General features: G+C 38.7%; 1 protein-coding gene across 2 annotated transcripts; it reads left to right on the top strand.

The window, feature by feature from the left end:
- The first annotated feature begins 65,277 nt into the window (after window positions 1-65,277).
- Window positions 65,278-131,841, top strand: ftz-f1 (ftz transcription factor 1). Of its 2 annotated transcripts, none has more exons than XM_083110100.1 (5): window positions 65,278-65,976; window positions 109,832-110,090; window positions 112,295-112,395; window positions 126,862-127,058; window positions 128,511-131,841. In XM_083110100.1, the coding sequence occupies exons 1-4, from the start codon at window positions 65,296-65,298 to the stop codon at window positions 127,006-127,008; spliced, it is 1,188 nt and encodes a 395-aa protein (XP_082966226.1). In that variant the 5' UTR covers window positions 65,278-65,295; the 3' UTR covers window positions 127,009-127,058; window positions 128,511-131,841. The 2 variants fall into 2 exon arrangements, with proteins under 2 accessions (XP_082966226.1, XP_082966225.1); XM_083110099.1 differs by having other exon boundaries at window positions 109,829-110,090.
- The last annotated feature ends 12,338 nt before the right edge of the window (window positions 131,842-144,179 follow it).

Raw genomic sequence — 144,179 nt, 5'->3', positions numbered from 1 at the left:
ATAGTAATAACGACAAAACCTTTGATAGGAATAAAGATATCTCATTATTACTATGATTGTAGTATCCTTTTCGGGAGGCACTCAAATGTCAACGTAATACACACTGGACTAACGAAGCTCTGGCGCCAGACCCACACCCAGTATTATCATCTGTGGGAGTTGTGTCCTCTTCATGTTTCTGATTGTCCTTTCACCAGTGTGAGTGTCATCTTATCACGATTCATTATAATCTTCGCAATTATGGGAAAGTGGCAGAAATGCGAAGTAAAATAAATCGAGGTTTCTAAAGTATTATGGGATAAATTGAAAAATAAGATTTCTGTGTGTTATTTTGTCAAGTTTATGAAGTAAATGAAACAGCAAGAATATTATTACTATCTTGGACAGTAAGTACACAATGTGAAATATGAAAAGCTAAAAGTTGTTGTTGTTGTTTTAAGTCCACTTTATGCACAGATAGGCTAATCGGGTCCTATAGTTTAAAGTGGGATCCGGACCTCTACGCCACCTGGGAGGCCAAAGTGAAGCTAAGAAAACTTCTGATGCTGGAACTAATAATACAGATGACTTGTTTAAATTTTATTACATCTTCTGCAGATTTTTTTTTTTTTAGTTGAGGTTATCTTACTTCTGTAAGGACGAAGTGAATATAAAGAAATGCACGTTCCCCCCCCTTTTTTTACATTAAGTGAATAATTAATTGCATTGCTTTACTATGTAGCCAAGTTTCTTACGTTTTCTTTTTATCTTTTTCAGGTAAGCGTGAATTGACATTACAGTGAACAAGAAGTATGTAAGTAACTTATTTGCATGTTATTTTCGCTTGTTGTGAGTAGATATTATGGTCGAATCGCGGTTGAGGGCTAGTAGAGATGATACTCCGTATCAGTTTTTTTATGTGCATGTGTGTGTGTTGGGGGGAGGGGGGGAGATTGAAACTAAGCAATGAGTTTTGAACTGTGAGCAAAATACAGCAAGACATGCTAAAGTCATTGGTACTCACCTTAATTACCGCACTAGAGATCTAAAAGTTGTTCCATTAAGTCATGAATCTTTTGATTGGTTTAGTGTGGCTGTCCACCTAGACTAGGACTTAGTTGCTAATTCAGTTTCCGTACAATTTTCAATTCCTACATTATACAGTCTCAATGAATGCTTATTTTTTATTTTATTTTAACAGTGTAGAGAACGTGAGTAGTTTCTCTGTATCTAAAACAGATAGACGTTTAGTCAGCGCTTTGATGAGGAAATTGTTATCTGGGGAATTTGTTCTAGCCTAGTGGTTAATTGCGGGAAGGTTACTTCTATGTTCAACACATGGGCGTCGGTTTTCAATTTATGGCAATTTATAAACGAAGCACTTTATTTCACCTCATTTTGCGTCATTGTTTAAAAATGGTCATGAGATATCGAATTTGGTACGAAACTTTCATAATTTGCAACACTGAAACTATGTTAATTTGTAACTTTCACACGTTCTTATACTACTGCGTTTGCTGCTGCTACTAATGTTCGAAGTAACTATTATGTAATCTTGGTTGTAACAAGTACTATATTATTCATACGAGTATAAGAACTTATTGGATGCTAAAATAAACAAAACTAAAATTGCTACTGCTACTACTGCTGCTACTACTAGTAATAATAATAATAATAACATAATTTAAAATACCGTAAATGCAATAATTTTAAAAATGAACCCCTCTTTGACAAACTTCTGCATATGCCACTGGTCTGTATCAGAATATTTTTGAAGGAAGGGGGTGTCCTCGACATCTTCGATTCGACCCCCCCCCCCCCCAGGAAAATTTCCGGCGACGCCCGTGCTTCAACACTGCGACAATAAGACAGCCTGGGGAAACTTCATCTAATTTTGCTAACAGGGCATCCCCCGCAGCCCCCTTCACTTGGAGCAATGCGTTTAGTAGATAATAAGGATATATTTGCCAAGAGATATGCCCATTAATGGCGGGACATTCAGTGGAAAGTCAGTAGGAGCTTAAGTGCATGCTCATTGGTGCCTCTGTGTTTGGCCATTCCATCCGCCAGATTTCAGCCAAGTTCCAGATCCCCCCTGCTGTTTATAAGTTACAAGGCGAGGGCGTTATCACTACACTACCGAAGAGACCCATGCACACGCAAACACACACATACATACATATGTCTGTTCCCGTTATTTTAGGTAGCTTTTCTGCCTCTTGGCTTAATTGCGACGATAAGAATGAGTGGTGGAACAGTTGAATTTGGTTCGAACTTCCGGTGGTGCGATCCAACTCAACGTCACTGCTTCGAAGCTCTTGATTCGATTTTCTGTCCTGGCCAGGGGCGTATATTCTAGACTAGCGAGACTATCTGCGAAGCCTGAAGCCTAGAGAGTATAAAACAGAAGAAAAATCGATTAGAAGTTGTGAATAAAATTGAATGAGTTGGCAACCTGATTGGCGTTGACATGAGAACGTTACTTCCTTGAAGACGCCGAGAACGAGCGAAATGGGAGTGTCGAATCACTTATACATGACCTAGTCTTCTCTCTTTCTACATAGTCTAAAACCAGGTGTCGTAATGAGATAGTTCAGATCTTGAGGTCACCATACGCCACTGGTCAGGGCGTCTAATCACCACCTATCCTCATCGTTGAAATCAACTTATAACGTCAGAAAAGCGACAGTAAACGTGTAAATGCAAACAAACATAGATTTGTGGAAATTGCAGTACGATCGGAGTTGTCTAAAAAAGTGTTCAGTCACTTGGCGGAAATGTTACCTCAAAACTGTAATGAGTACATAAGTAGTTGTCTGTGAATAATGGTGATCGAAGTTGCGACAAAATCTACTGTATAATCCACTGTATCTTGGTGCTGACTAATTTGTATACAAAGCAACGCATTGTCATATGATTTGCCAACACTGAACAGGAATTCCCTGTTAGTTTGTCCAAAGTAATGGCACTCATACTTGGATGCTACAGACTGTCGAGCAAGAAGATTTGCTTCGGTTGTTGAACGGATGCGAACAAGAATTAGAAAATAATACGAAACCTTATACTGAGCCAGTGGCGTGCCCAGGATTTTCAAAAGGGAGGGGGTTAGTTTCTGTTAGTAAGATGTCAAATGAATAACGAATTGAATATTTATTGAATATAAAAAATGGACGTTAGATCCAGTTGACGAAAAGTAAAGTTCCTGATAATATTTTATCATATTATTATAAATAGTAATAAATCTTGCATAAATCTTCTTTGGTACTGTCATTCAAAATTATATGACTCCAATATAATTATTGCCTTCCAATAAGTTCGGCGGAAACATAAATTAAACAACAAGTTTATTTTCATTATTTAATTTTAGTTATTTTATTACTTCACTATTTTCATTATGCAATTTTAGTACTTAGTAAGTCTTTCGGGGTCCCCCTAAATAAGTCCTTGGTTTGAAAGTAATACGTATGATGACCCTTATTAATTCAAAGGAGGTAAATATTACATTGAAGCAGCATTAATCATCGCCAACAAAGGAACTCGCCGCCAAAGGTTGGTGCACAGAGCGGGGAAGGCAGTGGTGCATATCGTCCGGGAAGCAAGGCGTAATTAACAGAAGCAATGTATTGGAAATCATTGGAGAAAAGCGAGTATTGTCGAAGAGAAAACGTATTTGGCCTTGAAACATTTTTCTATCAGAGTGTAAACTTGCGTCATTGCTAAATACCTTTTGTTTTTGGCCGTTGGACTTCTTAAGTGCTTTGGATGTATGTGACCGCTAGTGTGAAGACGGATAGGGTGATGCACCCAAGAGGTCACGGATGACATAAAGGCTTCCCGCGCTCATTTCGTTTCAATACGAGTGTCCTTTACCGTGGAATAGTAATAAATAATAATTGGGTTTAGCTTTCTAATTTGTCCCAATGTCTTATAGCAGTGGTTCTCAAACTGGGGTACGCGTAACCTCCGGGGGGTACAGAACGACTTGAAGGGGGTAGGAAGAGAAACGTCGAGAATACCTACACGAAAATATTTTTGCTGCAGATGTGTAGAGCAGACTTCATTGTTTCAGACTTCAGAGATATAACACTCAACAGAAAAATGAAGCTGATTTTGTCACTGACACTCCATTCGTTATATATAAAAAAAAAAAAAAAAAAAAAAACTTTCGGAATCTATAACAGACTAAATTTGAAGCCGAATCTCCGCTTAAAAGTTTCAAGTGCACAACCAGATATCAAGAAACTGTCAGGCTATGCAGGCACATCCTTCTCACTAGAAACTCTTGAGGAGTTACAATAAATACTACAAAATTGTGCTTGATAATTTGTTTACAAACTTATTTTACTTTACTTTTTTTTTCCAACAACTCTAGAAATTATATATAAAAATTGAAGTTTTTTATGTACTTAGCATGCATGTGTTTCATATTTTTATTCTTGTAACTAATCATAAAGATTGAAACGTAGGAACACCCAATAAAACAATAAAGGAAGGGATTCTAATGGTTATTTGTACGATCTTTCCACACAGCCCGAATGGCATTTGGTCTATTGCAGATATATAAAAAAAAAAAAAAAAAAACCGCCCACCAATCAGCCAGAAAAAAAACTATATGGAGAAAACCTATGATAGGGGTACATTAGATGTTTACTTATGGCTAAAGGGTACAATGAGAAAAAGTTTGAGAACCACTGTCTTGTAGGGTAAAATGCAAATTTTAAGACTAATTTATTTACTTTGAATTCTGGCAATATACTTATCATTGATTTTACTTTCCTCAAAGTTTTATCTTCCCTACAGTTGTAGGAGATGATGAGCGTTTTAAAAATGTTTTTTTGCTATTTGAGAAGAGCGATCCTCTTCCACGGTTTTGAGGATCCTTACCTTTTTAATGTGTTGTGTTTTGTCCTGTGTGGATCCCTTTACAGCCTTGCACTTTTAACCTTTCTGAAGGGGCTCCTTATGCTCCCTTTTAAATATTACGGTAATTGTTTTTTTTTTATATATGATATTTTCCTCTTATACATTGAAGGGTGCAAAATTTTTAACTCATTCATTAATTCATTCTAAAATACGTTATCGTGGTTTTAAAATGACGTACCATATTGCGCGGCTGGATCTTTGCCAACCGAATGGACGATTTTTTTCAAATTTTCCTATCCATTCCAAAAACCGCTGTGATATTCCCAAATATGAAAAATTACATGCGCTTAGAATTCTTTGTAAAGCATTGGCGTGAATTTTCGTGTAGTTTTCTTTCACTGTTATCTAGATATTATCAATACGTAATCGCGAGACTTTTGATAATATCTAGGCAACAGTGAAAGAAAACTATGAAAATTCACGCCAATGCTCTACAAGGAATTCTAAGCGTATGTAATTTTTCATATTTGGGAATATCACAGCAGTTTTTCGAATGGAGAGAAAAATTTGTAAAAATTCGCCCATTCGGCTGCCAAAGGTCCACTCGAGCCTTAAGCCCTATGAGTTTCGTTCCCTCAAACTTAGACTGTAGTGTACAGTCACTGCAATATAAATTGGACACCTTTATCCTGATACAATCTCTTCTCTGTATAGCGTTATGGTGGAGGTGGTGGTAGAACTTGCCATTGAAATTTTGTTAAAATTTATTTATCGCCTTAGTGTTAGACAACATGCATAACGCCATGCATGCAGGGAAGCGAATATTTCAGGATCTAGGTGTCTTTTTTATTGCCGGTGATTGTACACAGTGTTTTGAAAATTTCAAAAATGGCCTGGCTAATTGTGCAGTGTCGTTGCTGAGAACATGGAACGACAGCCATGTAATGCATTTAGATATTAACCCTAGCTTACCAGGGGGGGCTGTCAGGCCCAACACCTCTACTTTGCTCATTTTTCTACTGTGAAAGTTTGTATAAAAAATTGAAAATAAATTACATTGTTCCCTAGGGTGTTCTCAGTATTTATGTATTACTTTTGTTTGTATTATTTTTGTTCATAAAAATATAAATGTAATACAAAATGTACTAGGTGGGCCTATCAGGCGCCATATTTGAATGTCTGTCATTCGAGACACTCATGCCACTGACAGTGTACAATTGGTTGACAATGATGGTAATTTTTGTAATTATTACAATTAATAAAAAACTGTACATACATAATCAATAAAAGACCAGTGATTCAATAACAAAATTGTTTATTGAATTTTAGTGATAAAACAAAGTAAAACAAAGTGAGAGCCTGTGAGCTCCCTCCCCTCAGGTAAGTAAGTTTCTCTTGCGGTATGTGTAAGGTGTAAGGGCCCAGATTCCACCACGAGGTTATCCAAAGTGGACACAAAACTGCAAATACAATGCACAGTTTTCTTTGGTGTCAGATTTCCGGTAACGTGAAGATCCAGAAGCAGCCAGTTTAGTTCATTGGCCAGCCGGGTTTATTTCCATATGCACGACTCTCGGCCTGAAGTTGAAGCCGCAGCAGCGTGCTGGCCTACTTCTCTCCCGTCAGCGCCTCGTGCAAGAAACGAACGTCCTTGAAACAATTTCCGTTCCGTAACAGGCCGTTTCCCATCGGCAGATTCACTTTCTAAATCCTTTCCATAACAATGAAATCGAGTGCCGAAACAAAAACCCATCGCACAAAGGGACCGTGTGTGTGTGTGTGTGTGTGTGTGTGTGTGTGTGGAAAAATAAACAGGAGCGCTGCGGATGACCCAGGAGTCGGATGTCGTATCCTCCATGTAAGCTCGTGGCCATCCTGGGTGCATGTGGGTTCACCCAGGATTACACAGAAAATACGGATTTGTTTAACAAACAACGTTTCGTTAAACCTTTTATTAACCATAAACTAAAATTTTGGCAGTCTTTACTAAAGTTGGTAATTTTGACGATTTTTTTTGGTAACTAGACAAATGTACTCAATTATTAAAATAATTTCGTTCTGGTGTTCGATACCCAGTGGAGGCACATTGCACAGTGCTTCGGGATCCACTTCAAACTGTAGGTCCAGTCCCGATAGCCTTTGTCTATGAGCGGAAAGGACATTTGTTTTAGCCTAATGAAACAAATACATATTTGCTTACGAGAAACTTGGTTATTTCAGACAAACTTTTTTTCTCTCTGTGTATGGCACCTGTATTTCTTTCTTCCTTGCCAATACAGGACGCACAGCGAACCGAAATGTGAAAAACAGCTTATACAGGGTGTCCTTTTAATGGCGCCCACAGACCACGGAATCGTACAGAGGACATCAAAACAAACAACTTTTCTCGTTGGTGCTTCGTTTCGGCGCTACAGGCGCTCAAAAACGTCCGTTTTGCCGCCTGAATGCATGTATATGGTGACAGGGACGTTAAAGTGCTTACAGGGGAATGAGAGAGGGGGGGATTTAGATTTTTATACAGTTTCGTAAACCAGGCAAAGACATTTCTATTTCGTAACAAAAATTCCATAAATCATTAAATGGCATGAGTCTTCCAGTTGTTTTACTGTTGGGACAGAGTGGACAATGTTTTTTGTTAATGTAATGATGGCATGTATAGAGCTCGTAAGGTGATGGGAAAGGTGCCTTTTTCTTGGAGCCTCGAAGACTATGCTAAAGCATTCAACCAGAAAACATTTTCACTTATTTTACTATTTTTCTGCTGATACAATACTGGAATCCCTCAGTGGTTAAATTTTTACTCAAACGGCTTCGTGTTAGCGTGACTAACACCAAGAAAAATTGAGTTTCATTTAGACATTCTCGGCGCAGCAATTGGCGCACACGTTCAAGTTAATGAATTAAGCAAGAAACTTGTTATTTTGGGGGACATTTCGAGAAAACACGTTCGTTCCTAATGTAACAAAACTTTTTCAGCTTTGGTGGCATTTCAATAAATAAATGAAAAAAAATACCTATCGTACAAATGTTTGCAAACAGGAAAATACTTTATGCTTGCCCTGTACATCGATTGTATGTAAATAAATAAGGAAAATTGATGCAGGGGATAAAGTATGTTAAACCTGAAAGTACATCTGGTAATTTTATACTTATCTAAAAAATGTGCCAGCCTTCGATCTAGAACCTGCTCCGCAACTACTCCAGGCCAGGACCGGGCTCGGGATCAGTAAACAAACCAGCGAACGAGTTCCGTTCCTTAACCGTTCCTCTGAAGTTTGAGAGTCTATACCTTAATTTCAGGACACCGGAGTTCGATTCCCAGCAGAAGCCTCTTATTTTAAAATGTAGCCCATCTTTGCATTCGCTTATTGCTTTGTAGGAGCTCTGTGGGACTATTATCTATCGAACATAGGTCCAGGGGATAAAATGGAGCATCAAAAAATACTAGCCATGCAAGGGCGTATCCATGGAGTGGGTCCATGGTGTCCGGACCCCCCAAATTTATTATTATTATTTTTACTATGGTAAATTCAGCATACTACCCAATGAGACACTTACGTAACAGATATATAACAATTCTTCTGTGTGCACGGTTTGTGGATTCGTAGCGATATGTCAGTTGAAAATTTGACTTCAGTGAGAAACTGTTTTGGTACAGTGTGTTTCTTTTTTGTTTAGAAATGACACATGCGGAGGTGAAATACTAAAAACAAATACATCGCATCATGTACCAGAGAGTAAAGTCAATCTATTGTCACTTCATTTTCTTGTTAAATTTCTTCAACCTTGTCAGTTAAGTGGACATGTTCAAGTGAACCATCCCAAGGAAGTGATCTTCTAGCCGCAGTTGAAAAAAAAAGATTTTTTTTAATTGCACTATTTATCTGTGAAAAGGCTTTTTAAGTTTTGCTGTACAGTTGTCAAAGTATTTTGAGCCCTCGTCGAAATTTAGCATCTGCTTTTAGTTGTGCAAGATATTTCACAGAACAGCTTCAGAGACTTCGGAAAATTGGATGGCCTACCCACACCTTAACTCCTCTGTCTAGGCTCGGTGCACCCCGTACTGGGCTGTGATTTATCTAGGGGTATGTTTCTTTGTACAGCAATGCACTTGGGTTGCAACAAATCGATATAATTATATGTTGATCTACAAGATTACCAAGAGACAGCTGATAGCTTTTGCGAAGCCTTATTGATGATGGGGATATTTTACGGTAGCTTGTCCAAGAACTTTGAAATCAAAAACAGTAATTTTGGAAATTTTGTAGCTTTAATTAATATAAATTGTTTACATATACAAGCCATATCTGATATATCAAATTTTGTGATTTGTAATTTAAAAAATCTCTAATGTTTGTACCCGGATGTATCCCAAGAAACGTCTTGACAGGTGCGAGGTCGCCCGAAGTACATTTTACAACATTTCGGTGCACCGTAATCACAACCAGCAAGAACTACCTTTTATCTGTTAATAGGACACCTAGGCACTAGCTTGTCCGGCAATCCAATTTCTTTACAGCATCCCTTGCGGAAGATCTGTCCTCCGAACCCAGCTGACCAGAACGAAACAGCCTGTCACTTCCAAGTTACAGTTCCAACAGCCGAGCTCCCCCATCCTTATCTGGGAATTTATGTATGTTTGATTGGCGGCTTTTTCTTTCGAAAATTTTAATTTTCAACAGCCAAATGCGACCGCCTTTTTCTTCAAAGTTCAAGATACGAATAGAATAAAGCGTGCTGCATACGTAGTTCATATACAAAGAATATAAGAGCCTAAAATAAAAAAAAAGTAAAACGCGTTTACACTAATTAATGAAATTTTGTTCGATCGTGCTCGTACACATATTCACACGTACATACGTACATATTTGTATACATGTTATTAATTCATTAGCATATTAAAGATATTGTAATAATAAAAGCTGTTGCCCTGACATGAGTGCAGGATAACAAGTTCAGCCAAATATTTCTAACGGCTTCTGAATAGTGTAGACAGAAATTGATATTGAAATTGCGATTCAAAGAATCACAAAACACACACAGGAAAACGCAATAACCATCCTCGTACTATTATATAGGGGGAGGGAGGTGTGCAATTTGCCTTGGATGGGGGCGGGCACCCCTGGCTGGACCCCCTCCAAATTTTAGTTCTGGATACGCCCCTGTAGCCATGGTCCAATTTATCGATGGCAAAACCGAATGAACAAGTTTGACGACTCTTGCGACAATCGGTTGCCTTCGCAAGGTTTGTCGACATTACCAGTGCTACCTATAGCATGAGAGAAAACTGTGCATGTCGTGGAAATTGCTCTCATGCTCCTGAACTGCTTTGCTTCTGCTCACTTTTCTGTTATTTTCCAGGCCCAGTGGCGGCGATTAGGGGCGCGAGTGGTGCAGTTGCCCCCCTCCCCCCACCTTTTGCCACGTTTGCTCCCGCACTATGCTACACCTTATCTATCAAGGGAAAGGAAACTATCCTTGCCTTCCCTCCCAGTTTTGGAACCCAATCGCCGCCACTGTCCAGGCGCACGAGGTATCTGGTGGGCAGCATGTGAAGAATTTTCTGACTGGAAAGCATATTTGCATCTGCTAAAGTGCCAACCTTTTTCTTTGTTGTATTTTTCGCCGCCTTACATAGCTTTATAGCTGAAGAGGGCCTCACCACTAAACTATATAACAGATACATTAATATAGGAATGGAACTCAAATTACATACTATTACATGAACCCCCCCCCCACCCTTTTTCTCTCTCCGTGACCAGCGTTATCGCTCCGAAGACAGAGATCGTACCCTGGTCAAGCCATCATCCCTCCTCCATCATTCATCTCCATCATCATGATTAACCCAACATGTAGAAAACCGACGTCAAATAACAAATAGAAATGCACACCTCATGTTAATAACATGGCCAAAGAGAATACAATAATTGAAGTTTCACTTGGGCATCGATGCCCTTAAATCTGATTGCCAGTTATGCGCCTCCCCTACAGTGTAGTGGCTAACGTTGTCGCCTTGTAATCAAGATGTCCCGTGGCGGAGTGTTTAGCACAGCGCGCTATGACGCCATGCGTCCCATGTTCGAATCCCGGCATGGATGTTCTTTGTGAGTGTCCCTGCATCAGTCTCATCATATCTATCATTCATCCTAGTCTTCGCGATTAACCAGTGGCAGAAAAGCGAAGTAAAAATCAACCAAATGAATCGTTCCATCAATGAAAAAATTTCGGTTCATTCCTTTGTAGTTTTTACTTTATTACAACAGAAGAAACGCCATTTAATGATTGTCATTATTGGCAACGAATTGAGATTGCCATATTGGTATACACAGGAAGTAAGTGGCCCAATAACATCAGCGACCCTTGAGTTTTGGAGTCCCATACGAAGTTCGTGTGAAATCCTTGCTGCCTGTGGGCAACCTTGACCTGCAGTGTCACACTGTAAATGGACGGGAAATTTTTGCTTGTAGCACCATTGTGATAACACAATCGTACGGGACGTCATATTTTGCGTCATCTCGTTGTTTTGTGACGGTGGGCATCACGCGGAGCTTCGCACTTTGAATAACCATTGACGAGAGATCGGGAAGAACTTAGACTCGTATTCCGGAAGATGCTTCATTGAGGTCTGAGCCGATGCTACTTTGAACCGACAGCCATGCAATTTTCAGCTGCAACAATTAAAAGTTGCCAACCTCTGTGGCGGAGTGGCTCACTACAACGCCAATGGTCAGGGTTCGAATCCCGGCCTGGGCATTGGTGTTGTTTGCGAGTCTTTTCATCATATCATTCATCCTCATCGTCGCGATTCGTCAAAAGTGGAAGAAAAGCGATGCTAAATAGAAAATCAAATCAAACAATTAAAAGTTGTTCCAAATTATGATTTAACATTATTGTGCATGTATGCACTCCAGTTACATACATCAACTTGCTTTAAAATATTCGAGAAATACATCAAAATATTAAAGTAACCGTGGTATGGAAACACAAAATGTATTTCTTCCAACAATGCTGGTGCAAAGTAAACGAGAGCTCCAAATTTTGCATGGTTTACAGGCCTGCATTTTTTGTTGATCCTGCGAAAGACAGAAACCGCCGGAATAGTATCGGCAGGTACAGTCAACGGCAAAGATAATGGTAGGCAAATTGTCCATCACTATTTTCATTACATTTTATTCTACATCCCGTGTTGATTTAAGGAATGAAACTATGTTGGCTCGAAGCAGGCATTGTCCTATGCTTATTAACGTAATTGTTTCAATACATTGCCATCGCATTGTGTAATACAGGACCGAATGAAAATGGTGCTGGACAATTCGTCTACTGTTTCTTTCGCCGTTGGGTGTACAAGGACGCCTGAAGATTTTTTTCTCTGGTGGGGTCAGTCACAGAAACTTTTATTATTATTATTATTATTATTATTGCTATTATGATATTATTATTATTACTACTTGTTTTATTAAATTGCATACATTTGTAATTTCCATATTCTGTATATCCATACACAATTTCCATAACTGTGTATTGACAAGAAGATGTTTTTTTTATAGTTAGATAATCAGTAGGACTAGGATTTTTATGACTTAGCATATTTTTTTTTTGGTAAGGGTAATGTATTCCCTACATATATATAAATTCATATTGTGAAGAAACTAATTGAATTAAGGTGCTTTTTAAGGGCATATTTTGGCATATTTGGCCATTTCTACGTGATAAATCATATTTTGATGGATTTTCAGTCATATTCAGCACGAAATATGCAGTGATTTTCCAAGTGGATTCGTTCTTACTCCCATATTCACTCGAGAGTTTTTTGTTTGGACTGTAGCAAAATCTTTTTCATTTTTAATTGAAAATTTGCAGAAATTTTCATTGTGCATTTCAAATCATTAGGGCCCATAAATTGAACTAAAAATAGTATGTATATGAAAATATTTCAGCATAAGTTAGATATTGATGTTTGAAACAGTCTAGTTATAAGGGCATATTTTTCAAATTATAGTGCATATTTTGTAAAATTTTAGGTCATAAGAGCATATTTTATTTTGCATATTTTGGTGACTTTTAGGTCATAAAAATCGTTGCCCTAATAATCAGTGTAAAATAGGCTGAAAGCTTAAATGTAACCCTACTTCAAATCATAATAATAATAATAATTGTTGCTGTAACTTACGGCCTGAAAGTCACAGAACACAATACTTTTTTGTTGTAAAATATCGCTACACGCCGTTGGACAGATATCGTAAATATATTCCAACCGTTGTTTTCGATCCTGAGCTGTATCCGTCATTTTATTCATTCAGTTCATAAAGGACAATGAGACTTTTATGCTTGACACGTAATTGCTCTCCTCTGTTGTTGAGCCGACCTCCGTAGCAGACTGGTTATCACAGCGCGCTACGATGGCAGGGGTCCCGGGTTCGAATACCGGATCGAGCATGGATGTTCTTTGTGAGCGTCACTTCATCAATTTCATCATATCATCACTCAGCCTCATCGCCACGATTAGCCAAAAGTGGAAGAAAAGCGACGCTAAATAACAAAAGAAAGTCCCCTATTGAAGAAAACATCGCTCATAATTCTTTCTTTCTTTCCTACCTTAAAAAAAGAAAAAAATAAGTTTCAGATAAGAGATACTGTTGTAGATATGGTAACAAACCGTTACATACACATTTAACCGTTACATTTTTAGAGCCCTTTTCAGAGTTCATCGTGTTTTCATTGTCAAAAGTGTTTTTTTCACAAACATGTTTTTGTGTACTGAGGGTTTGTTGGTTCTACGGCAGTTTTGGAAAACTGGAAAAATATATTTACGGACTAAATAGTTTTGTTATTGTTTTTCTGTCGGAAGAGTTTTCACACGTCGAAAGTAGGAATTCAGGTTCAAAATTCAATATTTTTTTTCAAATTGTGTTCTTTTGAGAAGCTCTTGCATTTTTGTATATCTTACGCAGGGAGATAAAGCTTTTAATGCTGCATGCAGAAAATTTCGCCGAGAGTTAAGTAATTCGTTGTGAATTTCTGTTTCCCCCTGTAAAAATTACAATTCAAACGTCATACTTAACGCTATTTAGTTATATCTATATCGAATTCCGATATCGACATCTCGATATTGCACAGCCCTAACCACACGTCTCCCAATGAAAAGTCGCTTGGCATGTCTTGGCCCTCAATGGGCTGTTCGTCACGGAGTTTGTGTCAAAATCTCCTTTAATAATCACAGTGTTGCTATTTCAGTTATTCTCCCCAGTATCATGCTCGAATGTAGTAATAAATGTTTACAGTGTCTCATATTTTGCACGCAAGGGGCCACTTTCCTCACTTTTCAAATTTGACATGTTCTCTTGCCTTCTTCTGATGAACAAGTTCTCGAGATCAATTATCCGTGCATCGATAAAATCAGATTCCTTATCAATCACGTACGTTAATATGTTTCGTGGCGAGAGTATCCTAGATTCTCCCCACCTAATGCATCGACAGGCAACGTGTGGGAACATTGCCTGCAACCACACGCGCTTCGACCATCGTGCACAAGAATCACTATACGTTGTACTGATTTTCGTAATTAGACTTGGCTTCAGCTGCTACAACAGTTAACACACCAACTCTGATATGTAAATTCTTGCGCCTTCAGCACTCGTGGACTTTCGTTCCACACGCAATGCACGTATGAAGCAAAGTAAAAGAACATAATACATAGAAATAGGATTGAAAACATGTTATCACTTTTCAACGTAGTCTCGCACCAGGTTCAATGATGCCTGAATGTCCACGGGGACAGTTGTGGGTTGTAACGATCCTATTGAAAGTAAATTGAGTCATAACTAGACAGATTTTAGGTTTTTAACCTATTTCTTCCTTTACTGCTAAGTAAGAAATAATAAGTTATGTCAGCGTTTCGTTAAAAAACGCAACAACTGATAAAGTTTTATAGCGCCTAAAAGAAACCTATTTTGCTTGTTAGAACCTATTTTAGGTTTATGCGCCTAAATCAAGCCTTTTTTTTAGGTTTGTATATGTCTTTTTAAAGGTTTTACGGGATTTTTATATCGCACAGAGGCATTTGCTTTGTTTGATCACGAAAAATCAATGACGAACCTGTTTGAAACGTACTCTCTGTCGATTTCCCTTCCTCCAAGTCAAAGCTCTAAACAAAGCAAATTGGCTGGTGCCACTGTTACCTGTGCAATCCAAAGTGATCTGATCTGCGTGATCTTGCTCACTTTCGCGTCACTTGGGTGCTTTGTGGCATTCACGCCTTGCAAACTAACATTTCTGCATTGAAGTTTGCACCACTGACTATGTTTTTGTTGAAAACTTATTTTCAGCATATAATATGATCCTCACAGACAAAATTGCGGAATTTGACTGTGGATACATGAAAACAGATTGTTGCCTTATACGCCGAAGAGTAGATTTTAATAGCAAATTTCCAATGGTTAGTTCTGCCATCGCCGTAGGGTTAGGCAACACATACAACGTTATGCAAGATAGTGCGTCTTTCAGGATAGAGGTGTCCTATTTTCATTGCCGGTGACTATACCTAATCAGCATTTTTCAGTAATTTTGAACTATTTTTTTTTTTGAACCTACTTAAATATTTTTCGAGCCTAACTTAAGATTTTTAGGACCTATTTTAAGTTTTTCGAATCTTTTTTTGGATTTTTAGAGCCTATTTTAGGAACCTTTTAGAACACTTTTTAGAACCTAAAAATCCGAGATCTAGTCATAACATTCCAGAAGTGTCCGTGAGTGTACATGGAAAGCACCAATGCACCGTTTGTTTTGTCTTGTCGTCTGCACTGAACTTACCACGGAGTACTTCCTTGCCGCCTCTATTGCTAGAAGTGATGGAATCCGCATTCGTCACTAGTTTCTAACTAACTGTATTGTGTACATAGCCACCTCTTTAGCTTCATAGCTGTCAACATTGCCACACGGCGTTCTTTCGGTTCTAGAGAGTTGCTTTGGTAGCCGTGTAGCTTTGTGATACTACAATACAATATTCCATTTAAAAGATTTCCAGTGTGTGTGTGGGGGGGGGGGGGGATGCATGATTAGTTGGTTTTGGCTAATCGCGAATATTAAGATGAGTGATGGTATGATGAGATTGATGAATAGACACTCACAAAGAACACCAGTGCCAAGACCGGGATTTGAACCCAGTACCTCTGACGTCATAGCGCGGTGTGCTAACAACTCCGCCACGGAGAACCTCCCCCCAGACCCTGACAACTATCTCATTAACTTTGAGTGGAGTTGTTACAACCTAGAAGTGCCCGTGACTGTACAACAAACCATATCCCATTTTTTTTTGCGAATGTGAGGCATGGGAGTCACTACCGTTCCTCCTTTCTCCGTCGCCCTGCCTCAAATTACCCTAATGTATAATAGAATTCTTTGCAAAGAAGGAAGGCATGAAATTAGCCGGGACTATTCATTAGGAGGTGTCGTGCTGTATTTTAAGCAAGGTCTGGTATGAAATTCATCCGGTTTGCTCTATAGAAAGTTTTCTTTTATGATTCCTGTAATTAGTTTTGTATTTAATGTATTCAACTTCCCGTGAAACGAATTTCCTCCTGTTCCGTTTGTGTTTTTTGCATTAATTATTTTGCGTTTTGGAGTAATAATAAGGGAAGTTGAACGCAGTGGCTGATTGCGATTGACAGTAGCTGACAAGTCTTGTTTATTTTCAGTTTGGCAAATCAAAAGTTTGTGTTTTCTGCCCGTGTTTTGCCAAGAATGCGGTGAGTTTGTGTTTTCTGCACGTCTTGTGGCAAGAATGCGGTGAATGACTTTGCATTGTCTCTGGCGTCGAATTCCGAAATATATATATATATATATATATATATATATATATATGCAATTCTTGAACACTACCTTGAAATTACTTTGGTTTTCTTTTGACCACACAGGTTATCGTGTTTGTCTATATTACGTCGCTGTTCTGCCTACTTTGACTAATCTCAACGCTGAATGAAATTGCTGGACAGTCGAAAATGAACTCTTATGCCCGCTCCAGGACTCAAACCGGTGACCGTCTTTTAGGAATGTTTAGCGAGAGGGGGTTAGAATTCCGACCTGGGCATTCTTTGGAAGTATCCCTTCATCTATTTCATCAATCATCTTCATCATCGCGATTATCTAGATAAAAATAGACTGTAACCTTTTTATAATATAAAATAATTAAAATAATCATTACCATGTGGCAGAGAAGCGACGTTAAATAACAAAAATGAAATCAAAATCATTCAAATCTTCTTTCTTCTTGGAGGGAACTGCATCCCTTTTCCTGTGATGAAAAGATCCCTGCAAACTAAATTGCATACTTTCAAATGTGCAACACGCAAATAAGCCATATACAGTTAGACCTCAGCCAGAATGTTTTACCAAAAGGTTGAGTTTTGAAAGTTACTTCTCTCCAGTTCGTTTTGTAGTTTTGACCTCTTCCGAAATGTCACATTATAAATACCCAAGCCTCTTCCTGCAGAGTGCGTTAACCACAAGGTTGAAGGTTGTATCTCCCGATGAGTTATCCCAAGGACGTTCTCAGGTGGGAAAAGCCTCCGGAACAATGCAAGGAATCCTCAGGAACCTAGCATGCGTGATCTGTCAATGGGAGATTTTTTATCTTCAAATGAAAATCAGAGCTACATCACATAAGTTGCTGTGACTAGTTAGGAGCATATTAGACCACATTTGCTGATGCTGTGAGTAGTTAGGAGCATATTAGACAACATTTGCTGATGCTGTGAATAGTTAGGAGCATGTATCACCACATTTGCTGATGCTGTGAGTAGTTAGGAGCATATTAGACAACATTTGCTGATGCTGTGAGTAGTCAGGAACATATTAGACCACATTTGCTGATGCTGTGAGTAGTCAGGAACATATTAGACCACATTTGCTGATGCTGTGAGTAGTTACGAACATATTAGACCACATTTGCTGATGCTGTGAATAGCTAGGAGCATATGACCACATTTGCTGATGCTGTTAATAGTTAGGAGCATATACGACCACATTTGCTGATGATGTGAGTAGTTAGGAGCATATTAGACAACATTTGATGCTGAGCTTGAGGCTGATCTAAGTTTTTAATGCGTATATGTATATAAGAGATTAGGCAAATTTATCGAGTCCCGGGTTCGATACCCGGAAAAGGCACATATCACAGTGGTTCGGATCGCAACACTTTCGGTCCAATTCCAGTACCCCCTAATACCTCCCAAGTGTTTCCCAAATCCCCAATTTATGGCCATTTCGAGACTAACTTTAACTTTATACATCTCCCCCGTAAAAACGATATTGCTCTACACCAGATGGAAAATTAAGGAACATAAACTCGGCTAAGTACTATATCACTTGTAGTTTTTGTATAATGAATTAATAAAAGTGTTACCGGACTTTTGGGACATGGTGTATATGCATTGGCTGTCGGTGTCGGCAAATTTTCTATTTGCTGTTTTCCAGTTTTCTTTGGTTATTGTTATTTATTTTGTTAAAATAATAGTTAATAGTAGAATACTAGTGTTAATAAATTATTGGTTATAGTAGTGAAGGGAGACTGAGGCTTGTAATTATTAGTTTCGTACAAAAAAAAATTACTCTGGAATGAAATTAGATGTACGAAATATTTAAATTCCTCATGACATTCGCCTTTCGAGAGAAGCGTATACGTCCCTGTCCCCTTACTAAGTCATCTTAGAAACCGGATACCTTTGTTCGGGACTTATTGACAAACACGCTGAAATTCATACAACCTAACGCCTTATCCAGAAAAAAGAACCTCACATCGTCCATTGCCTTTTAGTTTCTATCATTATCTAGCTTGTCCGTCAAATAGTATTTTCAATTATAGGAATTCTAGGATGTTTTACTGACTACATAAAAGTAGCATTTTCCTGACTGCGCTATTGTTTATCAAATTACTATTTGAAATATTACATAACATTTATGTGCTCCACATTAGAATCGACGCTTTACCCTTACATGATGAATACTTGTACTCACTGTACAAAGCACACATACATCATTCATGCTGTTTTATGGGATCTTTGGATACATATTTACGCAGTAGATGCGATAAGAGAAAGATAAGCATTACTTAACAACACCAGCAAGCTAAGGCGAGCTCTTCCTGATTTCTGTGCGAAATTTTCATAGTGTTTTGTTGCCTGCTCTAGTTATCATACAATTGCTTGCATTTATATAGCATACAAACTAGGAATCCACGGGGTTAAATTGATGTGTGTGTATTATGAGTGTGAAGTCTTACTCTGAACATGTAAATTAAAATTGATTTAGGTCCAGTGGCGTACAGAGGGTTTTATTATTTTGTAGGGTAGGGCTAAAACTTTATATATCCTGTATCAGAGAGGCTGATAAGGTTTTCAAGTGAGCTTATATGAAAAAAATTTAGTAAAAATGGGTTTACAAGAACATGTTTGATTGACAATAAATTATTGATTTAAGATAATTTCATACTTTCTGGATGTGTATATATTCTCTGATGTATATATATAGTATTGGTATACATTAGAGATTGCCTAACTCGCCGAGCCATGGGGCTACTTCCCCCTTTTTAATATATGAGTTAAGAAGCTGGATTGAAATTTGTATAAGGTGTAATGAAATGATGATTTACAATAGGCAGACGGACCGGGCGAAAAAAAAATGTCTCGTTAAACTACCGTTTCCAGAGGGTATATTGTCCTGGAAAATGCATGTCACATAATTCATCGGTGTCTCTCCCATGGCGTAGTGGTAACGTCATAACTTATAATTACAAATACTGGTACAGGAGATAACTTGAAATTGAACCATTGATTTGTTTGAAAGGGCAACACTGCCAAACATGTCCTGCCCGATAAAAATGCCTTGTTCCCTCCCCCCGAAAAAATCCTACGACACCCATATCGAAAACCCTTGAGTTCGTTAATCGCCACACTATCGGCGAATCCTTTACAAAATGTGTTTAAAGGTCACAGACATGGCCGTATTTATAGGAAAATATTGGTAAGGGTTCGGTTTTCAGTAGTTCAAAGATAGTAAAATTAAAATACCTGTATTATAACTAATAACTATTGATCATGGATGTTATTCACTGATAGTAAACTTATTAATAATTACATTATTATTGAATTCAATGAATATTTCTAAACATCTCAATATAAATTCGGGCGTGCACTAATTATATTAACAATTACAATATTTTTCATTATGTACATTGAAATTTGTATTAGAAAAATTTTCAAATCATATAACACAATATCTATGTGCGTTTTCAATAGTCTGTCGAAAGTTTTGCTATTTTACAGTTTATTTTAACGTAATGAATACTGTTAAAGTTATTCTGAAGATATGAATAAAATAAAATTATTGTACACCATTCATTATTTATAAGTTATATTTTCAAAATGATTTCACATTGATTTGATCAACTGTTACTCGATTAATGCAAAATGTTTATTAAAACAATGGGAGGGGTTTGGACCCGTTAAACCCTCTCCTTACATACGGTCATGGACACAGATAATGCTTTCGATTGACAGTTCCGGGTTAAGTAGTAGATCAACCACTAATTGACCTTCGTTCATGAATAAAGAATTTCTAATTCTACTCTTGCTTTTGAAGAAAAGAAACTGGAAGAAAGGGGATAATGGGGAGAATCTTCATATCATGACTGATTGCACTTCAAAATATCTTGTGTACATTTAAGGTCACATGGTGGTTTCACGTGTCGCTTGAGGATTTCACCAATCGAACGCAAGCTTGTGCTGCCTGTCATGCCGCTACGGGGTGAAACGTTGCTGTTGGTTGACCCGTTTCTAAGCGCGTGCCGGACCCTGTGGCCGAGTGGTTAGCACATCGCGCTTCGACGCCAAGGGTCTCGGGTTCGAATCCCGCTCGGGCTTGGTTGTTTGTGAATGTCCATTCATCAATTTCATCCTTTCATCACTCGTCCCCATCTTCGTAAATTAGCCAAGAGGCACAAAACGCGAAGTAAAATAAACTTAATCAAATCTAAGCGCGTGTCTCTTGTCTCTTCGGTCTGAAAGCTGGCTCTGGCATCAATGATACCAGGCCACGAGAGGTTCCCCTGAAAAGGTTTTTCTCTAACGAGCAGCCCGAGTTTCCGAGATTTCTCAAGTAATCGCAATATTTAGGTGTTCGAAATGCAATGAGAATAAGCGCATGTCCCCGAGGAATCTACAGGGTGTCATTAGATTTAATGGTTCACAAGTAACTTAAACCTAATTTTATATTTTCATAATGGAACTATGTATTTCTCTTTACGATTGTCAAAATTTATTTAGTAATATTTAATTTCAGCGGTACATATTAATTAATATACAAGGTGGCGCAAAAGTCATCACCTGATTTTCTTAAGCCATAGCTTGGGTTTTAGATTATACAAAGTCGTTTTTTTTTTGTGTTAAACTTTTATTGATACTTGTAAGTTTTATGTCCTCAATTTTTAAAGATAACATCCAATAAATGACCACCATTCGAATTGATGCAAATTTGGGCGCTTTTTATTGCGTTGGTGGTGTTGGAAACAATCTGCGGAGAAATTTTTTCAATTTCATGCTGAATATTGTCCTTTTGTTGCTGTAACGTCTCTGGCTTATTCACATAAACCAATCACTACAAATATCCCCAAAGGAAAAAAAATCTGGAGCGGGCAAATCGGGGGACCTGGCCGGCCATGGCAAATCACCAAAACTGGAAATGTCACGCAAGAGAGCTAAGGTTTCGCGGGCTGTATGTGGGGTATACTTATTCACTTTCGCACACAATAAATTTCGTGAGTATCTTCTATTTAACTGACAAAACACTGCTGATATAAACAGCAAGATGTCAAAATAAAGATCAGTTCAAATAGGATGATGACTTTGGCAACGTTTAAAAATTAGAAAGTTTTTTACGAGTAAAATTGTAGGAATTGGGCCAGCGACTTAAGACCTGGATGAACCTTTGGCCGACGACGGGCATCTTTTTTCGATTTTTTTCCTCTCGTTTCGAAAAACCGCTATGTTATTCCAAAATCTGAAGGAAAAAAAATACATATACCTAGAATTCCGTCCTGTGTACTATGCTTTCGCTGTTGTCTAGACGTTCTTAATAGTTTCGTTGCTAAGTAATCTTACTAAAAGGAAGCATTTACCGAGCCGCGGTCTCGTAAAGGTTGAGAACCACTGCACTAGAGGCAGTGGTTCGGATGCAACTTTAATAAAGTATGTGCAGTCCCGATTAGCTCGTTTGAACACACAGAAAACGTAAGACAAACTTTTTGACTCTTGTTTCTTTCGATCCGGGAACGTGTTGAAGCAGTTTGCGATCGGAAATGCCAGAAGGCGCGGCAAGTCCTAATCCCCAGCATTTCGGCTGGAATAACAATTGCCGGTCGCCAGCGAGTACCGAGTTGCCTGAACGTACTTTTTTATGACTCGTTCGTGAGCCGCCACGTCCAGGAACGATGGGTAGGACTGTTATGGAACTACTTTTTTTTTCTCACTTTAACTGCCATTACCTATCGTATAAATGTGCAATTTTCCTGCAACGAGTAGACGTGTACGGTGGAAATTTTACGTACGTAATGAAGCGCGTTGCGTACTACAGATTTTGAATTGTCGCAAATTTCTGAGATATTCTACTTATCTCGTTAAGTTTGAAGGTACAAGTTTGTTAAATAGGTTTTTATTTTGCTTTGCTCTTCTGCCACTTTGGCTAATCGCAAAAATGAGTATTAGTGCTGATAAGATGAAATCGCACACATGGACAAAACAGCGTAGAACTGGCTGACTCCGTGTGCGTGCCAGAGCCTCTTTGGTCTGAAATGCAGGACTGCGTGTACTGCGTGGAATAGAGGACATTTGAGTGCCTTTGCAGGTCACCCCTTACCCCCCCCCCCCCCGGCCCTGTTAAAAATTTGTTGTATTTTTACGTCTTCCTTTCAAAGAAAAGATAGTCTCTTACTCCACTCTTTCTACTCTCTTTTTCTTAGCTTTCCACCTCTCTATCTCTCTCTTCTCTTCTATTAAATCTCACCTCTTTCCACTTCTCTTCCCTCTCTACTCCGCTGTTTTCTACTCTTCACACTCTCCTCTTCTTCTCTTCTCTCTCTACTCTTTTCCCCCTCTTATATCTTCCTCGTTTCTCTGCCCTCTACTCTTTTTCTCTTCCCTATCTTCTCTCTCCTCTTTTCCTATTCACTCTGCTCTCTTCGCTTTTCTCTTCTACTTTTCTTCAAACACACTCCCTCTGTTGCTCCATTCTTTTCCCTTCCTTGTCGACTCGACTCTGGTGCCTCCTATTCTACCCTCTCTGTGCTCCCCTTGAATCCAATCTCTCACCCTCTCATCTTCACATATTCGTCTATTTTACTATTTTAGGTCTTAGGAATTATTTTCCTATGTATTTGCATAAGAATGGATATGCTCAATTTGTACAGTTTATTACTTTTATTATATTATGTAGATATGTTTGTGTGTATGTGTGTGCATGACTACGTATGCATATTGTTATTTGTCCATTATTTCAAGACAAAAGTGCATACTGCTGTCTAAGCTTTCCTGTAAATGGAGATATTTTCTATGTTGGGGGGCAAATCAGTGAATCAATATTCAATATCATCAAGAACTCTAAGACATGTTCGTTGAATGGCTTTGACGGTGTCACCTCTACGTATTCAACCATCCAGTAAAGCACATAGTTTGATCATCCATGTGTTTCCCGTGGGTACGTTTACGTACTTTAAGATGGTGTATACCAGTCAAGAAAGTCATAAAAGTAAAGAAATCAACAACTAGGTCAAGAAGTCAATAGAATGTCATGAAATTATACTTGTAGTCAAGAATTTGTGCTATCGCAATGACTGATAGATTGATTTAGTTTATTTTACTTCACTTTTTCTTTGGCTATTCGCGAAGATGAGGATGAATGGTGGTGAGATAAGATGGATGAAGGGATAATCAAAAATATTTAGGGAGGACAACACGATATCCACATAAGATTATACTGGCCAGACGCCAGAGCCTCGCTAGTCTGCCAAATGCAGTTCTGGATGCACTAATAGACAAGTCTAATTGTCTTGTTAAATACAGCTTCAGTTTTAATCTTAACTGGCCTTTTGGTAGAGTTTTTCATTGATATGTATATTATTAATTGCTAATTTATTTATTTATTTTACGAAAGTTTCAGATACAGTACTGAATAGCCGTTTTATACTGAAACAGGAAGAGCAAGGAAACAACAACAACAATAGTGTTGTTGTTGTTGCAGAAAATTACGCATACATTGTTAACAATTTTCTGAAACTGTGCTCTAAGAATATGTCAACATTTGGAGGCATAATTTCCAAAAAAAGCAAAATACGGTCAAGAAAAACTCAATATTTTTTTATTTGTTGTCTTGGTAGACACCCTGTTTAACCCTGCCTCCCAATTTCCTTCGTCCTCTTATGCCATTTGGAGAAACGCCTTCTTGTTCGCCTGCTGCAACACTGGTGAGAGATGCCGTTGATGAAACGTGGGAGGCGTGGATGTTCTGGTAACCAGGTCACACGTGCCTCTCTCTGTTTCAGCCTGTACTCGACGAGTACCACGGATAAAGTGACATAACTGAAGCTCCAGTTGAGTACCCCCTCCCTCCCGGCACCTTCTCGTTGCCCTTTTTAACCAAGAAGGGTTTTTCGCACGGAAAGAAGCGAGAGTTATCTATCTCTCCTTGGTTATTCTGTGGTGCCTTTCGCACCTCTTTAACCAAGAGAATGAGCAACTCTCGTTAGGGTTTCGACATACTTGATTTTCTTTTTTTTTTTTTCTTCTGCTTTTCTTAGAGGATTGGGCAATCCTCGAGTTTACTTGCAGGAAGGAAACGCGCAGGTGGTTTTCCTTGGACGTGCAAGATCTGTTATTATTTTGTGTAATACCAGATCGTCCAGTTTACCGAGAATTCTAATGGATTAGCCTGAAATTGACTTTTGCTCACCATGGAAATATTTCGGCACACACCCATTCTCCGTCCATCGTAAGGACAAAAATACGTGCCTTGTGCTGCTTGTCTATTGGCCAATTCTTAATTCAGTTCTGACAGCTACACAGTTCACAAAATAAAATGCCATGTCGTGTCATATCCATGTGTGCTTTGTGATTGTCCTTTCATCAATTCCATGTTATCGCCATCTTATAGTCAAAAGTGGCAGAAATACGAAGTAAAATAAAGCAAATCAATCAATCTAACAAAGTCTGACAATTGCAGTATTGTATCCTAGGGGGAGTAGCTTTTATCCCACGCCAACACCGCTGCGCAACAGGTGGAATCTGATTTAGCCAAGAGAATTTCTCAAATGTCGTTTGCACTTCCCCACACAGACTAAGTTCTTGTAGTGTACAGAGAATAACTACCTAGCCTCTTGGTTTAATCGCAACGATGAGAATAGATGGTGAACTGTCGCCCTCCGTGGTGCAGTGGTTAGCACATCGTGCTACGACGCCAAGGCTCCCGGATTCGAATCGCAGCCTCGTCATGGTCATACTTTGTGAGTATACATTCATCATATCATTCATCCTTATCTTCGCGATTAGCCAGAAGTAGCAGAAAAGAGTAAAATTTTACAACTATTGTACCAAAGACTTGAACGATACCCAGAGGATCTCGTCTTGAGTTTTCAAGGGCCTCTCGGTGGCGCAGTAGTAGCGTCGTCACCTTGTAATTCAAGGGACCCTGTGGAGGCACATAGTGGTTCGGATCCAACTTCAAACTGTAGGTCCAGTCCCGTTTAGCCTTTATGTACATAAAGTGGGCTTAAACAACAGTTCAAGCAATAAATAGAAACTTATACATGTAATAGCCATTCCAACTCGTTTGTAATTTGACATTTTTAATCAGTTGATAAAGGAATTACTGTCTACTTTATATATACACCCCTGATGTATATAAAAGTAACAAATTGATTGTTGATTCCTTTATATATATATTTACAGGGTGGCGCTATTCACCGGGAATTCCTCAAATTCCGGGAATTATGCGTGAATTATTGGCTCCGGGAATTATGCGTACATTTTTCTTCGTAGACGTGAAAAATTGAAACTTTTATTAATTTGTAAATTCCCCGAGGCAAGTTTTTTTCACAGTTTAGTTTTTATTTTTATCGAGAAGGGAAAGAAAGCTGCTTGTAAAATAAAACACTTTGTTAGTGTCCTTTGCAGAACAATCTATCTGACATACGGAAGATTATTGCAAGATATGATATCTTGAAGTTGATTAGTTAATGAAATTGTGTGCAATTTACAATTTTTCGTAGATTAGTATATCCCCTAACATTTGTGAATCGTGTTTGTAAAGGGTTTTCCAATAAGGGCGGGTCGATGTTGAAATGGAATAAAACAAGCTGTGTGTGAGGTATGAACGAAATTCTTTTTTTATTTAAAAGGCCCATGTATGCCATTATGTATGGACTATAACATCGTTCAAATGTCCGCCGCGGCTTCTCACGGTGGCACTTATCCGAGTGGTCCAATTTTCAATGGCACTGCCGCATACATCCGGCTGAATTTGAGCGATGGCCTGGGTGATGTTGACTTTAAGGGCATCGGTCGATTGCGGCTTATTGGCATAGACCTGCGACTTCAGGAAACCCCACAAGAAAAAGTCTAGCGGGGTCAAATCGCACGATCTTGGTGGCCAATTCACGTCACCTCTGCGAGAGATAACCATACCTTCAAATCGTTCATGCAGAATGTCCATCGTGGCGTCCGCTGTGTGGCACGTAGCGCCGTCCTGCTGGAACCACATGTCGTCTACGTCCATATCGTTCAATTTGGGCCAAAAGAAATCGGTTATCATCGTTCTGTAGCGCTCGCCGTTGACGGTGATGGCCTCACCAACGTCGTTTTCAAAAAAGTACGGACCAATGATGCCGCCGTCCCAAAATCCGCACCAAACAGTAACTTTTTGTGGATGCAATGCCACCTGGTGAACCTCGTGTGGGTTGGCGTCGTCCCATATACGGCAATTTTGCTTATTAACATAGCCATTCATCCAAAAATGCGCCTCGTCGCTAAAGATGATTTCTCGGCCAAAATTGGGGTCCTCTTCCAAACGCTCCGAAGCCCAGTCAGCGAACAAACGGCGTTGTCTATGGTCATTAACTTTGAGCTCCTGGGTCAGTTGGATCTTGTACGGGTGTAGGCCCAAGTCCCGATGCAAAATTCGCCAAGTTGAAGTCTGCGAAAGGCCGAGTTCTTGTGCACGGCGAGGAATTGACTGCCTCGGGTTCTCCTGCACACTTGCACAGACCACGGCGATGTTCTCAGCCGATCTGGCGTTCCTTTGACGTACGGGTGTTGGCTGATTGGTTACCGAACCGGTCGTCTGGAATTTGGCCACCAAACGTTGGAGAGTCGACTTTGAAGGGCCACCGCGTCTTCCGTAAAATGGGCGCAACACGCGCAACGTTTGCACTAACGAACACTCATTTTGATAATAAAGTTTTATCATTTGGACGCGCTGCTCAATCGTGTAACTTACCATGGTGATTTGGCATCAGTGCCTGAAAAGGAAACAACAGATTAGACAGACGCCACCAAAACAACATGGCCGCCACAGGCTGCCAACATCGACCCGCCCTTATTGGAAAACCCTTTAGATGTATTTCGAGTCTGTGTATGTGAAATCGCAAATGTAAAATCCGCACCTTAAATTATATATTTTTAATCCTGTATGTACCGTTTAATTGAATAGGCTTAGAATTTTTAGATACATTGGAATCGCACAGACCCTTTGTATTGTTAATATATCTGTGTGTGTATATGTGGTGAGAGGAGTAATACGTAAGGTTGAAGCAGAGAAAACATCTGTTTGTGTGCTTAAATTTTTGGAAAGTTCGCCTTGAAAACCGGAAATTATACGTGAATTTTATCGTGGTCCTAGAGTGGCCACCCTGATTTAATAATATTTGAATAGTAACTTACTTTCATATTAAGGAGTTTGGCATTCCTAACAAATTAGTGAATTTGATTAAAATGACGTTAGACAATTCCACTAGCAAAGTAAAAATAGAACAAATGTCTGAAAAAGGTTTAAAGCAAGGGGATGCCTTATCAACTATTCTGTTTAATTTAGTTTTGGGAAAAGTAATAAGAAACATAGAAACAAATCTCAATGAAACTATATTAAATAGAACAAGAGAGAATCTAGCTTATTCTGACGACGTTGTGATACTCGGACGGTCAGTGAAAGCAATTGAAGAAGTAACCACACAAATACAAGAAGCAGCGCAAACAGCTGGACTACTGATAAATCAACAAAAGACTAAATATATGAGAGTCGCAAAAAGTATCCCCAGGAGACTGATATTAAACGTAAATAATATGCAGTTTGAAGAGGTAATAACTTCAAATGCCTGGGCTACTTGATAACAGCAAAAAATGAAATAAAAGAAGAAATCAAAAGAAGACTCGTGGCAGGTAATAGATGCTACTATAGTCTAAGATACCTTTTTATGTCTAGAGCAATCAGCAAAGAAAGTTAAAATACATAAGACTATGATAAAGCCAATGTATGGAAGTGAGACATGGTCCCTAACAGAAAGTGACATGATGATTTTAAATACGTGAGAAAGGAAGATATTACGACTAGTATATGGATCAGTGGTAGTGGATGGATACTGGATAATAAGAACGAACCGGGAACTGTATGATATATACAAAGACGTGGAGATAGTAGCAGATATTAGGCGACAATAGTTAGGGCATATTAGTATAAGGATGATGAAGACAGATTGTTAAAATGAATGTTGAATGGTAGACCTGGAGGAAGGAGAAAAGTAGGAAGACCTAGACTGAGATGGTTGGAGGACGTAGAGAGGGATTTGAAGGAGCTGGAAGTTAGAAACTGGAGGAGAAGAGCAGCAGATGGAGAAGAATTGGCGAAGATCCTGAAGGAGCCAAGGAGTAAGTAAGTAATATTTATATACGTATATATTTGTGTGTAACGTAACATCTCCCCCACTGTCATCGCCTTCAATGATTTCGCACCCTGCTCTACCATAGCAAACACAATGTCAGTGGCGTATACTGATCTGGGCTATCTCACTATGTCACGTGCTCCTAGGCTATGAATAGAAATAAGTTTACTAACTACTAAGAAATCAGGTTGCCAACTCATAAGAAATCAGGTTGCCAACTCATAAGAAATCAGGTTGCCAACTCATAGGAAGTCTGGTTTCCAACTCATAAGAAATCAGATTACCAACTCCAGAATCACCATCATCATCTCACTGATATGAATAATTGTAAATTTATAATTTCTGATCGATTTTTCTCCTGTATTTTATTCTCGACGCTTCAGGGTTCGCAGATAGCCTATAGCTCCTGAAACACATTGCGTTCTCCAAATTGCAAAATGTATTCCAGATTTGAGCATTGGAAGTAGGCTAGTTTACAACAGTTTTAAAAGGTACTGCGTAAAAATACCTTTCGTTTTATTTCCTGCTACCTTTCGTTCGTTCTTAATCTAATTCTTGACATTATTGAAGTCCTCTGAGTGGCTCCGTCTCCTATCTTCCTGGTTTCTTCGCCTCCTTATGATACAATATTTATTTTTGATTTTTATTAATTAAGTGTCCCTCCGTGAAAGCTCGTTGGGTTGTGTTAATTCTGCTTTCAGTCACACCTCGTGCACATGGAGTTTTTCGGCGTCACGGCCTGTGTCAATAACACTTGTTCTCGGCTGTATGCGTGTGCGAGTGAAATCTGTTGGGTGTCGTAATGCGAAGAGCAAATAGCACGTAAGTGGACAGAGCATGCGTTCATTTGCATTGCCTGGGACGCAGTTGTCTGTGCCCCTGTTACCGTCGTTTCGTGTCGGCCAGTGCAAATATAGGGCGTTTCAGAGTAGTTTGGCATAAATGTGTGGTGCCGAACCCAATTTCTATTCGCTCCCAGTATGCTTAGAGTGTGTCGTGTTGTCAGATAGTGCAGGGTGTTCGTTTTATTTCGTGGCACCTTTATTCCCACCGTCCGTGGCGGAGTGGTCAGCACAGTGCGCTACAACGCTAGGGATCCCGGTTCGAATCCCAACTCGGACATGGGTGTTCTTTGTTAGTGTCGCTTCATGAATTTCATCATATCATCGCTATCCTCATCGTTGCTGTTAGCCAAAAGTGACAGAAAAGCGACTGTAAATAAAGCAATGGCTTTATTTATTCCACAGGGAACCTGGCTCGTTGACTGATTGATTGAATTGTTGTTTTAAGTCCACTTTATACACAGAAAGGCTAATCGGGACTGGACCTACACTTTAATGTGGGATCCGAGCCACTATGTGCCTCCACCGGGTATCGAATCCAGGACCTCTTGATTACAAGGCGAGGACGCTACCACTGCGCCATCGGGGAGGCCCTAGAGATATTTCGCAACACGAGCCATTTGGTTCATAAATTAATGATTTCCAAATAGAAACTGGACAGAAGATCTTTATCGCGTTAAAAATAATGGAAAATCCATTTTAAATACCCAAAAGAAACTCCGCCATTATGTTATTCTATGTGATGAGCCCCTTGTTTTTGTGGTTGGATTCAAGAAACAGTGCACGCAACAAAAATCGTGAACTTCCAAAACTATAGGTTTGATGAAACTCGGGAAATATGCGAAACCCTCTCACCCCTTGTAAATGTATCAACCAATAAGAAAGCTGCGTTCTTATGGTGTTCATTCAAACCATGGCGATGCTTCTTTGGGTAGTGGAAATAAACTTGACGCTGTTGTAATACCCTTGTAATCAACTGCTGGAGACACGCATTTTCAAGCGGGGTTCCCAGTAGTGTTGCCCACGAGACGAGACTTTGGCCTGTCTCGTCTCGTGGAAATGCTGTCTCGTCTCGAATTTTTAAAAGCCTGTCCCGTCTCGTCCCGTGGGCAACACTAGTTCCCAGTTACTTGGAGAAGTATGTAAGAGCAATGGAAATCAGTTCAGTGGCGAAAAGGCAGGGGAAAGTTGGGAAATTTTGGAAAAAGAAGTGAGGAAAACTGGAGAAAGTAATTTCGTTTTGCAAAAAGGAGTGGAAACCCAATCAGGCTAATAGTTAATTCAATCTGCAAGACCTTTTTCTATCAAGTTTTCAAAGGTCCTGCCGATGGCGCAGTGGTAGCGTCGTCGTCTTGTGATCAAGGGGTTCCGGGTTCGATACCCGATGGAGGCACATAGTTGTTCGGATCCCACTTTAAACTGTACGTCCAGACGCATTTAGCCTTACTGTGCATAAAGTGGACTAAAAACACCAACTCAATCAATCAATGACAAGTTTCCAAGAAGCTATTTTTCTGTTGCTTTCTCAAAGAAAATAGATGGTCCAATGAGTAAGTCGAATCATAAATTTGCTTTACCTAGGGAGCAGCCTTTTTTCTTTCCCACACAATTCGTCATGCTGCTACTAGTCGGGACAGCTTCTCTTGGTAGAAGACCTTGCTTTTAATCGCGGGTTCGATTCCCCACCGAGACTACATTAAAAGTCTTTCGGAAACCCGTGTCTTCCAAAATTTTCCACTGAGGCACATGGCCCTTTCCAAATGTGGCCAGATACTAGGGAGCTACGGCCCGAGATCTAGTTAGCCTAATGTGTGAATAGAAAGTATCTGTTGATTGTAACTCTGGTGTTGTTCTAAGTGCAACTTCACTTGAAAAACTACTTTCATGAAAATTTTGGCCTTGCTTACCATGTTGGTATGCTTGCTTGAGATCACAAAGTGCTGTCGAAAGGTTTTGTTTCACATGGGAGTTACTGATATATGTATAAATTTGTTTGAATTAGCAAAACACTAGTTAAACTTCTTGGTTACCCCGAACAGAACATTTGGCAGCCTTTGCTAAATTAACCAATTTTTTGAAAACTAACAAAATGCGAACGATTTCTAAGAAGCGTTTGAGGCATTCCAGCGTTACGTGTGTGACATTTTACACACATAATTTAAGGTTCTACACATGAGATTGGATTAAAAGATTCATAATGAAGTGATTTTATAAAATTATGAAATACTGTGTGGTGTCTGCTAACAAATGGGGAAAAAAAAACTTGAGTAGGCTGAGTGCATGAAAAGCATTAACAAAAGTGTGTTTACGTGTCCTACGCTTTAACACGTACCAAATTTTGACTTGTCTGTGCAGCATTTAGACTGCAGATGCTAGGAACTGTTATTGGTGAAATGTGTAAATGATATTCATTCACAAACATCGAAACCCTAATGCAATTAGAAACAATAATAATTTCCATATTAATTCATTGTATTATTTACATGGAGTAGGATATAAACAAATATTTGGTTGTGAGAAGTTTTTTTTTTATATTACAAACAACTTTTTGTCTCTCTCTCTCTCTCTCTCTCTCTCTCTCTCTATCTGTGTGTGTGTAGCTCTTGCACACTAGTACTGAAGAATAAGACTACCTGGAAATATGATCCATACTGTCATGTATACAAGAATATCGAGCATCAGTTTGTCTTCCTTTTTGCACTATTTTCAATATTTTGTCATTGGTATTTTCTTTTGTTCAACCGTCACTCCTCATTTTTTTTCTCTCGTTGCAGGTATGTATTCGGGTTCTTCTTCGGTATTTCTTGTACCGGCGATTTGTAAGTACTTTTATTATTATTATCCAATTCTCCGTAAAGTATCGAAGAAACAGCTTCCCCGAAGAGGATAGTTTCAAGAAATGTGATTGGAAGGCTGCTTTATCTGTTCTAATTGGTTTTCTGTGAGGAAACCTGCTTACATTGCGAACTGGACGATTGTCTATTTGGGGCCAATGCTCCTTGCTAAGTAGTTCCCCCTATTTCCACACTAATCGGCGTTCTTTCAGAGCTTTGTCAAAGTGGAATCCCTGTGCCATGAAAGCACCCGCTGCCACAGTGGGCGTGATGATGAGTGCCATGCTCCGCCCTACTTTACCCTCTAATCCCCATTGTGAAATATTTTTTTGTTACAAGGAATGTGAAACATTATGTACAATAAATAGCCATGAGAAAACAGAAAATACCCAGTATAATTACGAAAGTAGACAAAAATATTTTGAATATTTGGATAATATTGGAGCACGTACACACATAACGTTGAAGGGGGTTGGGTGAACCCCAGAGCAGCTTATGCAGAGTAATTAATGCGTGGCTAAACCTTCGTCGTGCCTTTTTAAAAACTTTCTTAGGCCTCCAGGGTGGTTTAGTGGTATCGTCGTCACCTTGTAATCAAGGGGTCGCGGGTTCAGTACTCAATGGAGGCACATATTGGTTCGGATTTCACATTAAACTGTAGGTCCAGTCCCGATTAGCCTATGTCTGTATAAAGTGGACTTAAAGCAAAAGCTCAAGAACTTTCCGAAGTTTTCTCTTTTCGAAAAAGTCTATTATATTCCAAAATTCTGAAATGTTACATAATGTTCAGAATTACTTCGAGAGTAATTAAGTGAATCTTCGTGTGGTTTAACTTCTGTCCAAGTAACATAGAATTGAGAATGGATTTACGACGTCACAAAACTAATAACAATACTAGTTCTGAGTCTTCGTAAGACCACGGATCTGTAAATTACTTTTTTAAAAGTCGATGCCCCGATTCCAACAATTTTCATGGTAAATGTCTTTGTTTTTTAACAAAATTATACATTAGTTAATTTGCCCCTTAAAATCAAATGTTGATTATTAAATTACGGCATAGGCCTAATCATAAATAGTATTAGTTCTATTATGCCTAGGCTTGACAAATGAAATGAGGTTTAAATTAGTTATCTACCATTGGATGTTATGAAATCTTGTAGTTTCCTCAACCCAACGTTATTTGATTTGATATGGGCTGATTTTAATTGGCACGTATTTTGGACACCGAAAAATTACAATTATAATATTTCCACTACAAAATATTTACTAGCCAGATGTATATTTCTGCGTAAAATAAAAGGCAAATTACAGGAGTACTTGTCGCGGCCCGGTGGTTGAGAAACACTGATGCAGACAACAGCGTCAGCTACCCACACGAACATTCTTCAATGATCTGGAAGAAATTCTAGAAGGTGTAATTTTAACGAAGGTGGAAAATCGTAGTGAGGGCAACTTTCCAGAAAGTCTACTGAAACAGAAAGGTTCACTTGCACCTTCCCACCGGACATTGGCGTAGCTATTGCGAGGCCCTGGGCGAGATTACAATGCGAGGCCCCCATTAAATTTGAAGTCTCAATGTGAATCGATACAAAATCTTCAGACATGTCAGCAAAATATAATCAAATTTAAATAATAATAATAAAAATTACTTATTAATAATGTATATACAGTAGAGCGTCGATTATCCGAAGTAATTGGGGGACATGGGTGTTCGGAAAACTGGTTTGTTCGGATAATCGAACTGTACATGTTTATTTGCCAAAAAAGAAGTACTGTACAGTAAATTTATTCATAAAAACAGGCATCTCTTTAAGTATTACAAAGTAACGTACAAAGGCAACTTTAGTAGGAATATATAGTATGTGGTACAGTTTATTAAACAAAAATATGTACATATTACATACGCATGGATGATGGACGGTAGGGTGGGAGAGTAACAGGTGTGAGCGAGTACACAGTTCGGTTAAGCGGACGTTCGGATAATCGACGCTCTACTGTAATAATAATAACACGAACAATTACAGATTCGATACGAGACCTTATTTTATTCGTAGGTTTATTATAGCGGCGTGTCTTGTAAAAATCACACTGATACCCTCAGGTTTATTTAAAATATTAAATATTTGACGTATTCATGCAAATTGTAACATCTAACTACAATTTATAACCGGATAAAAACAGAATGTTGTTGTTTTATAGCCCACAAAAATTAGCCTTTTTCATCTATTTTCTCACTTTTACAATATTTTTTCTATGAGCCCCGTGGGACAGGTTCCTTCAGGTGTGAAGCCCCAGGCCGTCGCCCACCCGTTGGTACTCATATGCCACCGGATATCACAAACCAGGAATCGAACTGTTGTCTTCCACGCTGCAACCAAACACCCAACCGATTGGACCAGCTCCGGTCTCTATATTAGAATGAAGCCCCTTGACATCAAACAACTACTCCAGATTACCCTTTGGGGCTCAGATTAGTTTGAAATTTCATGTAGAGCCAATACTTGGGGTAGGAAGTTAATGAGGAATCTTCTTCTTTTCTGGGCCTTGAAGACGGTGCTAATCCGTTTCACTTCAGGTAGAACTAGAAAACATTGTTTTTATGTTATTTATTATTATTATTGCATTTTCCGACCTTTATTGGTTTCTAGGTCATTTTCAGTATTTTTTTGCCACTTTTATTTTTTTTATAATTTTTAAGTTTCTATTTTCTCCTTCCCAGTTGCTTCAAGAATTTTAAATGCATTTGCTAGCTTGACATGATGTCAAAGTATGAAAAAAAAACAAAAAAAAACATTTTTGACCTTTGCGTAAGCACCAACCAACAAATTTTATCAAATTATTGACTTAGTCTCTTGTAATTTATGAAAAATGAAGCTTTCGTTTTAAGAGCGGAAATTATTTTTGGGTTATTCTGTAGATAATTTTTTGAGATTTTTTAGGTCATCAACTTCCGAGCCCTAGCCATAACACCAAGCGTTAAGCTATATCCAAGAACCTCAAGATACAGCTTTTAGATATATATCTGGCCGAGAAGTCAGGTGACCTAAATGGCTTGTGTGTACATACATTTCAAGTAGCAATTAACTGTAAAAACATGTTCCATGATTGCACGTCCCCTTTTATCGAAACTTATCAACGGACTACATGCGGTGACACTGAATAAGTTCAATGAACACCTTAGCCTTGCTCCCACAGTCTCCAGTCGACCAGCACGACAATGCTGTTTTCGTAATGTTTCGTGGCTTTGGTACAAATTCCTTTTGCATAATCGAATAGCCGAGGCTAAGTCCCAAGCTACTCGGATGTGTAGGCACTAAAAATGCGGATAAAATGCACAGAACGGAAGAAAAATCTTATCTTAATAATCTCTCACCCAAAATTTGACTTCCATAGCAATAAGGGTGTGTAATTTTTGTAATGTAAGTTGTTACAATATAGCTATTCTCTACTAAGAGTCTACTATGTTCATTGACTGTGACTAAGAGTGTACAATGTTCGTTCACTTTGACTAAGAGTCTACCATGTTCATTGACCCTAAGAATCTACCATGTTCATTAACCCTAAGAATCTACCATGTTCAGTAACCCTAACAATCTACCATGTTCATTAACCCTAAGAATCTACCATGTTCATTGACCCTAAGAGTCTACCATGTTCATTGACTATGACTAGGGATCTACTATGTTCATAGACTATGACTAGGAGTCTACTATGTTCATAGACTATGACTAGGAGTCTACTATGTTCATAGACTATGACTAGGAGTCTACTATGTTCATTGACTATGACTAGGAGTCTACTATGTTCATTGACTATGACTAGGAGTCTACTATGTGCATTGACTATGACTAGGAGTCTACTATGTTCATTGACCATGACTAGGAGTCTACTATGTTCATAGACCATGACTAGGAGTCTACTATGTTCATAGACTATGACTAGGAGTCTACTATGTTCATTGACTATGATTAAGAGTCTACTATGTTCATTGACTATGATTAGGAGTCTACTATGTTCATAGACCATGACTAGGAGTCTACTATGTTCATTGACCATGACTAGGAGTCTACTATGTTCATAGAACATGACTAGGAGTATACTATGTTCATAGAACATGACTAGGAGTCTACTATGTTCATAGAACATGACTAGGAGTCTACTATGTTCATAGAACATGGCTAGGAGTCTACTATGTTCATAGAACATGACTAGGAGTCTACTATGTTCATTGACTATGATTAAGAGTCTACTATGTTCATTGACTATGATTGAGAGTCTAGTATGTTCATTGACTATGACAGTGGTTCCCAAACTGTGCGCGCCGTGGTCTGCTTACAGGGGCGCGCGAAATATTCCAATATTTTCACTGAAATGACACTTCCTGTTAGTCTACACATGGTTTTTGAATCGGGCCATCGCATCAATCCAAATGTGTAGTACTTTTTACACATATAATGTTTCTGAATTAGAAACATGTGTGTATTTTTTAACCTAAGGCAAGCATCCAAAACATACTAACTGAGCGTTGTAACTGTTAGATATGCCTACATTCTGACTTGAAACAATAAGGGCGCCTGGGAAACCCAGTACTATGACATGAAGGGGAAAGCTTTTGGTGTCAGTCCAGCCGGAATTGTGTCTGACTGCCACGCAGAAGACCGGGTTCGATTGTAGGTGTGGGTGATCTAAGGTCGGATTTTTCAGACTTTGTTCATGCATATGTCTGCTATACGGTTCACTCAGCTTATAATAAATGGGCACTTGGTGACTAAAGGAGGCCCGAGCGTGATGCTGATCACATCACCTGCAGAAATGGCAAACATCTTTGACGGGGGACTCGTCCAGATAGGTGTTTAGATCATCGACTGCTACCTTACCCTGATATGGGGGGGGGGGGTTTGACCACCTATAGTACCACCCCCAAGGACATTATACCCAATGTGTACAACGAGAAAAATTGCGTTTTTGTGAAAACATAACTCTCTTCTCCTGCAATCAGAGCAAAAAGTGCTACGGTAAAACTTTGACCCTTTTCTTGAGATGAAACCATTTATCTCCTGCATCGTTCCATTCTACCTACTTTTCTAAAATACACACTGTCCATAAAATATTCTATTCTTTACGAAACATATTCTCGGTCCCAATGATGTAGTACGAGAATTGTTGATGTCCCAAAACTAACATAATATTTCCAAGTTTTTTTAAGGCATACCATCCTGACTGTGTGTGCACACCCTTCGTGGTGCGACAGATATCTTGTCGATAATCCGTTTCGTTCCATACACGAATCAGCCTGTCTAGTGTGAAAGCGACCAATGCTTTCTGCCTTTGTATAGGCAACCTTTTTTCAGCAATTTCGTATACCAGCTCTTGTCAGATGAATTAACCCCCGCGTTGTTGCTTCGTTGAACAGTTTTCGCATATTCTACCACACCAAGTGATTTCTGTTAGAGCTATTTTTTTCATGCACACGGTGGGTGTTTCGAGTGGAACTTTCGGAATTGAGCTGCAACAGTTGCTTGTTACATGTCTTTCCAGACAGTTCTAACTTAGGAAATAAATAAAATCTTTCATGGACACCCTATATATATATTTATTCTATACCTTTAAAACAAAAGTATCGACTGAGATAGGACATTAATGGAGATACGCAATCTGCTCTTCTGCAAGGGCATTTGAGGGTGGGGTTGGGGGGAGAAAGTGCCTAAATCCCCCTAAAGCCGGTGTTTATGTTGATTGATTTGGTTTATTTTACTGCTCTTTTCTGCCACTGTGAAATGATGACATTGATGGAGGAACACTCTCAAAGAACACCCCATGCGCAGGCCGGGATTCTAGCCCGGGACCTTTGACGTCGTAGCGCGCTGTATTAACCACTCCTCCACCTAGGTTCAAATATTTGAGGACGCATTACTGGCGTACCCAATGAACTTATTAAGTTAGAAATTGACAACTTATTGCTGGATGGAGGTCATTTGCATTATTAATAACTGTTGAGTACTCATAAAACAGAATATGCTTTCAAGAGGGAAGCAGAGAAGGGGAAGAATATATTATAAGTCAGTTTTAAGATTCTTCTTGCGCTTGGCAACGCGTTCGAACCATTTCCCGGCCTATTTCCGCCCTACTGCGTGTAAATCGGACCTGGTCAAGCCGCTTGATATGTAGAACGCTCCCTCGTACACGTGTGGACTGCAGAGCGAACGGCAATACTGTAGCTTTGATTCATTTTACTTATCTTTTCTGCCACTTTGGCTAATCGCGAAGATGAGGATGAATGGTGATAGGATTAAATCGATTCACAAACATATGGACGACACGACAGGAGCCCCACAGAGGATTATGCTGGCCGAGATCCCCAGATGCCAGAGCCTCGATAGTCTGCAGTCCACAGATGGGCCACCCCTTACACCCCAATAGCACGGTATCGTTTTCATGTATTCCCTTTTTCCCAACTTTTCATGAGGTGGGCGTTTTTTTTAGGAGTATTGGTCCAAAGGAAGTGTTATTACCCCCACCATTGGTCACGTCACTGATTCTATCTCATATTAATGAATGTAATTGTGCTCATGCTGAAGTAAAGATGTTCTCTGCATATTGGCATTTTTATCTGAATTCATGACAAGGACTTTATCCAGACTGTTCTATCTGGGTGTGTGTGTGAGGTTAAATTTAGAGTCGAAATGACCGTAAGTTGGTTTTTTAGTGGAATTGTGAGGACATTTTTGAGGGGAGTATGAAGGTGGGTTATTGGGTATATAGGTATAAACCATCGTTCATTACCTTTACATTGCGGATAGCCGAGTGAATGAACATAGTGATGAATAATAGTTCACTCGCTTTTAACTTTTCCGTCAGTAGCACCTTTTTTGGTGGGGAATTATTTTTTTGTCCAGTAATGTATCTTTCGGAGGCTAGTGCTTGTTGAACTCTCACACTTTCAAGAACATATTGTTCAAATTCGAAAATATTCAACGTTGGGGAAGAAGGTGTGGGTTCAGGTTCATCATCAATGTTGTTACTTGCACACTTTCGTGAGAACACATTGAATCTGATGTAAGTTTTGTCTCTTGACATTTTGTGGTTTTGGGGGACGAGTGCCCCCCTCAAGTTACGCTTATATTTTGGATTATCGAGATTTCGTTTATCCGAAACGGACACTGTCGTGGCGCTCATGATCGTAGGCTAATAGTCATGAACTTCCGGAAAGTGGGGTCAAGGGATGACAACCCCACCCCCTCCCTGGAAGACGAATATCAACCTAAAATATATATATTTCACACATATAATTTCCTTTCGGTCACGGTAATTTGTGCCAGTTATTGCAAAAGAGTTGCAGGAACATAATAACTTCGCATTAAAGGAGTGGTGGCAACAGTGCTAGAAGTGAGGAGGTCCGGGGGCAGCTACCCCCCTTCAGCTATATAGCAAAATTTTCGTATAGCTAGCCCCAATGCTTGTCCAAACATCTCCCCAGCTAACATTTTCCACTTGAGGCGCTGGATGGTAATACTATGGGAAATATGCCTCATTGTCATTTGGGGAAAAATGAAAAAACCTTGCTTGCCCCTTTCTGGAAATAAATTGCGGACGTTCATGTTAATAGATAGCTAGAAAATGTTTACAATATCCTCGCGGGAAAATAACAAGATTCCGATGTCATCCCACAGCGCGCAGAACCATTTCCCGAGCCATTCATTCCACGCAGCACCTCCACGCCCACACAGCATCCGTCAGGTGGAAGATCTTTTGACTTGGCTAGGCACTGTACGGCGGCTTGGCAGTTGGCGATTCCGGTCGCGAAACTGCGCTGACGTGGCAACGCCGCAGTACGTAGTAAACATGGTGGCCGCTCTCGGTATTACGCAACGTTTTCAAGGACACGGGAAAGTCTCGGAGATTTTCGCAGACGGGAAGTAATCACGTGGGTGTTGGTATGCTCCCGCTCGCATAGGCGGCGCTAGTGTGGCGCGGTCCCATCGCACCGAGCCCCACTGCACATGCGCGCTCTTCAATGCGTAATAATAATAAAAAAAAACACTTCGCCTCACCGGATTCCGTTATTGTACTTTTTTACCAATAAATGATTTGTGTATTTTTCGCAACTTTTACCATCACTTTTTCCACCTTTTTGTCTTCTTTATTATTGATTTTCTGTAATTTGTGTAGAATTTTCGATCGTTGGAGATAAAGCAGTGCTCCAGGGGGAGATGTTCACAGAGCATGAGTCATGTACACTCCTGTTCACATAAAGTGGCATATTTCGTAAGGTTGGGCAGTTGAAGTATGTACTGTACAATTTTATCTTAACATGAGTGTGCATTTTTGATTAGTAGTGTTAATCCGGTGTTCAAAGCTCATGAAAATTGTTAGCCGGTGGGTGTCGTGTATCATGTTCAGTTGAGATTGGAGGGATCAAGCTATGTTCAAACTGAAAATTGTAACCTAGCGGCTGTTAGCGAGCATTGGAGGAACAAACTGTGTTCAAACTCTGAACATTGTTGTGTAGTGAGTGTTTAGAGAGCCTTGGAGGAATCAAACTGTGTTCAAACTCAGAACATTGTTGTGTAGTGGGTGTTCAGGGAGCTTTTGAGGGGTCAAACTGTATTCAAACTGAAATTTGCTAGACAGAGGTGTTCACGGAGTGTGCGACATGTTCAGTTTAGATTGGAGGGATCAAGCTGTGCTCAAACTGAAAATTGCAACGCTGGGGCTGTTCATGGAGCATTGGAGGGGTGAAACTGTGTTCAAACTCTAAAAATTGTTATGTATAGTGTGTTCAGGGAGCATTGGAGAGCAGCCAGACTGTGTTCGCAATGAAAATTGTTACCCATGGCATGTTTAGGAAACAGGAGTCGTTCGAATTTAATTTGAGTTCAATGGATTGGATTGATTTGGTGTTTTGGGTGGGGGGCTGAACCCCCCCCCCCCCGCGGGTTAAGCTGTGTGTTAAGGTTTGGTCAGGTTCCATCTCTGTCTGCGCGCGCACTCCTCCTTTTCCCCAAAAAGGCTAGAAATGAGAATCAGACAGCAATACAAAAGTACTTCACACTGCCCCTGTGCGTGTCCCACATTCGCATTTTTATACTTGTTTACTTTGCCTGTAATTATCGTCATCAATTCTTAATTTACACAGGACTGTATTGTATTGCGATGCCATACAGTATTCCGGGCCAAGCATGTAGAGCGCGCGTCAAATCACCTGCATATGGCGATAGCCAATAGCAGCGCACTGCAGCGGTGCCATGTCTCACACGGAAAAGAGACATCGGGTTTGACCGAAACGCCTTGTCACGGAGAGCACGGAACTAGGCAACGCCGCACGTCTGTGATTCGCTGGCGCTGTTCAGCCGTTCAAGGCCATATGCAGGAGATTTGACGCGCACTCTAGCATGTTCGCTTACGAATGAGGCTCGTGCCAGTGTACAGCCTGAACGATGCACGATACGTTGAAAATTCAAGCACTTTCGATTGAAACTCTCCTATTTCCAACAACTTTCCATTCGCTATGTGCACTAATAACAGAGTTGCCTATGGAACCGGACTCTTGAATCACCCTGTATTTCTAGTAACTGGGAATGTAAACATCAGCTTCATGTACGTTAATTCAAACAGTATTATATTTCATTTCTGTTAGACTTTTGCTTTTGAATTACAGGAATTTGTCTATCAAAATCTGTTATCATGCATTACCTAACCTAACCTACCTAACTCCGGATCCCTTTGACGTCCCATTTCAAAACTTTGTACATTATTGAGTAAGACTGTATGTATGACATAATTGTTTGGAAAAAAAATAATTAAATGATCCATTTCTAAGAAAGTGGCTACCAAAATTTTCTTTACACCCGTTCAATTGTTTTTACCATGACATAGGCGTGTAATATCTCCTGCGAAAGAGCCCTTCAACACATTTCCAATGCCGTCCGAATCACTTCTATAGGTGCCCTGATTACCGTAATATTACAATTTAAAGTTAACAGGATGTTGGAAATAATGGTCAAAATCGCACACTTTGCAACACTGCAATTTCGGAAATACAAAAGATGTAGATCTACAACTTTGCATATTTTCCTACCTCAAGTGGCCCTTCCAGTGCGCCAAATTTCAAATGAATAAAAAAAAAATTGTAAGGTTGAGGACCTTGTTGATTTCACGTGGAATAACTGCAACTCAGATATGACTTAATGCGTTGCATCCGCCTTGTCTTTCCACCGTAGCCGCGTTAGAGGTCTCTGTGAAGTATCGTTATTCCTAGAATATTTTTTTTCTGTGTGTTCACTCTCCTAAAGGTCAACTTTATTTTATGTCTTTTGTACTGGATCGTGAAATAATGTCCACGTACTTATTGTATTTTATTATTTTAATTTTCTAAGAAAAATAAAAAAAATGACAGTTGACGTGTGGTCAAAATGCCCCCTTCCCTCCCCGCAACTACTTCGACATGACGCCTGGAATCTCCCATAGAGATCAAACCTGGACCGCACTACCAACGGCGAGTGCTAAGTATATTTTCACGCACATTTTTTTCCCGGTAGTGTAGTAGTGTTAAAAATTTTACAATAGCCAAATATTGTCGGAGAAAGTGTTAGTGACCTTGACCCAATATGTGCGCTTTACCCCAATATGACTGGGTATTAAGAGAGACTTCTTACGTGGGCAAGTATGACAATCGTTTTCATGTTTTGCCCGATCAAGAATTTTTTTGAGATGTGCCCACGCTCAGCTCTTGAAGTTGATTTTTTTTTTTTTTTTTTAGCTGCGAGGGGTGTTTGGTCGAGCTTTGGGGAATGCTCCTAGGATGGTGACAATGAGGCACTTGGGGGGTATGCTTTTCGAAAATTTTGCTATCCCCCTTCACTTCGAACACTGCTTACGCTACAAAGATGTCTGACCATGGGCGTCGGATCGACCCCCCCTGGAAATATCCATCCCATTTTTTTTCAATTTATGGCAATTTATAAACGAAGCACTTTATTTCACCTCATTTTACGTCATTGTTTAAAAATGGTCTTGAGATATCGAATTTGGTACGAAACTTTCATAATTTGCAACACTGAAACTCTGTTAATTTGTAACTTTCACATGTTCTGAAGCATAGACTAGAAATGATGCTTATACTACTGCATTTGGTGCTGCTGCTGATGTTACTACAACTAATATATAATAATATATAGTAATAATAAAAATATAATAATAATAACAACAATTTAAAATACCGATAATGCAATAATTGTAAAAATGAACCCCCCTCGACAAACTTCTGCATATGTCACTGGTCTGTATCACAATATTTTTGAGGGGAGGGGGGTGTCCTCGACATCTTCGATTCGACCCCCCCCCCCCCGGAAAATTTCTGGCGACGCCCATGTTTCTGACCGTCAATTTCTGCTGCCATCCAACTGCCGCCGAAAATTACCATGGTCGTTGTTAATGGATTAGCGGTCATTGCATAGTCAACCCAGTAATGCAATTTTAATGGTTAGTTTCTAAAAATATATTTATAATCATTATCTTTATGCATGATATGTTCAACTTGAAATGTAAAACAGTTTTGTAAATAATTAACAGGATGATGTTAAATTTCAGCGGTAGTTTCTGCGATTAAGCCCGATATAAGGAAACTTGTATCAAGTGCAGTGCAGCAGCTGTTATTAAAATAATATTGGCCATCATTCACTTTTTAATATTATTATTACAATGAGAATGAGTGTTTGTCACCACCCAAGTATTTTCTCATATAATTTAAATTTGGATTATACCACTAGTCCTCTACAATTATATAGCCTATACCTAGGTACTACGGGCTGACAATTTAACTACCTTTACTTATTAAAATATTTAGCAGAATCTGAGGCCTTTGTGGGAAGTACGAAAAGTAAATAGCATATTTAACAACTTATTGAGGAAACAACTACTAGAAATTTGTCGTATACAACAGTAGTAACTTTAACAATAGAAATTTTCCAGTAACAAATTTAGCATAACTTATCTGATTAACATTAATCATTCAATTTACAAATATAACCAAACTTCATATAGGGCAAAATAAATGTACCGGAATCAGATTGTATTTCAAATTAAGTATTAAGGTTGGTTCAATGTTCTGTATTATTCTTACGTGGAAAATATATTATTAATCAGCAATTTTGAATAGGGAAGTTCTAAATCTAATTGAATACAAATGAACATGATTAGTGGATATCGGTCAACTCTGAAAGGACCATCTGCATAATGGTAGCATTAAACATAACATAACTAAATATTGCGCAAATGAAACCAATTAACTAAATCAAGTAATATGAATCTTAGATTAAACTTAAATATATTAATAATAGCTACTACCAGTACACAGATGATGACTTCAGCAGACCGATTCTACCACTTCAAGGTAGAGCTACGAGATGTGAACCCAACCGCTGCCAGAGTAAGAGAGAGAGCTCCGCACGCCACGCGAGAGCCTTCCCTTTCCATAGCCACATGACCTGGTGAGTATTACTTCTCCGAAAAAAGGAAACAAACTAAAAACGAATTGCACACAATCTGACTCATATTTCTTTGCGAGCGAGGAATAGCGTTACATGTTGTAATAAATTGTATTGTACAATTGTACTAAGGGCATTGGTTATCAACTTTAAATAAATATTTGGTGTACCTCATAACTAGACCTCGGATTTTTAGGTTCTAAACTAAAATAGGCTCTAAAATTCTAAAATAGATTGTAAAAATTCTAAAATAGGTTCTGAAAACCTTAAATCAGGCTCGAAAAATCCTGAAATAGATTGCAAAGGACTTAATTTGGTAGAAAATTCCTGAAAAAATACTGATTAGATACAATCGTTAAAAACAAATTTCACAAGAACCGCAATAACCAAATATTACGTAATTTTCTAAACAAATTTTCATTTCTTTCTATCATTTTCAAAATTATCTACAAATTATTATAATACTGCACTCGTGCTGTTAGAAAAAGTTACATGTTGATATGAAAAGTGAATTACGTATGTATAATTTGCTGCACAATATCAGGGTGGCTACTCACTTGGAATCAAGGAATTACACTTGAATTCTTGGCTCCGGAAATTATAAGTGAATTAATGTCTCTGGAAATTATTCATGAAATTTGGCAAAACATGAAAAAAGGTACAAGCGGATGTTTTCTCTATTCCAATTTTTTCTTCGTAGACGTGAAAATTTGCAACTTTTATTAATCCAAATCCCATTAAATTTATACATGTTTATAAATGCCCTGAGGCATGTTTCTCTCAGTTGAGCTTTTTTTAGGATGAAAAAGAAAGCCACATGGAAAATAAAACACAATTTTCTCAATCCGTTTACTTTGTTAGTGTCTTTGGCAGAACAATCTATCTGACAGACGGAAGATTATTACAAAATAATATATCTTGAAGTTGATTAAGTAAATTTTTTGGTACATTGGAATAATACAAACCCTTTATATTGTTAATATTTTTATGTGTGGAAGGGAGGGAGAGAGTCGGTAATACGTAAGGTTGGAATAGAGAAAACATCTGCTTGTATCCTTGAATTTTTGGAAAGTTCGCCTTGAAAACCAGGAATTATACTTGAATTTTATCATGACCCTAGTGACCACCATGAATTTTTTTGCGCTATCCTCACTCAAACTCCGTCTTTTGTCTGTGAGGATAATTTCATGTGCTGAAAATTATCTTTCAACAGAAACATAGTCAGTAGTGCAAATTTGAATGCTGAAACAATACTTCGCAAGGCTTTGCGTAAAAGAACCAAACTGACACGAGAGTAAGCAAGGCCGCACAATTCAGAAGTTTGCACTTGGGACTGTGCAGGCAGTAGAGTGCCAAAACTGAGAATGGGGATGAGGGGCAAGGACAGTTTACTTTATCTTAGTAGGCAAGGCTTAGCATTAAGAGTCTGTAGTGCGGGGGTAAAAAGTAGGGGAGAACTGTCCCTTTTCGCCGCCACTGTCTGCAGGTAACAGTGACGTGAGACATTTCTTGTTTTGTTTAAAGCTTTGATAAACATCATATACTTGGAGGGAGGGAAATCGACAGAAGACATGTTTCAAACACGCCAGTCATTGAAATATTTCGCCACCAAACCTAGTAAATACCTCTGTGAGATATAAATATCCTGTAAAACCAATGTTTCATTTAGGCACATAAACCTAAAATAGGTTCTAACAAGCAAAATAGGTTATTTTAGGAACTATAAAACTTCGTCAGTTGTTTCGTTTTTTAATGAAACGGTGATATACTAAGTTGAATTATAAGGGTCCGCAACAAGAAAGGCTATTTAAGGAAGGTGCACGACATGGGTTTAATCAGAATTTTATATTGGGGGATGAGAGTTTGTATTTAAGGGGTGCCACAATGACTATAAATTTAGCATTTCAAATATATATTTTTTTTGAGCCGTTGAAAAAATTCTGAGGGGAATGGTCCTTGGTAAATTGATTGATTTGCTTTATTTCACTTCGCGTTTTCTGCCACTTTTGGCTAATTTGCGAAGATGGGGATGAGTGATGATGACATGATGAAATTGGTGAATGGACACTCACAAATATCCATGCCCAGGCCGGGATTCGAACTCGGGACCCCTGGCGTCGTAACGCGATGTGCTAACAACTCCATCACGGGGCCCGGTGTGTGAGTATTTAAACGTTGCCAGGTTAGGAAATAAAGTAATCGTTTACGTAATATGTGATTTTTTTTTGTTTTGAATAATAATGATAGTGTTGAAGTTGCCTCTTCAAGAAATTTGTATTTTAACCTTGACCAGAATTGAAACCAGTCTTTTCACTGTGGGGGGGTTGTAAATTCCTATTTGTGCGGTGTTAGGGTAAATTTACAGCCAAAATGATAATAAATTGAGCATGTGTGGAATGTTTTAGCGAGCTGTTGGGGTCTTCATCATCCTTGGCTGGGTCGGCATAGAAGTCAAACCTCTCCATTTTCATCTGGTGTTCCACCACTCTTCCCTTTCCACGGTGTTCCAATCTTGTCCTCTTCTCCTAACACTCTCCGCTATCTGCTCTTTCCACCGACATCTTGGTCTCTCCTATGGCCTTATTCCCACTCCCTGTGCATTGTAAGCTCTTCTTACTGATAGTCTTTCTGCACCCATCCTCTTTGTGTGTCCGAACATCTCATCTGTGCCTGATCTATTCTGTCGTGAAGCTTCACCACCCACACTGTCTGTCGGATCTCCTCATTCCTTATTCTATCTCTTCTAATCTTCCCCAATATACTCCTTAAAAATTTCATCTCCACTGCCTACATCCTTCTTTTGTCTCTCTCTGTCATTGTCCAAGTCTCTGCTTCATACGTAATTATTGCCACATAGTATGTGCATGGGCGTATCCAGTAATACAATTTGGGGTTTGTCCAGCATTCCCCAATGCCAGTGACACGCCCCCCCCCCAGATCAAGTATTTAATTACGACAGTGTGTCTATTACTATCCTATTAAATATTATTATTATTAATAATAATTACTAAACACGAAATGAATTATGTTTTTCTAAAAATCGTGTTTCACACACTGACAATTAATATATTTTTTTGCTACCTGATAAATGATGCAATACATTGTTGTTGTTATTTTAGTATTTCACCACTTCATGTATTTATTTGACAAAAGAAAATAATGTACTTACTGTACCAAAACAGTTTCTCAAGGCGGAGTTCGACATAGCTGAAGGCGAGGCTAAATTTACCGTATGACTGGCACAGTGCGCATACATTCCTTTCTGGTATTATTGTTGATTTATTCATGATTGCACACCATTAAATCTGCCACTCATATCATAACCTTGACCTATGAAATTTTTCATGTCAATACCAAGTTTGTGACATTGTTCAAGAAGAACTGAAGTCAGACTTTCAGCTGACATATCACTACTCAATGTGAAACCTAAAATCTTTTAGTAAATATTATTTTCAGAATCGACAAACCATGCACACAGAGAGAATTGTTCTATACCTGCTACATTATGTGTCTCATCGGGAAGTATTATGAACAAACCATAGTATTTTCAAAATTTGTTGGGGGGGGGAGGGGGAAGCGTGTCCGGAACCCCTGGATACGCCCTTGAGTATGTGTTGTATATTACGTTCTTGCATTTCTGTTGGGTGTATATGGATAAAATCACTGACCAAAGGTAGTCTGTAGAAGACGTTTCCATAATAGGACTCTATATTTTCTTTCCTAATATCAGCTCTTGATTATTCGAATGCAGGTAGCTCAGGTCAGTTAAGTGGTATATGATGAAAGCCCTGGGGGAACAGATGAGGGCAACATTCCGGGAATTGTGGCGTTGCCATGTTTCCGAGGTGTTCCTTGGAGCGTTACGAGGGGGAGGAAAAATGACTCGGGAACCGTTCTTTGGAACTTCTCCTTCCCCACAAGATTCCTGGAGAACGCTCGGCTGAAATCGCCCACAGCCACAGTGCATAATGTCATTCAACTCCCTTGTTAGCATTCGTCTTTAGATAGCTTGGTTCCATGGCATGAGAAATTATCCGTGGCTCCTTGATTGATGTTAAAATAGTGTTCCTGAATAGCGGGGCAACGGTTCCAGTTAAGTAATCTTAATGGACTTTTGCAGAATTATTTTCGAGGGAGGAACAAGCACGGTTTTTTTTTTTTTTTACAGGAGGGCGAACAAGGCATATCGACGCCCCCCAAATAGTATTGCTTCCTCAGAAAACACTTCTTCAGTTCAGAGGCGCAACCACGAATTTTTGTCTGTGGGGGCAAGTACCAGAATAAATATTATTATTATTGGTATTTTATCCTGTTTCTTTCAACAGGTTCAATTTCACATTAGCTAATAATGGAAAACAAGCGCACAATCTGTATTTTTGAAAGACAAAAATGACTAATATAATTATTTTTGTACCTAGGTACATGTGCCATATGTAACTTTCTTGCAACATGGAGCGACGTAAAATAAGAAAATACATATGCAACATGTTAACACTAAATTGTGTACGTATTCAACGTTTCTTTAATTAATACATATATTATTTAAATACATTACGTAATCAATTCATCCACCTCATAACAAACCAACAGCAAAAATGATATGTTGTCTCTCACATGTATGTGCTCCTTTTCCTCAAAGCAATTTTTCATGAATTTAAGACAAAACTGTTCTAGCAGCAACAGTTTGATATACAAATTTCGTCTTACCTCACTTGCTGATAATTTACAATGCATTACAGAAAGAACCACATTGCGAGCGAAGCGAGAGAGAATATTTTTAGATCCAACTTGTGCAAACTAAAAAAAACAAAAAACATTGATTTAATGGGGCGCAAATAATTGAAGGGGGTGGCATGTGATTCCATCTTTTACATTTTTTTCCATTTAGATCGTTCGGTGCCCAGGCCCGTCTCCTTCTTCCTTCTACGGCTCTGAACTCGATGAGACTGTAAGAAAAGGAGGTATTGCCAGCGAAGCGAGCATGAAAATTTTACGAAACGTTCTTTTATTTGTGAAGCATGGCCTGATATGTTCAGATTTAGAAGGGTAACGCAATATATATATTCATTCTATGTAGGGTGGTAGCGCCGTCGCCCGGTGGAGGCACATAGTGGTTCGGATCCACTTTAAGCTGTAGGTCCAGTCCCAATTAGCCTTACTGTTTATAAAGTGGACTTTCCAAATCAATGAATCAATCAAATCTATGCGGTCACCATGACGACACGATTTTGTTATATAAGTAAATGGATGAACACGTAGTAAAAAATATTTTTGTTTGTTATGTATTATCACTGTGCGAATGAAGCTTTTTGCTGGGGAAGGATGCCCACTCAGTGGCGTATTTCATTTTGAGAGGTATTTTTTTCGGGGGGGGGAGACGTGGGTATGGAAGTTGGTATATATCTTACTAGTAAGTAAACTAAACTATTTCTTTGCGGTTCTATGTACCGTAGAACATTGGTTCTAGCCTTCATTAAATCTATGATAACATTACACATAATTTAGAAACACTACTATATTTACATCCTAAGAAAACCCCTCATACACAAAAAAGAGCTACAGAAGTAATAACACAAAAACTTCACCAAATTTCTACAGCCAAGTTCATACGTAACGTCCGTCTAACCTACATACAAGTTTATTGTGAACACTTTAATTCTTGTTAAATATCAGCACTTTGCCATGAAAACTTAAGCTGAAAACAGCTTGCTGTTGTCTCGGTGAGGTCCATCAGTTGCAGAATGGTGTCTGTCTTTAATCCACAAGGCTGCATAATTTTCTATTTCGGCATTCTCCCAGTTAATTCCCACACTGTGTATTATGCGTAAGTTTTTTCAGTTAAACCGGCGCTGTCACGTTGATTGTTGTACCCAGTGACTTTTATTTCACCTACACGGTAAGTCTAAGCCCTTAGAGGGCTGTTGTACCATGTAGTTTAGCTTTTATTAAGAGCACCTAGTGTGTAAAAGAGAGATTAATGAAAGCAATGGGGCCTGTGCTGTAATATAGGGGCTGCAGAACATGATCATCAACTCCCAGGAGGTTATACATTTTAAACTATTTTTTTTGGTTAGGGAGGGGCAATTACCCCCTCTCCTCCGCAAGTAACGTACATGGAGACTGCATTATATACCTGTAGTGTAAGTAGCCACTGCGTTGCATTTATTCGCGACCACTAGCAAGCGATTTGTAGAAGCATCTTGTTTATTTACTTGGATGTCTGTGTTTATGCGCGTACAGAGGCGACGTAGAGATGGCTCTTGCATTAGCTCGCTGCAACTTGTAAGTCACGTGACCCAGTCCGTAAATAATGTTTTACCCTGGAGCAGAGTTTTTCTCAAGGTCACTCCGCATTACGTAACTTCCTCTGGAAGATGAGCGTTTCGGCATTTTTTGACAGTCTGAACTGCAGCAGAACATGCATTTTTTTTTGTCGGCTCGGGTCGAAGAGTGCAATTTACTTACATTTTAACGTTGCTCTGTGACATGTCGCTGCCGTTCTTGCGAGGAAAGGTTCAGCATGTGAGCATCCTCACACTCCCAAGTAGTGAAGGACCAATGTGCCGGCCTCCGTGGCGGAGTGGTTAGCGCTACGACGCCACGGCTCCCGGGTTCGAATCCCAGCCTGGGCATGGGTGTTCAATGTGAGTGTCCTTTTATCAATTTTGTGATAATACCACTCATCCTTATCTTCGCGATTAGCCAAAAGCGGCAGAAAAACGAAGTGAAATAAACCACATCAACCAATCAGGGACCAATACGTAGTAGAAGGCGTCGCGAGCCACCCCCTTCTGGAAATTGGCATCGTTCATTTCGGTAGGCGGACAATTACGATCAACACAGTCAGAAGTAAAAGGGCGCGTGGAAAATTGCAATGATATTCTAAATCTTCTATCAAATTGAATGGTGACTTAACACCCCGTACAACCTCTTACAAGAGAATTACGTATGTGAACACCGGTTCCTCTCACATTTTCTTCAGGCTTGAGACTGCATTGCAACCACTTTGCCGTGTTTAAAATCGGTGTTATTCTACACATCGTCAGTCATAACTATTTCCTCATTCTCGTATTTCTGTTATTACTATTCTCTCTTCTTTTATTTCTTGTCAGCACGGGAGTGCTTCTTCAAACTTGGCTTAAATTTGGTTCAATCAAGTTTGTGAACATGGGCAAGAGCCAACAGACACCTTTTGAAGTCAACCGTCCGTTTCCTCATATGTGCAAATACACTACAACTCTCTCGTCGATTTTCATGTCACGCTTCTTCCTTTTCTGATCTTGTAGATTAAGTTCCATCCGCATGTACTGGATGTTGGTGTCTTCTGCTTTGCGCTTGAGGCAGGCCAGAACAAGCCACCTTAATTTTGTTGTTCCAACCTTCTACAGCATTATTAGTTCTGTGGCGCCTGTGGTTAGGTTATGTCCTGATCATCGCAATTGTCCTGCCATTAATTTGTAAAATGACCTTCACCGTCAAAAATCATCGCAATTGTCCGTGATTATGGCTTCATCGCAATTGTCCGCCATCGCAATTGTCCTAGATTAGTTCATTTCAAATCAGAAAAGAAGCATAACCAGAAGTAAAGTTTAGTTAAGTAGTTTGCCATCATGATTACCGAAGTAAAAAAACAAATGCATTAATTCCGAAAATTAAAGTGTTAACTTCATTCTGTCATATTCTACCATTTAGTAAAGGGTAGTTTTAAGATTCCCCAAAAAGCAATTTTAATTAGAGAGGTAACACAACGTAAACTCCATTACCAAAATTTTGCTTCCAACCATCGAACATTGCTCTCGAACGAGGTGTGTATTACTTAATAACATAATAATAATGCATTGCAATAATTAACTGTATGAAATGATCGAAGAACAACTACTTGACTTGGCGGTGAAAAGGGGTTAGGGCACTTGTCCCTCCAAACATTTCAGATTTCTTAAAATTTACAGGTTAAGGGTATATTGTTAACCGGGGCGGTGGAATAGCCGTGAAATGGATCAAGCTCCAGACAGCACAACCGCGAAACGTAACAGGATTAAACGCGATAAGAATTACAGCGTAACGGATTAACTCCCAAACTTTCCCTTTCGCGGTTTTTCTGGCGACCCGTGCATGTTTGCCCACTATAACTATACATACACAAGTTGAAACAACACAACAAAGCCTGTTTCTTCCTGGGAAATATATTCTTAAGTTCTTATCGCAAGTAAAGTAATGAGGCGCCCCTGCAACAACTCGTAGTTTCCATAACGCGTTATTTTAATTTAGTTACACTCTGCAGTATACCAACAAAAAAAAGTTCGAATCAGTTGTCAGTATGTAGTAATACAAGTAAGTTTTTACCCGAACGGGATAAATCATTTCGCTCCGGAAGTTGTCTGTATTCATTCATGGACCACACACAATAGGAACTGGATGCTCTGTCGGAACTCGAAAAGCATCCCCTCCCCCCCTTTTCACCACCAAGGACACCCTGCACTGTGGCAACGTACCACTCGGGAGTGGGAGACTCAATAGGCTCCCCATTGACGGCCCTTGACAGTTACGCGTTGGCGCTGGGTGTTGAGAGAAATATTAACCTGCTCTTCGATGTGCCGAATATGGTTTTCTTGTCTTGAGCCCTGCTTTATTGTGCTCCACTTTCGTCTGCGGAAACCACAGTTGTAAGCCACTGCCTATATTGCTCGCATTTCCAGCCGGCAGCTGGGAAACAACGAATCAGCGATCAGTTGAATTCTCTTCATGTTGCCAAATGTACTGTAAATTGGTGGTGGGGGCGGAGAGTTGATCAGCGTCGTTACTGGATAAAAGTTGTGTAATAGAACACAAACACCCAAACTAACAATTGACAAAAACAGATGTAGGCTTGGCAACATTGTAGCGGAAGAGCGATGTTACCCCTACAGCTTTTACTTAGGAACTGTCGCTGTTGACACTCATCGAACCACTGTGCAATGTGCATCCACCGGAAATCGAACCCAGGCCCCTTGATTAGAAGGCGACGACGTTACCACCACGTTACCAGTTTTGTATTGCATATCACCAGATTTGGCATCATTGAGCATGCAGCAAGGTATCCCAACAGTTCAATTCCAGTTGGAAAAGGGCGGGGCATGCTTTGAATGACGTCATTTTATGATTTTATTAATTACAGATTATTGTCAGTGCCTTGATGTAGAAAGTCGATGAATTGTTGGTACTGAAAGTATTCGCATACAAGACCAAAAAGTTATTTATTTATAAATTCACCGCATTCCCGCAAAAGAGAAATAATATTTTACCGACAGTGTTGGCATATTCGCATTGCTAGCTCTAGGGTACGCACGAACTGGGTCATGGCCAGTCCTAACTTCTTTTGCCAGTCTCCGTTGCCGTTTTTGCTGCACCCTTCCCCTACCACGTTCCCCACTCCGAGCGCGACCGAAGTTTGCCGATGCCGACCGAACTCAACTTTGCGCCGCGCGAGAGCGTGCGTGGACTATTGGCAACACCGCGGCTTCTTTTTCTCACTCCACCTCTAATTCTCTTCCACCCTCTCTCCTACCTTAGAGAATAGATTCTCCTGTTGTCACGGTGCCTGCTTTCGCTAGACCAGGCCGTTTTTAACGTGATACGCCTGAGGCGTTTTCCCAGAATTCGTTGCGTTTATTGAAGGTTTCTGTACTATCATGTCAGGGGGAACCTGTGGTAGCGCAAGGCTTTCCATGTTTTCCTCTTCCTTCGCGGCTGCTATTCGTGCTCCCCAGTGAAGAGTTTTAGGAGACTACAATTTTATTTTGCTAGTTATTTTACCGTGCATCTTACCCAGCAGGAGCAAAAGTTAAACATCAGCTTAATTCGTAGTACAGTGGTCACATCAGCAGCTTGTAACTTCTTTTAATCGTAACAGATATTGTTTATAATTGTACACTCTTATATTTTTCGTCTGCATGTCCTTGCGACAGTGGCGTGTACAGTCATGTAAAGAAATACTTCCCCCGTAAGACTACTAGTTTTAAGGCTCTATGGAGGAAGTATTTTTTACCACGACTGTATATTAATTTTGTATTGGAAAAGGTGGAGATGTGATCATGGACGTCCGGGGGCACCCCTCCTGGATATATTTAACACAAATAATTTAATTTTTCACAGTAATTCATGTTGGTTATATGATTACGGCCCGTTTCGCCTTATTGCGTTTTCACCTCCCCCAATAGAATTTCTAATGATTTATGTGACACTAACTTTCTAAGGCGAAACGGGACATCCCATTTCGCCTTATCCTGTTTCGCCTTGCACACCAAAAAATCCAACCAGGAAATATTATCGACATGAAGGGTTATTATTATTAATGTATTATTAACCTAACCTAACCTAACCTAACCGACAGGACAATGGGAGGCAAGGTAGGCAACTTCACAAGCTCTGCGCTCCTATTATGAATTACCCTTAAAGTCGATAATATTCCCAGGTGGGAAAGTTTTTGTGCGTAAGGCGAAATGGGATATCCCGTTTCGCCTTAGAAAGTTCGTGTCACATAAATCATTTGAAATTCTATTGGGGGAGGTGAAAACGCAATAAGGCAAAACGGGAGGACATGGGGGTTATGTGTGAGCGTTGCATAAAAGTGATAACTTCAAACTGCAGTAGTGCTTTTTGAGGAGACAACATCTTACGACAGGCAATTGCTCTCATCCCCCCCTCGCAACATCTTCCTTGACCCTCCTAGGAAAAATGTTCTTTTTTTTTGGTAGTGTTTTGCGCTACCGTTTTTTTTTCTTTAGTCAGGTGTGTGGGACTACGAGCATGGTGGATACTAGATAATAATGAGAATATGAGATCACAATTTTCTAATTTATCAATATGCTGTAATTAAATTAGTCAGTAATTAGTGTTTGCCCTTTTTACTATTTTGGCCATACTTTGATCATTTGACTATGGCTAGTTCTTACCCCTGTTTTTAGAAAAATGAGCCAGAGGTAGGGTTACAATCAGTTTTGGCACCTCACGGCAATTGAACTAAAATTATGTTCGGAGGTTGGTCATAATCTCCACCAAAATTTCGAAATATGGCAAAATACAGAAGGGGCATTCCAACCTCAATTTTTAAAATTAAATGCAGTGCTGTAACTTTATCCTGTCTTCTGAGTAAACCATCTAAAATTGTCTGTTGGATAAGAATTCGAGTATTATACATAATTAAGTTAGAAGGTAGAAGGTATTTTACATATTGTTCATTTTAACTTTTTGATTTATCTTTTGTTTTCTATTGTGTCCCACACGTGACACCAAAAAACTATTAATTTCTCCTTTAGCTGTTACATTGGTAGCCGGACAATTGCGATGATGGACAATTGCGATGAACACAGTTAGAAGTGAACGGGCGGGTGGACAATTGCGATGACATTTTAAATCTTCTATCAAATTGAACGGTGACTTAACAGCCCGTACAATACCTCTTACAAGAGAATTGTGAATCGACTGGGAATTTGGTTCAATCAAGTTTTTGAACATGGGCTAGAGCCAACAGACAGCTTTTGAAGTCACCCGTTTCCTCATATGTGCGAATACACTTCCCAACTCTATCTTCCATTTTAATGTCGCGCTTCTTCCTTTTCTGACATTCCTAGATTGAGTTCCATCCCCATGTACTTGATGTTGGTGTCTTCTGTTTGGCTCTTGCAGCTGGCCAGCACATCATGAATTTTTGGATGCGGTCTTCCATGCTACCTATTTGTTTCGTTGTTCCAACCTTGTACAGCATTATTAGTTCTGTGGCGCCTTTGTTTAGGGTAGGTTAGGTCCTGACCGTTACAATTGTCCTACCATTAATTTGTAAAATGACCTTCACCGTCAAAATCATCGCAATTGTTCATGATTTTGGCTTCATCGCAATTGTCCTAGATTCGTTACATTTCCCCCTCAACTCCACTAAAATATTCAAAGGTCAATTACCTTCTCTCCTTGCCTTAAATAATTTATTTTTCATGGTTTGACAATTCACAGAAATTGAAATAAACTTCTTATTAAGTGAAGAGGCAGTGTTTCGTCTGCCCCACCCGTGACACAAAATTGTTCACTTGTAGCTATAAATCTGGGAAAGTATTTTAACGGTAGTTATGTTTAATCAACAGTGCTTAGTTTCATTGCACAGAAGCTGTAAGAAAAATATTGATTAACTATCACTAGAATAGTTAGTTACATTAACAAAAAATGCAGTCCGCGTGTCCCACCCGTGACAATAGAATGCCCCAGAACTATCGTTTTTTTTGTTTTTTTTTTTTTGTTTCGGGTTCGAGTCTCCTGAACATGGGCGTATATATAGTTCACATGGGGGGGGGGGTTAAACTTCTGGTATGATTATGGTTGCTTTATTTCATAAGTGGTGGAGGAAAAGGTGCTGGACCCAACAAAATTGTGTGTATGTAGTCACGAAGTCACGCTACTTAGTATTGATACTTTTCTGTTCATCTTGTGTCAAACAACTTGAGAATTTTACGCTGTTTACCTGGTTCTCTTGCGCTGCGTTTTTAAAAACCAAATATCTTTAAGAAGACTCGAGGGGGGAAAATTATAACTGATTTCACAGTCCCAATGCAGTTTCTTATCGCAGAAATTCCGAAACTATATCAGGAAATTGCAGACATTTGGTTTGCAGTCCCATCTAGTGTGTGGAATTTCGTAATTTCCTTCCCATTTAGGAGAATAAAATAAGTCCGAAGAAATGTTTATAAACAAGCGGATAGAGTAGGTAATCTGGTAATTTTACTGAACCAAAAATGAGGGGGCGTTGGACCCGTTGAACCCCCCTTAAATACGCCCATGCTCCTGGGCAATGGTGTTCCTTTGTTAATGTTTATTAATTTGATCGAATCGCATTCATCACCATCGTCCCAATTAACCAAGAAAATACGAAATACAAGCGCTATCGTGCTTCATCGTATGAAGTTTACCAAAACAGACATTGCAATTCCTCGTTTTCGCGGCTTTGTCTCGCTAGTCCTTTCCCTAGCCTTCTCAGCAGTTTCACGTATGGTTCAACCATTGTCTTGCATGCATTTATTGTGTGTTGTGTCTGTCGTGGATGTTTTGCAATCTTTGTTGTTATTGTGAGATTCCCTCCCCCTCCTCCCCCTGTTCTGCAATTGTAAACAATGGTCAGCATTTTCTTACGTCATTCAACAGTTCAGTGCTAACTAGCCACGGAGTTGTAAGTTGGTGAAACTTGTAACGAATACTCCACTTTTGTATGCCTACCGCAGTCTTGCTGGCTGCCTTATTTTACCCTTTCCCTTTCTCCTCCAATTTAATTATATACTTCACACTGTTGCCAAGTCTTGTTTTGCGCTGTTAGTACCTAAAAATCGCCATTAAACCTCTCCCTTTGAGTGAGCAAAGCCATTATTCCGTTACAAAGATATGCACCCAAATTTGAATAAGCTTGTTCGTTGTGCGTCTTTTGCAGTGTTTGGAAGTAACAAGTTACTTGTAACGCAAGTAACAGTTACTTTCGCAAGGTACTGGTAAGTGGCAACGCTGGGCAGAGAGGGGCGGGCATGACTGGCCCACCCTGTCCAAATGTAATTGGTTAATTTCGTGATAAAATGAAAAATATAAAGAAAATGGTCAATATGATCGGAAACATTAAGATTCGAACCCGGGATCTCTGTCTTCGGAACGCAAATTTTCATTGCGACATTCGAATTTGTGTAATTCTTTACTCATTAATTAAATTTCCTATTATTAGCTAATATGTACATCCTTGTTTTGAATCACTTAATAATATGACAATCCAAATACATTTTTATTGGAAGATGTGACCCATCCAAATACTTAAGATCCATCCTTATACCAGAAAGTCTGTTGTTGGCACTGTTTTTGTGTGTGTAGGTAAATTAATATTATTGTTATTATTGTTGTGGAGGGAGTTGTCAATAAGTATAACAAAACATGGAAACTCAAGACATCTTTCTCGATCATTCACTATCTGTTCGGAATTTTGTTAATGTACATTTCCTTGATCAGCTTCCTTGTCTTGTGCAACAATTAATGCAATAACGTAAGGATGTAGGATGTAGATTTTTCTCACCTGATCTTCTTGTGTGAAATTTATTAATTCATTACTCCGCTTTAGCCAACAATGAGAAAAAAAATAGCACGAGTTTCGTAATCACCACTTGTGGTGTAGGCGTTTCATTTCCAATTATTCTGCTGGAATACTATGAACTTTATTTCTGTCATAATAATAATAACAATATTCTAATTTAATATGCTATCTGAGCGATCTCCTTCCCCCACGGCTGTGCTCAAGATATCCTGAAGTTTATGCAATCAATCTGATTTTAATGTAGTGCGGGTTGCTTGATATTGCAGGTTGTATCTGGTGTGCAATTCGACTTGCTATTGTTTACGTTAAAAATTAATGAGATGATGGGTGTAGTACACGTAGTACATCCAAATGTCAACCTCACTTTCACGTAGTTCACCCTGGACTGCATTTTGCAGACTAACGAGGCTCTGGCGTCTGAACCAACGGCCAGTACAATCCTCTGTGGGGCTGTGTGTGTGTTGTCCTGTGTTTTGTCCTTGTGTGTGCTGAGCAAGGTCGCCCGCAGGGAGGGGCCAGGGGGAGCACTTCCCCCCACTGAGATTTCAGGAAGGAGTTAATGAAATTCGAATGGTGAAATTTTAGCTATAACAAAAAATATTGTTTTCGTTGACTTACAGGAAGTAAGTTACAGCAACTATTATTATTATTTATTTTTGTAGTAGGGTTAAATTTAAGCGTACGGTCTATTTTACATTTATTATCTAACTATAAAATAAACCTTTTTGTCCTACATGAATTAATATGTTAAATATCCAGTTATGCAAATTCTATATAAATACGCAGAGTATGGAAATAACAAATGTATGTATTTAAAGAAAACAGTAGTAGTAGTGGTAATAATAATAATCACAAATAATAGCAATAATAATAATAATAATAATAAAAGTTTCTATAACTGCCCGCCCTGAGGAAAAATTCTGTGGGCCCCGTTGGTGCTGAGTGCCCCTTTAGAGCCTTAGCTTTTAACCTAAGCAAGAATATTTTAGTCCCTCGACATTACAGATGTTATTTAGTTATGGTAAGGTATGGTAATGTGACGTGTGCAAAATAGCCTAAGTGCTGACGCACCCAGAATTTCAAATTCAATCAATCAACCAATCAATGAGGCAATATAAATCAAGGGTTAGAATCAACGAATTTAGTAGTATTGTGTAATTTATATTCCGTATGAAGTCATCTGCTACATTGGCCGTAGCCATTTTCACCATTATCCTGATGGTAGCGCGACATAACTTGAAATAGCAAGTAAAGTATGTGGTTATTGTATCTTGCACACGAGGCACGTTTTTAGTGATATGTACAGTTTTGTTCCTTCCTTCCCTTGCCGGAACGTAGGCGTAATTTGCGGGTTGCGTGCATCCAGGGGTCGAAGTGGGGGAGTTTGTATTGATTTACCCCAGTTTCCCAACATGTAGCATTGAAAGGCGTATTGACCGACATGCTAGCGGTGATATTGACCTTAACCGGAACCTTTGTAGTCATAGTTTTGGCCTGAATTACTGTAAGCGTGACTCCCCCCTACCTCTCCCCCACAAACAAAGTTCGAATTGAACTCTAATTCCCTGTTATGTCACGTGTGAGAAAGTACTATCATCATTAATAGAGAGCGGAAGTTGATGAACTGTCCTTTTTTCTGACATCTCGGACACAATGCTCATTAAATATACACAATATTACGCTTCGTCTAGAACCCAAATAAGGTAATTTTAAAGTGCATTTTTTTGCATTTTTTAGTTTTTAGGTCATTTTCCCTGATTTTCGTCATTTTCCCGTTATTTTTCGCAATATTCGGTGTATTGTTTCGTCATATTTTGCCACTTCTTTCATTTTGGTAATATTCTTGAGTCTTTTCACCAAGGTGAACATAGGCCTATATCTCGCAGGATTGCAATTTACGAGCAAAAGAAATGCTGAACTGGTGACAGTCTTTATTGTGTGTGCGTGTGTGGGGGGGGGGGGGAACCACCAGGTGTCCGTCTGGGGGCAAATTCAGATTTAAGATCAGATAAGGAGAGGCTGGAAACACCCTGGCCAGACTGCGAAACCCGCGGCGAAATTTTTCGAAAGCAAAATTGCATTTTGTTTAATTTTCTTTTCATTTCAATTCTTAACCTGAAACTAACAAATTTATTGGTCATTTTTTACGTAATTTTTTTTCATTTTTTAGGACATTCTATAGGTCATATACCTATATTTTTTAGGTCATCAACTTCCGCTCTCTAATCATTAATATACAGTGGACTCTGGTTAATTCGATGTTGGAAAATTCGAATTATTTGATAATTCGAACAGAAGTTCGAAAGAGGAACATAAATTAAGAGTATTTGAAAACAAAATCCTTAGAAAAATATTTGGACCTAAAGGCGATGAGGAGGAGTGGAGAAGGTTACATAATTTAGAACTTCATAATTTGTATTAACGCCCAGATATAATTGGAATGATTAAATCAAGAAGACTTATGTGGGCATGCCATGTTGCACGAATGGGAGAGGAAAGGAGTTTACAGGATTCTTGTTGGAAAACCTGATGGTTAGAGACCTGTAGGAAGGCCAAGACGAAGATGGAGGGATAACGTTGAGATGGACCTATAAATGGAAAAGAGTGAGATGTTGCTCATGATAAGGACAGACGAAGGGCCTGTGTTGCTGCAGCCATAAACCTTTCGGTTTAAGAAGGCTAGAGAGTTAGTTGGCAGAACAGAAGTTTATTCCCTTCAAAACCGTCTTTAATGACACGATGTTTTTGTTAATTCGAACATTTTTCGTATTCGCTTGGATTTCGAATTAAAAGATTGCGCTGTATTATTCATTAAGAATTTGCAATATAGGAACTAACTTTTTAGGTAAGAGAAAGCTGCTGAGGTTTTAGCAAAATGCATAAACGTAAAAAATCGATTGATTCGGTTTATTTTACTTCACTTTTCTGACACCTTAGCTAATCACGAAGATGAGGATGATCAGATGAAATTGACGGAGGGACTCTCACATATCCAGGCCGGGATTTGATCCTGGCATCGTAGCGCGCTGTGCTAACCACCCTTTCTTCATCGTAGCGGTCAACCCAACAGGTAGAAAAGCAACCAAAATAGACAAATATTGAGGATGGAATGTACATACACATCAACTATATACGGGGCGAGCCTATAACTTCGAAACGGATAATGAACTGGACAAGATATCAACGATACTTAGTCTCCGGCCGTCGTACCAACCGGTGTCCATTCACAGCGCAGAACGGTTATTTTGACAAAATCCTGTTTCCCTGCTGGCTTCTTCGGGGAGGAGGGATTTTATTGTTGCCGTTTCTTATTCAAGCAATAGACCTAATTGGTTGTTTGACCCGGAGTTCTTTCGTACGTAAACGCGGCAACAGAGTGTCACTGATATAAAGGCGGTCTCCGTGTCGGATCCTGCGCCGTCCCTACAGTAACGTAAACGCATATGGTGAGTGGAATGATGGTTGTCTGAAAGTACGTGGTGCACCGGAAAACCGGTTCTCAAAATTTTCAAATTGTAAATAAGGTCGAGTGACACCTCGCTTGAGAGGTTTAGCGATTTAGGCAGGATTTTTTTTTTGTTTTTGTTTTTGTTTTTGTGAGTGGTTTTGTAGTAGTAGAGAAACACTGCTTATGGTAGTTTCAATGAGTTCTACAACATCGTAACAAGCTAATATTTTCGAAACTTGGGGAAAAAAAAAAATCAATCTTATATCGAAACTTATAGGGTGAGTCGAATGGTGGCATTTGAGTGAATTGAGTGTCAGCACAAGGGCTATTTCCGTCCTTCATGTTACTCGAGCGGAGGAACACCTATTTTCTAGGACCTGTACCTGATTTTTACAAGATTTTTTTTAAAAAGCGGCCGTGTAAAGGGAACCCGCATGTAGTTAAAAGTCCCGGTAGCATTTTGAAAATTGTGAGATGACCTCCAAGAGGGGTGCCGGAAGATACCTCGAGAATTTTAAATGGGAGAAGGTGTCGAGTAACCCTCCTGGTGGATGTCTTAATTTGAAGTTAATTTTGAAGAAAACTATTTTTTAAGGCGAGTCTCTGTATTGGAATGCTCGTTTTTTAAGCCGACTTCTTTGCATGTTTACATTCACAAACACACGGCTTATCTGTCAGCTAATTGTCTTCTTCCCTAGGCTCCTTCTCCATTTTTACCTTCGAATGCTGATGCTTGAAACTAATTTGTATTTCATTGGAAAAGTGGGACACCCTAACTCGACACCTTTTAATATAGGCCACCCAAATTACCGTGAAGTACGACTGGTTGCATACATCTGAAGGATGTAGCAGATTGTTTACTGACCCGAAATTCTATGCGGATTCTGCATGATTAGTCCGAGACCTATGAATACAGACTTGTATAAAGGTCCTGGTGCCTTTTTTCACAGTTGTGGGGCATTTATTTTTACCCAGTATCAGTGTATATTGTGAAAAATAAAATTGAACTGTCCATTTTGCTAACATTTTCACTGATTTTTCGTCCATCTTGCCTCAGGGCATAAGTCACATGATATTTATCACCAAATTTAGTGTAAAATGTAAGTTTTGGATTAGTAATGAACAAATGAATACGAACAACTGCATGTTAAACTTCCCCTGATATTCTGTAGAGTGAGTGTAGGTTAAAAATCAGCAAGGTGTTCACTCTTGACTCGGATTTTGACCATTTTTTGTAGCCAGGCGTTGAGCCTATTTTTATGACACCCCACATGGATTATGCACATTCTTTTTTTTTTTTTTTTTTTGCGGTATTTAATGGATTTTTGGAATTCGCTTACTAAACACCTTTATTTGGAAAGGCGTAGTATATCTCAAGAAGGAACCAAACTGGCATGAAGAAAACTGTCCGGTGGCCACCCACCATCGCGGGCAAATTGGGGAGGTGTGAATGAGTACCGCAACCCGGTCACGAAAACCTACAACATCGACTGGAGGTTCGTCGTGCTAACCACACGTCACCCCGTAACTGGTTGGATGATCTCCCACATCTGGTGGGAGTGAGGCCGGCAGTTGGTAGGTAGGCTCTGACACTCACGGCCTGTTGCGCCACGGGTTATTATTATTATTATTATTATTGTTATTATTTAAGATGAAAAATTACACTTTGGCACCAGGCGTTCAATTATTTTTTCAATATTCAATATTCATTGCGACGTTATACTCCCATGGTATTTATATTGTATTAAACTACAGCACATCACAATAACACAACCTTGCAAAGACAACGCAATCGCAACCTTACCTTTAGAAATATCTAAAGAAACTGAATTGGTAACATCTCATTTACTCCACGTGGACTTGACAAGAGCTGTCATTTCTTGAACGGACGCAATTGGTGGGAAAGGTTTCACGGGACGATTTATTGGACTCCACGTGGACTTCACATATTGTTGTAAGGGAAAAAACTGATCTTTCGGAACTTTCTTTGAAGTAAAGTGAGGTTACTTTGGTGACGACAACTAAAAATGGTGAACAAAAGAATTTCTCCCCATGTTGCAAGTAGCTTTTTTTAAAATTGATTATTAAGCTAGATGCGATGATTGAAAAATATGATGTACAAGCATTTTCAGAATCCCTTGTATTCCTTATGGAGAAAAAAAGCAACAACGTCAAGTTACGGCTAGTCAAATGGAAGTTTTGATTTTTCCGCTTGTCAATCAATTCTTTAACCTGTCCTCTTTCCGTTCATATGTTTTTCTACACCATCGGATGTTTGGTATTCCAAAGAGATCAAGTAAAATAATACTCCCATAAGTGTAATGCTAAGTTTTCTCCTCCTCCTACGACCATCCAGCGGACAGACCTCTTTTTTTTTCTCCCCAGCTCGCCGCGGCAAAAGGTCAGTGGGGGAGGAGCAGTTTGGCTGGACACAAACTGCTCCTCTTGCCCTTAATATTATGAGGTAAGAGAAAAGTTATTTTAATCTGTTGAAAATGGAATCCTAAATTATTATTTTTATGCTTGATTTTAGTACGATGCACGTAGACGGTGTCAATAGGAAAAAGTTTTCCTCAAATTTTAATGAGGGTTTGGATCCCCCTTCCCCTAACTACGGCCTGTCAAATTTACGAAAAAACGTTGAATCGATGTTGATGGGGTCCGAGGACCTCATCGCTCGTGGTATTATGTATATGTAATGTGTAGATTTTATTCACGCTGTTCTGGTTAGCCGCACGAACTAATGATTCCTTTTTTCTTTTCTTCGCAGCCGTCCGTGCAGATCGAATGAGGGGAGGAAGGAACAAATTCGGGCCCATGTACAAACGGGACCGCGCCCGGAAGCTCCAGATGATGAGGCAGCGGCAGCTGACGGTGCAGAGGCCAGGGATGACCGTCCCCGGCATCAACGAGGCGGTCACCCTGACCTACAGCACCCCGGCGGGGACGGGCCACTTCGCCGCGGCGCCAGGCGGCTCCAACCTTCACATCAAGCAGGAGATCCAGATACCCCAAGTCTCGTCGCTCACGTCGTCGCCGGACTCGTCGCCCAGCCCCGTCGGCCAATCCCTCGCCTCGCTCGGCGTCGGGACGACCGTCACCGCCACCACGACGGCGACCACCACCAACCACGCGGCCGCGAACGGGCCGGCGATACTCGGCGCGGAGCACCACAAGCTGTGGGCGAGTCCCAACTCCACCACCCCTTCGCCTCACTCCCTCTCGCCGAAGACCTTCCACTACGACGGGGCGGTTCCCAACGCGGTCAAGATCTCGCCGCTCATCAGGGATTTCGTTCAGGCGGTGGACGACAGGGAGTGGCAGAACTCGCTCTTCGGGCTCCTTCAGAACCAGACGTACAACCAGTGCGAGGTGGACCTTTTCGAACTCATGTGTAAAGTGCTGGATCAAAATCTCTTTTCTCAGGTTGACTGGGCGCGGAATTCTATATTCTTCAAGGACTTGAAGGTAAGTCTGCAAATTACTGATTTTTCGTAGCTATCGTAGTTTTAAGCCCGCCTCGGTGTTCAACGAAGATCTGCGTGTTGCTGTCAATCGAGCCAAGAGGAGAATTAGATTAAAATACAAGAAAATAACATTAGGGATACACAAATATGAGTTTTAGTCCACATATGCACTTTTCCCCTTTGTATATAGACAAAAAAGTGACAAATTTAAGCTCATTGAAATTCTAGTAACGATGTAAATGAATTCCATGTCAGGTGTCTTTTTTTTTCTTTTGGGAAGAGTTGCATGTGAAAAGTTGCGATGTAGTATATAATATGTCTTATTTATTGATAACAGAAGAGTGGCGGATGAGGCTATAGGACTTTAATACTACTAAACTGTATTTTGTAGCATATTACAGATTTCCCGTTCAGACTACATATTTTTACACGGAATGCTTTATTTCCTCCATTTCTCCAGTTAGTAGTGCAGATATATTTGTGGTAAAAACATTGAAAATAGTTTTTTTTATCACGTTTGTGGCAGTCCCGGCACTTTAAAGTTAAATAATTAATTTACTGCCACACCCATCTTCTAAAATACATCCCAAAATTGTTGAGATTCACGTTATCAATTAACTTGCTATCATGAACTTTTAGCAAATTGTAATTTCTTCCTTCGAAAATAACTTCTTAAATAATTATTTTTTTCTGTCCGGAACCTAAAATAGAAATAGGCAAAGATTTCGAAAAATATTACTACACATTTTATATGTTGATACTTCCATATTTATGTACATGTACTTGTTCTTTTATGCACCTGCACAATTTTTTAAAAAAATGTCTAAATCTTGTCGGTGGAATTGTTAACAGTAGATGTTCAGCGCATTTCTTGTAATTCTTCACAGAGAAACAAACCGAGAAATTACATTTGGAATGACTATTACTCTTCTTTAGTTTCTTTTAATTCTCCAAGATGTTTTAAATGAATTATGGGACGTGTTATATGTAACGAGTTCCCCATCTACTTATCCCCATAGGGAAGTTGATCTAACCCTATTGCTATTACACGTACAAACGTCATCATTTTCCCCAACTTCACAAACTTCCCCAAACCGATTTGAAGCTGGAGCCGAATGCACGTGTATTTTTTGTAAAGTAGATGACCATTGTTGAAAACTAACGAGGCCCTGGCGTCTGGACTGTCGGCTAGTAGAATTCTCTGTGAGGCTTATGTTGTGTGCGCTTGTGATTATCCTCTCGTCAGTTTCACCCTATACCCTATCTTCTCGATTATCCTCAAGTGGCACAAAAACGAACAAACAGAAGTATGGGCATGAACGTCCGCAGGATTTTTTCCAGGGGGGCAAACCAGGCACATTTCCCCCAATAATAGTGTTGTTCCCTCAAAAAACATTGCTTAAATTTGAATTTATCATATTCATGCAATAGTTAACACATACTATTGTGGCTGAAATGAAATTGTCAAAAATATATAATTTTCGGTTGACTCATTTTGCAGGAAGGGGCACAGCTCCCCCCCCCCCCGTTGCCCCCTTCCGGACGGCCATGAGTATGGGGTAACCAGATAATACCTTATATTTGGCACAGACAGGAGACGTACTACGTACAAATATAGTCCAAACATATCAAAGTTCTTGGTGCCTCCAGTGGTGGCGTCGTCGTCTTGTAAGCAAGGCGTCCCGGGTTCGATTCCCGGTGGAAGCACATAGTAGTTTGGCGGATCCCACTTTAAACTATAGGTCCAGTCCCGATTAGCCTTACTGTGCATAAAGTGGACTTAAAACTCCAAATCAACTCAACATAAAAAATTGTTGAATCCGGTTCTCTGGCGTACTCTGTCATTGCTCTACTGGCTCGGTAGCTCAGTTGGTAGTTGACTTCTGTGGGCGAGTGGTGAGCGCGACGCTATTCGACGCCAGGGGTCCAAGGTTCGAATCCAGGGTAAGACATGGATGGTTATGTTTGCCTGTCCTGAATGGAAAAGTTGAAAAATTGATTTAAATTGTTATGATGTTGAGTTCGGGAAAACTGCCTTTTAGGAATTTTCCTTTTAAACTTATAAAAAGAAGTTGGCACAACATTGGCACTGGATTCCAAAGACCCGGGTTCGAATCGTGGTCGAGCGTGCATTTTTCTGTTAAATCTGTACATACTACATCTCCTGTGTGTGGCAAATTATAATGATGTATGCAGTTCCACTCTGGTGCACCGTCGAGGTCATCGGTGTTTCAAAGGCAATTAAGATCACGTTTTTGCATTCATATTTATGCATGTAGTTCGTCAGTGATGTGCTGGGGGGGCATAATCTTCCTTCGGCTCAGTATTCCTAAAAAGTTGAACGTCAAGTGCAGGAAAATATGTATTGATTGATTTCGTGTATTTTTCTTTGCTTTTCTGCCACTTTTGGCTAATCGCGAAGATGATAATGAGTGATATGATGAAATTGATGAAGAGACACTCGCAAATAACGCCCAGGCCGGGATTCTAACCCGGGACCCCTAGCGTCGAAGCGCGCTGTGATAACCACTCCGGCTCAGAGGTCGGCAGGAAAATGTGGAAAAATACAGTACTGACTACTAAGGGAAGTCGACATAACCCCTACCCCATTACGAAAATTTAGGCACGCCGTTGTAGTTAGTTATTATTCTTAAGAATCAACTTAGTATAGTTGGTACCTACACTGAAAACTAACCCAGATTGTTTGCCGGGCAGTGACGCATTAACTTTCTTTAGCAGTTACCTCCTACGTTTATTCAGGTTTTACTGTTAGCTTCAAAGATCGCTTCTGATGGTGACTGCTTCAGTTTAAAGATCAGGGATGGTCATCGCCACTTACTCTTGTCTTAATTGGCGCTCAATAGTTAGTTTTTGTGTGTCCCATAGCTCCACAAGAAGGTACCCATCCTACTGCAGGTTCGACTGCGTTGTAAAATTGACAGTTACGCCTTAGAGCAGTGTACACGCTTTACCTGTGCGATACACGAAGCCCGGTTTTAGGAGGTCCTTGCTAGGCTCCACTGTTAACGAGAAGTATGGTTTTGAAAACACTCGTAACATGAATATAAAAAAACTGTAATTAGTAAAAATATGAGATGTCCATCGGATAATATCTATCCTGTACTCTACCAACAGTTATAAAACAGAGGCATGATAAGTTCCCGTATATACGCATCATGCATGTGCGTCTATAGCTTCAGCTTTGGGAATTATATTAAATGTAGCTTTCATTCTGGTATTTTTAATACTAATTTCAATGTTGGGTAAGCTAGTTTTCAGAAATATAAATTCGGATTCTACTTTAAAGCGTAGGTCCAGTCCCAATTAGCCTTTCTGTGCATAAAGTGGACTTAAAAACTCTGCACGTTGCAAAATGCCGTGAAGGTATGCTAAAGGATGTGGAGGTAGGGCTCCACACATTCACCGTCTCGACCATTGTTGTAGGTGATGTGATTAGCACCACGCTCCGGTCGTATTTGTCATCTAGGATTGCTCCCCAGGTACCCATTTTTTAGAGACTGGACTTCGAAATATATACAGGGGATGGACTAAAATATGGAAACACCACGACATCGGAATGGGTCATATCGACGCAATTTTTCTACTTGAAATCGGACGCGGTGCGACATTGTTTTGTTTTGCGCCGAGATAGGACCCTGTCGGACTGGTAGGAGTTGACAGTTGCGATGTAGATGGCGTGCAGTTGATACTGAATCATGTCGGAGCTGACAGTATTTCAAAGAGGGCAAATTGTTGGTGGCCGCCTTGCAGGGGCCTCTGTTACCAAAGTAGCCATGTTATTTGGCGTATCGAGAGGGATTCTATCCAAGATCATGATGACATAATAGTGTGTCCGGAAAGACATCATCAGATAAACACCTGCGTGGACGAGAATGTACCCTGAGTGTCAGAAGGACACTAAGGAGAATTGTGACCGACCATATTTTGCATGAAGAATAGTTCAAGATCCCATTATCCACCATCCAGGACTTGTATTTGTCCATTCTATACAGCATTCCGGCTTTTCTTCGCAGGTGTTTCCATATTTTTGTCCATCCCCTGTAAGTATGTCCCGTTTTACACACACACATACACACACACACACACACATGCGATTCTGTAAATTCAAGAAAGTATTGAACCCGATTTAACTATGAGAATGTCAAAACGGTAAATATTCAAATAGGCTATATGTTAATAAAAAAAAAAAAAAAAATTGTTAAGTGTTCCCCTGTGCTTAGCACCACGCCATGAAGGCGTATAGGGGGTGTGGGGGTAACGCCCCACACTTTCTTGATCCGGTCGTGAGTGGGGGTGATGTGATCAGCACCACGCCCCTGACCGCCTTTACCCCCCCAGGGTTTCCCCCAGGTACCCATGTTATTCGACGCTGGGTGGGCGCCGGGGCCGCTTCCAACGTTAGAAAAGTTCCCGGATTTGAACCGGCCGGGGATCGAACCCGCGACCTAAAAAAAATGGTAGTCAGACGCGATGACACGTAAATCAATTTAGTCCCTTTTGGGGCCATTATTTATTGCGGATGCTCTTAACCAACTGGACTAGCCTTCCCGCTGAAAAAGCACACGGCTTAGTAGCAGGAACCAATAAATTTTAATGGGTTCTTTTGGGTTCCACTTCAGGACCGCAACCTTTTTTCTCGCACAATTTAAATTCGGTCCAAGTTGCGTATTTTTTCATTGAAAAAAGGTTCCTGGACCGTATTTAAATTGTTTCAGGAAAGATGTTCCTGAACCGAATTGAAATACCTTCACGGTCCAGAACCAATTTACGCTTGCTGATTTTCTCTCCTGGACCGGAAATGATTTTATTTAAAATTCCTGGACCTTTTACAACCCGGCTTAGTACCCAGATGCCCATTGGCAAAGTTCGGCGTTTTCGTCTCCACTTCTCAGTGAGGCAGGGACCTTGACGAAAATAGCTCTCGATGCATCTGGCGTCTTGCGCGGGGGGGTCTAGGCCACACGAGCCGCGTACTTTTGATGTGTTTATGCTCCCGCAAACGTATTTAGTTTCGGCAGACTCTGATCCAGTTAATCTTTCCTTGAGTTGCTGGCGCGCTTCCATTTGTAATCAGCTGGCTGGCAGTTTTATGTCGGCCAGAAATGTGGCTTTGGCTATTGGAAGATATGTTGCGCTTCGTATAAAGTTCGGACTTCTTTCAATTGACTTCGAAAGTATGTACAGTCACCCGCAATAAAATTGGTCTCCTAGATCCTGAAATACTCGCTTCCCTGCAAGACATTATGCTTGTTGCCTAACTCTACGGCGATAATTGGATTTTAATAGCAAATTTTCAATGGCAACTTCTACCACCGCCGTACATAGATGAATGGTGGTTATGTGGGTATCTAGACTTGAATTAGATTTCGGGGGAGAGTCCAAACCAAGTGTCTCACATGTAATAATAATGAAGTAACTATGGGATGTGATTGGGCAGGCCATGTGGCACGAATGGGAGAGGAAAGAAGACTTTACAGGATCCTTGTTGGGAAACCTCATGGTAAGAGACCAGTAGGAAGACGAAGATGGAGGGATAATGTTGAGATGGACCTAAAGGAAATCGGTAGGGATGGAAAAGAGTATATAGATCTTGCTCAGAATAGGGACAGATGGAAGGCCTGTGTTGCTGCAGCCATGAACCTTTGGGTTTAGGAAAGCTAGAGAGTTAGTTAGTTTTTAAAGTAACGGTAATAACTTTAGAGTAATAAGATTAATTAATAATAATTATATTTAAATAGGTAAATTAATAATTGTTATTTTGCATGAAAAGATAAATAAGGGCATGTACTTATTATTTATCTTGCTTATGTATACGTAAGAATACCTCGTGTAAAAACAGCTGTCATACAAAATAAAATAACTATTTGATTAGTCTTTGGGGGAGGGCGGACCCCCTGAACCCCCATAAATACGTCCTTGCTGTGGAGGGAGGCAAAATACCCCAAAATAGTTTTTTTAGGCATGATAATACAAAGTGGGCATTTAGGAACAGTAAAAATGGGGTTTTAAGCTGTGAACTACATGAAATGAATTTGAAACTTTGAAGCCCATGTTTTGATACAAAGGTAAAATAAGGTAAATTTCCCCGTGCATTTTGCACCATGCAATGAGGCATATATAGGAGAATGTGCGATTAGAGCCCCACATATCTTGGCCATGTTGGAGGTGATGGGATCAGCACCGTGCTCCAGCCAACTTTACCTTGCCTCACAGGTACCCATTTAGTTGAGTCTGGTTTAGTTGGATAGATTTGCTTTTGTCGGAAAAAGATTCCGGCCTTAGATCATCCAACCCGAGTTTCCCGCGTGGCAGTTTCCCTAGTGACTTTTTTCTTCAAAGATAAAAGGAAAATTCCTATGCGGCAGTTTTCACCCACCTCAAAATCATATCAACTTAAACTCAATTTTTTCTACATTTTTTTTTTCATGCAGCACTTCAGGACAGACAAACATCCATGTCTTACCCGTGATTCGAACCCGTACACCTGGCGTCGTAGCATGATGAGAAGCCGACACCGACAAAAAAAAAGTACTAAGGAAGAACAAAAAAGTCATAAATCCTCTTCCTAATAATGAATATGACCTAATTTTGAATTCTCGTTTTCCTTTCGTGTCTTTCTATAAGTCGCAATGCGCTGTGTTGAATATTTTCATATTCGTATCCACTCAGTGGAATGAAATCCTCCAACTCAGGTAAACCACCCCCTTCTTTTCTTTTTCCACTTGATAAACGTAAGACTTATTGCACCCCCAAAAGAAACCACCCCGAGCAGGCGAGTCTCAATCTGGCGGTGGTTATTTAGGTCAGTTCCCTTACGCGGGATCCGAAAGAAGCGCGATCGATGCTTTCATCCTGAACTTGATCTTGGCCGGGGGTTGTTCGTTCTCCTAGCGTCGTTTGCGTGGGCATTCTTGGCCTTTGGTTGAGCGAGCTCCGAGATTCTCTATCGGGTGACCCACTTACTGCACGCGCCCGGATCAATCACGAAGCGCTGGCGAGCAAAAGCCGATGGAGCTGACATCTAGCAAGCCGAAGGAAAGTTAAGTTGTCTCAGCGCAAAGCATGTTCCTTTCTGGTGCTGTAGTAGAGAACGTGTGAAGCACGTTTGCGTAATTGTGTAAGGATATTATTCACAGACCTTACTAAGAGCTGTAATTTACAGTATATGTTCAAATGAACACTTCATGCTGGTTCTGAGTGTTGAAATGAACACTTCGATTTCGTTCCATGAGTAGAAATGAACACACTTCAGGGTCCTTGTGAGATGAAATGAACACACTTGAAGGTTCGTTCCACGAGTTGTAATGAGCACACTTCAGGATCATTCCATGAGGTGAAATGAACACACCTCAGGGTCGTTCCATGAGTAGAAATGAACCCACTTCAGGGTCCTTGTGAGATGAAATCAACACACTTCAGGGTCCTTGCGAGTTGAAATGAGTACATTTCAGGGTCGTTCCGTTAGTTGAAATGAACACATTTCAGAGTCGTTCCGTTAGTTGAAATGAACACATTTCAGAGTCGTTCCGTTAGTTGAAATGAACACATTTCAGAGTCGTTCCGTTAGTTGAAATGATCACATTTCAGGGTCGTTCCGTTAGTTGAAATGATCACATTTCAGGGTCGTTCCGTTAGTTGAAATGAACACATTTCAGGGTCGTTCCGTTCCGTTAGTTGAAATGAACACATTTCAGTGTCGTTCCGTTCCGTTAGTTGAAATGAACACATTTCAGTTTCGTTCCGTTCCGTTAGTTGAAATGAACACATTTCAGGGTCGTTCTGTTAGTTGAAACGGACACTTCAGAGTCGTTCCAATATTTGAAAAATGAACACTTAATTGTCGTTCTAAGAGTTGAAACAAACACTTCATGAGCACTTTCCCTTCTAACGTTCATAAAAGACTGGGGAATTAAAGAATCCCGCCTTACATTTTCGTGTGTTATGCATGCTCCGCTTAAAGTGGAAATTCTAAGCCGGGAGGTTGTTTGGTCGAGCATTTTGGGCTAGCTGGAGGGGATACTTTTATGGTGACAATGAGACATCTGGAGGGATGCTTTTCTGGGCGGATACCACCCCCACCCCCCGCATCCGCCTTCACTACGAACACTGTGTGTAAGGTCCCTATACACTTTTAACCTTTCTCAAGGGGCCCTTTAACCCCCTTTTTAACTTTAAGGTAAGGATTTTAGAAAAGTGGATTCTTTGCTCGTACACTTAGAAGGGAGCCACATGCTCATATGTGCGACGCATCCGTAAATTTTAACTCGCTCTCATACATTCGTCTCGAAATCTGAGACGAGACCGAGATTTCTCGGTACTGTTGCTCCTTCATGCTTCGTTATTAGCAGGGAACGGATTTATTTATATGTAAATACATATTTATGTATGAAGCTGAAGTCAGTTATATTTTGTATTATCTTTGCACACCATGGCATATAGACTTGAAAAATTCAGTTTTTATTTTCTATATTTTTACATATATTAGGTTTTGGCTCATATTTTACATATTTTAGTTATTTTTACTTATTATTTCCATATTTGATACCATATCTCAACATATACTCCATGTCCCCGTGTGACCGAAAGAGTTGGGTGAAATACACTCTCGAAATACACTCTCATTACTTCTTGCGATATTGAACGCAGTTTTAGTCAATAATAATCGATTTTAAGAGGTAACAGAAGGAAATTTACGTTCGAACACTTACAACAAAATGTTGTTATTCATTGTTTTGGAAACAGGAAAGGAATACAAATTTTGTGTTTTGCAATTAATGTCAATATAAGCGTACTATACTCATGTAGTGGCTTATATTATTAAAAAGGTAATTTTTTTTACAATTTTCAGTCCATATTTAACTCCATATTTTAGTGAAAATAACTAAATATGTATTTACATATTTAGCACATTTTTACTACATATAAATCCGTTCCTGGAGTCGCATAGTGGTTCGGATCCCACTTTAAACTGTAGGTCCAGTCCCAATTAGCTTTACTGCGCATAATGTCGACTTGAAACATCAACTCAATCAATATAAACCCGTTCCCTGGTTATTAGCATTGACTTTAACTTAACGTTTTAACGTTAAACGTTTATTAACGTTTTAACTTAACGTATTTTAACTTAACTTTGACTTAACATAGTGACTTTTGCCTGGGGAAACATGTAAACGTGAAATAAGTTTTGCCAAACAAGAGGACCGTGTGAACGTTACGTTTCTTTGAACCCCCCCCTATGCCTCGACCGAGATACCAACAGCTAAAGAAAAGCTTATGCAGGGCTTAAAAATGTACACATACGTTCGCTTTCGACTGTTAAGGTAATAAAACAGCACAGGACGTTGAGGAAATTCTGGAAGGGGGGGGGGAATAAATCATCGTGCCTCTCAAAGCTATTTCCGATCGTGAAAGTGTTGCGATTTACGTGCCAGGTTAAGGGGGAACCCACGGAAATTTTATGCGTGAGGGCGGCGGAAGGGGAAGGGGGAATTTAAGTGTAATATGAATAATTCCACTGTAATTCGACAGCGGAGTGGAGCGTACGTGTTGCAAACTAATGTTTTTTTCTGTTACAAACTGTGTGGTTTTTCCCCACAGAAGTGTTTAGAAACGAAACTTTCACACTTTTTTTTGGTAATGTTACGCCGCGTATTTTTGTCGTCAGGCCTCCAGCTGGCAAAATGGAGTAGGGGCCTGGATTCGAACCCATTGCCCCAGCTTTGCAATACGACTGTGCTCCAGGATGTCAATTCCAGGAGTGTCCAAACGAATCCTTGAAGGTTTCTAGCTGCTACAAGATTGATTTTTTTTTTTGTTTTTAAGCGTCTCTTTTCTGCCACTTTTGGCTAATCGCGAAGAGGAGGATGAGTGATGATATGAAATTGATGAAGGGACACTCATGAAGAACACCCATGCCCAGGCCAGCACGCTACGACGCCAGGAGGCCCGGGTTCGGATCCTGGCCTTGGCATGTGCGTTCTTTTTGAGTGACGATCAATTTCATTCTCATCGTCAATCAGTGCTAGTATAATTTATAATGGAGTAACCAGTGGTGGGTCTCCCCGATGGCTGAGCGCACTGCCGTACGCAGAAGGGGAGGGGGCTGATGGGATCAACATTTTCAAACAAAAGTAGCGAAGAACGCCGGAAAAACCATAATGGTAAATGCTGTCCCCTTTAAAATGACCCCCGACTGCCATTTTTTGAAAGTAGAAATCTCGAAATACACGAAATATCTTATTGTATAGGCTATATCGTCTCCCCCTAGAAAGCCGCTATTCATCTTTACAATTCCAGCCCCCCCCCCCCCCCGAAAAAAATCCTACGTATGAAAGTGGCTTAGCGGTAACGCCATCGCTTTTTAAGAAGGAGTCGATCTAATGTGGAATCGGATTCACTCCCTTTAAACTGTAGGTCCAGTCCCGATTAGCCTAAGCGAAAACAACGTTGACTTAAAGCGAACAAGATCTTGTGTAAAGACGGAAGCATTTCCTTTAACATTTTTGCTGGCATAAATGCTATGTAAAAAATTCCAAAAATCTTATAGCAGATAGTACTTTTCACGCAAGCATTTCATGTAAGTTTTCGGCTAGCTTTTGCGATTACAATGCATAACGTACGTCGAGTTACAACATATATGGCGAGTGCGCGGTGTTTACAATTGAAAAAACTAAAATATTATTCCATACGTGCACAGTAAACGTTGTAAAGTATATATTTAACCAGTGCCATGCTTCTCTACCTAAAACCATTTAATGCGAAGCGTAATTCCCCTCGGTTGAATAATTATCGTGTTCTAAAAATGTGAAGTGATACGTTGTTTACATCTCACTCGGCCGCCATTACCACTGCACTCGTGACCTAAAGCTCGCCTCTGATTGGTTACGCTACGAAAAATGATACAGACCGAGCCTATCCTTGACAAATGCCATAAAATATGCCATGGCATCTGATGTGCCATGAGATTTCTCACTTTTCACGGTAGCATTTTGGTCATGGCATAAATGTTAAGGAAAATGCTTTCGTCTAAAGCGGGTGTAAAGCACGCAAAAAGTGCGTTCTTTTTTCCCCCGTGCGCTGGCAACACTGCCCGCGCGGGGAGTCGTTTCCACTGGCAACCCTGCCGCGCGTTGCGTCACCGAGCGATGTTGTGCTAGCAGAGAGAGAGAGATGTCGCCGCCGAACGAGGTCTGGGAAACCGCGCTCGGAGGAGCATGAAGTGGGTCAATGCCAGTGGGACGAGGCGAGGAATTGCAGAATCTGTACAGGGTACGATAAAAGATTACGGCAACAATAACTTTCACTTTTTCTGTGTTTATTTCTGTCACTACCGTGGCTTTTCATTTGTTCCTTCGATCCGTTTCCGCTCGAGTACACGTTGGGCCGTGGCAACTGATGCGCGGGCCGATAGTGTTTTACTGCGTGGCCGCGGTTGCGAAACTTTAATGAAATAAACGGATTTCCACAGTTGGGCGATTGATTTATTGCCCGGTGCGTCAGCAGCAACGGTATTTGCACCCACAGTGACGCGGTGGTAATAATTACGTGGTGGAATTTGCATAAATATTTCTTCCTTTTCTCAAGTTTCTCTGGAATTTTCGTCAACCTCCGTGGCGGAGTGGTTATCACTGCGCACCACGACGCCAGGGATCCCGGTTTGAATCAAGGCCTGGGCATGGTTCTTTGTGGGTGTCCCTTCATCATTATCATCACTCATTCTCCACGTTGCGATTAGCCAAAAGTGATAGAAAATCAATGCTAAATCACAAAAAAATCAATGTATCCACAATTTTCCATTTGGAGGGTGGGGGATGTAAGGAGTAATCCTTTTTGAAAACACCCAAATGTCAACCCCCACATGTCGGGCCCCGTGGCGGAGTGGTTAGCACATTGTGCTTCGACGCCAGGAGTTCCATGTTCGAATCCTGGCCTTGGCATGGATGTTTGTGAATGTCCATTTTTCAATATCATCATGTCATCACTCATCCCCAATCTTCGCAAATTAGCCGAAGTGAAAAAAAAAAGAAGGTGTAATAAAATGAATCTATCGACCAATCAAGTCAACCCCCATGCCCTGCATTTTTGCAACCTAACGAGGCTCTTGCGTTTGAATCCACAACCAGTATCATCCTCTGTAGGGTTTGTGTTCTGTTTTATGTGTATTTGTGATTGTTCCTTTATCCGTTTCATCTTATCGTTCATCCTAATCTTCGCGATTAGCCAAAAGTGGCAGAAGAGGGACGTAAAATATACCAAATCAATGAATCAATCACTAATTTTCAATAAGTTATAAGACATGTTTAAATATGAACTATAGTCGTACCAAGAAGAGAATGACCGCGGTCAACTCGCGAACTAGAGTAGACAGTCATTTGTTTACTTTCGCAGACACCGCAGACGAAAATATTCTCTTTGCTTTGCTTGTGCCCCGCCCCGTATTGTCTATGTATAACTTCCCTCCCTTGTCCAAAGGAAAAAAACCTTCAAGAAACAAACTAATCTGTTAATAAAAGTTCCGTCTCGAATTTACAGAAGCCTGTGTCATCTTGGCAAATATGGAAGGGTCCGTAGTAGATTAAAAAAAAGAGAAAAACGTTTCCGTCTCCTTGCCTTTTTTTTGTTTGTTTGTAGAAAATCATTATTTAGATTATTTAATAATCTTTTTCGGTACGCTAAAAAAAAATCGAAATTACAATTTTCCTTTTAAGTGTATTCGTTAAAGTATTGTAGCGTACATTAATTTGCCCTCAGATGATTATCCTGTCATGTTATCCTAATGGCGTAATATGCGGAGGGCGTCGACAATTTGGGCGCGATCCGTGGACATGCTGAATCAACTGAAACGGTCCTTCCACGTACGTGCGCGCGAGAGCGAAAGATTCCAGCCGCGGTCGCTTTTCCTCGGAGCATTCAGGTCAGGGAGTCTGACCTCGTTGAAAGATGTTGCAGCGTTTCGGTTTCGATGAGTGGAATGTGGAGGGTTCCCCGATCGCTGTACCAGGCTGAGAGAATTTAGGAGGAATGTCGCAGCTCCAATGAGAGAGAGACCGTGATTAGGCTGGTATACCTTGCCTCAATGTTGCTTTAAATTTAAGGTAATCTTTTTGGAAATACACCGGTGTCATCGGGTTATCAGGAGAAATTGTTTAAAGTAGAGGAAGGAATAGCAAATAAGTATAGAAGCAGTATAAATTGAAAGGAGAGGCGAAAGAAGCACGCGCGAGAGAGTAAGTAAGAAAGAGATGTAAAGGACGCAAATGCAGAGGGAAAGAAGTAAAAAGGAGATGAAAGATAGACGCAAGTGAGAAAGAGACGTAAGCATGAGCGTAGTTTGAGAGGGGCTGGGGATGCTAAGCACCCCCCGAGAACAGACATTGGACCCCACAAGCGCACGCGACATGTGCACAAATGAATTAATGAAACAGAAACTGCACGTTTTTTTATAACAAAATCATCATGGAACTTTCACTTGTTACTCTTGTGGTGTGGAGAGAAGTTCAAATTATGTTTTGATGCAGAATACATCAGAAGTAGGTGCAAGGTGCCATTTGTAAGGGGGGGGCAATGGTGTATGCCCCCCTTTGTCTTGAATCATCCCACCCTCTTTTTATGTGTGATACATCTCGAGAGATACGCATTCCCCACTCACCGAGTATGTTAACTATATTTTTTAATATATTCTACTATCACCAACATTTAATTATGCTAATATGGTTTGTGACCAACAGCATTATTTTGCAGATTAACTATTGAACATTCATTTTATGATCTTTAGTTCTATTCAAAAGCTGAAGTGCATGTGCATTTTGTGGGTTCCATATGTTGCGGACAATGTCAAAGAGAATGCCCGTGATGATTTTCTCAATGAATAAATGCAGTTAACCTCCACCCAGTGGGCGTACGAAACTCCGCCTGTGGACATGAGAGAGAGAGAAAGAGAGAGAGAGAGAGAGAGAGAGAGAGAAGTGCTTGACAAATACGAAAGAGAAAAGTGAAAGGAGGATGATTGAAGTAAACTAGAGACAAGTATAAAAGAGAGAACAGATGTAAAAGATCAAAAGGCGAGAGAATAGGCAGAACAATTTCTTCCCCTTGGCTCTGTAAAAGCACAGATATGTTTACTGATACGAAGCAAACATTTTTCTTGTTTTTATTTATTGGTGTATTTTGTAAACTTTTCTTTTGTACATTCTAAAAGAATGACGTGAATTTAAAGAATTTCAAGAACCCATACTCGGCGCATTCTAATATTTCTTCTGGCTCGCCCACCGAAGGTCTTGGTTTCTTGTCCCGGCCGTGTTCCTTTAGGTTTGTCCCTTCTAACTACCAACTAACTTCCTAGCCTTCTTAAACCCGAAGGTTTATGGCTGCAGCAACACAAGCCTTCCATCTGTCCTTCTCCTGGACAAGATCAATCTAATCTTTTCCATCTTTACCGTCATCTCATATCCATCTTCTTCTTGGCCTTCCTACAGGTGTCTTACCATCAGGTTTCAAAAATCCTGTAAACTCTTCTTTCCTCTGCTATTTGTGCCACGTGGCCTGCCCACCCAAAGTAAGTATATAATATAGTTGAGTGCCCACCTAAGTCTCCTTGATTTACTAATAATATCTGGAGATGAATACAAATTATGTAGTTCTAAATTATGTAACCTTCTCCACTCACCTTTCTCCTTGTCACTTTTAGGTCCAAATATTTTTCTAAGGATTTTGTTTTCAAATACTCTTAATTTATGTTCCTCTCTTATTTCACTCAACCTTATCGTTTTTATTAACCTGAAGAGTGAAAACTTTGACACTTTTTGAAAAAAAGTATGAAACACGAGAGAGTAAGTGAGAATGGGACGTAAGGATAATGTAAAAAAAGAGAGAAGTAAAATAAGACGAGAGAAACAGGCGTTTTAACTGTCCGTGGTTTGCAACCCGGCCTACACAAGTGTAATGGGGGTTGTCTTTCTGCAAGGGTGAGGTGAAGCTTGAAAATGTGACGTGTTGTTTCAGTGAAATAGAGACTGCTTTTCTTGCCTGTGATTTTACTCCTGTTTCGGTACGTTTGAACTCGTACCGTGCTAAACTACTTGGCCACTAACTTGCTACCATTTTAATTGCAAAACGTTGCAAATATTTATCCATGGGTGTAAGATATATGGGGAAAATATAAAAGTTCCATTATAAAAAGTGAGAGTTGATTTTCTCTGCTTGTGTCATTCTTTTTTATACTATTTTTCTATCATCTTATTGATTTGATTTATTTTACTTAGCTTTTCTGCCCCTTCTGGTTAATCGCGAAGATAAGGGTGAGTGGTGATATAATCAAGTGGATGAAGGGACAGTCACAAACACACAATACGGAGGATTATATTGGCTGTGGATCCAGACGACAGAGGTCTGTTTGACTATTGTTATTTCTAGTCAGGGAAATTTTTCTCCCACTAACAATCGTGTCCTAAAATATGCCCGCCACTAAAAATTTCCGGGGCGGGAGCTGTTTTGCCATAACAAAAAACAAGCAATTAGTTTTGGCTTCAAATGTACTTTGCTAAGGATAATATAAAAAATACATAGAAAGAATGGTAACGTCTGTCTTTGTGTGCGTACGGTCTCTCGTTTTGTTCTTTCTTTCAAGAAACCGTTAACAGATCTGCACCAAAAACAATAAATGCCCAAAAAAGGAAAAAAAGAGAGAATGCAGTACAAATGTTGAGTATGAAATCTAATTAATGTATGTGAATAGGAAACAAAAATTATACATCATGAAACAATTTCAACTATTTTGTACTTCATTGAAATTTTATGCAGTTTCTACTTCATACATATCTTATACATATGTAAAATAACAAATGCATTCCTTTATTATATGTATGTATCTATACACACACACACACACATACTACCCGATGGCGCAGGGTCCCGGGTTCGATTCCCGGTGAAGCCACATAGTGGTTCGGATCCCACTTTAAACTGTAGGCCCAGTCCCGATTAGTAGAGGCACATATTTTTGGTAAATAAGAAAGCAGTAATTCGGTTCAAAAACAGTCAATTTCGGGTTCAAAAGCGGTAAATAAAATAAAATTTCGCTGTTATAGTTGTATATAAAATTACATTTTGGTTTTAGAAATGTCAATATAATCCCAAATTTGATTTATAAACTGCACATATTGCACAAAATAAACATATCCCTTCTAATAGCACATTTATGTAGTTATGAGAGTATTGAGTTTATTTCTGTGTAAAGGGGTCCATTTTTGCTTCTCAAATATTTACAGCAGAATTAATCAATTTTCCGTGAATTGCATAACTCACAGGATACTTCAGACTTCAGAAAGTGTCACGGTATATAAACGGTAAATTTCGTGTTTAAGAGTATATTTCGCATTTTGCAGTTCATTTCGCATTATTTCGTGACAAGACAGGGTAGGAAAAGGCACCTCACACCTTTCAGAAACATGAAAAATGAATATTACAACATGTTATTTAATATTTCGTGTTTTCGTCAAAAACGAAGTATGCATGCCTCTACCGATTAGCCTTACTGTGCATAAAGTGGAATTAAAAAACCAACTCAATCAATATATATATATGTATACGTCATTAAGCGTGTGTAAATTAAGATATCTCCGCCCCCCCCCCCTTCCCAGTAGTCTTCAATTATTTCGCACCCTTTTTGTAGCGCTCCCTTTTATATCATGGCTTGACCAATACAGAAACTCCAGCGCCCCGTATGTTGATAGTGGCCGAACAACGAGTAGACCGTCGTGCACATACGGCGTAACGCCAGCCACGCTTTCCAGTCCGTTACATAAGCGTTGCATCTGCACCGCGCAAGAGGGAGCTTCGGTAATCCGTGAAAGTTGAGCGAATCTAGAAAAGCGAGATCGCATTCCTTTCGCAGAAGTGGGGCGGCCGGCTGCACCGGGGAGTGAAATCGGAGGTCAAGTGCAGCGGCTGCAGGTTTTAAAATAGGAAGGAAGGCAATCGGTCAAGTTCATGTTAGATTATCCCTGCCTCCCTTGCGCCTGTTCCGAAAATAAGCTCGCCGCTTGGCGTGTTTGGTGCTCGAGACTCCCTTGTCGCACAACGATAGAGCAACCTTGTGTTCTGACGTCACCGCGGAATCCTTTCATTCTTACGCTAAATGCCTAAGTTCTTCTTGGGTTTAGTTCTCTTAGCCAGGGTTGTTAAAAGGTCCAGGAAGGTTCCGCTGCAGGACCGGAACCTTTTTTCTCGCACAATTTAAATTCGCTCCAAGTTACGTATTGTTTCATTGAAAAAATGTTCCTGGGCCGAATTTAAATTGATCCGAACAAAAAAAAAAAAAAGGTTCATGGACCGTATTTAAATTGATCTGGTAAAAAGGTTCCTGGACCGAATTGAAATACTTTACAGATAAAAAGGTTCTTTACGGTCCAGAACCCATTTACGCTTGCTGATTTTCTCTCCTGGACCGGAATTGAATTTATTTAAAATTCCTGGACCTTTAACAACCCTGCTCTTAGCATAAATAATATATGTGCAGTGTATTTATGCTAAGGCAACCTAACCTAACAACGTAGGCATTCCTCGTCTGACGTCAGAACACGAAGTTGGTCTAGCGTAGTGTAATAAGAGAGACTCCTGGTGCTTGATGAGTACCTTAGTTGGACGCCGACATAAGTATTTGTAGGTGCGGTCAGGCCCTTGATCTAAAAACGAATAGTAGAAATAATAATGAACATAGTACAATTATTATGGTTTCTGACAGCCACCAGCCATCTTCAAAAAATTGAATCAGTTCAAAAACTTTTTATCAGGTTATTATGCACAAAAGTTTTTTTTTAAAAAAATACTATGATCAATGTTACTCTGAATGGTTAACACAGTTGAATATATTTACCTTAAAAGAAAAATAAAAAGGATAAATTTTGTACAGAAGATCATAACTTTCCAAATAGACAGTGAATACTTTTTGAAAAATATATCTTATAAAATTTCCAGAGGTATTTCTCAATTCTTACATGTCTAAGTATGGCCAGAGGTTTATTAGCTGCACTTGTTGAAACCGTAATTTATGGTGATGTATAAGATTGTAGGATCCACTGTATTATTTTATAATTATGTATTCATTTCTGTAATTTTGTATGACCAATTTTGCTGTACCTGGTTGTCAAATCGTGCTCATCACTTAAATAAATATAATATTATTATTATTACATTTAATACTCTATTACTATTGAGACTATATACTTGCCTGTGGTTTTAGTGATGGAGAGCAACATTTTAAAAGTGCTGGTTATGCGACAGCAGCGGCATTTACTTGTGGAATTATTCGTAAGCAGTGATGATGTCAGTGTGTTAAGGGCTCGGAAGTTGACCTAAAAAATATTATAAATTGACCTATAAAATGCCCTTAAAATTATTTAAAAATTACCTAAAAATTGCCCTAACAATAATTTTCACTCTGAAAATGAAAGCTTGATTTTTCATAAATTACAAGAGAGTAGTTGAGAATAGTTGGATGAAACCCTTTGTTTGGTGGTTTAAACTACTGAAGCAAAGGGATAATCGCAATTAAGTGCTAGTGTAGTTTTATTTATTTTTGCTTCAAGGTTTACATAAAATACACAGCATGGTTTTCCTGTACCAGTCATTCGCCTCTTTTCAGAGTGGACCTTTATTCCACGATACAGTGGTCGGCCAGCATTTGAAAATACAATTGTGTTTCGCTTACGTCAGATTTTTTTTTTTTTTATATTGTGACTAATTTTACTTTAAAACAACAAGCGATAATAGTGGCGAATAAGGAGACCCCAAGGTAGGCTTCACCCAAAGTATTTTGAATTTGCTGGAGGAATATAAATTTACCGCAAATAATTATTTAATACAGGGGTTCCCAAACTTTATCGTTTAAAGACTTTTCCGCGGCGCCCAAGTCAGAATGTAGGCCGCCTATCTAACACTTGCAACGCTCAGTGTGGTTAGGTGGCTTGGCGGAAGTTAAAAAATAAACACACATTTCAAATTCAGAAACATTTTCTATGTAAAAAAGTACTGAATATGCACATATTTAGAATAAGTGCCATTTCAGTAAAAATATTTGAACATTTCGCGGTGACCCTGTAAGGTAGCAACGGCGCCGGGACGCACACTTTGGGGACCACTGATTTTATGCATTGAAATGATGATGTGCTTTTCCATTGACCGTGTTTTAATTTAAATATGTGAGTTATGCTAAGAAACGGATTTAAGATTCACGGAACAACAGGTCAGGAGAAAAATAAACCTAACAAATGAATAAAAAAGAGGAACAAAATCGAAAACTGAAAATGCCCAAAAAAGGCCGAAAAATGCAAAATAAAAATTCTTTTCGGGAAACTGAAGGGAAACTGACTGATATCAGGTTTAGCATTGTTTTCAAGGCTCTGAAAAAAGATTTTTTTTTTCCAACTCCCGAACGCTAGTTACAATTGCGTTTCTATGCATTTGAGGAAAAGGACCCCCCTCCCCCAAGAAAGATGCTGTTGAACGCAACTGCGAGAGGGGAGGTCGTTTATCGATTCCTAGTGATCCTAGCAACCAAGTTTTGTGCGTACATAATTTATGCGTGCAACTAGGTTACGATTCACTCGGTGACCCAAATTTGAATTATATCTCCTTTGCTCATCGTTCTCCTCGGAAGGGAAAGGGGGGGGGGGGGTGGAAGCCGGCCAAGAACACACGCACCAATAACCCAATTCTTAAAGTGGGTCAGTAGGCCACCGCGCGGGAAGTGGGTTTCGGGATACAGACACATTCCGCTGGCATCGATCCTTCAATTTTTCTCATCCCTCTCTGCTTGCCGATGAATGACATTTTGAGGGTTGGGCCGGAGGAGAGCAGACATTTTGCTTGCCACTTTTACAGCTGTTGTTGGGTCTGTGTCTGAAGATATGCTGTAGTGAGGCCCGTGCCACTGACTGCTGCCTTATAATCAATGGTTCCTGTCCTGGCTTCGTTTCTCGGTGGAGCCACGGTGCATTGTGGTTCAGTCCTGATTAGCCGGTCTGAGCATAAAGTGGTCTTTGAACCATGGGCACCCGCAGGGGAGGGCCGGGGAGACTTGCCCCCCCCCCCCTCGGAGATTTCTGGAAAGAGTTAATGTAATTCGAATGGTGAAATTTTAGAGAGATTGTATAACAAAAAGTATTGTTTTCTGGGCTTACAGGCCGTAAGTTACAGCAATTATTATTATTATTATTATTATTATTATTATTATTTTAAGTAGGGTTAGATTTAAGCTTAAAGTCTATTTTACACCGATTATCTAACTATAGAAAACAGCTTTTTGTCCTACATGAATTAATGTCAAGTATACAGTTATGCGAATTGTATATACAGAATATGGAAATTAGAAATGTATGTAATGTAAAAAAACATAAATAGTAATAGTAATGTAATAATAATAAAGTTTCTGTGACTCCCCCCCCCCCCATGAGAAAAATCCTGTGGGCTTACTTGCTTTGAACCTTTGCACATCTTTCTGGATTGTCGAGACGATTTGATTTATTCGGTGTATTTTACTTCGTTTTTCTGACAGTTTTGGCTAATCACGAAGATGAGTATGAGCGCTGATATGATGAAATTGACGAATGAATACTCACAAAGGACACCTATGCTTAGGCTGGGATTCGAACCTGCGACCCCAGGTGTCACAGGAGTGCCAGGATTTTCGAAAGAGGGTTATGCCTTTTTTTTTTAGTAGTTTGCCATATATTTTGCCATGTTTTCCAGCATTTAAAGTTATTTAAAGCGGGTGTTATCCCCCCCATAGAGGGGGGATAACACCCACACCCAGTTAATTCTTTATCGTAAAAAATATTTTTATTGTATATATTTGTTATACACTCCCATCTAAATGAATTAGATATAATAGAAAAAACACCAATGCTGCAATTCAAGTAAAATAGAAACAGGAATTCGACAACTTTAAATTTTCCGGCAATTTCGATATTTTTCATGAAAAATTCCCTTTTTCACCAGACCTGGACTTCTTTCACCAAGGGAAATTTACGTTCATGTAGCAACACTGCCTCTGCCAAGCGCGGCAAAGAAACGAATGAACTAGCAGTTTTCTCCCGCCAACGCTGTTTCCAGCGGTGGAACCGACCACGCTACCCGACCAGTTTTCTTCGGCTCCCTAGTCTTCCCCGCGTACAATCGGGGAGGAAACCAGGTCGTCAGAAGGGATCGGTGTGGAACGATCAGGGGCGTACATAAACCTGTCTCTTAAGTTCTGTAAATAATTTACTTACATTCGGGTTTAAAAGCCTGTTTTAATCGTCTGCATAATATATAATGAGCGATTTCCTATATTATTAAAGCTAAATGTATTTTAAAAATATGAGAAAGGTAGGTTTACCTGCGGCAAATGCGATAAAATGGAGAATGCGCCACACAGGAGAGGGACAGAGGTGGCTCTTTATTCACTCTTGGTGTCTTCAGTATCCCGTGGGAGGGCTGGCCGTTGGAGTGACAATCCCCAGAGAGAGCAATCGAGGGAGAAAGATGTAAAAGCGGTGTCAGCTGTCGATGTGGAAATTCTTCTATCAGAAGAAATGCTTGTAATTAATATCACATAGTGCCATCTTTTACTATTTTTTTTGTTCATTTGCTATTCACTTTTATGTTGTTTTGTTACTCTTAATTATTATTATTATTTTTTTTGCTTGTTCTTATTATTGCTTCTCATTGTTGACAATTTCACTGTAAAATGGCCAAGTGTGCTGTATCTGGAATTTTCTCAATAAATAAATAAGTAATGTCGTATACGGCTGGCAAGGAGATAGCAACCTAGGTGGCGCATGTATCGGTGAGATTTGATTGGTTTATTTTACTTCACTTTTCTGCCACTTTTGACCAATCGCGAAGAACAGGATGAGCGGTGACATGATGAAGTGACACGCATAACCCAGGACGGGATTCGAATCAGGGACCCTTGTAGTCGTAGTGCGCTGTGCTTCGCCACTGAGGTCCGTGTGTGGAGTGGTGTACTGTACGTGGCCTTCGTTGACAGTGAATGCTTCGTGATATCATGCCCAACTCAAGCCTGCCTTGGGGCTCTCTGCTGGTGCAGTAGTAACGTCGTCGCCTTGTACTCAAGAAGTCCTGGGTTCGATAATCGTGAAGGCACATGGTGGCTCACACTCTTAAACTGTAGGCACAGTCCCGATTAGCCTATCTGTGCCATACAGTGGACTGAAAACAAGATTGCAATAATCTGTAGGTCCAGCCCCGATTAGCTTAAATGTACAATATGTGCATAAAGTGGAACTAAACAAAATTCAAACTCTAAGCCTGCCATATTGACTCATGAGTTTTACGTGCTCGTAAGAATCGTCACCCAACAGCGACAATTCGTGGGCAGGAGGTTGATTGGAGGCGAAAAATGTACTTCCGTTCATCTGTAATATTCAGAGATGGCGCAGTTGGAACGCAAGCCAGAAAGCCTGCCAGATTGAGTTTGTGTGGCGTGCCCATGGGAGCTGGTGGGGGTTAAACCCCATTGGGCTCTGATTTCGTTAACAAGGCAGATAAGTGAAAAAAGTGGCAATATATTACCACGACTACTAAAGCAACAAACCATTGCCTCTCATATCATTTTCACTTATTCATAAATATCATCTACCATAGCTTAGACATGTTAGACTTGGTCCGAATTATCAAATGGCATGTTGTTTCGTCAATTTTGACTAAACGTTACTCGAAAAATAACTAAATTTTCTTCGAGTTTTGACTAAGTAATGCAGACAAACAAAATGACTCGAGACGGTGTACTGTATTTAGTCAAAAGCGACTAAATTTTTCATTACAATTAGTGTCTTTTAAGCATTTTATTTATCTAGGTGAGCAACTTGGCTAATGAAAATTTCCATGTTTGACAATTGGAAGTCCATATTTAATTTCATAATTTGATTAAAATAACTAAATATGTATTATTATACCTAACATTTGTTTGGCACATGTAAATCTGTTCCCTATGCATTAATCAATACTCAGCATCACAGAATCAATTTCTTGCACCTCTTGACGAGAAGATGAAAGAAACACTATGGAAAGATATTTTGGAAGGGAATGCAAATGAAACACCTGCACACAGACCGCCCCCCCCCCCCCCAAAGTGTCATTTGGCCCAAATGTGTTGAGTCCAATAATAAATAAACTGCTGATGACGCAATTTTGACAGGTATACTTATATCAGCTGCCATAAAAATGCAGGAATTGTCTATACCAGACAATAATTTCAAAGAAACCCAAATTACACGATTAACTGTTAATTGATGTGGTGCATGAAACTTGATTTGATGCAGTGGCGGCGATTGGGTTCCAAAACTAGGGGGGTAAGGAGAGTTTACTTTCCCTTGCTCGATAATGTTTATAGTGGAACCACGAGCAAAACAACCTGCGCAGACCCGCGACTCCTGTCCACCGTGCCCCCAGGAGTAGGCGAGGGGGAGAGTGGGCCATGCCTCCTTATGGCCCGAGGTGAAGGGAAGAAGGGAAAGCTGCGCGGGGACTTTTCGTCCCAAGGTTTTTTTTCCTTGTGGTCGATCTATAGCATAGTGCGGGGGCAGAAGGGGCGGGGACAGTTGCCCCCGGCCGGTCCCCCTGATCGCCGCCACTGATTTGAAGTATTTCGAAGTCTGTGTATGCCAGTGGAGCTATAGGCTCGCTACTTAACCTGCTGCATACATCAATTGTCTACAAGAAATGTTGTTAACTTTTGTCAAAAGAAGCCGTGTACACAACACATTTTCTGCGATCGGCTCCTGTTTGGATCACGGATGTGTTGTACTACTGGGTAACACCCTTCCTTTCACTTTGCTTCTCTCCAACCTTATCTTCGGTCACGTGCGTTTTCTTTCTTGTTGCGTGTGGATCCGCCCCGCAGAGAACATTTTGAAAACTTGCCATTCGCTTTGTCTGCAAATCATAGCTTTCTGGGTTCTCAGCTTCTTCATGTGGACGTTAGATGGCGATTCAAGTGATTGGTCACTATTTTGGGAGGAAATTAAGACAGATAATCAAACCTATGGGCTGATTTTCAAAATATTATTAATATTATCTATATACCATTCAGGTACCTTAATGTTCGCTGTATTCATGGAATTGTTCACGGTTCTTTTCTTTCCATTGTTGATAGCGTCCCACTGAAAACGAAGGTTTTACCGCTGATAAGGGAATTGTTAGCAAGTACACTAAACAGTTGACTTAAAGAGTCCCAAGATTCTTAATTTCTAGTACTATCCAAGTACCGTAAAATGACTACGATCATTTTTAAAGTGTGAACGTGTATTATATTACACAGCATTTGTGTAATGTAAATAGTTTCTTAAAAATGTATTATGTACACGCAAACTAATTTAAAATCATAATCTACAGGGTGGATCAGAAAAACCTGATGATTTTAAACATCATACATACAACACAGTAAATAAAAAGGATTCGTCTTTATTCATGTGCTAGCCATACAGCCATGTATGTACGCCATTATTATTGAAAAAATAAAATTATGACTTACACTAATATTAAGTGCAGAAAATAACATCTTGCAAATGGCATCCATTTTGGTCCACACGCTGCTGGACTGATCGCTGAAACTTCTCTTATCTGGGAAAGAATAAACCTGCCGATTGTTTTTTTTTTATTGCGTCGCGTGGTGGTCGTGGGAGGGGATGTGGCGGGCATTCCACTCCTCACTATCTGCCATTTCAGTCACCATGGAGTCGTGGAACGCAACGCACTGCGCTTTCAATGTTGATTGATTTGTTTTATTTTAGTTCGCGGTTTGTGCCTCTTGGCTAATTTGCAATGATGGGGATGAGTGATGAATGAACATTTACAAACAACCATGCCCGAGTGGGATTCGAACCCGGGTCCCCTGGCGTCGCAGCGCGATGTGCTAACACTCAGCCACGGGGTCCGGCACTTTCAATGTTGAAGTATCATTTGCAAGATGTTATTTTCCGCACTTAACGTTGGTGTAAATCATTTTTTTTTTCAGGCTGCAAGGCTAGCATATGAATAAAGGCGAATTCTTTTTATTTACTGTGTTGTATCATTAAAAAATCATCAGGTTTTTCTGACTCACCCTGTATTTTTATGCATTATAGAATATTAACATTTAAATAAATATATAAGAACTATTCCGTCCCGTGTTAGTAAAGCAACAGCCAGACTGTTAAATTTTAACTGTAGACTTTTGAAAGTTTGGATGAGCCGCGGTCGTTAGGGCGTCTGACTACCTGGGTACCTGGAGGAAACGGGGCGTATAAAAGCGGCCAGGGGCGTGGTGCTGATCACATCACCCCCACCTTCGGCCGTGATCAAGAAAGTGTGGGGCCGTAACCCCACACCCCCTATACGCCTTCATGGCGTGGTGCAATGGCACTGGGATCATTTTACTTTACTTACTTTAATTTTACTGTTGTAAATTTTACAGTACGTTTTAGACTACAGGGTACAGGATCCGTGGTCAGCAACCCGTTCCCAGTTCCTGAAACCATTGAGCTTTCCTCACCACCGAGGGTTACGCACTCGACACTAGCGCCACTGTTTCAAGGTCACGGCTAAAGATATATTGGTGGAAGATTAGTACGATCCACGAAGGATCTTACCATGTAGATTTCAGTTTTGTGCGTATCCCAGCAGTCCAAAGAGCGTCATGGCTTACGTCATCTTCTCGGAAGCAATTGGTTGCCAATCTCATTGCGTACACCGGAAGGGCATTTCTACGTTGCCTTCCCACGCAACCGTACGTTTGAATCATCGGGGAATATGTTATTCTCTGATTCTAACTTTTATTTTTATCTCGTTCTTTTAAATCTTCAGGATTGTTTATAAGATGCGTCATTTTCGCGTGACGTGGCGACAACGCATTGTTGTAAACTGTAGGTGAAATCGCCCTTAAAAATCGAGACTAGGCCGGGTCAGGACTTACTGTGTTCTCATTGACACCTCTCTCTGTGAAGAAAAGGAGGAGAGGAGAATGAAAAAAGGAAGAGAGACAGAAAGAACAAGATAGCGGAAGAGAGAGGGAGAATGCAAAGAAGATGGAAGATAGAGAAAATGGTAGGGGAGAGAAAGGGGGGCACAATGAGAAGGGGAGAGGGCCAAGAAGACAAGAGAAATGATCTCGTGTGAGAATATCGTTCAGTTCCAGACTTCAGCAAATTAGAATATAACGCAAAGAATTTGGCGGTGCTTTATTCTACTGAGAGGCAGGCCCGTAGCCAGGCAGGGGCCAGGGGGGCTCAGCCCCCTAGACATTAGGTCATTAGGAAAAACTATTTTTTCTATAATTTGTTTTGTTGTGAAAATGCAGACAGCAGCTATTGCATCCATTCATCTTGTTTATGAGTCGAAATCTAGGTAGAAGATTCTCTCGAACTTCTTATCTATACCTTCGCTGCCATATCTTCGTCAAAGGTCAACAGCTCCCAATTTTTGGGAACGAAGGGGAGTTTTATTGCTTCGGACAGGGGTGGAATGTACTGTATGCACCAATGATGTATGCTGAGTCTTAAGACCTGGACTAGCTCACTATGACACCTGGTTCTAGGCTACGGAGGGAAGAAAAGACTAGGCTCATTCTTGACGTCTTCAAGGAAGCCACGTTGCCATCCCAAACTTGTAAACATTCAGCTTGTCAACATGTAAGAATTGAGGTTGCCAACTCCTAAGAATTGAGGTTGCCAACTCCTAAGAATTGAGGTTGCCAACTCCTAAGAATTGAGGTTGCCAACTCCTAAGAATTGAGGTTGCCAACTCCTAAGAATTCAGGTTGCCAACTCCTAAGAATTCAGGTTGCCAACTCCTAAGAATTGAGGTTGACAACTTCAGAATCGCCATTATCTTCTTTTTTAAATCCGTTCAATCGACAGTTTCTAATAGATTTATCTTCAGTATTTTACTTTCTATGCTTCAGGCTTCGCAGATAGCCTAGCTAGCCTGGAATATACGCTTCTCTTATACACCATGATTGAATATTGTGTATTTCTTCTTGTATGATATAAATATCTGTATCATCAAAAGTAGTATCGAGTGTGTAGTAAAGGATGACATCAGTAGCAGTCAATTTACACTTCAAGAGATGATTTAGAAGATATAGAAAGAAAACTGTAGTATTTGCATGATATTTCTACATTTTACGTTTTACATTAACTTGATGACCCTCCCCCCACAGACACACGTAATACCTTCATTATACTGTTAGACTTTCGAAAATGGACTTGGTCTACAAAGCCTCCCCCTGATAACCCGTGAGCCCCCCCTCGACATCAATTCTAGCTACGGGTCTGCTGAGAGGAACCTGTCCCGTGATCGAACTACTTCTATTATAGTTTAATTTAATATAATAAATTGTACCTCTCCTTTTAACTATGATAGGCTTCTATGAAAAAGTCCTCAGAAAAATGATACGAAATAGAGTACTTCTTGGAATATGAGGCACATTAAAACTTCGATCAAAATTTATTTGATACGCGAGTCTATGCTCTGCTTCGCCCATCCTCCTGAGGTCCTCCTCAACATCCTCCAACCATCTTTCCCTCGGTCCTTCCTCTTAACCTATACACAGAAAACTAAATGTGTGAGACTCTTGTGTCTTCAGGCATTCTTTTTAAATGCGCCAGCCACCTCAGTCTCATGCTTGTTGTATCGGAAACTACATCTCATATTTCTGTATTTACCTTTCTTTATGCATTTCCTATCTTCGCAGGAGTTCTTCGTCTACCTATCAGCTTGTCATTTTGATTCAGAGATATATCTTGTCTTGTCGTTGTGATTCAGAAGTGTTTCTGCAACTTGTTTAGTCTTCATTGTGATTCAGAGGTGCTTCAGTGTCTTGTTTAATCGCTGTTGTGATTGATTGTTTTTCTGGGTACCCTATATAGTATTCGTTGTGATTCATAGGTGTTTGTGTGCTTTGTTTAGTCTTTATTATGATTCATTGGCTCCCTGTACAGTATTCCTTGTGGTCGCAAATGTTACTGGTTATCCCTGTATAATATTGGGTTTGATTCGGAGATGTTCCTCTATAGGTATCCTGTATGATTCAGAGATGTTCTTTTGTAGTCCTCATTGTATTTCAGAGGTATTCTTTTGTTCCCTACACATTTGTGGTGTATACATGAGTACCACTGTATAGCATTCATTACGAGCCATGTCAGTACTGGCCTGTGTAGTCTCCAATGAGATAGAGAGGTGTGTGTGTACTTTGTGTAGTGTTCGATGTGATTGAAAGGTGTACCATCCACAGTATTGGGAGAATTTCGCTCGAACTTTGGAAACAAGCAGATCAGCCACGGTACGGTGGGTTCCACGGTGTTGGAGGTTCTGCGATTATCAGCGATTTCACGGCATTTCCGATCTGTCTATTGTGTCCTTGATGAAGTGTGTCAAAGCCAGACGAGTTTTCCAGTTGGTACCAGCCACCAGTAGACCTTCATCAGGGCAGGTGCTGCCGAAACGAGTGACGTCACCAGGAACAGGATCCTGTGGATTCGCCCGTCTTTGATTGCAGGAACTGGCAAACTGAAAAATCGTGGTTTGGATTCGGGGAGCCAGTTGGCATAACGGATGTATCAGTGATCCAAGTTGGCTCGGTAATTAACATTCGCGGTCGGGAATCGGGTTCCGTATTGGCACCAAAGGTCATTGTCATGGTGGTGGGGGTAGAATGCGGTGACGTTCTCTTGGGTATTTATTATTATTATTATTATTATTATTATTATTATTTATTATTTCCATAGGGTTACAATTAAGCCATACAACATTTCATTTTGAACAAAAATAATACAAATAATGACTTGATGCCCTATATAGTAAAAAAAAATATGCAAAAGCTACATCTAAGGAAAATGTGATGAATTTACATTAGTATATATAGTGTTCTATAGTAACAATGAAATAAAGAAAGTTTGAGAGTTATACACATTTAGAAGAAAAGAAAGTGTAAAGGTGTGTGGGTTTGGATATGAGTGTGTACGGAATTGCTGTTCGAAGTACAGGGATGAAAATTTTAAAATATATGTGTGTGGGTGGGGGATGGTGGGGAGGGGGGGGGGGGTAAGCACTGAAAATAATATTACTGGAGTTAGAATTTATAGACATGTGAACGTAGAAGACGACAGAACTGCGCTTTGCTGGTACTGAGTTTGATCTTCGTCAGGAGTGAATTCCAGGTTACCGCTGCTAAGCACGAGAAAGACTTCTGACCAAATCTGCTTTTGTTGGGTTTGGGGATTACTAGGTCTCTATGTAAGGACGATCTGGTGTTTCGGGTGCTGAACTCAGAGCGGAGCTTAATCCTATAATGCAATGGAGATGATTTGTTATGTATGCTATGGAATACCTTATTCAAGTAGATGTAATGTATTCTCGAAGTGACTGTAGGTATATTGTAAATCTTGCGCAATTGTTGGGAATTATATTCTTGGGGGTGCATGTGTATGATTCTTAAGCAATTGTTTTGGATAGTTTCAAGTTTCTTCAGATGAGTTATGTTACCGCCAAAAATAAGACTAGCACCATACTCGAATACGGGACGAATAAATGAAAGGTAGAAATGTCTACTCAGATTTCTATTGAGATATTTACGAATTTTGCGGAATATGTAAATATGGTGATAGATTCTACGAATATAGTTATTTATTTGATAATTAAAATTTAGCTGAGGGTCGATAATGATTCCGAGATATTTTAAATGATTGCTCAAAGGTACTCTGGCGTCATTAAGGGTAAGATCTATCGTGTTAGCCGGGATTCCCTTACCGGTGTGAAGCACCATGGCCTTCGTCTTTGCAACGTTAAGTTTCAGGTTGTTCATGTTGTACCACGTTAATACTTTGGGGAATGAGTTTTCCATTTTCTCCTTTACATCCTGGTACGTATCTCCAACATGGACGAGAAGGCAGTCATCTGCGTACAGAGTAATCGATAAATCTGAATTTATTAGTGTGATATCGTCAATAAATAAGTTGAATAATTTTGGGCCAAGTATAGAGCCTTGTGGAATGCCTGCAGACACTGACTGCTCGGTGGAAAGTGAACATCCTACTTTCGTTGAGATTTTTCTATTTGCGAGAAAACTTTCCATCCAGAGAATTGTTTTGCTATTGAAACCAAATCTGTTCTTTAATTTTTCTATTAGCAAATTGTGATCAACAGTATCGAAGGCTTTGCAAACGTCCAGGGAAATTAATCCGACTAGGGAATTGCTCTTTTTGTCCAGTGTCTCGCGCCATTCATTAATTAAACTAAGTAATAATAATTCCGAGGATACATCCTTCCTGAATCCATACTGTCGATCAGACATCAGATCGTTGGCTTCCAGGAAAGTTGTCATTTGCTTCTCTATTACTTTTTCCATAACTCGGCTTAATGTTGGGGTTAAGGAAATCGGCCTGTAGTTACACGCTAGGGTAGGACATCCAGATTTGTGAATTGGGGTTATTATAGAGTGCTTCCAGCTCGTTGGAAATTGGCCACGTTTGAAGGACGTGTTTATTATGTCGGCGAGTGGCTCCGCTATAAGTGGGGCCAACACCACCAGAACGCTGTTGGGAATGCATGTTGTCTTGCTTCAATATTGTTCGGAATCCGTGCAAAGATCCTGTAAGTAAACATTAGTTCAACAGAGGATGCTGATTGCATGACCGTATTTATGGGAGGAAGGTTTTTAGTGTTTAATCCACCCCTTCAGAAACTTATGGCATGTTGGATTAATGGAAGTTCAGAAACAAAAATCGGCAACTCATTGTCAAATGCTCACTCACAGTTCTACAAAAATACAACAGCGGGACAATGTTCAGAGAGCTCCAGCCAGGGACAAAATACACTGGTACCTGGACTTTCTGCCAATATCCTCCGTGAGGCCATGTGTTGTCCATATGTGCTTAAGTTGTCCCTTTCACTTCATCTTATCATTCATCCCCATCGTCGCGTTTAGCCAAAAGTGGCAGAAATGAGATGTTAAACTACAAAAAACAGTCTCCCCAAAGAGCTAAAAATTAGGAAGCAGAGGGGAGAAAGAGACCAGAGGGGGAATTTCCTCTCGTCCTTCTTTAAATACCAACCTGGTATCACAGATTCTTTCACTTCTTCCTTCTCGTTCCCACACAGAGTAGGGCGACTTTTCCTCGAAAATGTGCCTAGAAATGAACTTCGTAAGAACGTCACCGCCACAAGCGGCAACACTATTTTTCTGAAAGAGGTCATCATGGAGAGTTAAAGAACTGATGTTGCCAACTTCGCAACGTGGGACAGTGGCCGCCATATTGGATTGAAAATGGCGGCAAGTCAAATACACTTAGCTTGCTGTTTCTCTTGATAGAAACGTTACTATGCTACACAGACTTGTAAAACTGGTGTCATTCGAAAGAGAGAACTCCAACGAAGTATAAAATTACCATTAATCTTAAGTTTTATTGTTACCCGTTGAATATAGAAACAAAAAACTTTCAAAGATAAATATTTTCCTTGCTCTCGAAATTGTATCTTGTTTCATAACATGGTAAATATCAATCAGATCGAAAATATGGTTATGATAAAAAGTAAAGTACAGTTTCTCATGATTATGTTGCAAGTTGTTTGAGAAAGTTATCTTTCTTAGTTCCGAAGCTACGAATCAAAACATATTCGTCGGCGTTGTATTATAACGCAGATTTTAAACCTGGCATTTCAGACACTCCAGTTCAGTTTACCAAGATATAACGAAGAAGACACATGACCTTCATGAACATTTGAATACATATTTCATTGGTAACGATTTACAGCTTTTGGGATGATGATAGGTACTTTAAAATGATGTGCGAGGGGTGTTCAAAACGTAAAGTTACCAATTCGATCGGTCATTATAACAACAAGATACGTGATAAGTTCTTGGTTGGAGATACCTCCTATAAATATCCCGTAAGATACTAAAGGTCCGTTTTACGATGATACAAGAGAAGTGTCTACTAAATAGACAAATAAATAAAATTGAAACCTATTTTTCTCTCTGAATGGAAGAACTACCTCTGCAAACCATCATCGGCAATTCAATTTCACTCAAATAACACTTTCCCAGTATTTAATGATTAAGGTGCCGAGCAAAGGCCAAAAATTCACCAATATCATGTTATAGCATATTCTTGCCCGTAATGCTGATGCTAGTTTACGATGACAAAATACCAAACTTTAACCCAAAAGCTTTCGGGGATATAAAGTCTACGGATTTGCTCATCAAGTCTGATGGATCACTCCTGTTTGGTTACAAATAATCTCTTCCATATATACTTATTGGACAACATATTCTTCACTGCAAAACTACTGAGAATTTTCAGTTGTGGATGATATTGGCTCTTGTCCAAAGGATTGGAAAACCAAAAGCAGCACAGTGTTTAGGAGAACTAGCAGACTCCTCATAGAGAAAGTCTTATTTTTATTTTTAACAGTCATGTAACAGAGTTGATATTTTCGCTCAGTATGTTTCACCATGAATAAAGTCATGCACAAGTGAAATGAGATGCAGCAGAGCTACATCTATTCGCAGAATTATCAGCAGCAGGCCAACTCTCCTTCCTTAATCCTGGTCCAATTTCATGGCACTTGCCACTTTCAGCCTGTTTATGGAATCGGTGGTCTAGCAAATTTCTGAGCTGAGGAAACTATCGAAATATCATGAAAATGACTCAGAAGCGACAAAAAGTAACGGTTGTATGGTTTTCAGTAGGAAAGGCTGAAAATTCCCCTGTAAGCATTGATGGACTTCATCCCCTGTAAGCATTGATGGACTTCATTCGCATTAAAACGCAGACAAGAATAATACTCCACGGGAAGCATGCACCTGATAATAGTTGCACTCACTTGTATTTTCTTGTGACATTACCTATGTCTTCACTGATCTTCTCATGTAATGTAGCTTTTGGAGTGTGGTTGAAAAGGATCAATACTAAAGTATAATACCCATTCATAAGATTGCAGCAGATCTGTTGGACAAATATCAGTCATATTAGGATTCTGTCCCGCACAGTGCGGTACTCGTATAAGGCTTCATGATTTGGGCTCCGGATACGAGATACGTGTACGTGCGATTCTTTTGGGAGAAGAGTAACAACTTTTCTCCTGAGATTACGGCCTGTATACGGGATCGGTGGCCACGATCGTAAGGAAATTGGAGAGCTACGAATGAGTAGCGTAACGCGGTCATGGAAACCTACAACAAAGACTGGGGTTCGTCGTGTACACCACACTGCACCCCGTATCTGGTTGGGTGATCTCCCACCTCGGTAGGTGGGAGTGCGGTCGGCGGTCTGTGTGTAGGCCCTGGCCCTCACGGGATGTTGTGCCACGGGTTATATTTATTAGGATTCCATAGCTTCTTGATTGAGTGTGTGATACTGTACGTCATATTAGAGGACATACAAAAATTCAGCGTGGGAAGAACAACTTCCTCCTACCCAAGATGTACTTCGACTGCACATAACACGAGCCAATTATCAAGCTCTTATTCGGAGAAATACATTTCATACCAATCCAAATCTTGTTTTTCGCCAGAAGATGGATGGAAACTTTAAGATAACATAATTATGTATGCCGATCATGGCAACTCGAAAATCATTTCACAATGAATTACTGAGCATAACATGTTGCAAATGCACTAAATGATTACGATGCTCTTGCACATCGGCGAAGCTCCCCCAATGTCCAGGTTGTGAAGGTTATGGAAAAGAGTACTACAATGAGCATACACGGGTAACTTCAGGGGTGTAAGAGTGGCCCTTCGTCAAGACACTCCCATATCAACCTCACTAACACGTAGTGCATTCTGGACTGCGTTTTGCAGATAACAAAAATAATAGCTCCAGCAATCGATGACCCTCCCTTTCCCTTTCCCCCTCGATCCAGGCAAGAATTTTAGTTCGCACAACTTCTCTTAGTTTGTCGCGGGATGCCTCACCGATGGCTTATAGTAACTTCGTCGCCTTGTAATCAAGTGGTCCCAGGTTCGATGCCCGATAGAGGCACACGGTGGTTCGAATCCCACTTTAAATTGTAGGTTCAGTTTCGATTAGTCTTGTCAGTTCATAAAGTGAACTTCAAACAAAAGTCAAGAATCAAAGATAACTTTCTCAAACAACTTGCAACATAATCATGAGAAACTGTACTTTACTTTTTATCATAACCATATTTTCGATCTGATTGATATTTACCATGTTATGAAACAAGATACAATTTCGAGAGCAAGGAAAATATTTATCTTTGAAAGCTTTTTGTTTCTATATTCAACGAGTAACAATAAAACTTAAGATTAATGGTAATTTAATACTTCGTTGGAGTTTTCTCTTTCGAATGACACCAGTTTTACAAGTCTGTGTAGCATAGTAACGTTTCTATCAAGAGAAACAGCAAGCTAAGTGTATTTGACCTGCCGCCATTTTCAATCCAATATGGCGGCCACTGTCCCAGGTTGCAAAGTTGACAACACTTTTTTTAACTCTCCATGATGACCTCTTTCAGAAAAATAGTGTTGCCGCTTGTGGCGGTGACGTTCCTACGAAGTGACAAGTTTTGGCCAGTTTGTCGCCCAGCCAACATGCCGCGCAATTATTCCATCACTAAAATTACCGTATTAATTTGTTATTTTGCATTATATTCTGAACACATTATGCTATGCACAGTTGCATCCATGAGTTTACCGTGCAAATTGTCCAGCACCATGTTCGTGCACTTTATTTGACCCAATTAAGAGCTTCAAGAATTAAAAGAAAACTCAGAACAAGCTGTTGACAACTTCTGCACCAGCATACATAAAAATCCATCGCTTAAAAACACACAGGATGTAAGAGAAAAATTAATGATAATAGTCATGGACAATTTTCCGAGCAATACTAGTGGTACAACGGTGTTCGGCAACCATTTTTATTCGACCTTCCTCCACTCTCGAGTTATAAGTTATTTTTAAAACACAAACAATTTATTGTTTAAACTGTCCATCGTTCCCTCTAAAATAAACATCAAGCAGCGATTCAATTTTCAAGAAGGGGTCCCCGGTTCGATACTCGGTTTGAGACACATAGCGGTTCGGATCCCACTTCAAACTCTAGGTCCAGTCCTGATTAGCCTATCTATACATAAGTGTACTTAAAACAACAACTATCTCCAAGATCGGAAGGCCTTGGATCCGTACTGCTCGTTCGTTGTTACCATTACCATTTCGGTAATACGTTATTCGCGTTACATTACTCATCCCCAACTATGTTACATGGCGAACGAAATCTACTACGCATTTATTTGCTGCATTTTTTCAATGGCCTGGGGGTTTCATACCCTCCCCCCTGCCCACCTCAGACAACAAATCTCCAGTCAATAGCTCAAGTGGTGTCATCTCGTCGACGGTTGGATTTGCGCAGCTTTTTTTTTTTTTGCATGAAAAAAAAAGCGAGTACTGTGGAAAAGGAAAATTACTCTGCTCATTTCTTACATCATCTTACCATTGACGTCACTGGTGTGGGCATGCTGCCAAGACTCCTCGTGTCTGTTCAGGAGGATTTGTAGTTTTGCACCACTGGCACCTAATATTCTGAAAACTTGTTCTTCCTGTGCAGCAGCACCATGGTGCGGTGTGAGCAAGAACTACTCACGTTAGCAGCTGTGGAAACTTCAGTCCCTCAGTTTATATGTGAAGTGTATTCGATACCTCTGGCATTACACTGGGAAGCGTAAGAAAAAGTTCCTGGTGTACAGGATGATTATAAAGTCTCGATCCATCAAGCGAAAAATTATAAATTTCGGATGAAAAGCGTTATGCTCATTGCCACCACTTTTCATAGCGGCTCGAAAGAACATTTCTCACCATAGCTACTGTAATTAAGATTCTTCTCTTAAGTATATATACAAAATATAATGTTAATGAAAGACGTTGCACATGTAATTCGAACTACAATATGCGTTTTTTTCGAACAGTTATTCACATCAATGCTTCCGTGTTGACTGTAAATCACGGCACTGTAGATTTCATGACCACACGCCGTAACAATTTTCATCTCAATGGATCGGGACTTTGTAGTCACCCTGTACTGCACCACATGCTACAATGTATTCTCAGCTTAGAATTGATAAGACTTCATAATCCAATTATGTATGCTTAGTACACAAGGATTACTATCGGGCTGTCTGGTCTTCGTCTCGTCGTCGTATTTATTCCGAGTCTCGAAATAAATAGTGAAAGTACATATATCGTGTGTATCAATACACATCGTAAACCAAAATCGGATGATATTTATAGAGCAAGGACATTATTCGCAAGCAAAATCGACGTAAAAAAGTTGTCTTAAGCTGAGAGCAATGTTTATCCTCCTCACATATGCTATGAGGTAATAATACGTCTGTTTTCCGATGGTGGCCAGTCATGGTTTCTTCAGCTTTCGTGTTAGTAATTTGGCCATTTTTACATCCTTTTTTTTTTCTCTTTTCCTTTTTAGTCCAGAGTTCCTCACAGTATGTTCCGCAATATGGTTCACAATCTCAATACTGTCGATAGGAGCTGAAAATGATGGTCAACATACCGAGATGTTCGCTGCGCAGACATTAATCATACATGGATTCTTGTCCTATTTCACTCTTTATTGTATCTTGTTTAGTTTAACAGTTTCTGCAATCATTATCACATTTTCTTTAAGTTAAATCAACACAGTAACAGTAAATAACAGAATGGAATAGATTGGATTGGATTGATTTGTTGTTTTAAGTTCACTTTATTCACAGTAAGGCTAATCGGGACTGGGCCTACAGTTTAAAGTTGAATCCGAACCACTGTGTGCCTCCACAGGGAATCGAACCCGGGATCCCTGATTACAGGGCGGAATGGAATAGAAACTGAAGGATTAAAGTCCTCTAGTAGAATAATGACTTTTTTGGTCTGTCGCCTTCCAAGTTCATTGAAGATTTATTAATTGTAAGTGCCTGCGACAGACTATCACCATTTGCCAATTGAAGAACGAATGGTAGATGTCAAATGGATCGTCATTTAATCTTATGCTAATTTACGCCGGACCCTGTGGCCGAGTGGTTAGCACATCGCGCTGCGACGCCAAGGGTTCCGGGTTCGACTCCCGCTCGGGCTTGGTTGTTTGTGAATGTCCATTCATCAGTTTCATCACTCATCCCCATCTTCGCAAATTAGCACAAAGAGGCACAAAACGCGAAGTAAAATAAACTACATCAATCAATCAATCTTATGCTAATGTACCAGTAATTGGTAACTTGTCGAGGATGATGATCTGCCCCCCGGACCCCCAGAAAGAAAGAACTTAATAGAAATAAAATGCAGTTCGTTACTTTTTTAGTGTTCTACAGTAGCATTGTATATTTTTCTGCCCCAATAACCTTCTTTATATATACTTGCTACATACAGTGACGGCGAAAGAAAAAGTGAATTCAGAAGGGGGATATTTCCAGGAAGGCAATGCCGTTTAATGTACCTCTAAATGCCATATATCTGCAGTAGTCTAAAGAGCATGTTGGTTTTCTATTGCCTGGGAGGGGAGACCCTCCTGCCCCCTTCCTCTAGCGTCCTTAATTGCTATTTTTATTATATCACGTCAAATGTAAATTTGTTAATGAAAAAGACTTTCGCAATCTAGGAAGTTTTAAGTGCGTGCAGATGTTACTGTAGGTAGACGGACAGGTGGCGCGCGTGTATTATCCCAAGATTTGTAACTTCTGTCCTTGAAGGATGTGAGCTGTTTCTGGAGAAGTCTGTGTGTGTGCGTCATGATTTTCAGACGGTAGTGATAATAGGTTAGGGCTGTAATGCGATTTCAGTAAGTACGCGCTATGAAGCCAGAGGTTCCAGGTTCGACCCCTGGCCAGGCATGGATATACCGGGTGTTCCATAAATAATTGAGGGATTACAAAAATTTATTGCAAGTAAACTATTGAATTTACGTTAATGAAACCAGTCCAGAATGATCGAGGAACGCAAACAGTTTGTGCGTGTACGTTTTGTTAAGCTGATAGTTCATATTCCTACCGCTAGGCGACACTCAAATCACCCACATCATTGACAGTGTTTTTAGCAATGTTTTGGTCCCAATGATCACCGGACCTTACACTGTGTGACTTCTTTTTGTGGGGTTTCATCAAAGACTGTATTCGTCTCACCGATGCCGCGTGATATCGCTAGTATTGCCCACGAGACGAGACTTTGGCCTGTCTCGTCTCGTGGAAATACTGTGAAATGCTGTCTCGTCTCGAAAATATTCGTTTGTCTCGGGACACACGATCAATCTCGTCTCGTCTCGAATTTTTAAAAGCCTGTCCCGTCTCGCCCCGTGGGCAACACTAGATATCGCAGCCCTAAGGGAGCGTATCATGGCAGCGATGGACATTATCGAAAGGTTGATTGATCGATTTGGTGTTTTACGTCCACTTTATGTATAGTAAGGCTAATCGGTACTGGACCTACAGTTTAAAGTGGGATCCGAACCACTATGTGCCTCCACCGGGTATCGAACCCGGGGACCCATTGGTTACAAGGCGACGACGCTACCACTGCGCCATCGGGGAGGCCCACGTTATCGAGAGGCTCATGTTGATGCGAGTGTTGCAAGAACACATCGTGCATGTTTCATCGTAGCAAATAAATCGTCCAGCCCTGAATTTAACAGGGTAAAAGTAACGTAAAGTAATGATCAGTGGGTACCTGGGGGCAACCCTAGCGGCTAAAGGCGGCCGGAGAGTGGTGCTGATCACACCACCTCCAGAGTGGCAGAGATCGAGAATGTGTGTGACCCTGCCACCACATCCACTAAATGTGCCTTCATGGCAGTTTGCTATGTGCACGGAGAACTTTACCTTGGGTGGGCTGAACTCGGAGATTTCTTTTGAAATTTTATGCCGAGGAATTACCCTGAAATGATTTTTTTGTTCCTCGGCAAGAACATGTAGGCTTTTTTACATTTAAAAACCACTTCAAGTGATAATTGCCTATTTAGAAGATAATTAATTTTGAGTGCCTATATGGGAAAATTATGAAAAATCTCGTATTTTGTATTTTCGGTGCTTTTTTTCCGTGCATGTTTTGAGGGGGACAAAATTTTATACCAATTCTATATATCTTCACACAAAAATGGGGGGATCGTTTCGTTTGATTGATTTGTTATTGATTTTTTGTTATGGTTATTAGTTTTCTTCCTACCTGTGGGTGAAATGAAACACCACCTCTTAAGCCTTTAGAATCGGTTTGGTTGGTTTTTTTTTTTTCTGTTCGCATTAATACAAGGTTAATCAAGCAGACAAACTGTGACGAATAAGGTTCAGTACGCTAACAATGGCAGTGGTGAGCATGGAGCAGTTTTGTACGTTTTATGTTAGCAAACATGAAAGTGAGCCTCAAGTACCTAAAGTAAACATATATTGCTTAAATATGTCTGTATTATATTGTTCCGCAAATTTTGTCTGACCAAAATAATTCGGCATAAAAGGGGGCGGGCGAATGTTCTACTTTTGGGGGGGTGCGTCATAGGCCTTGGGGGGATGGCCACCCCTGCTTACCCCCCCCTTGCGTAATAACGATATGACCACGGATAGTGTAAATAGTACAATACACTGATAAGTATCGCATTGGACATGTAACAAATGATCTTGAAATATTTCGATAGCAGCCCGTAATTGAGTTGAGAATTCTTGAAATGAGGTTTTCTTAAGTGCGGCCCGGCGTCCGTGGCGGAGTGGTTAGCAGAGCGCTACGACACCACGCCCCGGGTTCGAATCCCGGCCTAGACATAGGTGTTTGTGAGTGTCGCTTCATCAATTTCATTGTATCATCACCATAGGCATAGCTAGAACTTTATATTTGGGTGTGCACAAAGAAAAAAATGAGGTCTTGTACCTTTTTAATAGCATATTTTGCAACACAAACACTTGGCTCTTTAACTGCACTGATGTTTGTATAGGAATATAAATTCACTAAATGACAATGTTGAAAATTTCTGAATATATGTAGTAGAAAAAAATCAAATTGCATAGAAATTACACACACACACACAATGTTCATAAATGTTACAAACAAATACATCAAAATACACGTCATCTATAACAAGAGACGTCTGTCAAAAGGTACAATGTTCTTAAACTCATCAATAACTTCATTTACATCAATAGACTAAGCTTTTTCCTCTTCCACAAATAGCAAGAGCAGGGCTTCCAATCTATCCTGCTTCTGAGTTGCTCTTAATTTAGTTTCAACTTGGGTAAGCTTGGAGAAAGCTCTCTCTCACACGTGCAGTTTGTGACAGGTATAGAAGAAAGGCGCTGTAGTACAGAGTAGAATGCAGTAATATCTTCTTTCTCCAATGACATCAAAAAATCGGAAATCTTTAGACACCCGTTTCATCAGCGATAATGCACACGTTTGTACCAAGTAATGACATTTTCAACTTCTTACAAACTGCCGCTTACTTTCTCTCTTATTGAAATATCTGTCTTTAATTATCTTCGATAAAGCAGCCCATTAGGGTGTGCCTAGGCACACCCCGTAGCTACTACGCCTATGATCATCACTCATCCTCATCTTCGCGATCAACCTAAAGTGGCAGAAAAGCGAAGTAAAATAAACCAGATCAATCCATCTAAAGTGAGGGGATTTTATTTCTAAAATAGACTATAATAACAGGCAAATTATTGGGTGGGCTCGAACCCCACAGGCTCATATAAGTTGGCGCCACTGCTCAACACCCCCCTAAATTTGCACATAAACTTCCATAAATTCGATCTTACACCTCCAACATTGCCATGGATAGTAAATGGATGATAAATTCTGATTAAAACCCCTGGCTTGATCGAAGTGTCGAGTGCTTCATTGTCTTGCTTATCTAGGAATTACGGAAGTATCGGTGTGATTGTGTGAAAGGAGACTGGAATAACATTTTTTTAGTGCAAAAAATTAATAATAATAGCGAGCCGCGGCGCAAAGTAAGTGGTTTCTTTGTGTTGGCAGGGATCGCGTGCGTTACTGGGACTTACCGAGCACGTGACGAGAGAGTCGTCATGACAACGGCTGCTTCCAGTCCCAACCTTGTAGTCAAGGTTCTTCCTCAACACAGTGGAATGTGAAAGGTGTACATGTGCGTAACTTGGATGCGTGCCGACCCCGGAGATATTGCTGGCCCAAGGTCGTCTGTCCTATTCCGAAAGCGTTGGCGTATCTGGGCGCGTGCGTGGAAGTAATAGGGGACTTCGGCACATGCATGATTGCTTTGGCGCTTCTCTCTCTCGTCAGCTGTTCCTGTTGCTCACCCCCTTCCCAAGGATATGGGAAGTTCGCATTGACGGTTGATGAACTTCCAACTTCTTCGCATTACAATTCGCAAGAGATCGGGAACGACTATTAAAAAGTAACGCCTTGCTTTTATCGTTTATAAAGAGTAACTGCTTACTGGCCAAATCCGGATATAGGATAATTTTCTATCTGGATTTCAAATATCGGATATGCTGATATCCGGATATATGGGTTTATCCGAATTGTCGGATTATCCAGATATTCGTATTATCCGAAGGTTATCCGGACAGTTTAATCGTTTATCCGTTTTACAGACTATACATATTCTTTTATTCATCTAATTTGTATTTAATTGTACCGATTTTCTACAAATCCTTCATCAAATCTGTACTATCCGAATTATCTGTTGCATACAAAACGGATGTAGGCCATCCCTAGTTACTACCAGTACTTTGATGTGGGGAATGGGGTGTGCTATCCCTCCAGTTAAGAACATTTTCATAAAACACCCCCCAGCTAGGATAATTTGCATAGGCATCCCCCCGACTTCTCCACAACTCGATCTATCACCCTCCACAGCTAGAAACTAACAATTGAGACACCTAAAAATGAATATGTTACCATTACCATTGTTCTAAGTGAAGTGGGGGGGGGTATCGCCCCAGTCAGCAAAATGTTTGCAAAGCATCCTGTTAGCTGTCTCATTGTCACCATGTTAAACCATACGAGCATCCCCAGCTAACATTTTCCACTTCAAGCGCTGTCTATTACTGCACAGAGAGCTACTGGCTACCGTTATTGCACATAACTAGTGATGAAGTTTTGAACATGTTAGAAATTTCTCAAAAAGATCTTCCAAATATCCTCCTTGTGATATTGCTCCAGGGTATCGTAAAACCATGCAAGAAGTTAGTGATTGTTCACTGTACATTGAGGTTTTTTTGGTCCAAGATCGATTTTCCATTCTATAAATGAGAGATCATGGCAAATCATTGAAGCAGTGCATATATGCCAAAAGCATTATTTTGGATAGGTAATTAACAAAGAACACTGCACTACTTTCAGGGAATTCTAGCTTTAATTACTTGATTAACCCTAACAATAGCTTACTTTAGTCATGAAGTCTATTTTATGCATCAGTCAATAGTTAGCTTTTCAGGCTCTATGTTTCATGCAAGGAAGTGCTATAATGCTTTAATATAATATTGCCAACAGATGCCGTAGCTGTATATTTTATCATATAGTACTGATGTGAGAAAATAGTATTTGAAATTGGGACAGCCAAAAATTATCAAATCCTCGTTACCTGGTTCAAAGTACCAAGACTCAGATCCTGAAAGAACCAGCTACCTGTAACTGGAACCAAAAATCAAGCATCTAGATTTTAGGTAGTCAGTTCCTTTATTATTTGGAACCTGGATATTTCAAGTTCCTGCCCATTCCTATGGAGCAACGAACCTTTGGCCAAAAGCCTTCCCACATCTTCCTCTCCATCCGTGTATTAAAGCCTTCCCACATCTTCCTCTCCATCCGTTACAAGTCAGGCCATAGCATGCTCCACTCTACTCCGTCCCTCTATGTGCGAGTACGATGCGCAGGACACACAGTCTGCACAGGTTCTTTCCCTTGTGGTTTCACTATATTTGAATTTTTCACTCTTCAGATTGAAAGGATGGAGGCGGGAAATATTTATGTACATTTATCTTTTTGTTTACATGATGAAAAGATTTGAGAAAAATGTAATTTTGTATAACTGACAACTTTCTAGTTCTAACTTTGTTCAATACAGTGTCTTTGTATGAATTAGGGATGGGCCGATATGAAACTTTGGCCAATACCAATGTAAAATTTACTGATACCAATAATCGACCGATCCAATGTAAAATTTCAAATGGTTCATTGATCTTAATAAATGTGTTATCAGATGAACCAAGCTTTTGGAATACAAAAGAAGCTGCATATTTAGATATTTACTTTAAAAAAAAAGTACAGAATGGAAATGATATGTTTATATGCATGAAAATTACTACAAAATGTAAGGTATTTATAGATATATTGGATCGGTAAAATTATCGGTAATTATACCGATAAACCGATATGCCTATTTCGGCCGATACGGATAGAGTACCGATTAATCTGTCCCATCCCTAGTATGAATGCATATATTTGTGTCGAATAGAACATTAAAATTTTGGCGTAAATTTGACATTTTTCGTTAATATTCAGCACAAAATCTAATGTTGGTGTTCTTATGGTTATATTAGTGTTAATGTCCTACCTAACATTGCAAGTACAAGCATGAAAACTACTAACGTGAACATCAATTGAATAAATCTTACATTCATTGTTTTCATCCAAAATGTATTCATGATCATGTGTATTATTAACCATTCATATGTCTGAGAAAAAGCACAAAGTCAAAACAGAAGTTAACAACAGATCATACTTAAGAGGCCAAAGAAAAATGCTTATAGAATATAGTTCGTATCTCTTTTTCATTGGATAGACTCAGTACGGGAAAGAGTTTATAAAATTGAAATATTGTTTTATATTTTTGCAGGTGGACGACCAAATGAAGCTGTTGCAGCATTCATGGTCAAATATGTTGGTGTTGGACCACATGCACCAGCGAATGCACAACAATCTCCCAGACGAGACCACGTTACCCAATGGACAGAAGTTTGACCTCCTGTGCCTAGGCTTGTTGGGTGTACCAACCCTTGCCGACCAGTTCAATGACCTCGCTGCCAAGCTGCATGAGCTGAAGTTTGACGTCGGTGACTACATCTGCATTAAGTTCCTTCTTCTACTCAACCCAGGTAAGTAATTTTGGGTTTTGTGTGATTTAAACTGTGATAATGTCTAATACTATTTCCTTCCTGGTGTGTTTACTCCTACTGGTGGCAGTGGTGTGCCCAGGATTTTCAAAAGGTTAAGTTAAGTACACTTTTTTTGGTAGTCAATTTTCATTTTGCCATATTTTACTACCTATGACGTTTTTTTTAAATATTGGGCCAATAGGGGATTATAACCCCCCAAACCCCCCTTGGGCATGCCACTGACTGGTAGTATGTAGACTTCAGTGAAAGAGAGTTTCACTTGTTTTTGTGCACTGCATGCAGGCACGTATCTAAAAATATATTGGGGGGAGACCAAGTGTCTCAGAAATAATAAAAATAATATGTATGTTTAAATTAAAGTAATTCTATTATTATTATATTAAATTGCATTAAATGTTATTAATTATGTAAATTAATAAATATTGTATTGTTATTACTACATGAATAGGTAAAAAGACTGTATAAGAAAGTATATCTAACAGCATTATCTAGCTTACGTGCAGTTCAGATCGCCAAAATTTGTAAAAAGAACTGGTAAGGAAATTAATATCAAATAGACAATGAATTGAATATTTATTGAGCAAAAAAGGATTTTAGATTCAGTTGACGAAAAGTAAGAGTTCTTGGTTAATATTTAATCAAGTTATCGTAAGTAGTAGTATGCATAAATCTTCCTTGATACTGTCTTTCAAAGCTGTATGATCCGATATAATCCTTGATTGATTGATTGATTGATTGATTGATTTGGTGTTTTAAGTCCACTTTATGCACAGTAAGGCTAATCGGGACTGGACCTACAGTTTAAAGTGGGATCCGAACCACTATGTGCCTCCACCGGGTATCGAACCTGGAACCCCTTGATTACAAGGCGACAACGCTACCACTGCGCCATCGGGAGGCTCTCCGAATATAATCCTTCCCTTCCAGTAACTTCAGAGGAAATGAATAACCATTGATTAAGCAACAAATGCTAAACTAATATATTTTCATTATTTAATTTTAGTGATTTGTAAGTTTTCAAGGGGAGGGGAGTCCAGACCCTTTGGACCCCTCCCCCTAAATATGTCCTTGACAGCATGGGTAGGCATATAGCTTATTATTCTGAAAAAAAAAAAAGTCTGAAAAAATATTCAAATCTAAAACATAGGGATGGGATAGATTAATCATTTTCCTATCTGCCGCAAGTTTTGACTCATATTTAAATGGATAAATGTGAAGTGTATGATTTACACCTTGTGTGTATATAGTCAAATATGTTTGATGTGTGTAAAAGATTTGTATTATAATTTTTTTGATATTTTATGTCGCTTTTCTGCCACTTTTGGCTAATTATGATGATTACGGTAAATGATGATGAGGTGAAATTGATGCATGAACACTCACACACCCAGGTCAGAACTTGAATCCAGGATCTTTGGTGGCAAGATTGAAAGTCTGCCACTTAACTTGCTTCGCCACAGAGTGAAGGACTCTTCCAAGTAATTATATTGAAGGTGATAGTTACAGGCCCTGTTCTAGAGTACTGTCTTATTTTTTGTTTCTTGCAAAATATGTCAACCATTCATCAATTTCTAATAGATATGGGATTCAGGTACTAACTACCATTATGTAAATAATAAACAAAATATGACCAAAAACACAGGTGTCCTGGGTTTGAATCCCAGCCTTGGCAAGGGTGTTCTTTGGGAGTGTTCGTTCATCAATTTCACCATATCATCACTCATCATCATCGTGATTAGCCAAAAGTGGCAGAAAAGCGACGCTAGATAACAAGAAACAATCAGTCAATCAATGACCAAAAACAGAGAACTTATTTATTTATTTTTTGTAGCCTTTTCTACCACTTAACCATGTTTGCAATGAATTTTTAACATATGAAAATTAGAAAACATTAATACATAATACATACATAAAAAGTTAAATATTGAAAACAGAGAATGAAAAATATAAAGTTACAAAGAAATATTGCAAAAAATAAAAAAAAAAATCATACGGGAATTAAAGTCTAACCTATACTCACGAGCATACAACATAACACACACACACTCGCATATTCATGACAGCAGTCAGGTATTTGAAATATTAAGGTGAATAAGGGTTTCAGTGTTTCTGTACGTAACTGTATTCCATTTGTCACTAACCTTGCACTAAGGTTTGACATACTACTTCTATTGTTATTACAGAGGTTCGAGGCTTAATGAACAAAAAGCACGTCCAAGAAGGTCACGACCAAGTACAACAAGCGTTACTTGACTACACGGTGAATTGTTATCCACAAATTCAGGTAATGGCAATGTCTTGCATAATTTTAGTTTGATAGTAATATTAAGGAGGTACCAAGAACAGTATTGTAACACTGTTACTGCTTATACACTGTCTTTAGAACCATCCATTTGTTGCTTGCTATTATGCTTGTGTGTGTGTTTTAACTATAGAATTATGTGCAGCTACTTTTGTTTAATCTGAAATAGTTCATTAGATGCTAACTCTTCTATTTATTCTATCAGCACAAGATTCATTTTGAAATTTTCTTTTCTTTAAATTGCTACTTTGTTCATATACATATTTTAATATCAATGCAATCTAAACTTGCTTTTAAAATTATATTTAAGATACACTGTCGATCAACAGCATAATTCCCCATCTTTTTAGTGCACCTAAAGAAATTTTAACTCTAAAATAGTTATATTTTGGGGAATGAAGAATGGTGTAGCAAATTAATGCACTAAAAGGAAGTATTTATCTGCAAAATTTGTTTTTCGTTAGTCTATAAATTTGAACAGTCTCTGCCACTATCTTCTTCGAAACTTGTAAACATATCAAAAGATCACCAAGCATTCACAAGTTCCGTAGAGGTGACCACCAGGGAAACTACAGACAAACAAGCACTTCCTTTTAGTGTATTAAAATAGTGTCATTCACTATATTCAGAATAATATCTTCACAGTAATGCTTTTTTCAGTACATTCAGTTACTTTCACATAGCTTTTCTTTCATGCCATCAAAAACTTCAATTAACCATACCTGCATGTAGGTTTTTGAAATGACTACAGAATTTATAACATGGTTTCAACAATCTACATGCACAATATAAGATGCTGAAGTCTTGCAGAACACATTTTATCATTTGTTGTTACATTTTTTTCAATAGTAAGGACTCTTAAAGCTCTTGCAAAATGATTAATTGAAATAGACAATTACAGACAATTGAGTAATGACGTACTATATGTCAAGTGTTCATTTTCATAAACACTGCACAGTGTAATACATGAGTGTGCTGCTGAAGTTTCTTGATTTTGCAGCCTACATTGTGATGTTATCCAAGATGATGTGAAATTAGACATGGGTACAACATAAATGTAGGATGGTAACACTGTAACCAGTGGTGGCGATTAGGGTGGGCTGGCAGTTGCCCACCCTACCTTTTGCCCCCCTAGTTTTGGAAGCCAATCACCGCCACTGACTGTAACCAACAGAAGATGGATTGTGCTTTCTCTGTGCTTGACATTGTCTGCTGGTTACTTACTCTGTCCTTTTTGTTGTCATCCATTTGATCTGAATTTTTCCATCTTCTCTCTCATAGCATGCTAATGTAGTTTGAAATTTAGAGAAGTTTTATGCAGCACATTGAAGTATTATGATGTAGAGTGTTTATGGACCTAACAGTCGTTACATGTAGCACTAAATCATTATATTCTTGTAAAGTTACTTAGTAATATTGGACTCTCTTATTTCATTTTTCAAACCTTCAGTGTGTATGTCATAATTACTAAATAGCAACATTGTTTGCAATGGTTTAGGTATAGGCTATAGTTGCCAGCATGCTGCATTTGTGATTTATATAACATGGTAGAAACTGTGTACTTAATGAGTGGGTTGTAATAGGAAAAAAATATAACTTTTTTCACAATATAAATTATACCTAATGTTTTAGTATGATCAATCGTGACATATGTGATCTGTTCACTTTTCAAATAAGTGTAGTTTCAAGTTTAGGTACGTTATGGACAGATAAAACTGGACTTTGTGCCCGAGCGGAGTGGAGTGGCATACGCAAAAGCTGCTATAATATGTTATGTGTACCTACTTAAATGACAGGTGAGTTGTTATAATGTTTTATTGTTAAGCATTACATGTTCACAGAAGTGAATTTGCCTATTATTATATTGTTCATGATTCACAAGTTACAGCTCTCTTGCTTTGTAATTGAAATTTTCTTTGGCAGGATAGGTAGTACATTTATATTTTTTTTATCCTAAGAAGGTTTTGAAAACTAAATAATATGCTCATAGGTGAGGGTGGCATCGGTTCATATTTTTTTCATTTTTTTTCCATGTAGGAAGAAAATTTTAGAAATGGGTAACCTTATTTTAGCAAATATGCACTGATATAGGTTAAGCCAAAATGATGCTCCAAATTTCAATTTTTTAAATTTATTTTTTATACAGTAGAGGTTAAACGCAATTAGAAATTATGAAAGTAAACAATAAATTTCTTGTAGCAAAATTACAAAGTTACGGCTTTGCAGAAAAGTTACAAATTACAAACACTAGGAATGTTGTGTGTCCTCCATCCATAACGCAGTACAAGCAGGGAATGAAATTGTCCAGACTGAGTGGATTTCTGTAATGGTATTTGCAAAGACTGCATTCGAAATGCTCTCCGACATGTTAGGGGGTTTCAGAAGGTGCTGTTATGCATGGAGCACACACAGAATGTTGCTAGTGTTTGTACTTTTGTAAGTTTTCTACAAATACTGTAATTTTGCTAAAAGTAAATTATTCAGTTTTTTTTCATAACTACTAATTGTTTGTACCTCTGCTGCATAAAATATAAATTTTCAAAATATTAAAATTGGGAATATCATTGCGACTCCCTCCCTTGTATTATACAGTAAATATCATGTGTTAATTGCAGTTAATAAGAAACTAGTTACACTATTTGTTATTCAATGTAAAACTATTTCAGTATGTGAGAACAGCAGACTACCATGAGCAGTATTTGTTCTGAATGTAAATACTTTGTTGTCAGTGACATATTTTAAATAATACATTTATAGTATAAGTACAGGCAGAGTGGTGATATTTTAAAGGAAGTTACACATAAATCAATATTTATAATTTTGTATGTATGTACGCGTGTGTGTGTGTGTGTCTGTGTGAGTGTGTCTTCACAATAACCAGCCAAAAGCACTTTGCTTCGGAGCTCCAGTTTTTAAGCCGTGCTTGGCCTTTTTTGTATTATTATTATTATTATATATCATTCTGAAGTACCACACACTGATATTCTAGATCTAGTGGAGGGTGGTAAAAAGTTCAGTGTTGATTCCTGAACGTGCCACATGACATTTAGCATGTGTCGTCAAAGACTTTTTCCAAAAAATTCTCTCATTTTGCCAAACTGCAAAGATATTCCAATTCTAAACAGGGGCGATGTTTTAGAATTTGGAATATCATAATAATATTTCGAAATGAGAAACTTTTGGAAAAGTCTTCACTGAAATAGGCCAAAGATTCAAGAGCAGCTTAATCTGGGCTGCAATTGTTGTTGTGTAGTTATTTGTAATGGTTATGTGACACTGAAAGCCTATTTGCTTTTGCAAATCATAGAAATTAACAATTATTACAACCCACACAAAGAATTTAGAATGTACGTATGTTTCTTCAAAATGAGAGACACTTTTGAAATTCCATGGCAAGATGTGCAAGATCATGCAATTTCAACTTTCATAGATTTTAGGCTATTCATGTTTTGTTTTACATGGTTATACAATAATTAATTTGATTAAGGGTTAGCACTTCTAACAGCTCTGTTTCCCACATCATAACTTGATAGGCACATTTAGCCACAATACTTCAAAGTGTGTACAATGCCTTAGTAGGACATAAAGTGAATATCTTAAAAAGAAATATGGCTAAATATGTGGAAATGAGACCGACATTGACCGAAATCCGAGTCAACGCAAGACATGCAACCTAATTCAATATTTCTTAAACCCTGATTGAGAGGATAATTCATGCACATGCGGAAATATGTGATCAAGAGTGCACTCGGCTAAGAATAATTTACATAGTAATACTATACATAAGCAAGTTATCTTCAGTTTTGTCAAATTTTATATTTTATACTAATTTATGTGTGTTAGTAATAATTTTTTATTCATGTGTTGGTGTGGGTGTGCATGTGGCTGCACAGTATTGTGTATTGTGCATAATGTGGAACATACAGTTACCACACTATGATATGATTATTCTTATACTTGGTTTGAGTTCACAGATTGGCTGTTTTACAGCAAGGTACAAGATCTATAAGGATTGTGTTAAAGGATTTATCAAAAATACCAACAACAGAGTAAAAATAACTAACGAATTGAAATAATTTTATAACAAATGAATATAAGTTTAATTATGTTTAATTAACTGAAAGTAGACAACGAACGTTTAATCCTGCTGTTTGACTTTTTGTCAGTCTGGTTAGTCAAGTACTGTGGTTACTATATTTCAAAGAATATATATTTAGAAAACACATAACTTTAGAAGTTGGTGATTTATGTATACTACTGGTTCACAAACTTATGCAGAGTAGGGGTTGCGTGTAGAACTGCTGGACAAAGAGAATTTTAATTTCTAAGCTGATAACTTAGTATAAACATATGTCAAGTGAAACAATCTTGTATGCAGGTTCTTAGGTTTAAATTCATAACTTGGTTTTATGTTCTTTAAGACATAATTTCAAAGTATTTTAAGTGATGTAGGATAAGTACAATTTGCCCATCTAACTTTACTTGTATAGGCTACACTTACTAGTATAATGGTATGCATATTAATTACATGTGCACAAGTATTTACTTGTTTTAAATATTTTTGTCCACTATGTGCTGGAAGCCACATAAGTATCCATAAAATGGATTACATACACTATAAGTTATAAGAAAGATTAACTGGAAGAACTGACAAATCATTTAGCTTGAAGTCTGATTCTGTATAAAAATCTATTTTTTTCCCACCTATATCTGTGTATATTCCTTTTTTCTTTGCCTTACCATAACATTATTTTCACAAAAGCATATATATGTCTTTGTTCTTTCGAGATTGTAAAGTATTCTCTGTTCATTTTGAAGAGTGTGAATAATAGAAAATATTTTAATCATGAATATCTTAATTCGGAATACTTATTTGATTTTTGTAAAAACGATGTACGAGTTTGTAGTAGTTGTTGCAGCAGCTGGCATCATGTGTTAATATTTTATTATATTTATAATTTTTTAAAAAAATCAATTTGTAAATGCACAATTCGTAAACATTTGTTATTACCGTGTTGGTAATATTTTTGATTTTTCTGGTCTACTACAGTACATATCTCAATCATTGTTAGAGGCTAGTGGAAAATTTATCTTATATTTACGTGAAGTAAAGCTTGTATTTTATTCTCTTACAATCCAGAAATGATGTAGGCATAGCGAACAGAACACATCATTCATGCTCATTCCCATCTGTTTCAATAGACAAAATTCAATACTCTAACGTATTTTTGTTTATAGATAGTGAGTAACATGCACGTAACCAATATGCTACTGTTTCAAAATGAGCATATTCCTTGTACAATACCTGCTTTTCAAAAACATTCTTTTCCTCATATTTTTAACTGACTAGTCCTCAACTTCTTCAATTCCTGTATAGTTCCATTGCTTACCTCAGTATATGTCCCAAGTTTTTAGTACATCAACAACTTTCACACTTCCATTATAAGTTCTACTTCTGCATTAATTACATATATACACGCAATGCAATGAATATACATGATATATATTTGCTGTTATATTTTTTAGATTTCTTCAATCATAGGCTTATTTGATCTTATTGCAATTTATGTCATCAATAAATATCAAAACATATTTTTCTTTGGAGTTTATATTTAAAGAGAACAACATTTACTTTTAATGCAACAAAAACAGAAAAGAAAAAAAATGACATTCTTTGCGGCTGTTTTAAAGCAGATACTTAAAGAACTTTCATTAGTCTTTATCCAAACTCTTTTTCTCTTATTTCAATGTGTTAGTTTAATACAAGTCTAACTCTATTCTATGTCATAATCAATTTTTATAATGTTGTTAAATGTTATGAGTCATAGCAGGAATTTTGACAATGAGTTTTACATGTTAATACTTTCAGTATTTTTACCATATGCATCAAAAGAAATATAATTAACGCCAGCTCTGCAAGGTGCATAGTTGAAAGCAGTATATATTAAGGAAAATACATAATGAATCTAGCATCTTTAAATCTATTACTGGATTTCTGAAAGTTGAAAATATCAGATCTCTCACAAAGTCGCGATCTCACATTAAATTTCGCAAACACATTTCACAAACTTTTAACATCAGAAATTTTAATTCTAGAAATGAATGGAAATGTAATATCATATTGGCAAACGTTTGTGTTTTTCAGCTGCTTTTTGTAGTAGCTTATGGCATCTGATGCCATTTTGATGCCAAAAAATACAAATTGAAGGTAGTGGACCTTCCAAACTAATTAATTACAAGCATAAAAAAAGCAACGGTGAAACAGAACTTTTTCCATTCAATATTTTACTGCATTTACAACACCATGCGATAAGTGCAATTGTTTATATCAATCTACTTTAGCCCTAATTTTGTTTGTGATTCCTGTCAAATATACACATGCAAGAATTGAGAACACATACTACTCCAGAGAGGGTAATATGTGTTTTTGTTTACAAGTGAGGAATCCTAAGAAAAAGTGAACTGATAGCACATTAATTTATTGCAACAACACACATTCCAGTCGTATTGCAAAATAAATGCTTAGCAATAGGTATTATTTCAGGAATGCATAGAAACGAATATAGCAAGCTAGAAAAAGTTAATAGTAAACAGATAGCTGTACAATAATCTTGTAGAAATAGTTTCATGTTGGTAGTATTTGTACACAGTACAGATTCCTGGTCCAAGCAATCATATTTACACTTCATGCATCAATAAAGACAGAGTTTCAATTGTAAGTAGTAAGTGAGCCATAAAAAGAGGGTGGGGTTAGAAGTAGGACGAAAAACATTCTTCTGCATCCCTTTAGAAAAATACTCAATACTGAAAATGAGTTTTGAAGACAGAAAATAAATCAGAGAATTTGGGTTTAAAAGTTAAGATAATTATTGCAATAGCTGAACAGCACCCCAGCAATAAAGTCAAATTATATTAAATGGTCAATCATGGCATAGATTATTCATTAATTTTTCTGTTCCTATAAAAAATTAAGCAGAATCTTAAATGTAAGATTTTCTGGGATGTTGTGCTAAGGAACATATAATATGGTCAAACAAGACCTTCCTGATGGTTTAGTGATTGTCTCGAAATAAAGCCTTAAACTTTAAGTCCATCCCTGATTAGCTTATCTGAGCATAAAATGGACTTGAAACTAACCATGACTTTTTTTTGTGGTAATTTGCATGGGACTAGGAAACTGTAAAGTGTACAAGGACGGAAAATATAAAGTGTAAGAACATGAAATTGCTATTAATGTATATGTCTAACATTGAACTAATTTTTCAGTGCTCTCTATATGTGTCATTGTAATTACATAGCAGACTTTAGCTTTATATGTTTTTAGAAAAAATGTAGAGCAACAACCATTTACACCTATTTGATCTTCCTTGACAATTTCTGCACACTGAAATTATTATTGAAGTTTACTTGAAAGTTTTTGATTACTGATATTACTATTATAAGTTATTGCATTGCAAGACATATTTAATTATTACTAGATACCACATTTAAATTTGTTTTACATAATATAAAATGCATAGAGTAGCAAGTAATTACTTTTTGAGTGTCTGAATCTTCGAACATATGTCTGATATGTTCTCTGTGCATGTTGCTTATTCCCAGGAATATAATTTATTGTTTAAGATTTTTTACAAAACAAAGAAAACCTTTTTTCACACATCACATATGTTGAATTTCATGTCTTATTTCCAAATACAAGTTAGAGTTAACATGACCATTACACAGCATACTTTTCCATGCATACAGAATAAAACAAAAAGTGAAGTCTTTGAATGTAGGACAATAAGTAAATATTTTTTTAATTACTCTTGTTTCTTCGAAATTTGTACCCTTCAGTGTATTATTTCAGCTGTATCATTCTTTGCAGTTTCAGTAACTTTCATTTGCTTTATTCATATTGTAGAAATGGGAAAAAAGTAGCAGTTTATTGAGAATTTGAATTTCTGTCTATCTGTTTTATTTATGTTTCTGCCACAATCTCTCCCTGATTCACATACGCTGACTTTCATTTGATCTGTATCTTAAGAAACATTATATGAACATTTATTGATTGACGAAGTTGTTTTACATTGTGTTTGACCTGTGGCACATTTGTGTGTTTCATTCACGATGCATGTATTTCTCTGAACTTCAGATTTTTTCAACTTGACATTTTTCCTTTTGTGATCACACCATTCAGCATGATTTCTCTATATACTATTTGATGTTACACTTTTCTTACTCCTACTTCTAGGAGAGAGAAATATTGATAATTTATTATCTTATTTATCCAAATTACATTACTGTATAAACTGGTGATAATCTTGTTTAGCTTTTCTTTCAAGAAAAAACCCCTTTGTTCCTTCTTATAGTCTTCATAGATTAATGTTTCATACATAACTATTACTTCTATAAATAGGGAAAAAAATTCCATAATTTAGTCATGTTATGTGTTAAGAATGGTTTTCTTGCAGTGTTTTTAAATCTGTTATACTTGTCACCTTTTTCATCCATTCAGGTATGAGCTAATGAAGTAAGTAAGAGATAGTAATAATTGTCACCAAGAGTAACTGGCATTCATATTTTCATTTGTATCTTTATTTTTTTATTACCAAAATTATTTTTTAAAAATAGTTCAATAAGAGTAACTGAAAAAAAAAGTGTAAAACTCATACAAGGGCAATACAGTAGTAAGTATATTCTTAATAACACTTGACACATCTTTTTTTTTCATAGCAGGCAGCTCTATTTTCTTAACTTGTGGTAAATTAAAAGAAGACAGGAATTTAATCTCCTTCAGTCTATTTTAATGTATTTTTATTTTTAAAATCAAAATGCAGTTCAGCCTCCTATCTTCACTATACACACAGAAGAAAATAGAGATGCCTGCTCAGATTATAACATTATTTATTTTGCTAAGGTGGCAGTACAGAGCAGTTTGAATCAGTAAAATATGCAATGCAGAAAATGTATCTTCTTTTCTTAGGCTAGTGAGAAATGTTTTCAAGTTATGAGAGATTTGTTTGTGTGTGCGTGTGTTAGTTAAATGAAAATTGATATGGAAAAATACAAGTTAAAGGTAACATGTTATTATTTAATCCAAATTACAGAAACTCGTATTCTGGAGAATGCATATCATGACCATATTTTGAGTATTCCAAAGTATTTTACGGTAAAGAAAAAATCTCTGTAATCTTAAAATTAACACACACACACACACACACGAAAATACACGTCAGGGAGTTGAAATTACACTTATATTACCCAGTGGTGAAAGAAAAACCAGACACTGTGCGGATAATGTGGCCAGATTATATACTATGATGGAAGTCCTCAAGTGTAAAACTGACTACACAGATCTGAAGATTCCTGTTGTTAAATTAGAATCAATTGAAGTTGATTCTAATGTATCTGTGCAAATCAACACTAAATCTTAGCTTATTTTTTTATTGGAAACCAGAATTATCAAAAAATTGACAGTGGTTTTATGTAAAAGCGACTGTTAGGTGGTAATTCTTTTGGTTTATCATACCTGTTTCAGTCTGAGTGCCTATATTGAATATGGCATCAAAAAAGAATAAATTAGGTTTGATGGTACAGTTGTGTGATTTGCGATAGGTCTGAGCTGGTATTGCTCTTAGCTTATCTATACCCACAAATCCAAATCCCTGAACACTGTAGCAATTTAAATTATGTACAGTACTTATGTTAATATTAAGTGTAGATTTTTTGGTACAACTAGTGTTATTTCAGTGTGCCAGTTAGATAAAGATATTCCTAGGTTCATGTGAGGTAAGGAGAATATTAATATAGCTGTCTTTTAATCGTGAAAATATTTTGTAAAATTTCCCAAGATATTTAGATTCAATGGTGTGTTGCCCGATTTTGCCCACCCCACAAGATATCCATACTACAGAAAGTATTAAAAACTTTCCAATATTGATTACCCTAAGTTATATATAAATTATTGTTCAAAACATAAATACACAATGTGTAAAATAAAACACACTAATCACATTAGTGCTTGGTACCTGGCTTTTTGCCATTTGGTTCATGTTTGACCAAAGATAATAATTATGGAGAGACTCTGTGCTTGAAATGGAAATTCCTGCAATGGGAAATGCTTGCTCAAGTTTGGTAGTAGATGGGAGGTATGCTTACACAAATTTTCCTAGATGGGTGGATCCTTTATGTAAATTTTCTTTCTGAGGGGACGAATATTCCCTCGCGCTTCCAATTTAAAGCACTGGAGATATTTTTAATGTAGAACATAGCTTAAATTCTTTGTACCTCAAATTGTAGAAACATTGCTTGATTTGGTGTTTTAAGTCCACTTTATGCACAGTAAGGCTAATCGGGACTGGACCTACAGTTTAAAGTGGGATCCGAATCACTATGTGCCTCCACTGGGTATCGAACCTGGCACCCCTTGATTACAAGGCGACAACGCTACCACTGCGCCATTGAGGAGGCCAAATTGTAGATACAAATGTGTGGTTAACATTGCAGTGGTTGCGAGATGATCCACTTGTATATTTTCACGTGCCACTGCAGTGTGGCAACACTCTTGAACTTCACACCCAGTCTACCTTCCTGGAAGAGTCCAGGGACTATGTTTGTACAGCCGTTATTTAAAATTTATCCATTGTTGACTTGTTATTAGAGCTCATATTTCAGTGGATCACAATAGTGGTCCGCATGATCATTGACAGGAGTGTTTTCGGATATGTAGTATTTCTATAAATATATAAGTACGTGTTTCTAAAATCTGTTATAAATATATTAAGTGGGTGTGTCCAGAGCCCCAAAAACCTATTTTTGAATTTTTTGGAAAGAGAAGAAAAAAGTAGGATTCTAATACATGTATCTTTGTTTGGTTTCATCACATCCAAATGTAATACACTAGATTTAGAATTCCCTCTCTACTGTAATGTGTCGAGTGAAATAACATGATCTTTTGTTAGAACATTCTCGCTATAAAACCAGATAAATTTTAAAAATAATAGGTAAAAAACAATAATATTCTATGGATCACAATAGTGATCAGTTCCGTCAATGACAGTAGTTTTTCTCCATTCGACCACTGCATTGTTAACAAAGTTAATAACTTCATGAAAATCTTCATAAGAGTATTGGATTGTCTGAATTACGTAAATGAATTGAGCTAAGTTCACTAAATTTACTTCACTAAAACAAAAACATTGTCAAATTTTAAGTTTATGTTGTGCCTAGTTTTGTGGGTAAAATTTACGATGCTGATAAAATAATAAAAATATAAGATGTACGAATGTAATAACTCATAGCAATGGTGATGTATGCTGTATAACCCATTACATGGAAGCCATGATTGCTTTAAATTCTCATATATGCAGACAGATAGAACAGTGACTTAACTGCAATGACTTACTAAGTTGAGAGAGACATTTACAGTAAAATGTTTGTGCGCAAAAGTAAGTTCCATATTCCACTGATATTTTATTTCGTTCTTTGTGTCCCACTTTTTGTCAGTGTTAACTAATAATAATTGCAAGAAACCACTGAAGCATCACAAGATTATTTGTGTAAACCTTCTGGATATTTGATGTTGCCATCTGAAGATGAGTTCATCTATGATTGAAGAGCTACTGTTAACCAGATGCAGATAACAAAGCGTGAAATGGAGGGAGAAATGATCATAACATATCTTAAAAAGAAATTTAACGAGGGAATATGAAGTGGCGGAAACAATGCAATGAATGTACCATATCACATCCAACAGATGAGCAGTGGCTGAACACAAAATTCCGCCTGGACAGCACATATACACATGTTCACAACTAAAAAAATGTTTACTGCTAAGCAGTCGCCAACATCAAGGTTCAGTTGCCCAGGAGATTGAGAATAGATTTATGCAATACTGAATTGGAACATTGATTTTGGAAACATTGATTAGACCACAGCTTGGGTGGTTCTGCAGTCTACGTAACGGATGACAAATGATGTTATGTGGCATATGCATACGAAAATGAGTATCGAGCATGGGCAGGCCATTGTGCTTTTCAGAATTTCTTGGGATAAAAAGTGGAGAAGAAGCAAATGGAATGCAATCCCATTGCAAGTAGAAAATTGCCATAGTTATCGAAAGATACATTTGCACCTCTGTTACTTCCTGTAAGCTTTCAGTTACTTTCTTGTGAAATTCAAATTGCACCCATGTTAATTCAATATCTTAATGTCAGTAATTACAGTTTGATGGAAAATTACAACATGAAAAAAAGGACAAATGAAAGTATGGTGTTAGTTACTCTGAAAAATAGTATGTGCAGATGAAACGTAACATGAAATGAACAAGCTTCTCATTGTATACTTAGAAAAGGTGATAAATATAAAACATATTTTAGAAAATTATCTAAAGTAAGTTTGGGGGCTTTGAATTGCTATGAGAGGTGAAGCCTCCATGGAAAAACACAATGACCACGAAGGATCGTCCGCTTCAGAAGATAGTAAGTAGTTAAAAAAATTTCTAAAGTTTCAAACAAATTTTTCAATGTTAATTCCCCAAACTCATCTCAGGATAAATAATTGTTAGGCATGATATGGAAAGAGCTCCACATTATTATTTTTCCCTCCTTGTATGCCACTGTTTTTTCCTTCGTAGTTACTAGATAACAATTTTCTTCTCCAAGAAGTAATATATCCATCCAAGTATATGATGCAATACTTTTGTTGTAGTTTTAAGCTTCATTTCCTATCTGTAATTTTCTGTTCTTCGTAGTTTTTTTATTGTTTGGAAACCATTCTAACTCCTGCTAGACACTTGTTTATTCATATAATTATTTCAGTTAAAAAAAAAAGATTTTATACTGGTTGTAATGTAAGTTATAGACTTTGGTAGTGTAAGTAATCTTTTGAAATTTCTTAGTTTAGAACACAACTTTAGTATATGTTTCTCAACTATGGTAATCTGTTGTTTATCAATACTGCAACATAAATTAAGAAGTGTGTGCGTGAATAATTCTAAATGAGGGAAGTACACGGACTTGAACAGTTCAAAGGCAAATGATTCTTATACTCAGTAAGATTATCATAAAATTTATATATGCATTATCTTGATGGAATTGGAACTATGGTAGTGGTAGGAAAATGTAGTAGGGGAATATGTATTGCAAAAATAAAATTATTAGATCTCCATTATGTCTATGGGTGCATGGTGTGCATGGGTAGATACATCTGAATGTGTTGGAAAAATCAAGTACCGATCATTATGCTCGTCACAAATTAATTTTCTTTACAAAGTGATCAAGATAATGCATTTGCGTTTACAAAGACACATCTTTACTAACTGTATGTTTAACATTTGCTATCAAGTGAAACCCAAAAGGACCTACGAAACCTCGTTGTGGCATCTAAAAAACATGTAAATTTAGTAAATTTGTGCTTTTTATTTACTACAACATTCATATACATCAGTTATTTGAACATGTCTTGACATAACTGTAGTCCTTGTTTCATTTCTTGGAAAGTGCAAGTGCTTCTGTTCCTCTAGAGTGCTACGTACATTTCAAACAGAAGCAGATGAAACTTGGAAGTATTATCAAACACAAGTAGTGGAAGTTTGTGACTTATTATTTACTGTCAATTCAGAGTAGTGTATTGGTAAGTTTTTGCTTGAACCAGCATCAAAAACCCTATGCATGTTTTTTTTTTCCTGTATTCCTGTACCTGATAGTGTAGCCTTTGATTACATCTTGTCTAGGTGTGGTCATCCGAAATTGTTTTGTTAGATTTTTTTTGCACTCCCTTCAACTGTGTTTGTTTTCAGTATCTTTCCAGGTGTTTTGCGTGCCACATACATTCCACCTAGTCCTGGGGGTGGAGGGAACATAGCGCCCATATTTGACGAGTTCCGTTTTGTTTCGCAAACTTTGTGACCCGCTGAGGCCACTTGGGTATTAAAAAACATCTTCTTTTTCTCTGTCCACATGTGGAGGCTTCTTCAAAACAATGTCAAGTTGTCCAGAAGAAATTACCAGTTCGGGAAAGAGAGAGTTGTATAGTATCGTGTTTTTGTCTCCTCTCCGGGAATTTTATTGGAGAGGGTTGGAACACTAGGAATTGCTAGATAGGAAAGATGGCCTAATGGTAATTTCGTCTGGACCAAATGTATTTTCCATGGAGAGCTTTCATTTTCTCGGGGTTTAGCATAATTTTTGTACTCGAATACATTTTAATTTATTTTTTTATCTAATGATTTTACAGTGTCCATTTATTAAATTCTCACTCAGTATAGTTACTATATATTTTTAATGTGAAATGATAACTATACAAAAAACGATTTAACGTTTAGAAGCAGATTTCATAGATGCCTTTCATCTGTAATGCTATTGGTGCTATTTTTAGATCATAGATTCTTTATGTGTGTTCTTTGTATTGAGGCAAGAAGTCAAGTGCTAAGATACTTCATCTAGTTTCATTGTTTTACCGCTGTAGGACAAATTTACCAAGCTGATCATGCTGTTACCTGACATTCACCAATTGGCCACCAGAGGGGAAGAGCATCTGTACCACAAGCATTGCAGCGGAGGCGCACCCACACAAACATTACTAATGGAAATGCTACATGCGAAGAGGAAATAGTAGACTCATTGGATCTTTGGAGAAAGGACTTCATTTAATTTGTTTTGTAGGTAAGGTCATAATGTTTTGTCGTGTGTAATAATCAGAGCTTGAAAGTCGATTAATAGTTTTGTCATGAAGACAATGATAAACGAAATGGTAGTCCATATCTTTCCAGTTATAACCAGAAAATATGGTTTTTATTTTGAATTTGTTTGATTACAGTTATTTTTCAATATTTTTGGAAACTGTTGTTGCATTTTGTCATCTTTAGATGTTCTATCTGAATTTCGCTCTTTTGCACTCATTTCATCCACTTGAGCTGTATTTCCTTCTCCAAAAATTTTACAATGGAAAATCAGTCTTTTGTTTTGGTTTAAGTTCAGAAAGATAAAAAGGGGGTAAGATGACAAAGATAAAAATTATTCAAAACATTGCATGCAACTATATAAAAAAAGTATTTTTAAAAAATAGCTTTCAGTAAACATTGGTTGGAGTGCAGTGCACATCACCATATTATATAAGTTAACGCAATAATATATTTATTTATTTGACTAGTTTTCAAACATAAATATTTCTGATGAAGCAGTTTTTATATTAAAATATGTACATTTTGCTGTCCCATTTTTCCTTCAGGAAAATATGAAAAATGTCCTGTTTTGTTGTTTTAAAAATCTGATCACCTTGTACAGTGGGATCCATAAGTCAAGCAAATTGTCCATCACCATGTTTACTTCCTTTGTTTTATGCAATTTGTTTTATGCAATGAGAACTTCCAAGAACTGACACAAAACAACCTCTGAACCAGAATACGTAAAAATACAGTCCTAAAAAATATGTAGGATTAAGATAAAAACCAACAAAAATAGCCATGGACAATTTGCAGAGCAATACTCTTGCTTTACTGATACAAGGTTGGATCCCTTGTACAGTGGGATCCATGAGTATTACTGTGCAAATTGTCCATCACCATATTCGTGCACTTTATTTGACCCAATAAGAGCTTCAAGAATTAAAAGAAGACTCAAAACAAGCTGTCGACAACTTCTGCACCAGCATACATAAAAATCCATCGCTTAATAACTCATAGGATGTAAGATAAAAATTAATGAAAATAATCGTGGACAATTTGCACATTAATACTCATGGATCCCACTGTACAGTGATCCATGAGTATTACCATGCAAATTGTCCATCACCATGTTCGTGCACATTATTTGACCCAATAAGAGAATTAAAAAAGAACTTCTGCACCAGCATACATAATAAAAATCCATCGCTTAAACACACAGAGGGTGTAAGAGAAAAATTAATGAAAATAGTCATGGACAATTTGCACTATAATACTCATGGATCACTGTACAAGGGATCCAACCTTCTATCAGTAAAGCAAGAGTGCTGACTCTAAAGACAAGCATATTACACAGAGGCGTTAGTAAAAATGATTGAAAAGAAAACTGCATTAATGCAACAAAGTTACACTGCACATCTTCTGTTTATTTTATTTCTTTTTGTCCTTACAGGTTTGACAGCTGTGAAGATAATGATCAGAGGCCGGTTCCTCTGTTAATTATGTCCAGTGACTGACTCCTTTTGTGACAGTGAGTCTCGTATATAAGCCTTCTCAGGAAAAGTTACAAAGTAAACAGAACAGGATTCTGGAGGACAGAATAGTGCACTTCATCCTGCCGAAGGATTCACCAGAGATTGTTTCTAGGTGAAATTCTGGTACATGGTATTCACCGTATTATGTACACAAAACACTTTCTCACACACCACACCAGATGTTATGCATGAATGTGTTGCAGCATAGGTGGCATGCACCAGCAGTATGATTGGTTATGCAATGCTTTAGGAAACTAGTTTTAAAGTGTTAAAAGAAAAAGCACAAAAAAAAGCACAATTTCAACTTCTCCGGTGCTGCCCACATGAAGATCTGTGCGTTCGGGAACGGAATGGATATCGGATCTCTTGGCCAGTTCTGCATTGAAGTAGATGAAGATTCCATAAGTTCTTGGCATCGGAAGTGGTGTTGCGTTGCGTTCAGGGATGAAGTGTTGACAGTCATTTTGTTCTAGAAGATGGAGAGCGAAGGGGGAAAAAAGAAGCTGATATTCAGTTTGTTTTTATAACTACAGTTTCCAGTGTTACGCTGAAGTGAACAAAGTGCTCTTGCAAGATCTGTGAAAGGCATATAGTGAAGTTTCAAGTTGACAACATTTGATTCTTTTGTTTCCAAGTAGAAATTTAGTGAGTGAAAACTTGTGCAATAATTAAAAGAAAGTTAAAAAAAAAGATTATGAATAGAGAATCGATCTTTGAATTTAGTATTATCTTTTTAATACTTGTATTGTGTAGCTGTATTAAAATAAGCAAGAAAGTAATTAAGGGAAAACAAAACAGTGATAGATTTCACCGCAAAGGTGAAATGTAGTATGTTACTAATGCCTTTCAAATATTTTTCAAGAAAAATAGTTATGCCTTTTTAAGCAGTACAAAAATTTTAAAAAAAAAAGAGAAAAGAGTGGAAGGCATTTTGTTAAGGAAACTCAGGATTCGTAGTTACGTTTATCCCTTTTTGCAGAAAGGGTTGTAGATGGTAAATAGAATGTCACATATTGTGAACTTGCTGTTGTATAGGTGGGAATTCGGAAAGGGGCAATTTTTTTTATGCACAGGATGATTTCGTGTATTTTTTTTTCTACTTCTCTCGTTTTGGAAACATTGAAATCATTCTTCTTACCTGTTTCCTCACTGTCCCTCACATGAAATCAGACCACAATATCCTTGCTCGGCTCTGTTTTAATTTATAATGTTATTGTGTCTTTAATATGTTTTGTGCATTTACATTCCAAGGAGTAAGCATTGCTTATCCTACAGGGGATACAAGGGCATCAGAATTGTTGAGAGCATATGTTACCGAACATATGTGGTTGTGAGTGTGTGTGAGTGAGTGTATGTATGCATATAGCTTGATTATAAATGTACTGCACCATGAAATATTTGTTTTATTGTAGTGAGAGAAGAGTTTTGTAGCTGTTTTACATTTCTTTTAGGATTTGTTGCATGATTAGACCTGAAACGGGAGTAGTTTTTTTGTGTGTTTTTACAACATTCCATTTAATATGAAAAAAACATCTTGGGCTATTCCACTATCAATTGCCTTCCTGTATTTTGTTCTTGTATTTACTTTGTGTAGTGTATAACAAAAAGGAAGGTTGCTTTTTTTTGCCTTGCTATTATCACTGGAAAAATCTATTAACGTAATAATTGATACCGCTTGTGCGACAAAGTAAATGTGGTGATGGACTAACATTAAAGGCTCTAGTTTTTTGTAGAGTTATCATAAAGGAGCAAAGGTACTGTGGTCAATGATTTTTTCGTGCGTGTGTGTGTATTGTAGGAATATTAGATGTATAATATAATTGTTAACATATTATTGTGGACAATGCGCAGGTTATGTTGCAGACGTCCCTTCATGTTGGTAACCCCTGTTTCTGTTATAGTATGGATGTTACCTTACTCCATTGAAGTGATGCTTCTGATTTTTTTTATTAGCATTTTGTTTCCTACCGAGATATAAATAATGCTGTTAATACAAGTGAATGGGGGAAATAAAGATTTAAAAAAAAAACAACTGCCAAACCATGTGGCTTTATGTCAATTTCTAAGGAGGTGTTCTTCATTCGTAACAGAGATAGTTACTCATATTTAGTAAGAAAAGTGAAAAAAAAATAATGTTTTTCGTACAGATTTGTTTAAAGACAGCCTCGTTGTTTACCAGGTCAGCATTGTTAATGTATTCACTGCCAGAAATGAACGAGCATACTGGCATCTCCCTGGGAATTTACAGAACTATCATGTCACCCACAATGATTTTTTTTTAATAATAAAAGAGAGAGAGAAAAATATTTGTTAGAGAAACCATTATTTTTATGATATGCTTTTCCTTCAGAGATTCTACATGTACAGATTGTAAATGTCCACCTGATGTTCATTGCTACAATCATTATTACATTGTTGTGGTGTTATATATAAAGTGTTTATTTTCTGAAGCGAGTGAAACCGGTTACTACATGAGATTGTTGCTGTTGACATATGTAGTCAATGAATCATCAGGTTGGACATAGTGTTTTTTTTTTAAAAAAAGTAAAAGAGCTTTGTTGCTATTGATTAGAAATAATATTTTAAAGAATGCACGATATATTTGCGTTATAGTAAATCATTTGGTACTTGTCATAAACACTGCACTCTTCCCGAGTGAACAGATTGTGATTAATTTTCAATTATTTGATTTAAATAGATTTATAATGTATTTTTCCTCCATTAACATGTGATTTGTTTGTTACAAACAGCTCCGTTACCTCGTGAGTCTTTACCATGTTGTCAAAGTCACCATACTGTATATGTACATATAAATATGTAATACCATTGTTTTGTAAAAATATATATATAAATATATATATATGTAATGAGAAGTACTGTATCAGTTCCAAAAAATATGAATTCTCAAGGATATTGTTTTGAGGATAGAAATCTTGTTTCAAAGCTACTCCAGGACTTTTTCCCCATCCCACTGTTAATGTTTGTATGTTAATGTTAATATCCATATTTCTTCTTTAGTTTTTATTGATATTCCTGTACAGAACACATGTTCAATATAATTTCTTTGTACCATAATGGCCTTTGAATGTTCAAGGATATTCTTTGAAATGGCCAAGATAGTCAGTTTTTCAAATCTGTCTGGGTGACAAATTATTTTTTTCCCCCTCTTGTACCATCAAACCATGTGTCCATGGAGTTAGACATCAAATTATAGAAATAAAATCCTTGAAAGGGTTTTTAAAAAAAGTAGCGAGATGTTGTTTTATTTTGCATGCAGCTTTGTTGTTATCAATGGGAAGATTCTGTAAGTGAACCTTGCAACCATGGAATGCGAGAAAGGAGAAACAAAAGAAGAATAAAGAACAACAACAATAATAATAATAAAACAAGCTATAAACAAACCAACCATATTTCCGGTGTATAAAAGACACCCCATTTTTCATTCACTTTTTTGAGAAAAGCTTTATCACTGAATTTGTAATTAATTTACAGTATTTCAAATAAAAAGTAATATGTACATCTAAATTCAACAAGTAACTTACCTAATCTAACCAGAAAAAATACATTTTAATCTTCTTCGTCACACACCGTAAGGAAACAAGAAACAAATTGTCTAACTCAGAGCAGAGAAAATTTCCAGAAATGAAGGTAATCAAAAACTGACTATTGGCATATAAGACGCACCCTGTTTTCTAGACCAATTTTTAAAGAGAAAAGTGCATCTTTACACTGGCAAATACGGTAGTTTTTTAAATTTCTGATTAGCATTCTCACATAAATGATGCTTCGGCAAGTACTTTATTACTAAGATAACTGTTATTTATTACAATAGTAAGCTTTGATTCTGTAATTCTCCAAAAAACGAAAATAAACCATTTTGTTGATACATAAGTACATTGCATGTACATACAGTGTGTCCAAAAAGTCATGGAACCAAGATTTTGAATATAGCTAACTTTTGTACAAAAAGCAATAACACACAAAACTGGGTATTAACTTTGTCTATGTTTTTTAAACATTAAATAAGAAAATCAGCTGTGGAGACACTTGCAATAATTTTCGGTGTATTAAATGGTCTGTGTGGGTATTTATCTAATTGATAAAATGGCAATAAATATATATACATTTTATGCATCATAGACAATTTTATTGGGTTAATTATGGCATATTCATATAAAGTTGTTTTGTTTTCAAAATTACGAGGTATGGGCATCATTGGTAATGTCAGAGGGCAGTACCAGGTGTGCCACACATCAATACCCAGATGAAATAAAAGATTTGAAATTTATCCTCTTGTTTATTTCAACACACTTTATTTCATCCGGGTATTATATGGTATAGTTGAATTATATAGCTACTTGGTATTGCCCTTTGACATGAACAATGATGCCAGTACATTTAATTTTGAATTATTTTTTTATGAATGCCAAAATTATGCCCATAAAATTGTATAGAATGCATAAAATGTGTAAAAATGTATCACTCTTTTATTTTATCAATTTGATAAGTACTCAGTGGGTTTATCAATGGTTTAAAAGACTGTTGATAATATCTAGACAATAGCGAAAGCGAATGACATGAAGATTTCACGTGAATGCTCTAGAAGGAATTCTAATCTAAGTATATATAATTTTTCAGATTTTGAAGTATCATAGTGGTTTTTTGAAGAGAGGAAAATTCGAAAACAACTACCCCTACATCGGCCAAAGTTCCAGCTGAGCCTTAACACATACATGTAGCTCTAATCTGCCACATGAGAAATACCAACAAGAACAACAGAGACTTTTGCCAATATTACTAACATTATGGGTGTAATGGATTACCAGAGTGAGCATAGGCGTAACTTTGTAACCCCCCAAATTTTCAGGTTGTTAAAATTTACAAGTTAAATATACTTTTGTTAACATCCTAAGACCTAAGGAGCTAAGTAATAAATAATAATATTTATGATTTCTCAAATGTAACACTTATTTAGCAAATAATCCTGGACACTTTTTTTTATGGGGGTGAGGGGAATTCGACTCTGCCCCCTTCACTCTGAAAAGTTAGCCTCAAGTTCATAACTGTCCCCCCAAAGTTGAAGTTCCAAGTTATGCCCATGAGAGTCAGTTTATCGCTGTCTCTTTGGAAGCACTTTCATGGTGCCACCACTGCATAAGGGTGCTTACAATAGACACACATTGATGATGAACTATTTTCTTGGGCATATAAATGGGTAATTGGGGCAGTTTGAGATATTTGTCTTTTAAGCTTTTGAATATAGTGCACTGAAAATTGTTGAATGAAAAGTGTAGAGTTTTGTAACGTGTGTGTTACTCTGAGGAATAAGCCCTGATTGCTGTCAGTGTGAACTTTCAAATAGGTTTGTGCATAGAGGAGATGCCTTACCCAATGCCCAACACACACACACACACACACACACACACACTCACACTCACACTCACACTCTCTCACTCTCACTCACTCACTCACTCACTCACTCTCTCTCTCTCTCTCTCTCTCACTCTCTCTCTCTCTCTCTCTCTCTCTCTCTCTCTCTCTCTCTCTCTCTCTCTCTCTCTCTCTCTCTCTCTCTCTCTCTCTCTCTCTCTCTCTCTCTCTCTCTCTCTCTCTCGCCCATCATTATTCAAGAACCAATAAACATGGATTATAGACGACATAAATAGTCTTGTTACATTTGAAATAGTGACCATTAGGCCCAATATCTTCAACTCTCGTATGCAAGGATGTTAGCAAGTGCATTCTGACAGAATTGAAATAATAATACACATCATGCAAAACCTGTACCCCATGAACTTAAAAGTTAGAACAACCTGATCCCATGATCACATCGGTGGAAAAGCGAACCATTTCGTGCATTTTTACTCTGCTGCATTATAGGATCTAAAGGGTGAGCATGTCCATGATTTATAAATTAATATGCTGCTTTTCATTTATATGCTATGGAATCTTTTCAGATCCACTAGAATGTGGGGAAATTTTGTTAATGAAGTTTTGTGAAGATGAATTTCTATTGACTCAGTTTCCTGAACATTACTCCCAAGTAGGGATGGCCACAAAATCTGGATAATGGATATCCAAATTTCAAATTATCCAATATCTCTTTCGGATGCACTGGATATCTGGATAATTCAGATAGTACATATTTGATGTAGGATTTGTAGAAAATCCGTACAGTGAAATACAAACATGATGAATAAAAGAATATGTGGATAGCCCATAAAACTGTCTAGACAATGCACACAATGTAGACATTTTGGATAATTGGGATATCAGATATCTGGGTATTGGATAATCTGGATATCACGATATTCAATATCTAGTTATTTAAAATCCGGATAGAAAATTAGCCGATATCTGGATTTGGCCACATCTGGTCCCAAGGATAAGGATAGAGATTTCCTGATTTCCTTTTGGCTAATGACGGTGATGATCAACCAGGGACCTCGGGCATCATAGCATTCTGCGCCACTCGGCCACAGAGGTCAGCATGGTGAAAAATGTATTCAAAGAACAAAAGGAAAGGAATGTGCATAGAAAGAAATCCATTCCTGTTTTTGCTAACAAGAAAGGATCACTGTACTGTATTTTTTTTCACACTCTTTACCTTTAGTATTTCAGACCTACTTTATTCTGAACAGTGTATGTAAATATTGTATGAACACGCACAAACCATATCTCTCCAAAATTATCAAGAACCAGGTGAATACGTTCGCTCACACAATTTTTCTCTTGTTGCAGCTCACCAATATTTGGCATAAAACCAAATTTATGAGTAAATTAACAATATTGATAAATCATGTAAATGACATCCAATTAGAAGGATAATAGTACTTAATCAAAATGTAAAAGGGCCTCCCTTGTGATCAAGGAGGCCCTTGATCAGGTTTGTTACCCAGTGGAGCGACATTGCCTATCTGCATAAAGTGTACTTTAAACAATAATTAAAAAAAATTCAGAATGTAAACTTTTTCTAAAAATAAATTACCCAACAAGAAAAATGCCTTACGAGTTTCACATTTAAGGAGTTAACAATCAGATTTTTCCTATTTAGTCTTAATCTGAAATACAAATAATATGGACTTTAAAAGAGTACATAGTGTTATTGAATATAACAAAAAAAAAAAACGTAACACAATAAATACAATTATCAACTTTATGGATACATCACACCTCCATTGTCGACTAAGATAAAGGTGGAGGAGGTAAGTGCACCATGTGTTGTATTAAGGAGATTTCACATCGAAGTGACAAGTGACACACAACACGTCTTGTGGCATATTACTTGCATATTAACCTTAAGAAAGAAATACAGTGCAATCTCTCATATGGAGCTGTGTTTTATAGCCTGCTTTGTGCTGTCTTGGTCTTCTTTATTGCACATGTGCAATGGATGCTGTTTTTTCTATATTGGAAGGGGAAGAAGTGGCTAGTCAGTGTATGCAGCTAGTGGAGAAGTTTCACTTGCCATTTGTTTCTTCAGTGTAAAAGCCTCGGATCACTTGTCACTTAGGTGTGAAAAAATTAGTTCTATCACCGAAGCAGTGCTAAAATGAGAATGCAGGGGATGCCACATCACCTCGCTATAAAAATTTCCATGAAGCATTCTCCTGCCTATGTGTCATCATGTTAAATCATACAAGCTTCCCCCACAATTCCAAGGTTCTAACAAACATCCCTCAAGTGCTGCACTGAAGATTGATATAGTTGTAAATTATAATTTCAGTGGACAAAGGAAACATTCATAGGTTAATGATGTGTGTATGAATTAAATTACAAGAGGAAAGTAGGAACTGCAGGTACTATAAATGTAAAAAGTAATTGCTATTTAACTGTACAACTTTTAATGGTAGAGTGGGATGCATAAGTATTACCAAGAAATTATCCATCACCATGTTTCTCTTTGCTTTATGCAATAAGGGCTTCAAGAATTGAAACAAAACATGAAACAATTTGCTGGCAACCTCATCATCAGTATACACAAAAATCTATTAGCATGTAAGAAAAGTAATGAGAACAGCCAGGGGCAATTTACCAACCAATACTTGTGCATCCCACTGTATCTGAAATGGCAAAAGCTTGGTAAATTTAATTCTACTTTGTGTGCAGGTATGCTAACCAGGACTGGGTTTGCAGCTGATAATGGAATTGAAATGTGCACCCACTAGTATTGACAGCACAAGAGCCCCTCTTCCTGTCATTCCCCAGAAACCAAAAACTAGGACAGTAAATGTTCATAGCCATGCATTTTTGTATGGTGTTAAGGGTTATATTAATTGTGATTGCCCTCCTAGATAATATTTCCAACTCCCTGTGTCACTCCACTAATATTCTTATTCCTGGTGCAGCAACTGTTTACTGCGAATCAAACCAAGGAACCTTTTACAACACAATTCTGTCAGTGTTTGAAACTGAGTAGTTACTTTTATGTAGGAATTCTTAACGGTAACTAGCGACTTTTAAAAGTAAGAAGCTGCAACTGTAACAGAATCACATTTTTTTTACTTTTACAGTTATTTTACACCACTTAAATGGCTAACTTGGAAATTTGCAATGTAGGTAGAACTAAATTTGACAGCTCTAAAGATTGTTTCCAATATATGTATCTTCTCTGGATGTTAAGGTGATAGCATTTTTTTTTAAAATAATCGTTTAAGGCAAGGATTCAGTTAAGTAGTTTCCAAGTTCTAGCCCTGGGGTGAGGGGTGATATGACTGCTGACTGCTTATTCCATCATTAAATTGATGCAATAGATATATGAAGACAACCCTCCACCACAAGTGCCGCAGAGTGAGACTCCGCAATTAGGGGATTTTGTTTTATAAAGTGTAATAAAACAGGTTTGATAGGGGGCGTTCTCAGTAGCTTCCACATTCACTCTTACAAAGGTACTGGGGTAGCTGACAGCAATAAACATTCAGTCCATAGTGAGTCGAATAGTTTGAAAGTGGAGTGTCGCTCTGAGCACGTCCATCTGTGTATTTAATATTGCTGGGATAAATGCATAATATGTAATTCAAAGGCCAATACCAGGGACGTCGTTAGGGAGGGGCACGGGGGTCACTCATGACAAATATTGCGACTTTTTGTGATTTTTCTTCATTTAGCCTCCACCAGGGTTGTCACAGGCCCAGGAACCCATACATTCTAATGGGTTTTATTGGGTTCCGTTGCGGGACCGGAACCTTTTTTCTCGCACAATTTAAATTCGGTCCAAGTAGTGTATTGTTCCATTAAATAAGGTTCCTGGACCGTATTAAAATTCAACCGGTAAAAGGGTACCTGCACCGTATTTAAATTCAGCGGCAAACAATCTTCCTGCACAGTATTTAAAATCAACCGGAAAAAGAATTCCTGCACAGGATTTAAATTCAAATGGATAAAAGTTCCTGGACTGAATTGAGGCCTAGAACCCATTTACACTAGTTGATTTTCTCTCCCGGATGGGAAATGATTTATTTACAATTCCTGGACCATTAACAACCCTGGGATTGTTAAAGATCAAGGAACGCATACATTCTAGTTTGTTCTATAGGGTTGGTTGGTTGATTTGGGGTTTTAAGTCCACTTTATGCACAGTAAGGCTAATCGGGACTGGACCTACAGTTTAAAGTGGGATCCGAATCACTATGTGCCTCCACCGGCAACGACGCTACCACTGCGCCATCGGGGAGGCCCTGTTCTATAGGGTTCCGTAACAGGACCGGAACTTTTTTTTCTCGCACAATTTAAATTCGTACCAAGTTGCGAATTGTTTCATTTCAAAACGGAACTTCGACCCTATTTAAACTGATCCGGAAAAAATGTTCGTTGACCGTATTTAAATTCATCAGGAAGTAAGGGACCTGGACCGAATTTAAATTCATCTGGAAAAAATATTCCTGGACCGAATTGAAAACTTTACAGATGAAAAGGTTCCTTACGGTCCAGAACCCATTTGCGCTTGATGATTTTCTCTCCTGGATGGGAATTGAATTTATTTAAAATTCCTGGATCTTTGACAACCCTGGCCCAACAAATGCAGACGCTGTGGTTGCTGCTTAGGTGGGAAAGTTGACTACACATACAAATAGAATTAATCCGAAGTTACAAGGGTCATTCAAGGTTGACCAAGACTTTTATTTATAGACAGGAAATATACATACAAATGCATAGGAGCAACAAACTATGTCAGTTTTTCAAAGTATTCCCTGAACATCCAGACACCGTTGCCGTCTTTGTGGAAGTTCCTTGATGTCTTTGATGTAGAAAGAAGTAGGTTGGCGTCGTAACCACTGCAGGACAGCGTTCTTGAGTTCCTCATCTGTCTGCAAGTGCGTTCCGCCCAAATGCTCTTTAAGAGCCCCAAACAAGTGGGAATCCCTGGGGGCTAAATCTGGACTGCAAGGACTGTGTGGTAAAACCTCCCAGTGCAACTTGGTCAGTGTTATTTGAGTCAAATGGCCCATGTGTGCCCTGCCTTTTCTGAAACTTTTTGGCTAATCGTGAAGATGATAATGAGTTAAGATTAAATTGATGAAAGGGCCATTACAAAGAACACACATGCCCAGGCCGGGATTCGAACTACGGACACTCTGCTTTGTAGCGTAACCTGCTAACCACTCCACCACGGAGTTGTCAGCCCAAATTGAAATGAAAATTAGAAAATGCCATCTTGAATTTGCAAGTACAGAGTTCACCTCCAAGGGCAAAAGATTTTCGCTCCCACTAGGATAGGCAAATAACAGAAAATGCTTGATAAGTAATTTGGCTCTCCATATTTCATGATATTATTATGTAAGTAACTATTATTCGTTATATACAAGGGTCGTTCAAGGTTGGCCAAGACTTTCGTGCATAAAATATTAATCAATCAATGTAGCGCTGCATTACTTCGGCAGGACAGACCATGATTCCTTACGAGTAACCATGACCCCTTGGGACGCATTTGGCGCATGCGCAGTAGTGTAAACAAAGATGGCGGCATAGTGTATCTGTTGCTGTGGAACGGCGGTGTATAATGAAATTTCTCGTGAAGTAGAAGGTGAAACCTGCTGAAATTTGGCGTAGACTGCAAGCACAGTATGGTGAACAAACACTGTCACGGGCAAGGGTGTACGAATGGTGTCAACAGTTCAGTGAAGGGCGGGAGTTGGAAGCAAATGAACCACATGTGGATTTTTTGGAAAATGAACGAAGTCAATCAATCATTTCTATTTCGTTATTTTACGCCCTTTTTTTCCTCTTGGGTTAAATGCGACGATGAGATTGAATGATGAACCGAAGGAATAGCGATGCGAGAGACATGATGCAACCACACCTGTTAGAGGTCCGAACCTGGGACCTCTGGTTTCGTAGCGCGTTATGGTAGTGGAATCCTTTGAATGTATAACTATAAAAGTAGGGTGAAAGAAAGCAACATTGTACGAGGGTCACTATTTATATTTTGAGCCTAACAATGAAAAAACAGGAATTTGGCATTGAAAACTGCTTTATTGTTTTTCGAAGTATTCTCCTTTATGGTCAATACACTTTTGCATTCGTTCGAACCATTTGTCAAAGCAGTTTTTCCAATCTTCTTGAGACACCTCCATAATATGGTTTTTGAACGCATCAACGGCGTCTTCCGCCGACGAAAATCGTTGTCCACGCAATTTATTCTTGACATTCGGGAACAAGAAAAAGTCATTGGGTGCCAAATCAGGACTGTGCGGCGGATGACCCATCAATTCGATTTTTTGACTGTTCATAAAGTCGGTTGTTAGACGAGATGTGTGACAGCTGGCATTGTCTTGATGAAGAATGATCCGACGGCGTTTGTTTGTTTTCCGTATTTGACCGAAGACCTCTGGCAAATAAATTGTTGTGTACCATTCAGAGTTGACCGTTCTACGTTCCTCTAAAGGCACAGTTGCCACATGACCAGTTTTCCCGAAAAAAACAGGCGACCATTTGTTTCGATGTGCTTCGAGCGCGAACAACTTTTGTTGGATTGGGTTCATCTTGAAACACCCATACAGTCGACTGCTGTTTACGTTCCAGCTCATATGCATATATCCATGGTTCGTCACCTGTTACAATCTTATATACGTCTTTTGAAGCACCACGATTGTATTTATTGAGCATTTGTTTGCACCAATTGACGCGAGCGTCTTTTTGAGTTTTTGTCAAATTGTGTGGGATCCAACGAGAACATACCTTTCTCACAGCTAAATGATCATGTAATATTTTATATATGCTGGTTGGTGGAACTAATGCCTATGGTTGCCTCAATCTCACAGTATGTCACATGACGATCTTGCAGTATTAGGTTTTGCACAGCATCAATGTTTTCTTGAACAACAACTGATTTTGGACGACCTTCGCGAATCTCGTCGGTGAGCGAATGGCGGCCACGATTAAATTCGTTATACCAGCGTTTCACAGTGGCAAAGGATGGGGCTTCATCGCCAAATGTGGAAGTAAGTTGATCGATGCACTCTTGTCTTGAAAATCCACGTCGAAAATCGTAAAAAATCATCGCACGAAGATGTTCACGAGTTAATTCCATTTTATTGTTGTCGCGCAATATCCAAGGCAACATACACAACACAAATGAAGCTATTGACAAAACATTTGAAGTACGTTGTTATGGTCAATAATGCCAGACGATGCCGTGCAAACGTCAAATCGCGCCTAACTTCAATCAGTGTTGCCAAGGCTCAAATTATAAATAGTGGCCCTTGTAATGTGCAAAAAAGTAATGTTTAGTTCCTCTAAAGAAAACTACGATTATTCAATAAAATTAATTTTGAAGGACAAAGCCCCTGCTAAGTGTTTTTCCATTCGGTGACGCGAAGTCATCACATCGAGTCCCATCTGGTTTTGAGAGTGGCATTCGCTTACATATTGATTTCAAGTAGCTTCCCAATTGTCCTCACGATGTTGGGCCATCACAGAAATTTTGGAGTTCCTTCCAGGGGTCAAACCTTGAACCTGTCGACTCAGTTGCGTACGCAAGGGGGGGTTACCGGGTTTAACCCCCCCTTGAGCTTTTGAAATATTATGGAAAATGCTGTAGAAAAGAATTAAAAATGGCTAATTTATCACAGTCAAGGATCTGCGACAGTAATAATAATAATAAAAAAGTCTAATAATAATAATAATAATTTGAATTATTATTCCCATGCAGCATGAAGAAAAACACAACATTCCAAACACAATCTATAAGCGGCCGCAAAGTTCAATTTTGCATTGTTTTAAATTTTTTTTTTTTTTTGCAAAAAGTCGCGCAGTGACTCTCGCGAGAATTGTGAAAATTCCTTGCTTCGTCGCAGTGTGCCGATATTGCAAACGTTCTTCCTGGTACTGATTTCACATCCCCTTGTGAACTCTCAAGTGATGCTGAGTCTACATCCACATCATTAAATAATGTTGAAGAAGTGCTTTGTGAAACACCTAGAAGTGATAAATGTGTTGGAATGTCTATAAACTTACTTTTCAACGAAAACATAGACTCAGTGGAATTTAGCAACATGTATTCTCGCGCTTCATCATCATCCTGGGCGAGTTCGATAGGTAAAGGTAATGCAAATTCCCCCGTGCACATAGCACCGTGCCATGAAGGCACACGTAGTGGTGTGGTGGGCCCCGAAGATTGTTGATCTCGAACTATTTTGCAGGTGATGTGATCAGCACCATGCTCCGGCAGCTTTCATCCCCCAGGGTTGCTCTCAGGTACCCATTGCTATGAGGCTGGGTGCGGAGACAAGGCTGGATAAATTCCAACCAATTCCGGGAATCGAACCCGGATATCCCACGAAGTTGTCAGACTAGACCAGCGCGGCTCCTTGAATTAGTTTCATATTTCGATTATTTCAATAAATTTAATATATTTGCTTGTTTTTATGGATTTTCTTCACACTTAAAATGTCTCACTTATCATATACAAATAACAGTTGACTTTTGTAACAAAGAAACAAAAGAAATGTAATTTTGTTCTATTTCTTTCATAAATAGCAGCTGCATTAGTAGTAATTATTATTAGTAATTAAACTAATTAATTAATTAATTATAAGAATTATTAATTTTTTATTATTATTAATTAAAGTATAATAAAACAATGGCAATGTGAATTTGTAGAAAGTTTTCGAAATAACACCCCCTTTCATGAAAACCTGCGTACGCTACTGCCTGTCGTACCAAAGACGAGAGCGCAATAGTTTTAGCGCGTGGGAATTTTGTTATTTCTATTGCCATCATATAATCAGTTTCGCACGCACAAAGAAGATTACTTTTAAGAAATTATGTGTGTGCATAAAATTTCATATACAGGGTGTTTCGTAAGTTCGTTTACAACGCTTGGAGGTGATTGTACGAGTGAAAATAAGGTGGAAAATTCATGTAACGAAATTCCGGAAACTGCTTTGTTGCCGAGTTATTGACTTTTGAAAACGTGGGAAATTGATTTTCCGAAGTGAATAATGGCAAAACGGGTGGAGAGAAGTCGTTCGGTGTTGGGCGGTCCACTAAGAAATTGTGTACGCTCTTGTCAAAAAATCACGCGGCAATGTTGTGCAATGTCGGAGCAAGGGATTCCCCAAAGGACGCGAATAAAGATGTTGACGGGAATGGGGTGGGTGTGCGTTCTGCGTGAGCTGGTATCGACGAAAATTGGCATGTGTTGAGTGGCACCAAAAAACAAAGAAAATTTCCTGAGCGAAGGGCACCATGACGTAAAAACGAAAAAAATGAACTGTCATAGGTTGCATACCCTGAAGGGCAGATGGGTGTCCATGTGATCTCACGTTAAGTACCACATTTCCCGCTAGGGGCGCCAACAGTGTAGGTTTCCTCATGAAGGAGCGCACGTGTCTGTGCCATTCGTGCTTCAGGTGCTGTGCCAACAGCAGGTTGTTAAACATTCACGGTTGAATGGAAAGACGTGAGGTTCTTGGACAGTAGTGGTGGGCAAACATTTGACCTAGCAGTGTTACATGTTCATTCTTAGCCACAGCCCATCGTGTTCTGTGAAGTGTAGTATTGTTAACGGCCATAAACACTTGTAGCCAGGTGTAAGGGATGGCTGCATACACGTCCCAAGAGCTGGCGGACATGCATCTGATTTATGGGGAGGCTGGAGGTAATAGCCGTGCTGCAAGGCGTCTGTATGGGCACGTTTTCCAAATAGGGTGTTACCATCGCACCTTATTTCAAACTGTAGACACTCGACTTCGGGAAACAGAATCAGTGTTGCCACCTCGTCGAGAAGTTGGATGACGGCGAAGTGTGCGAACACGACGGTTTGTGGAAGATGTGCTAACTGCAGTGATGGATCATCCAGGCACCAGTACGCGCGCACTAGCCCACGAACGAAACACCTCCCATGTGAATGTGTGGCGAGTCCTGGCAGAAGAGAGGATGGACCCGTACATTGATTGATTGATTTAGTTTATTTTACTTCGCGTTTTGTGCCTCTTGGCTAATTTGCGAAGATGGGGATGAGTGATGAAATGATGAAATTGATGAATGGACATTCACAAACAACCAAGCCCGACCGGGATTCGAACCCGGGACCCTTGGCGTCGCAGCGCGATGTGCTAACCACTCGGCCACAGGGTCGGGCCATG

The sequence above is a fragment of the Lepisma saccharinum genome, chromosome 23 (assembly GCF_977018435.1).
Source record: "Lepisma saccharinum chromosome 23, izLepSacc3.1, whole genome shotgun sequence".
Lineage (NCBI taxonomy): Eukaryota > Metazoa > Arthropoda > Insecta > Zygentoma > Lepismatidae > Lepisma > Lepisma saccharinum.
This window is presented reverse-complemented; position numbering and strand designations above follow the sequence as displayed.

Excerpts from the sequence above, each read along its gene's own strand:
- ftz-f1 (XM_083110099.1), top strand. The coding sequence starts at position 65,296 with ATGAGGGGAGGAAGGAACAAATTCGGGCCCATGTACAAACGGGACCGC. Across the intron at positions 65,977-109,828 it reads TATTCTTCAAGGACTTGAAG|CAGGTGGACGACCAAATGAA; the intron begins GTAAGTCTGCAA and ends TTTATATTTTTG. Across the intron at positions 112,396-126,861 it reads ATTGTTATCCACAAATTCAG|GACAAATTTACCAAGCTGAT; the intron begins GTAATGGCAATG and ends TTACCGCTGTAG.